At 45.9% G+C, this 120,007-nt stretch overlaps 2 protein-coding genes and 4 pseudogenes across 2 annotated transcripts; 3 read left to right on the forward strand and 3 right to left on the reverse strand.

The window, feature by feature from the left end:
* Positions 1–2,350: 2,350 nt before the first annotated feature.
* LOC104675892 lies at positions 2,351–34,519 on the reverse strand (annotated as a pseudogene).
* A 14,359-nt stretch (positions 34,520–48,878) lies between these two features.
* On the reverse strand, positions 48,879–49,733 carry LOC104675870 (annotated as a pseudogene).
* Positions 49,734–53,294: 3,561 nt separating this feature from the next.
* On the forward strand, positions 53,295–88,729 carry LOC104675893 (annotated as a pseudogene).
* A 9,012-nt stretch (positions 88,730–97,741) lies between these two features.
* On the forward strand, positions 97,742–99,425 carry NUPR2 (nuclear protein 2, transcriptional regulator). Its single transcript, XM_010380528.2, has 2 exons — positions 97,742–98,153; positions 99,200–99,425. Exon 1 carries the CDS (start codon positions 97,854–97,856, stop codon positions 98,145–98,147), a length of 294 nt encoding a protein of 97 aa, XP_010378830.1. The 5' UTR covers positions 97,742–97,853; the 3' UTR covers positions 98,148–98,153; positions 99,200–99,425.
* Positions 99,426–108,138: 8,713 nt separating this feature from the next.
* Positions 108,139–113,154, forward strand: CHCHD2 (coiled-coil-helix-coiled-coil-helix domain containing 2). The gene is made up of 4 exons (XM_010380529.2): positions 108,139–108,402; positions 110,312–110,561; positions 111,731–111,875; positions 112,872–113,154. Exons 1-4 carry the CDS (start codon positions 108,353–108,355, stop codon positions 112,880–112,882), a joined length of 456 nt encoding a protein of 151 aa, XP_010378831.1. The 5' UTR covers positions 108,139–108,352; the 3' UTR covers positions 112,883–113,154.
* Positions 113,155–114,281: 1,127 nt separating this feature from the next.
* On the reverse strand, positions 114,282–114,373 carry LOC115898518 (annotated as a pseudogene).
* Positions 114,374–120,007: the final 5,634 nt, after the last annotated feature.

The following is a 120,007-nucleotide window of genomic DNA, read 5'->3' on the forward strand; positions in this document are numbered from 1 at the left end:
ACTCTGTCTCAAAAAGGAATGAATAAATAAATAAATAAAATAAACAAGCACATTCGTTAAGATCCTTCTTAGTATTCATCATCATTCCCTAGATACCTGGAAAATAAGAAACTCTACATTTTCTGTGCATAAAACCGAACTCTGCAATAAGAACCGAGTCTGAATTTATTAGAAAATCTGCATTTATAACACTCTGGATCTCTGCAGAACGTAACTTTGTGTTCAGATGAAAATATGGTTTGACAGCAAAATCATGCTATGAAAGCAAGATCATATTCCAGATGGCATGCCCTCAACAGATATTATTTAGCACATGCTGTGTCAGACATCACAGAGTACCTGGGAAGCAACAATAAATAGAACTCCTTCTCTCTCCTGAGCCCACAGTCCAGTCAAAGAGAGGCAAAGAAATAATGACAGTGCCTGGCGAGAACGCTGGGAGAGGGGGTTCGGGCTGCAACTGGGGCAGAGCACGGGGAAGCCTCCCTCAGCCTGGAGCAGGCGGGGTAAACCTCCCCACAGGGGGACAGCTGTGAGGAGACTCGGCCAGTGAACAGAAATCTTTTCAGTCATGCATCGTGTGACTCCTGCTCGTATTCCCAGTACTTTGAGAGTCCGAGATGAGAGAATCACTAAGGCCAGGAGTTCAAAACCAGCCTGAGAGCGAGACTCCATCTCTACAAAAAAAAAAAAAAAATTTTGAGACGGAGTCTCACCCTGTCACCCAGGCTGGAGTGCAATCGCACAATTTTGGCTAACTGCAACCTCTGTCCGGCTAATTTTTTGTATCTTTAGTAGAGACAGGCTTTCACCATGTTAGCCAGGCTAGTCTCGAACTCCTGACATTATGATCTACCCACCTCAGCCTCCCAAAGTGCTAGGACTACAGGCGTGAGTCTCAGCGCCTGGTCCCAAAAATTTTAAAAATAGGCTGCCCATGGTGGTTCATGTCTGTCGTCCCAGCTACTCAGGAGGCTGAGGTGGGGGAATCACTTCAGCCCAGGGGTTTAAGGCTACAGTGAGCTATGATGACACCACTGCACTCCAGCCTGGACAACAGAACAAGATCCTGTCAAAAACAAAAACAAAAAAGGCTAGCACAGTGGATCACACCTCTAACCTCAGCACTTTGGGAAGCCAACGCAGGGAGATCAATTGAGTCCAGGAATTCGAGACCAGCCTGGGCAACATAGCAAGAACCTATCTCCAAAAACATAAAGAAAAAGAAAAGGATCTTTTAGTTGGTGATTATGGTGCCAACACGGGCATTCCAGCAGAAGAAACAGCTCAAGCAAGAGCAGGAGAGCAACGAGGGCAGTGGAAACAGATCAGTGGCTGGGAGTGAGGGGAGAAGAGGATGAAAATCCAGGAGAGAGCAGAGGACACTGAGTGTCCTGACTAGGGATTACGGCTTTGTCCTGTGGGCTTGGGGGAGCCAATCACAGGACTCCCAATTTTTTTTTTTTTTTTTTTTTTTTTTTTTTTTTGAGACAGAGTCTCGCTCTATCGCCCAGGCTGGAGTGCAGTGGCCAGATCTCAGCTCACTGCAAGCTCCGCCTCCCAGGTTTACGCCATTCTCCTGCCTCAGCCTCCCGAGTAGCTGGGACTACAGGCACCTGCCACCTTGCCCGGCTAGTTTTTTGTATTTTTAGTAGAGACGGGGTTTCACGGTGTTAGCCAGGATGGTCTCGATCTCCTGACCTCGTGATCCACCAGTCTCGGCCTCCCAAAGTGCTGGGATTACAGGCTTGAGCCACCGTGCCCGGCCGACTCCCAAATTTTAATCTGTGGCCGGGCACAGTGGCTCACACCTGTAATCCCAGTGCTCTGTGAGGGTGAGACAGGAGGAATACTTGAGCCCAGGAATCAAGACCAGCCTGGGCAACACAGCAAGACCCCATCTCTATGAAAGTAAAAAATTTGCCAGGCATGTTGGCATGTGCCTATGAACCCAGTTACTCAGGAGGCTGAGGTGGGAGGATCGCTTGGGCCCAGGAAGTTTAGGTTGCAGTAGCAGTGATCACACCACCACACTCCAGCCTGGGTGACAGAGAGAGACCTGGTCTCAAAAGCAAACAAATACAAATTTGGATTTTTTAGAAAGATCACTTGGGCATGGGTGATAGGAGGCTGTCTGGAAACAAGGCTGGTAAGGAGGCCACTTCTGAGGACCAAGCGAGTGGGGCAGAGGCCTGGCTGCTGGCAGGAAGGGAATATGGACGGGACAGTGGGAGGTGAGCCCAAAGCTGCAGTGAGGGGAACAGTGCAGTGGGCGCAGGGCAGGCCGGGGGAGGCGAGTGACATCTCTGCCCTGAGACAACACATAAGCAGAAAGTTCAATAGCACTTACCTAACGAAACCCTGCAATCATTTCCGCTCTGTACTTGCTCTGAATAATGGGCTTCTGAAACATCTTACACCAGTTCTCAAACTGGGTGGCCAGCTGCAGCTGAATCAACTCCAGGTGCCTGTAGTCGTGATACCAAGAGTAGCAGCTGTTCACACAGATCACATTCACATACGGAGCCTGGGACCAGAGCAGGAGAGCCCGTTCAGCACCCAGAAGACTGCATGACTCAGAACTCACATGCTTTGGGGGCTCTTCTGGCAGAGAAGGTAAGAAGAGGATGTAATCGAGGCACTCAGGGAGGCTGAGGCAGGAGGATGGCTTGAGGCCAGGAGTTCGAGACCAGCCTGAGCAACACACCAAGACCCCAGCTCTAAAAATATAGTAGTAAGACAATTAACAGGGCACAGTAGCTCATGCCTGTAATCCCAGCACACTGGGAGGCCAAGGTGGGAGGATCGCTTCAGCACAGAAGTTTGAAACCAGCCTGGGCAACGTCGCATGACCCCATTTCTATAAAACAAACAAACAAAAAAACTAGAAGAGGAAGAGCTGCCTCTCAGGACTGAGAACATCCAAGTTCACCAATTTAGATCCTGAAATTACCCTGCCATGTTTCCACAGGCAGGAAACATGGTCACAAAGTGCCCAAAGGAGGCAGGCCTGTGACTCTGCACTGACGTGCACAGCTGAAAAGGACTGTGAGAGGCAGAACAGCTGCCAACGCACAGTCCTCAGCCAAAGCCGAGGGCCCCTGCCACTGGAACTGACTCCTCTCCAGGCAGCAGTCCCATCACTGGGCTTCCCCTTACCTCGCCCTGGAGAAGCGCTCCCACCTGAGGGGCCGATGCCGTCATTCTCACAGAAAATCTTTTCCTGTTTTGTTTTGGATACAGAGTCTCACTCTGTTGCCCAGGTTAGAATGTAGTGTCATCATCTCGGCTCACTGCAACCTATGCCTCCCACGATCAAGTGCTTCTCATGCCTCAGCCTCCCAGGTAGCTGGGATTACAGGTGTGTGCCACCACATCCAGCTAATTTTTTGTATTTTTGGTAGAAATGAGGTTTCACCAGTTGGCTGGTCTGGTCTCTAACTCCTGATCTCAAGTGATCCGCCCGCCTTGGCCTCCCAAAATGTTGGGATTACAGGTGTAAGAGAGAATCTTTTTTTTTTTTTTTTTTTTTTTTTGAGACGGAGTCTCGCTCTGTGGCCCAGGCTGGAGTGCAGTGGCCGGATCTCAGCTCATTGCAAGCTCCGCCTCCCGGGTTTACACCATTCTCCTGCCTCAGCCTCCTGAGTAGCTGGGACTACAGGCGCCGCCACCTCGCCTGGCTAGTTTTTTGTATTTTTTAGTAGAGACGGGGTTTCACCGTGTTATCCAGGATGGTCTCGATCTCCTGACCTCGTGATCCGCCCATCTTGGCCTCCCAAAGTGCTGGGATTACAGGCTTAAGCCACCCAGCCCCGCCCATCACAGAGAATCTTGAGGCAGCTTTCATGAGGCAGCACTGTGGGCTGCAGAGGGCCTGAAAGAGTCCCACCTAGGAGCAGGGCAGAGATGACCGAGTAGGACCACCATCAACTTTAGCAAATTGGTGCTCAGGGCTGAGCAGCAGATGCTTCTGTGTTCAACTGGCTAGTTTCTAATGCATCCTGAACACACTTCTTTCTAGTAAGAGTGCTGGCTGGGTGCGGTGGCTCATACCTGTAATCCCAGCACTTTGGGAGGTCAAGGTGGGTGGATCACCTGAGGTCAGGAGTTCGAGACAAGCCTGGCCAACATGGCAAAATCCTGTCTCTACTAAAAAATATAAAAATTAGCCAGGCATGGTATCGTGTGCCTGTAATCCCAGCTACACTGGAGGCCGAGGCAGGAGAATTGCTTGAACTCGGGCAGAGGAGGTTACAGTAAGCCAAGATCGCACCATTGCACTACAGCCTGGGCAACAGAGCAAGACTTCATCTCCAAAAAAAAAAAAAAAAAAAAAAAAAAGAATGCTAATGTCAGCCAGGCATGGCAGCTTGTGTCTGTAATCCCACCACTTTGGGAGGCCAAGGCTGGAGGATCACTTGAGCTCAAGAGTTTGAGACCAGCCTGGGCAACATAGTGCAATCCCATCTCTGCAAAAAGATTTAAAATTAGCCCAGCACACCTGAAGTCCCAGTTACTCAGGAGGATGAGGCAGGAGGATCTCTTGGGCCCAGAAATTCAAGGCTGCAGTGAGATGTGATTGCACCACTGCACTCCAGCCAGGGCAACAGAGTAAGACCTTGCCTCTACAGAAGAAAAAGAAAAATGCAGGCTCCAACTTTGGAGTTACTGAATCAGGATCTCAGAATGCAGAGATCTGCCATTTCAAAAAAATTCCCCTAGAGATTCTGATCAGCCAGGTGTGGGCCAGATGAACTCTAAGCCCCCTTAAACCTTTGACATTTTATGAGTCTATTAAATCAAAGTGCAAAAAACGCTGAGTCCAAACTGAGCAAACAAATCCCATCTCCCTATGCCCAGCCTCCCTGGATTCAGAAAGCCACACTGCCTGGCGAGTAAGCAGGGAGAGAATTCTCATTAACCCAAAGACCATCTTTGAAAACAGACTGTCTACAGCTGGGTGCGGTGGCCCACACCTGTAACCCCAGCCCTTTGGGAGGTTGAGGCAGGAGGATCGCTTGAGCCCAAGAGTTCGAGACCAGCCTTGGCAACATGGCAAGACCCTGTCTCTATCTTTTCAAGCAAAAAAACAAAATAAAAAATCCCTGGCTGGCAGCTCATGGTTCTTTCTGGCTGTTCCCATGAGCAGACTTCAGGACAAGCCCAGGCAAATGTGGGGAAAAATGGGGTGGGGACCCCCAGGCTCACCCCCTTGTCTGCTGCATAGTTGGAGTTGGTCACAAAGGTCACAGGCCGGGAGGGGTCCAAGGCTTTGGCGTGAGCAATCACCATCCTGTCCACAGAAGGCAGAAGACACAGGTTCCGTCAGTCCAGGAAGGGCTCGGACACCCTCCCATCCTTTCTGTCCCATCTTCCCCCATCAGAGCACAACACAGGGCGAGGCACGATGGCTCACACCTTTAATCTCACCACTTTGGGAGGCCGAGGCGGGTAGATCACTTGAGGTCGGGAGTTCAAGATCAGCCTGGCCAACAAGGCAAAACCCCATCTCTACTACAAATACAAAAATTAGCCAGGCATGGTGGCACACATCTGTTTAACACCAGCTACCTGGGAGGCTGAGGCACAAGAATTGCTTGAACCCAGGAGGTGAAGGTTGCCGTGAACCAGGATCACACTGCAGTCCAGCCTGGTCCATAGAGCCTGGTCCATAGAGCCCTGTCTCAAAACAAACAAAAGAAAACAAAAAAAGAGGCCGGGCGCGGTGGCTCAAGCCTGTAATCCCAGCACTTTGGGAGGCCGAGATGGGCGGATCACGAGGTCAGGAGATCGAGACCATCCTGGCTAACACGGTGAAACCCCGTCTCTACTAAAAAATACAAAAAACTAGCCGGGCGAGGTGGCGGGCGCCTGTAGTCCCAGCTACTCGGGAGGTTGAGGCAGGAGAATGGCGTAAACCCGGGGGGCGGAGCTTGCAGTGAGCTGAGATCCGGCCACTGCACTCCAGCCTGGGCGGCAGAGCGAGACTCCGTCTCAAAAAAAAAAAAAAAGAAAAAGAAATAAAGAAAAAAAACAAAAACAAAAACACACAAAGCATAAAGCCACTGCTTTCTTCCCTAACTTGAGATGTATTTTACATAAGGGCACATGATCCTCCAGTCCTAGACTGAGCTCTCTAACACCACTCTTTCTCCCCCTGCCTCCGAATCCTATCCCCCCAGAGGAGCAGCCACCCTTCCAGGTACACAGAGCTGAGGTCAGTGGGCTGGACACTGCCAAAAATGAGGTTGACTCCCTGAAACAGCTCTTGAACACAGGAGTGGGTGGGTGCAGATTTGGGTGGGATATTTATTAATGCATCAAGCAAACAGGGAGTGCAGACTCTCAGATGGGAAGTTTCAAAGCCTTGTGACAGCCTGGCTGAACCTCTCCAGGCTGGGCAGCTCCCTCCAATTCCTGCCCCAGCAAACAGACATCTCCTCTGGCCACCTCCCAAAGAAGCCTGTCTGTCAGGCACCTGCTCCTGGAAGCCTGTGCTCTTCACCTTCGCAACAAAGGTCCTGTCCACCCAGTCCTGCTGAGCACACCCCTGTGCCCCAGAGCTCTGAACTGTTCTTTGTCCAGGCTGGGACGACTTCTCAGAGCCTTCTGCCTACTGCAGACTTGGCTCAGCCCAAAGCACTCCATGAAATCGGGGTGTAGTGTCTGCCTCAAGGAGCATTTCTACAACGTCCACTGCCTCTGCTGGAAGTGAAAAATCCACCTCTGAATGCCGAGTTAGAACTGCATGATTGTAAGGAATAAAGGGGGCCCGGGCACAGTGGCACACACCTGCAATCCCAGCACTTTGGGAGGCTGAGGCAGGTGGATCACTTAAGGCCAGGAGTTCAACGCCAGTCAGGTCAACATGGTGATACCCCGCCTCTACTAAAAATACAAAAATTAGCCGGGCACAGTGGCTCATGCCTGTAATCCCAGCACTTTGGGAGGCCAAGGTAGGTGGATAACCTGAGGTCAGGAGTCCAAGACCAGCCTTGCCAACATGGTGAAACACAGTCTCTACTAAAAAATTCTAAACTTAGCTGGGCATGGGGCCATGTGCCTGTAATCCCAGCTACTCGGGGCTGAGGCTGGAGAATCACTTAAACCCAGGAGGCGGAGGTTGCAGTGAGCCGAGACCATGCCACTGCATGCCAGCCTGTGCAACAGAGTGAGACTCCATCTCAAAAAAAAAAAAAAAAAAAGGCAACAAATAGCTGGGTGTGGTGGCATACATCTATAATCCCAGCTACTTGGGAGGCTGAGGCTAAAGGATCACCTGAGCCTGGGAAGTCAAGGCTGCAGTGAGCCGAGATCGTGCCACTGCACTCCAGCCTGGGGAACTCGAGTGAGACCCTGTTAAAAACAAAAACAAAAACAAAAAACAGGCCAGGTGCAGTGGCTCATGCATGCCTCTAATCCCAGCTACACAGAAGGCTGAGGCAGGAGAATCGCTTGAACCCAGGAGGCAGAGGTTGTAGTGAGCCGAGATCGCACCACAACACTCCAGCATGGGTGACACAGCAAGACTCTGTCTCAGAAAAAAAGAAAGAAAAAGAAAACCACAATTTGGGTGAGTAGATATTTGGTCCCCTGAACTGTCCGGGTATGGACGGCCCTCCCATTGAACTGGGACAAGAGGCTGATCTTGAACAGCACACGCCCCCAGCCAGCCACCTGCCTGGGTCTCCTTCCCGATCCAGCCCATGGCAGGCAGGGGGCACTCACTTGAAGTAGTAGCCGGCAGATTCCAGATAGGATGCAGGCTCGTTGGCCACAGACCACTTCACCACAGCGTGGTGGTTCTTATCCCTGCGCACCAGTTCCTCCATCAGCCACGTGTGTTGATGCATAGACACGATTGAAGAGCTGCCTGCGGGCCAGGAGGAAAGGGACAGAGGGTCACGGTGCGGCCCGTGGGCTGGGCAGGCGGAGTGGGGGCGTGGTGGGGACTCATGGCAGCACCAGGCCCATGGTGGGACACTACTTATTGATGACCACAATCCCATAGTGGTCACATATCTGCAGCACTTCCTCTGCATAGGGGTAGTGGCTGGTGCGGAAGGCGTTGGCACCAAGCCAGAGAAGCAGGCTGAAGTCTTTCACCAGCAGTGGCCAGTCGAAGCCCTTCCCTCGGATCTAGGAGACAGCAGAGCCGAATGACCCTTTCCCTGTCGAAGCTGAACTTCCTACGAGAACCAGGACCCTGGAGAGCCACCGCATGAGCCCCCTCTCCAGCCCAAGCACCGACGCGCTGTGGGGCAGTTTGGAGCCATTTGCCTCATTGCCCTGAGCTGCCCTCAACTGCGGGACACAGGGAAGGTGAAAGTGGAAGGTGACCAGAAGCCCCCACGAAGACCCAGGGGCATAAATGCACGTCCGCATCCTTGTGCTTGTTGACGCTGTGGAAATAGAAAGTTTTCCCATTGATGAGGAACCGGCTCTCAGTGACAGCCACAGTGCAGATCCCCACAGGGAATGTGTAGAAGTCAGACACAGGCCCCAGTGATGTCTGTGCAGTCAGCCACACCTACGACAGCCAAAGCGCCAGGTGTGAGCACCCGACAGCCTGAGCCCCATCAGGCCTGCCCTCCAGCAGGAAGGCCCCTCGTGTACCCCAGCAGCTGCCTCAGGGCGGCAAGCAGAGAGATGCAGCAAACAGAGGCTCTGCCCTTCCCTGGCGGACCCTGGGACCTGTCCTTCAAATCCAGGCCTTCCCCTTGACCAGATGAGGTGGCTCATGCCTAGAGTTCCCATGCTTTGGGAGGCTAAGGGAGGAGGATCACTTCAGTCCAGGAGTTCAAGATCAGCTTGGCAACAGAGTAAGACCCCCATCTCTATTTAAAAAAATAGACAGAGTCTCACTCTGTCGCCATGGCTGTAGTGAAGTGGCGTGATCTCAACTCACTGCAGCCTCTGCCTCCCAAGTTCAAGCAATTCTCCTGCCTCAGCCTCCTTAGTAGCTGGGATTACAGGTGTTCACCACTATGCCCAATAAATTTTCGTATTTTTAGTAGAGACGGGGTTTCACCATGTTGGCCAGCCTGCTTTCAAATTCCTGGCCTCAAGTGATCCACCCGCCTCGGCCTCCCAAAGTGCTGAGATTACAGGTGTGAGCCACCATGCCTGGCCTACAAAATTTTTTTTTTAATTAGCCAGGCATAGTGGCATGTGCCTGTAGTCCCAGCTACTCAGGAGGCCAAGGTAGGAGGATTGCTGCAGTCTGGGAGCTCAAGGCTGCAGTGAGCTGTAATCAGGCCATTGCACTCCAGCCTGGGTGACAGAGTGAGACCATCTCAAAACAAACAAACAAACAAACAAAAAACAAACAAAAACCTGGGCTTCCCACCAAGGGTGGGAAACATCAGAAAGCTCAGAGAAAAGCACCTGCCTGTTCACCTGTCCTGGGCTCCTGCTGAAGCCAGGGCCACCAAATGGAGCAAAAGACTTCCCTTAAGCAAGTCCCAGCCATCATTACCTCCAACGAGTATAGATAGGTGGAGCATTCGTGCATCAAGTATGGCCACAAGAGGCTGGCAACTGGCACCTTCAGCTGACTCTGGGTCCTCGCTTCATTGACCACGACTTTGTTTTCTGCATCCAAAAGACACACTTCCAACTCGAACTGTTTACTGCACTTGATGGAGATCTGGTCATTCACCGGCCCTACAGGAGGTAAGAGAGACCAGAGCTGAGGGATACGACCTGGGCCACACAAACAGGAGTGCCCTGCAGCCACCACTCCCAGGCAGCCATTTGTTTCTGATGTTTTTTTTTAATATAAATTTTTTAATTTTTTTTTTTGAGACAAAGTCTCGCTCTGTCCCCCATGTTGGGAGTGCAGTGGTGTGATCTCGGCTCACTGCAACCTCCATCTCCAGGATTCAGGTGATTCTCCTGTCTCAGCCTTCCAAGTACCTGGGATTATAGGTGTGCACCACCATGCCTGGCTAATTTTGTATTTTTAGTAGAGATGGAGTTTTGCCATGTTGGCCAGGCTGGTCTCCAACACGTGACCTCAGGTGATCCTCCCGCCTTGGCCTCCCAAATTGCTAGGATTACAGGTGTGAACCACTGTGTCTGCTGCCTTTTCTTTTAATTGAAAAAAAAAAATTCTTTTGGCCAGGCGCAGTGGTAACACCTGTAATCCCAACACCTGGAGAGGCTGGGGTGAAAGGATCACTTGAGCCCAGGAGTTCAAGACCAGCCTCGGTAACATAAGAAAACCACTTCTTCCCTAAAAATACAAAAAATTAGCCAGGCGTAGTGGTGCATGCCTGCAGTCCCAGCAGCCCCAGCAGCCCCAGCTACTTGGGAGGCTGAAGTAGAAAGACTGCTTGAGACAGGAGTTTAGGGCTGCAGTGAGCTATGATCTTCAGGCAGGTTAGGTAGTCAAGGAAGGGACTATGTGCCAACCATGGCGCTGAGACATGTGACATGTGAACAAGCAAGTACAGCTACTGCACATGTGCACCAAGAGGATGACCCAGAACATGCTTAGAGTAACACCTCTTCCCAGCTCCTTAAGAATTCATCAAGTAAGACCCTCAGAAAGGGAGTTTCACCAGTAATAATCAGCGCCGTCTCATCCTTACGAGCAGCCTGCCCTGAATTCTCTCTCTCAGGGCGAACCGTGTATTTTATACTTCAATATTTTTTTTTTGAGAAGGGGTCTTGCTCTGTCACCCAGGCTGGAGTGCAGTGTTGCAATCTCAGCTCACTGCAACCTCCACATCCCGAGTTCAAGCAATTCTCCCATCTCAACCTCCCGAGTAGCTGGTACTATAGGAACACACCACCGTGCCCAGCTAATGTTGGCCAGGCTGGTTTGAAATCCTGAGCTTAAGTAATCCACCTGCCTCTGCCTCTGAACGTGCTGGGATTACAGGCATGAGCCACTGCGCCCAAGCTATTCTGCACTTAACTGTCGAAACACTTTTTCCATTGCAATAAATTGCTCTATGCTGCATCACCTTTGCTGTGACTTTTGTTTAAATTCCTATTTACTTATTTATTTTACTTATTTTTCTTGAGACAGGGTCTCACTATGTTGCCCAGGTGTATCTTGAACTTTCAGCTCAAGCAATTCACCCACCTTGGCCTCCCAAAGTGCTTGCGATGACAGGCATTAGCCACCACACACAGCCTAAATTCTTTTTTTTTTTTCATACTTTAAGTTCTAGGGTACATGTGCACAACGTGCAGGTTACATACGTATACATGTGCCATGTTGGTGTGCTGCACCCATTAACTTGTCATTTACATTAGGTATATCTCCTAATGCTATCCCTCCCCCATCCCCACAATAGGCCCCAGTGTGTGATGTTCCCCTTCCTGTGTCCAAGTGATCTCATTGTTCAACTCCCACCTATGAGTGAGAACATGCGGTGTTTGGTTTTCCGTTCTTGCGATAGTTTGCTGAGAATGATGGTTTCCAGCTGCATCCATGTCCCTACAAAGGACATGAACTCATCCTTTTTTATGGCTGCATAGTATTCCATGGTGTATATGTGCCACATTTTCTTAATCCAGTCTGTCACTGATGGACATTTGGGTTGATTCCAAGTCTTTGCTATTGCGAATAGTGCTGCAATAAACATATGTCTGCATGTGTCTTTATAGTAGCATGATTTATAATCCTTTGGGTATATACCCAGTAGTGGGATGGCTGGGTCAAATGGTATTTCTAGTTCTAGATCCTTTAGGAATCGCCACACTGTTTTCCACAATGGTTGAACTAGTTTACAGTTCCACCAACAGTGTAAAAGTGTTCCTATTTCTCTACATCCTCTCCAGCACCTGTTGTTTCCTGATTTTTTAATGATTGCCATTCTAACTGGTGTGAGATGGTATCTCATTGTGGTTTTGATTTTCATTTCTCTGATGGCCAGTGATGATGACCATTTTTTCATGTGTCTTTTAGCTGTAAGAATGTTTTCTTTTGAGAAGTGTCTGTTCATATCCTTTGGCCACTTTTTGATGGGGTTGTTTGCTTTTTTCTTGTGAATTTGTTTGAGTTATTTGTAGGTTCTGGATATTGGCCCTTTGTCAGATGAGAAGATTGCAAAAATTTTTTCCCATTCTGTTGCCTGTTCACTCTGATGGTAGTTTCTTTTGCTATGTAGAAGCTCTTTAGTTTAATTAGATCCCATTTGTCAATTTTGGCTTTTGTTGCCATTGCTTTTGGTGTTTTAGACATGAAGTCCTTGCCCATGCCTATGTCCTGAATGGTACTACCTAGGTTTTCTTCTAGGGTTTTTATAGTTTTAGGTCTAACATTTAAGTCTCTAATCCATCTTGAATTAATTTTCATACAAGGAGTGAGGAAAGCATCCAGTTTCAGCTTTCTACTTACGGCTAGCCAATTTTCCCAGCATCATTTATTAAATAGGGAATCCTTTCCCCATTTCTTGTTTTTGTCAGGTTTGTCAAAGATCAGATGGCTGTAGATGTGTGTTATTATTTCTGAGGGCTCTGTTCTGTTCCATTGGCCTATCTCTGTTTTGGTACCAGTACCATGCTGTTTTGGTTACTGTAGCCTTGTAGTATAGTTTGAAGTCAGGTAGCATGATGCCTCCAGCTTGGTTCTTTTGGCTTAGGATTGTCTTGGCAATGCAGGGTCTTTTTTGGTTCCATATGAACTTTAAAGCAGTTTTTTCCAGTTTTGTGAAGAAAGTCATTGATAGCTTAATGGGGATGGCATTGAGTCTATAAATTACCTTGGGCAGTATGGCCATTTTCACGATATTGATTCTTCCTATCCATGAGCATGGTATGTTCTTCCATTTGTTTGTGTCCTCTTTTATTTCACTGAGCAGTGGTTTGTAGTTCTCCTTCACATCCCTTGTAAATTGGATTCCTAGGTATTTTATTCTCTTTGAAGCAATTGTGAATGGGAGTTCATTCATGATTTGGCTCTCTGTTTGTCTGTTATTGGTGTATAAGAATGCTTGTGATTTTTGCACATTGATTTTGTATCCTGAGACTTTGCTGAAGTTTCTTACCAGCTTAAGGAGATTTTGGGCTGAGATGATGGGGTTTTCTAAATGTGCAATCATGTCATCTGCAAACAGGGACAATTTGACTTCTTTTCCTAATTGAATACCCTTTATTTCTTTCTCTTGCCTGATTGCCCTAGCCAGAACTTCCAACACTCTGTTGAATAGGAGTGGTGAGAGAGGGCATCCCTGTCTTATGCCAGTTTTCAAAGGGAATGCTTCCAGTTTTTGCCCATTCAATGTAATATTGGCTGTGGGTTTGTCATAAATAGCTCTTATTATTTTGAGATACGTTCCATCAATACCGAATTTATTGAGAGTTTTTAGCATGAAGGGCTGTTGAATTTTGTCAAAGGCCTCTTCTGCATCTACTGAGATAATCATGTGGTTTTTGTCTTTGGTTCTGTTTATATGCCAGATTACATTTATTGATTTGCATATGTTGAACCAGCCTTGCATCCCAGGGATGAAGCCCACTTGATCACGGTGGATAAGCTTTTTGATGTGCTGCTGGCCTAAATTCTTTTAAACTTAGAACTGCAGCCCCACAACAGCTGTCAATAATCTCACCACCACACCAAGCATAAATTCTTTTTTTTTTTTTTTTTTTGAGATGGAGTCTTGCTCTGTCACCCAGGCTGGAGTGCAGTGGCTCAATCTCGGCTCACTGCAAGCTCCACCTCCCGGGTTCACGCCATTTTCCTGCCTCAGCCTCTCGAGTAGCTGGGACCACAGGCACCCGCCACCACGCCCGGCTAATTTTTTTTGTATTTTTTAGTAGAGACAGGGTTTCACTGTGTTAGCTAGGATGGTCTCGATCTCCTGACCTCGTGATCCGCCCGTCTCGGCCTCCCAAAGTGCTGGGATTACAGGCATGAGCCACCGTGCCCAGCCCTAAATTCTTTTAAACTTAGAACTGTGGCCCCACAACAGTTGTCAATAATCTCGCCACTGCACTCCAGCCTGGGCCACAGTGCAAGGCCTCATCTCAGAAAAAGAAAAAGATACATTTTTAAAAAGTAAAAAAAAAAACTTAAAAAAAATTTTTTTTCTAAAAGACAGGGTATCCCAGCTGGGCGTGGTGACTCACACCTGTAATCTTACACTTTGGGAGGCCAAGGCAGGTGGATCACCTGAGGTCTTGAGTTCAAGACCAGCCAGGCTAGCATGGTGAAACCCCGTCTCTACTAAACAAATTCAAAAATTAACCAGGCGTGGTGGCAAGTGCCTGTAATCCTAGCTACTCGGGAGGCTGAGGCAGGAGAATCGCTTGAATCTGGGAAGTAGAGGTGCAGTGAGCCAAGACTGCACCACTACCCTCCAGCCTGGGCAACAGTGAGACCCTGTCTCAAAAAATAAAGGGTCTCCCTCTGTTGCCCAGACTGGAGTGCAGTGGCGCGGCCATAGCTCACTGCACCCTTGACCTCCCAGGCTCAAGTGATTCTCCTGCCTCAGCAGCTGGGACTACCAGCATGCATCACTATGCCTGGCTAATTTTTTAATTTTTTGTGGTGATGGTCTCGCTATGTTACCCAGGCTGATTTTGAACTCCTGGCCTCAAGTGATCCTCCTACCAGGGCCTCCTTGCAAAGAGCTGAGAGGACAGGCATGAGCCACCATGCCCAGACCCCAAAGCTACCTGTTCCTTGAGCACGATGTGTAGCAAGGGGAGCTGGAGTGAGAGCAGCACCATGGGGAAGGGATAGGATCGCCACCCTGAGCTGTGTGACGTTAGGCCAGACCCCTCTTCTCCAAGTGAGGTCAAACACATGGGTGATTTCGGGAGCCTGTGCCCGCTCAGACAGCCTGGATTTAGCTTCCTAGGTGGATGGGAACCTGTGAGGGTTTAGAGATGCTGGGAGAACTTTTTCCTGGGAGAGCTTTCCAAACAGAAAACAAACAGAGCCACCCCGGGCCCCACTGAGGGAGGATCCTACCAGAAGCCCTCACCACTGTTGTGCTCCACGCCAGTAGTGATGGTGATGTCATCAATGTAGGTGGTGGGTGTCGTGTACAGAAGCACAGACCGCTGCAGTCCCGCGTAGTTGAAGAAGGCAAAGTCTGTTTTCTGGACAAAGTAACCCTTGGGATACCTAGCGTGGGAGGACTGAGGTTTGCTGGGCCCTTGCCCTGGGTCCCTTGACCTCAGCTCACTGGCCTCCCCGGCCTCCCCAGATCCAGGGCTTCCACTCTGCGAAGGCCACCCTCTGCCTAGCAGGAAGACCATGGGGTGGGACGGGAAGGTGGGTGTGTGCGGTGGAGACAGGATGGTACCCACTTGGAGGTGCTGGTCATGTAGCGGATGGTCCCTGGTGGCAGGGTGGAGGGCATGAGGATGTTGTTGATGGCAATAGTGACACGGAGGCAGGAGGGCAGGGGCCCAACCTAGACCGGGCTGCTGATGTCAGCCCCTCATGCTCTAGCGAGTCGATCCTATTCAGCCACTGCAGACACAGGAGATACGGGGAGGGCGCGGCAGGTCAGGGCAAGAGGCGGGGCCCTGCTATCGGGCACTCCCTCACATAACCTGCAGCATGGGGCTCAGGGGTCTGCCAGCCAGGCAGGAAGAATGACATCCCAATGGGGTAGATCAGGCCACCTATCCCCCTATACAGGGCACAGCTCCCAGGGTAGGGCAGGGTCCCCCACCATCCCACCCCAGGAGACAGGCTGTGGGTGGCAGTTGGGGATCCCATGCTGTTCAGCAGCCGTGCCCACTCAACCCACCCTGCCTGCTCCTGGCTGCACTGACCACGATGGCATAGGAGTGGGCAGTGCCAAGCCTCAGCACCACTCTTGTGTGCAGGTCCTGTGTCCATTGCTCCGGCAGGGTCACCTCCATTCGTACCACACCTAACTGAAAAAATGCCACAACCACCAGTCCTGGCCGATGTCGTTGAAGCTGGAGGGAACCCACATGTCCAGGGTGGGGCCCAACTGCAGAGAGAAGAGCCAGGTTCAGCTCCTAGGCCCCCAAAGGGATCCAGGACAATTATGCTGCACAGCTGTGCCCCCAGGCCTAGTATAAGCCCTGACACATAGCGGGGACTCTTGGCGGAATGGACAGATAACTTGCTGATGACAGGTGAACTGCCAGGGCGGTTTGTGCACCTGGGCCAGTGGGGCCAGGAGTTCCTTCTCGGAATGGATGGGGCCCAATATCTCCCGAGGCAGGCGAGAGCCCAGGGACTCATCCCAGCCCGAGGCAAGAGGATTCAGACCCAGTGACTAAGAGGCAGATGACCCACTGCCTGTCACAGGGAGGAAGGCTGGTTGGGGGGATTGGGGGGGCTTTGCTTAAGACACTGTGAGTGGGGCGCACACTGGCACCCAGCCCTCTCCTCTCTTCCTCCTGTACTGAATGCCACAAAGTCAGAAAAAGAGGATGTAGACCAGGCAAAAGCAGCCCAGACTTGGTGCCACTTTTCTGCTCACCACATCCAAGTCAGGAGGGGACCAGGGGTGGTGTCCTTGGTCTGATGTCACATCCTGTCCTCTATCAGAACCTTGAAAGCCAAGGGACCTTCCTGCCTCGGCAGGGTTGACATCAGGATGCCTAAACTGTCCCCTCCTCCCGATCCTTGGGCCCAGCTCTGTGTGGCACGTGCCGCTCTGGCCAGATGGGTGTCTGGGTGGCTCATGCCTGTAATCAGCACTTTGGGAGGTCAACATCGGAGGATGGTTTGAGGTCAGGAGTTCAAGACCAGCCTGGACAATGTAGTGAGACCCTATATCTTAAAAAAAAAAAAAAAAAGGCTTTTTTTTTTCTTTTTTGAGACAAGAGTCTCACTCTGTCACCCAGGCTGGAAGTAGCATGATCTCAGCTCACTGCAACCTCTGTCTCCCGGGTTCAAGCAATTCTTCTCCCTCAGCCTCCCAAGTAGCTGGGATTACAGGCATGTGCCACCAAACCTGGCTAACTTTGTAGTTTTAGTAGAGATGGGGTTTCCCCATGTTGGGTGACCTGGTCTTGAACTCCCGACCTCATGTGATCTAGCCCACCTCAGGCCTCCCAAAGTACTGGGATTACAGGCTTGAGTCACAGTGCCCGGCCCAGGCAAATTTTAAAAACATTTATTTTAGAAATGGGGATCTCACTATGCTTGCTCAGTGTGGTCTCAAATGATCCTTTTTTTTTTTTTTTTTTTTTTTTTTTAATGAGATGGAGTCTTGCTGTCACCCAGGCTGGAATGCAATGGTGTGATCTCGGCTCACTGCAACCTCCACCTCCTGGGTCAAGCAATTCTCCTGCCTCAGCCTCCCAAGTAGCTGGGATTACAGGCACCCATCACCACGCCTGGCTAATTTCTGTATTTTTAGTAGAGATGGGGTTTTGCCGTATTAGGCTGGTCTCGAACTCCTGATCCTCGTGATCCGCCACCACGCGCAGCCCTCAAAAGATCTTTCCACCTCAGTCTCTCAAGTAGCTGGGACTCCAGGCATGTGCCACCACACCTGGCCAAGTTTTGTAATGTGTTTCCAGTCTTTATAACATTAGGATCTTGGACTTAGGCGTCCCAGTTCCCATGATCATGGTAAGCAGAGTACTTTTTTTTTTTTAATTATCTTTTTTTTTTTTGGCTGGGCATAGTGACTCATGCCTGTAATCTCAGCACTTTGGGAGGCTGAGGTGGGCAGATTGCTTGAGCTCAGGAGTTTGAAACTGACCTAGGCAACATAGCAAAACCCCACCTCTAAAAAAATACAAAGATTAGCCAGGCATGGTGGCACATACCTGCAGTCCCAGCTACTCAGGAGGCTGATGTGGGAGGATTGCTTGAGCATGAGAGGTTGAGGCTGCAGTGAGCTGTCATCACACCACTGTACTGCAGCCTGGGGGACAGAGCAAGACCCTGTCTCAAAAATAAAAATAAAAATAAAATTTAAAAATATATATATACATATTTTATATATATATATTTTTTAAATATGTATACTCGGGAGGCTGAGGCAGGGAAATCGCTTGAATCCCAGAGGCAGATGTTTCAGTGAACTGTGACTGTGACACTGCACTCCAGCCTGGGTGACAGAGCAAGACCCTGTCAACAAAAGAGAAAAAACAAAAAGAGAAAAAAGAAATAACATTGGATATATATGGACCCAGAAGCTCATGTGTGTGAAGTATTTCGAGTCATCAGAGAAGTACAATTGTAAGTATATAATTTCATTCTTGTTGATACCTCGTCATAATGTATCATCACTCCTAACAGAATGGCCTCAATCATTTGGTGTGTGAGATCTCACACACACAGAGTTTTGGTTTTGTTTGGTTTTGTTTTGTTCACATGTTTTAGAGACAGGGATGTGCTCTGGCACCCAGACTGGAGTGCAATGGTGCAATTATAGCTCACCACAGCCTCCAACTCCTGGATTCAAGCAACCCTGCTGCCACAGCCTCCTGAGTAGCTGGACACAGGTGCGTGCCACCATATCTGGCTAACTTTTTAAAATAGAGTTTGCATTTTTATGAGAATTATGTGCACTAGAAGTTATTATAATTCTTGTGTTTATAGGGTACAAACTTGTACCAGTACTATAAACAATGATAATATCTTTTCATGAAGTCACAGCCCAATATATCAATTCACACTTTTTTTGAGATGGAGTTTCCAGGCTGGAGTACAATGGCACAATCTTGGCTCACTGCAACCTCTATCTCCTGGGTTCAAGCGATTCTCCTGCCTCAGCCTCCCAAGTAGCTGGGATTACAGGCACGCAACACCACACCCAGCTAATTTTTGTATTTTTAGTAGAGACCGTGTTTTACCATGTTAGCCAGGCTGGTCTCGAACTCCTGACCTCAAGTGATCCGCCCACTTCAGCCTCCCAAAGTGCTGGGATTACAGACGTGAGCAACCACACTGCAGCCAATTTTTTTTTTCTTGGAGACAGATCTCACTCTGTTGCCCTGGCTGGAGTACAGTGGCACCATCACATCTCACTGCAGCCTCGACCTTCCAGGCTCAAGTGATCCTCCCATCTCAGCCTCCCAAGTAGCTGGAACCACATGCATATACCACCATGTCCTGCTCATTTTAAAATTTTTGGGTGACATTTTGGGGTCTATGTTGCTCAGGCTGGTCTGTCTGAAACGTTTTGGCTCAAATGATCCTCCCACCTCGCCTCCCAAAGTGCTGGGATTAAAGGCGTGAGCCACCCTGCCTGGTCTCTTGGTGCACTTGAAATATAATTCATACTCCTTGCTACTGCCAAGAAGGCTTTGTGTGACCCAGTCCCTGCTCAATTCTTACTCTCATTCACCTGTTCTCCAAACATTCAAGCCACTTTTTCTTCCTTAAAAGCCCATTCCTGCCTCAGAGACTTCGCATGTGTAGCTCCTATAATTTCCGCTCGTCGCTGAAGCCTCAACTCAAATGTGGCATCCTCAGTGAGCTCCCCTCTGCCCACTTTTTAAATTATGACAACTAACCATAGAAGTTCACAAAGTATTTCTTTCTCCCTCTTTTCAGACACGAAGTGGAATTGCGTGTCTTTGACCCTGTCATGTGAGGGGTGACCATGTGACTTTTTTGGTCAAGGGAATGTAAACAGCAAATTTTTTTTTTTTTTTTTTTTTGAGAGAGGGTCTCTGTCACCCAGGCTGGAGTGCAGTGGCATGGTCTCAGCTCACTGCAACCTCTGCCTCCCAGGCTCAAGTAATCCTCCCAACTCAGCCTCCTGAATAGCTAGGACTACAGGTGCATGCCACCATGCTGGGCTAATTTTTTGTAGAGACAGGGGTTTTGCCATGTTGGCCAGGCTGGTCTCAAACTCCTAAGCTCAAGCTGATCTGCCCCGCTTGGCCTCTCAAAGTGCAGGGATTACAGGCATGAGCCACCATGCCCAGCCTTAAACAGCAAAAAACAATTTTTTTGAGGTGTTATCTCACTCTGTTGCCTAGGCTGGAGTGCAGTGGCATGATCTTGGCTCACCTGAAACCTCTGGCTCCCGAGGTTCAAGTGATTCTCCTGTCTCAGCCTCTCAAGTAAGTGGAACTACAGGCATGTGCAATCACATCCAGCTAATTTTGTATTTTTAGCAGAGATGGGGTTTCACCACATTGGCCAGGCTGGTTTTGAACTCCTGACCTCAGGTGATCCACCCACCTCAGTCTCCCAAAGTGCTGAGATTACAGACATGAGCCACTGCGCCCGGCAAACAGCAGTATTTTTAAGAGCCAATGCCTGATTTTCTGCATCCCTTTTTCCTGCCTTGGTGATCGTGGAAGCACGTGTGAATTTAAGCATCCCTCAGCTGGGATCCCTGAGCAATTTATGAAATCAAAGCCCCCTTTCCAACCTCTGATGGATGTGTAGCATGAATGAGAAATAATTCTTTATTGACTCAAACAACTGAGGTTTTGGAGTTTGTGACTGCAGCCTCATTAGCCTGTGTTGACTGATACACCATGTGCCAGACGGACACTCATCTACCTGTATTATCTCATCTACTTCTCACAACAACCCGATAAAGTAGCTAGTCCCCTTAGGTTGTTATAAAGGAAGAGCTGAGGCTGAGGGTGGGTCATTTGTCTCTCTTTTGTCAAAAAGAGGTTTGTTTGGCTCACGGTTCTGCAGGCTGTACTAGAAGCATGGCCCCTGGCATCTGCCTCTGCTGCAGCCTTGGAAGCTTTCACTCATGGCAGAAGGGTGAAGGGGAGCTACGTGCAGATCACATGGCAAAGGAGGAAGTGAGAGAGCGGAGGTGCCAAGCTCTTCCAACAACCAGTTTTTTAACTTTTTAACTTTTTCTTTTTTTTTCTTTTTTTAATAGGGTTTCGCTCTTGTTGCCCAGGCTGGAGTGCAATGGCATGATCTCGTCTCACAGCAAACTTCACCTCCTAGGTTCAAGCGATTCTCCTGCCTCAGCCTCCCAAGTAGCTGGGATTATAGGCATGCACCACCACACCCAGCTAATTTTGTATTTTTAGTAGAGACGGGGTTTCTCCATGTTGGTTAGGCTGGTCTTGAACTCCCGACCTCAGGTGATCTGTCCGCCTCAGCCTCCCAAAGTGCTGGGATTACAGGTGTGAGCCCCTGCACCCGGCCAGTTCTTGCAGGAACTAGGAGTGAGGATTGGCCAAGTGTTGTGGCTCACACCTGTAATCCCAGAGCTTTTGGAAGCCTAGGCGGGGGGATCACTTGAAGTTAGGAGTTCAAGATCAGCCTGGCCAACATAGTGAAACTCCATCTCTACTAAAAATACAAAAATTAGCCGGGCGTGGTGGCTGGCACTTGTAATCCCAGCTACTTGGGAGGCTGAGGCAGGAGAATCCCTTGAACCCAGGAGGTGGACGTTGCAGTGAGCCGAGACAGCACCATTGTACTCCAGCCTGGGCGACAGAGTGAGATTCCATCTCAAAAAATTTTTCAAAAGCCAGGTGCAGTGGCTCACACTTGTAATCCCAGCACTTTGCAAAGCCGAGGCAGGTGGATCACCTTAGGTCAGGAGTTCGAGATCAGGCTGGCCAACATGGTGAAACCCTGTCTCTACTAAAAATAGAAAAATTAGCCAGGTGTGGTGGTGGGCGACCATAATCCCAGCAATTCGGGAGGCTGAGGAAGGAGAATTGCTTGAACCTGGGAGGACAGAGATTGTGGTGAGCTGAGACACTGCCATTGCACTCCAGCCTGGGCAACAAGATTGAAACTCCATCTCAAAAAAAAAAAAACGAAAAAGAAAACATTTTGTAGTCAGGGTCTCACTATATTGCCTAGGCTGGCCTTGAAATGCTGACCTGAAGCAATCCTCCCAGCTCAGCCTCCCAAAGTATTGAGGTTACAGGCATGAGCCACCATGTCTGGCCTCACACTTTCAGATTTATGCCTGAAGAAGGAATTGACAGAGTCATGGGTTTTATTATACACTCATATATAGAGAGAAAAGCAAATTGCCAATTTTCATCCTCTGTGTTTATATACATATATATGAAATGTAGTTTTTATTTTATTTATTTATTTATTTTGAGACAGAGTCTCACTCTGTCACCCAGGCTGGAGTGCAGTGGCATGATCTTGGCTCACAGCAACCTCTGCCTCCCTGATTGAAGTGATTATCCTGCCTCAGCCTCAGCGAGCAGCTGGGACTGCAGGCGCGTGTGACCACGCCTGTCTAATTTTTTGCATTTTTAGTAGAGACAGGGTTTCACTATGTTGGCCAGGCTGGTTTTGAACTCCTGGCCTCAGGTGATCCACCCACACTGGCCTCCCACAGTGCTGGGATTACAAGCATGAGCCACTGCACCTAGCAGCAGGAGTTCCTTATATTTAGAAAACAAAATAGTAAAAACCAGCAATGTTCCAAAACAATAACCACAATTACGCTTTATTAGTTCATTCAGTCCCATGTAATTAATTCTTGTTCTGCTTGATCTTCTGTTAGCAGTTTCATGAATGTCACCTTCTCCACTAGAGAACTGGGAATTCTTAGTTCATTGATAGGATCTCAAAGTTATTAAAACTATCTTGTCATTAAGCATTTTGTAGCTGAAACTACAGGATTGCGACACCACACCCAGCTAATTTTATTTATTTTTTTGACAGGCAGTGGTGCAGTTTTAGCTCACTGCAACCTCCGCCTCCCAGGCTCAAGCAGTCCTCCATCTCAGCCTCCCGAGGAGCTGGGATTACAGGCATGCACCAACATACCTGGCTAATTTTAAAATTTTTTGTAAAGACAGGGTCTCACTGTGTTGCCCAAGTTGTCTTGAACTCCTGGACTCTTGAAGAATCCGCCTACCTTGGCCTTCCAAAGTGCTGGGATTACAGGCATGAGCCACTGGACCTGCCTATACAACGTTTTATATTCTTACAAGTTTCTTTCCTTCTACATTTTCCACTTTCTCATTCTGGAACAATTCATTCTACTTTGTGACAAAATGATTCTTTTTTTTTTTTTTTTTTTGAGATAGAGTCTCACTCTGTTGCCCAAGCTGAAGTGCAGTGGCATGATCTCAGCTCACTGTAACGTCTGCCTCCTGGGTTCAAGCAATTCTCTGTCTCAGCCTCCCAAGTAGCTGAAATTACAGGCGCCCGCCACCATACCCTGCTAATTTTTGTATTTTTAGTAGAGATGGGGTTTCACCATCTTGGCCAGGCAGGTCTTGAATGTGAACCACCCGCCTTGGCCTCCAAAAGTGCTGGAATTACAGGCATGAGCCACCGTGCCCGGCCATCTCTTTTTCATTAATGAAAACATATCCTTCATACCGCATACCTTTTCTTATAAAAAATACCCTGTATTCCTTGCATACTTTTCATACAGAGTCATTTCCTTTCACCCTTATTATATTTAGTAGGTCAATTATGTATATTGGTTTGAATTCTTAACCTTTCCTAGCTTCAAACTCCAGGGCTCAACAGATCCTTCTGCCTTATCCTCCATAGTAGCTGGGACTACAGGCATGCACCAGCATGCCCTGCTAATGTTTGTATTTTTAGCAGAGATGGGGTTTCATCATGTCGGCCAGGCTGGTCTTGAACTCCTGACTTCAGGTGATTCACCCACCTCGGCTTCCCAAAGTGCTGGGATTACAGGTGTGAACCATCATGCCCAGCTGACACCTTCCTTTTTCATTGTCAGTCTAATACTGGGAATCGCATCTCTTCTTTTTTTCTTTTTTTGAGACAGAGTCTTGCTCTGTTGCCTAGGCTGCAGTACAGTGGCACTATCTTTTCTCACTGCAGCCTCCACCTCCTGGGATCAAGCAATTCTCCTGCCCCAGTCTCCCAAGTAGCTGGGACTACAGATGCACACCACCACACCTGGCTAATTTTTGTATTTTTTTTTTTTTATTAGAGTCAGCATTTCACCATGTTGGCCAGGCTGGTCTTGAACTCCTGACCTCAAATGATCCACCTGCTTTGGCCTCTCAAAGTGCTGGGATTACAGGTGTGAGCCACCACACCTGGACCATATAGAAAGGTTTTAAAAGGCAGGGAGGCTGAGGTTACAGGCAAAGTCATCAATCAATACATAAAATGGTTTGGCCCCAAAAGGCAGGATATCATGAAACATCTTGGCCAGGCTGGTCTCGAACCCCTGATCTCAGGTGATCCTTCCTCAGCTTTCCAAAGTGCTAGTATCAGGGGAACCCACCCGCAATATTTCAACATAGGTTCTTTCTATTTTCCCTAAGTGTCGGCCAGTCTGAGAAATAAAGAGAAAGAGTACAAAGAGAGGAATTTTACAGGTGAGCCGCCAGGGGTGACATCACACATCAGTAGGTCCATGATGCCCACCTGAGCCACAAAAGCAGAAAGTTTTTATTAGGGATTTTAAAAGGGGAGGGGGTATATGAACAGGGAGTAGGTCATAAAGATTACATGCTTCCGAAGCCAACAAAGATCACAAGGCAAAGGGCAAAGCAAAGATCACAAGGCAAAGAGCAAAATTAGAATTACTGATAAGGGTCTATGTTCAGCTGTGCACATATTGTCTTGATAAACATCTTAAACAACAGAAAACAGGGTTCGAGAGCAAAGAAATGGTCTGACCTCAAATTCACGAGGGTGGGGTTTTTTTTCCCCACCCTAATAAGCCTGAGGATACTGCAGGAGACCAGGGTGTATTTCAGTCCTTATCTCAACCACATAAGACAGACACTCCGAGAGTGACCGTTTATAGACCTCCCCCCAGGAATGCAATTCTTTTCCTAGGGTCTTAATATATTCCTTACTAGGAAAAGAATTTAGCGATATCTCTCCTACTTGCACGTCAGTTTGTAGGCTCTCTGCAAGAAGAAAAATATGGCTTTTTGCCCAACCCCACGGGCAGTCAGACCTTATGGTCAACTTCCCTTGTTTCCTAAAATTGCCATTATTCTGCTCTTTTTCAAGGTGCACTGATTTCATATGTTCAAAGACACATGTTTTATAATCAGATTTCATATTGTTCAAACACACATGTTTTACAATCAATTTGTACAGTTAATGTAATCATCACAGGGTCCCAAGGTGACTGTACATCCTCAGTTTACAAAGATAACAGGATTGGGAGATTAAAGTAAGACAGGAATAAGAAATTATAAGAGTATTATTAGAGAAGTGATAAATGTCCACGAAATCTTCACAATTTATGTTTCCTCTATTGTAGCTCCAGCCAGTCCCTCCGTTCGGGGTCCCTGACTTCCCGCAACATGCTAGGATTACAGGTGTGAGCTACCATGCCTGGTGAAACCCTGTCCCTACTAAAAATACAAAAATTAGCCAGGTATGGTGACAGGCACCTGTAATCCCAGCTACTCAGGAGCCTAAGGCAGGAGTACCGCTTGAATGCTGGGAGGCAGAGGTTTGCAGTGAGCCGATGTTGCACCATTGCACTCCAGCCTGGGCAACAAGAGTGAAACTCTGTCTCAGAAAAAAAAAAAAGAAAAAGAAAAAAGAAAAGGCATAAGTGACTATTCCTCTACCCTTCCCCCAGATGCACATTGTGTATTTGGTGAAAGGGTGATGAAAGGCTGGGCGTGGTGGCTCACGCCTGTAATCCCAGTACTTCGGGAGCCTGAAGCAGGTGGACCACCTGCGGTCAGGGGTTTGAGAACAGCCTGGCCAAGATGGTGAAACCCCATCTCTACTAAAAATACAAAAATTAGCCAGGTATGGTGGCACACAACTGTAATCCCAGCTCTTTGGGAAGCTGAGGCAGGAGGATTGCCTGAATCTCGGCACTGGATGTAGCAGTGAGCCAACTTTGCACCACTGCACTCCAGCCTGGGCAACAGAGTGAGACTCCATCTAAAAAAACAAAAACAAAAACAAAAAACCCACAAACAAACAAACAAAAAATTTATGGCTTCAATAGAAGCTGACCAACTAATCCCCATTCTCTATCCCCCCAGCCATAACTACAATTTTAATGAGACAAGAGACTCTAATTAAACTTTCTCCTGATAAACGCCCACTGACCATGCACTAGTTCTGGCTGAATGACAGAAATTACACATCTGCATGCCTTTGTGTCCTGAAAAGAACGTTTGACAGATAAAATCTAACTGTACATTTAAAAGTTAAGTCTGCATCCCAAAATGAACATGAGTCCTACATTACATGCATATTTATTGGTTCAATACACACGTGTCAGGACCGCCTTCGTGAATATTCACAGCTCCTCCTGTAACCTGTTAAATATGTGTAACCATTCTGCTGTCAGATCACCATAGAAGCTGCAGATACAACTGACAGTGCAGAGCTTAATTATTAATCAATTTAATAATTAAGATTGAATGCTGGTCAGGCATGGGGGTTCACACCTGTAATCTCAGCACTTTGGGAGGCTGAGGCAGGTGGATCACATGAGGCCAGGAGTTCGAGACCAGCCTGGCCAACATGGTGAAACCCCATCTCTACTAAAAATTTTTTTAAAAACTTAGCCAGGCATGGTGGTGCACACCTCTAATCCCAGCTACTTGGGAGGTTGAGGTGCGAGAATTGCTTGAACCCAGGAGGCAGAGGTTGCAGTGAGCCAAGATCACACACCTACACTCCCACCTGGGCCACAGAATGAGACTCTGTCTCAAAAAAAAAAAAAAAAAATTGAATGCAGTGTGTACTTCCAGGATAACTCTGAAAACATCCTCAGCCTTACAAGACATACACAAACAAACCAGTCCAGTACTATGTCTGATCCCACAATATCTTTAAATAAATGGCTCTCTTCATGATTTGTATCAGGCTTCCTGGAGGGAAAAGTTGCTCGTGATTATAGCCATGATTACAGGGATAGGATTATTCTTCTGCTGAGGACTGTATTGCTGTTACACGCTCCCCATGACGCTCCAGCGGATCTCTTCTCTAAGTCCAGGGACTATCAAGCGCTGTCAACTCTGGGTGGATAGGTTCATTCCACAGCCCCCTGACTATGCCCCTTTTCAATACGAAGTAGCCAGAATGAATCAGTTGCCCGTTTTCCATAGAGACAGAATGAAACTTGACAGTGGGGAGTTTGTAACCAGGGACCTCAGTTATTTAAATCATCCTCTTTCTTTTTCTTCCTTCCCTCCCCTCTGACTGCTTTACTCCTAACCTCTCTAGATACTCCCCTTCGGCAATGCCTGCTTATCCAATTATGCACTTAAAAAATTCCAGGCCAGGTGCAGTGGCTCACACCTGTAATCCCAGGCTCACACGTGTAATCCCAGCACTTTGGGAGACCAAAACAGGAAGACTGCATGAGCCCAGGAAGTTAAGATCAGCCTGGGCAACATATGGAGGCCCTGTCTCTACAAAAAAATTTAAAAATTAGCCAGGCATAGTGGCACATACCTGTGGTCCCATCTACTCAGGAGGCTGAGATGGGAGGATTGCTTGAGCCCAGGAGGTCAAGGCTTCAGTGAGCCATGATTGCACCACTGCACTCCAGCCTGGGCGACAGAATGAGATCCTGTCAACCAAACAAACAAACAAACAAACAAACAAACAGAAAAACCAGACACTACTGTTGAAACAAATCAGGCAGGGGGCCACTGTGGAATTTTCCCACTTCTGAGGCGTTGGGCACAATTAGTCCACCACCATCAGGCTAAAGTCAGGTAATGACCAACCAGACCACCGGAAGGGCAAATCTCCTAGATAGCCGCTGGAAGAGGATCCACAGACCTGCACTCCGCACCACGCCCACATGCCTCTCACACCAAGCTTCCCTTTAAAACTCCTACGGTGAAATTTAAAGTGTAAGATGGTACTTTATAACACTAGCTCACCCTCTTCTTGGTTTTCTGACTTTCCAATTAAACCTACTTTTCCTCCCATCAACCCTCACCTCTTGTGTTCTGGCTTTTAAGTGGTGAGCAGCTGAACCTGGGTCTGGTTACATGGCCACATCATTACCTATGTGTGCATGTGTGTGCAGTGGTCAGAATTATATGGTGACATCTGAATGGAGGAGGGATCTGCCCTCAGAACTCATTTCCTCTGTGTCTCTAGTCCCCACTGACCCTGGGAGAGACATCAGATCATAGGACAATTTACGATGTGACAGGCTGTGTGCAGGAGAACAGAGCCTCAATTCTTCAAGACACCTGGAGTCTCCCTCCAGCCCAGGGCCTGCCTGACCCATGCTGGGTGATTCACAGGCACCCACGTGTCCTTGACTCCCCTGATATCATTCACTGGAAACACTCAACCCTTGGCTCACTGCAACCTCCACCTCCCGGGTTCAAGTGATTCTCCTGCCTCAGCCTCCCGAGTCGCTGGGATTTCAGGTGTGCGCTACTATACCCAGCTAATTTTTGTATTTTTAGTAGGGTTGGGGTTTGACCATGTTGGCCAGGCTGGTCTTGAACTCCTGACCTCAGGTGATCCATCCGCCTTGGCATCCTAAAGTGCTAGAATTACAGGCATAAAATGTATTTTTTAATATTCAGTCCTTTTCCAGGAAAAAATACTTTAATATGGAGACTTGAGACTTGAGCCTGATGTCATAATAGTAATAATATTAATGCAGAATAGCACAAATGGAGGTATTCTGAAGAATTCTTTTGTAATGTAAACATTCATAGCCCCAATTGGTTCATTTTGTAGATTTAGATATTCTTCCTTAAAACCAGAAATGCTTTTCTACCAAGACTTCTATTCATATGTAAAGAAATAACACCTAAGGAAACAGTGACTGAAAGATTTCATTCTAGGCAGCCTGGCAGAAAGAGACCTCGGTCACTTGGTTCTGTGGTTCCCTGGCATTGGTGGTGCATGAAGAAATTGCCTTATGTCTTTTATCTGTTTCAACTGCAGAATGAAAGAAGAGACATGTGAGATCTGTATGGCTTTGGATTCAGTTCCAAAGTTTGCCTCCTGGACTCAGAAACTGGCCATTGGTCTGAATTAGACTCTGAGAGCTGGCAGGTCACTGAGCCTTCCTTCATTTTGTAGATGATGAAAAATTGGGAGTTCAATAAAACCGAGACTAAAATCCAGGTCTCCTGATTTTCCAAGTGAAGCCAAGATTCTGCCAGTCACCTGCTGTGTCCCTCTTACACTCCTAGAGCGTTTGCTATAAGCTATCTCCTCTCCAGCCGCTGCAAAACCGAATCCCTCGGAACAGCCTTGACTTCAGACGGAAGAACTTGATTCAAATCACATTTACCGCACATTAGCTGGGTGTCCTTGGGCAAATTGCATGCTCTCTCTATGCTTTCATTCGCTCCTCTGCAAAATGGGGCTGATGATGTCTGACGTGCAGTGGAGGCAGTGGTATACATATTTTACAGTGCCTGACATGTAGGAGCAGAGTGACAAACAGCCATGATGATGGTGACAATGAGGAAAAATGAGCATGGTGGACTTAGACACCTGTCCAGAAACAGACCTGCCCAGTGAACTCAGAGAAGGGATGTGGCAGGAACTTGCCTGAGCCCCACATGGGACATTTGTGGTTTTTCCGCCTTGGGATAGCAGAAGCAGTAGTTTTGCTGTCCTAGGTGTTGTCATGAATTTAATGAGCTACTGTTGGATCAATGCACCTTTGGGGTGGGATAGAGGAAAGCAGTAATGGATCTTGAGATTCAGGGATTTCCCTGAGGATAGGGAGGTATTAAGTTGCTGCAAAACTAATTGCGGTTTTTGCTATTACTTTTAATGGCATTTTTTTTTTTTTTTTTTTTTTTTTTTTTTTTTTTTTTTTTTGAGACAGAGTCTTGCTCTGTCACCCAGGCTGGAGTGCAGTGGCACCATCTCAGCTCACTGCAACCTCCGCCTCCTGGGTTCAAACGTTTCTACTGCCTCAGCCTCCCAAGTAACAGATTACAGGCGTGCACCACCATGCCTGGCTAATTTTTGTATTTTTAGTAAAGACGGGGTGTTGCCGTGTTGGCCAGGCTGATCTCGTACTCCTGACCTGAAGTGATCCGCCCACGTCTGACTCCTAAAGTGCTGGGATTACAGGCATGATCCACCACGCCCAGCCAAACGGCATTACTTTTAATGAAAAAAACCACAAGTTAGTTTTGCACCAACCTAATAGATTTCTCAAAAGGAAAATGGAGATGCACCCCATGGAGACTGGAAGAATGAGACAGTTGATGGACAGGAAAAAAAAACCCTGAAGGTAGAAAACAGCAGGGAAAAAAGAACGTGCCACAAGGGACCCCTGTGGAGAGTTTATCTTCCTGGAGGCCTTCCTGGTGAGCTATGAAGAAATTATCCTTGACAGTTTTAAGGTTTCTCCCTCCAATGTTGCAAGTCCCCACATCCACAGCCTAATCCAAGCTTGAGTGATAATATGACAGAGGACAGAGTGTCAGGAGAATAATGAAAAGCGGGACCTGCCTGAACTGTTCTGGAGGTAAAAGTAAACTATATAAACTCAAACTTCGCCACTCCCAAGGGCAAACATGCATTGTCAGTGATGGCACCACTGACGTCTAGAAGGAAGACAGATCTGTTTTCCTGTCTTATCTCATAATTTGAGAGGTTCTTCTCTTGCACAGTGGAGACCATCCTCTACATTATGACAATGACACAGAGCCCTTGTAGGTCCTAGCCTTCATCCTCTCTTTACAAATGGCCCTTGTGTGGCCCATTGGAACTAAGAGAGGGGACCATTGCTCAGCCACATACCTCCCAATGACCACACAAAGACCAGAGAGCAGCTCAGAATTACTGCCCATTGGGATACCACAACTCTCTTAAGGATAAGTTACCTAAGTCTCAGTTTCTCCATCTGCAAAATGGAAAGAATAGGTCCTACCCTATATGGGTATCACATCACATCAATGAGCAGCTCCAGTTTTATTAAGGCATCCTCTGCAGTGCTTGGCACGTGGTAAAGAGTCACATTGTTGGTTTCTCTCCTCCACTTCTTAGTAATTCTCACTGAAGTCAACTCTCACAGTTTATCTGTGAAAAAATGCTTCCAACAGCACCGTGACAGGACCTTAAAATTTGGGACCCCAAGGAAAGCTTTGCACAAGGGGACATATTGAGCCTCTTCAGAAAGGCTACTCAGCCAGGAAATTGTTTCTAGGAATATGATCTAGCATTATTCCCAGGAAGAAAAAGTGACTCACTGGAAAAAGTGATTAGACTTTGTTCAAAGTTCCCCCTCCCCTTCCAAACTGGGTTCATTTCTACCAAGGTGCAAGGGGTTGGTTAAAATAAAAAAGGCTTTAAGGGAAAGGAAATTCCAATATGTCAATCTGAGGGTTGTGAGCAGAGAAGATGCAGTTCACCACTGGGGCTTGGTGATGAGTGGATGGGGAGGGCCTTGGGGGTCTCATGGGAAGACAGCTTGTGTACCAACCTTGAACCTTGGGTGTTCTTTTTTTTTTTTTTTTACAGACAAGCTCTCTCTCTGTCACCCAGGCTGGAGTGCAGTGGTGCAATCACAGTTCACTGAAGCCTCCAACTCCTGGGTTCAAGTGATCTTCCTGTCTCCTCATCAAGCCCCAGTGGTGAACTGCACCTTCTCTGTCTACTCACAACCCTCAGATTGACATATTGGAACTTCCTTTCCCTTAAATCCTCTTTTATTTTAACCAGCCCCTTGCACCTTGGTAAAAACGAACCTCCTAAGTAGCTTGAACTACAGGTGTTCACCACCACACCTGGCTAATTTTTATTTTTTATTTTTTGAGATGGGGATCTCACTATATATGGGGATCAACACAGGTTGATCTTGATCTCCTGGGTTCAAATGATCCTCCCACTCAGCCTCCCAGTGTTGGGATTATAGGCATGAGCCACTGTGCCCAGCAACTCAAGTGTTCTTTCTAAAAACCATTGGTGGTGACCTTAATCTCTTCAACTTCAGTGATTCCTGATCAGACACCAGCAGGTCAGGAACTCAGGATGATGACCTCACTTCCAGGCCACCCAGTGCTGTGAAGGTGGACAGGAGGCTCCAGATTCCTAGGGATTCAGCCTTCAGGTATCTCCTTTCTGGAATGACTACTGCTGGGTTCCCCCATGGAACTCAGCCTGCTGTCCCCCAATCCTCCCTCCCCGTGGGTCTCCACAGATTGTCAAAACACCAGCTGGTTCTCCTCAGCTGCTAAGTGTAGGAGAGGAAAGAGCAGAGGAGTTATGGACATGGCTTTGAGGGTTTTTTCATCATCTAAGGGTTCAATATTTAGAGCAATATTGATCCAATTTATCTAATGTTGTCATGTTGCATTGGTTGCTAGACAACAGAGTTCTTTCTGCCGTGTACTCTGGATGGCTCATGGGAGTTTGACTACCAAAGAGATTACTTTGTGTATGTGGGACTAAATGGACCATAGGTGCCATACATAAGTGTGGGTGGGGGGATACTGTTTTACTAGGCAGTGTTAAGACCAGTTTTCCTATCATATCTCAGTAATTGCAGTTCAGCCTCCAGAACGAACACAGCCATTCATTTTCACATTCCCTTACAAGATACTCTCTGAGAACAATTTAACACACAGCTGTGCTGATGCATAAAACCCTATGTCGTGTGCTTACCATTCAATCCTCATAAAGTTCAAGCCTGCACTGGAGCAAGGATGGATTTATTCCTCCTTCTTTCCACCTGCCACAAGCCCATTCATAACCAAAAATAGCAACGTGGATTACAAAAGGGCACATTCTGGTTTGCACTTCAATCCTAGTATGGCAGGATCTTTCTTCATTTCCCTTATCCCATCTTCCCTGTTCATCCCAAAATTGCCTTCCCTGTTTTTGTTTTTGTTTTTTGGAGGCTCTTTTGTAAGTCCTTGACACTGATGCTTGCTATGACTTTAAAATCCCATCAGAGCAGCAGGTAATGAGGCACCGCTAGCTTGGGCTACGTAGTTCCATGACTTCACATTGATGACGTTTATTTTAGAATCTGCATGATGACCTGACCTATTTTAGGATCTCTGCTTTCACCATACTTTCCTCCTCCATTTTTGCAATTAGAAGTGAAGATAAAGGGGAACTGGGGGAGGATGGAGAGGGAGAGAGAGAAGAACCTGGAAAGTGATTCTCCAGAAGTAACATGAGAAGCTGCCCACGTTGCCCATAACATTGGAACCACTGTCATACGGACGATTTCAAGTCCTACTGGAAATGCATGAACTGAGGCTGTGTCTGCAAAATGGGAAGAAACTCCAGAGGCAGCTCTCTGACAAGCTTCCCAGGTGCAGCCACAAACCAAAGGCCACATTTAGTATTGTTCAGCATTTTCCTCTGTGGGAAGACCTGTTCAGGAGAGAAATGATCCTGTTCTTCCTAAGAGAAAAGCTATCTAGAGGAGAGAAAGGAAGGGGAGAGTGCAGGGAGAGGCAAGTGCAGGCAAGTGACCAACAATGCATATTTATAGGGAACAGAAATGGAAAACAGATACTATCAGGAGTATAAAGCATTGCCCTAGGAGCACCTTCATCAGCCTCTGGAGAATAGAGTTTCTGAGATCCAGGCAAATCATACAGTAAATCATTGGGAGCTGCAGACTCATTGTAAGCAGCTCTAAGCAATGGCCCTCCTGGGCTGCCTAGTACCCTGTCTCAACATCTTTCTAGTGGCTGTGCAGTAGCCAGCATTCCTCTGATACCCGCTGAGGTTTTCTTGAGTTGTCCACAGTGCAGCTGCCCTGGGTGGTGGACCACCAACCTTAACTTCCTTCTTTCCTGCAAGAGTGCTACAACTCCTTTGCTAGACTCTCCAAATAGTGGCGTTGGTCCGTTTGCATCCTTGTAACTCCCACTCTCTTGGAACAAATTCCACTGGAGCCACTAGAAAATGGCTTACAGAGCCACCATCTCCCTCTTGGAGGTCCAGGTCTTGCTGCTCCTGCAAGGTAAGAAGCTCTGCTATAGATGAAAACACCCCATTGCTAGTTAAAGAGACAAGAACATCTATTCAGAGGAATGCTGGCTACACAGAAGACTCAGAGAAGGCAAGCAAGAGTGACTAGAAAAAGGATGGTTTCTGATTTTGTCAATCTATTTTGCAGCTCATAGAAGTTGTTGATTTAAATAATCTATTAAAAGACTTTGTGGCTGGGCACAGTGGCTCACACCTGTAATCCCAGCACTTTGGGAGGCCAAGGAGGGTGGATCACTTGAGGTCAGGAGTTCAAGACCAGCCTGGCCAACATGGTGAAACCCCCATCTCTACTAAAAATACAAAAATTAGCCAGGTGTGCTGGGGTGTGCCTGTAATCCCAGCTATTCAGGAGGCTGAGGCAGAAGAATCGCTTGAACCTGAGAGGTGGAGTTTGCAGTGAGCCGAGCCGAGATCACGCCACTGCATTCTAGCCTGGGTGACAGAGTGAGACTCCATTAAAAAAAAAAAAAAAAAAAAAAAAGACTTTGTGGGCTCTGTCTTCAGGAAGCAATTTGTTAGCCAGACTTAACACTACATTCAATTATAGGGTTTTTTTTTGTTTTTGTTTATTTTCTCTGGTAGAAACAGGGTCAAGCGATTCTATTAGCTTGGTTTTCCAAAGCACTGGGATTATAGGCATGAGCCACTGCACCCGGCCACCATGTTCAATTTTAGTGACTTGCCAGAGCGGACGCTTATTTCTTACTTGTATTTCTCTGCTTGTGACTTGCCTGGGCCGGTTATGTTCTTGGGACCCATCTGCTCTAATGGACTTGCTTCCTGGGCCACAGCCTGGTCAGAGAAGACAGTTATACCTCCAGCTTCCTACCTCCCAGAATGCTGGGACCCCACACCCTTCCGTCCCTTCCGTTCCCTATTCTGGCTCTTTTTTTTTTTTTTTTTTTTTTTCTTTTGAGATGGAGACTCGCTCTGTCGCCCAGGCTGGAATGCAGCGGCGCGATCTCAGCTCACTGCAAGCTCTGCCTCCCGGGTTCACGCCATTCTCCTGCCTCAGCCTTCTGAGAAGCTGGGACTACAGGCACCTGCCACCACACCCAGCTAATTTTTTGTATTTTTAGTAGAGACGGGGTTTCACCGTGTTAGCCAGGATGGTCTCGATTTCCTGACCTCGTGATCTGCCTGCCTCTGCCTCCCAAAGTGTATTCTCTCTCTCTTTAACTGGTAATGAGGTGTTCCCACATACCCCAGAGCTTCTTACCTTGCAGGAGCAGCAAGACCTGGCCCTCCAAGAGGGAGATGGTGGCTCTGTGAGCCTTTTTCTAGCAGCCCCAATGGAATTTGTTCCAGGACAGTGGGAGTTACAAGGAAGCAAAAGGACCAGGGCCTCTATTCGGAGAGTCTAACAGAGGAGTTGTAGCACTCCTTGAGCAATGAGTGAAGTCAAGGTCAGTGGTCTATGACCCAGGCAGCTGCACTGTGGACAACTCAGGAAAACGTCAGTGACTATCAATAAGTGTCTATGCTTGAACCACCTGGGACCTGCCAAGGGGAAGAAAGGAGTGTAGAAGGTGTGGGTTCCCAGCATTCTGGGAGGTAGAAAGCCAGAAATACAACTGTATTCTCTGATCAGGTTGTGGCCTAGGAAGCAAGCCCATAAGAGCAGGGGTCCCTAACCCTTGGGCCACAGACCAGCACCAGTACTGGTATCGGTCTGTGGCCTGTTAGGAACCGGGCTTCACAGCAGGAGGTGAGCCACGGGCAGCTGAGCGAAGCTTCACCTGTACCATACAGCTGGTCCCCATCACTCACATTCCCACCCGAGCTCTGCCTCCTGTCACATCAGTGGTGGCATTAGATTCTCATAGGAGCGGGAACCCCGCTGTGAAGTGTGCATGTGAGGGATCTAGGCTGTGCTCTCCTTATGAGAATCGAATGCCTGATGATCTGTCACTGTCTCCCATCACCCCCAGATGGGACCATCTAGTTGCAGGAAAACAAGCTCAGGGCTCCCACTGATTCTACATTATGGCAAGTTGTAGAATTATTTCATTACATATTACAATGTAATAATAATAGAAATAAAGTGCACAATCCACATATTTCACTTGAGTCATCCCGAAACCATCCCCTTCACCCCCGCTGTCCATGGAAAAATTGTTTTCCATGAAACTGGTCCCTGATGCCACAAGGGTTGGGGACTGTTGCATTAGAGCAAACAGAGCACAGCTCTGCTGAGGGGTTCAAGAACATAAAGGGCCCAGGCAAGTCATAAGCAGAGAAATAAAAGTAAAACATTAATGTTCACTGTGACAAGTCACTAAAATTGAACATAGTGGCTGGGTGCAGTGGTTCACACCTATCATCTCAGCACTTTCAGAGGCTGAGACAGGAGGATTGCCTGAGGCCAGGAGTTTGAGACCAGCCTGGGCAACATAGAAAGACCCCATCTCTAAAAAGAAAATGAAAAATTTCAGTTGAATCTAGTGAAAACTCCAGCTAGCAAATTGTTCCTTGCAAACTGAGCCCATGGAGTCTTGTCATAGATTATTTAAATCAACAACTTGTATGAGCTGTGAAATAGATTGACAAAATCAGAAGTCATCCTTTTACTAGAAAAAAGAGTGACTAGACACTCTTTTTTGCCTTCTCTGAGTCTTCTTTTAGAATTTCACATGGCAGGTAGGTGCTGCTACATTTTGGGCCCAAAAATATTTTTCAGGAAAGCCAACTCGAAATAGCAACCTGTCAGACATTGTCTTAGGTTCGTAGCCTGTCTGCTGGCTGCCTTGCAGAAGCTGGCTGGAAATTGGACCAGGTGTGTGTTTCCCCCTCTTTGCCTACATATTTCCTTTGTTTACCCAGCATATTTTCCCAGGATTATGATTCACATATTTAAAATTAGAGCAGAAAAAGGAGGAAAAGAGGTGATTCAGTGTTCTTTCCCCATTCCTAGCAATGTTTAGCCTCTGGAATCTAGATTAACAATGTGATGTGCTGAGAGCCTGAAGGAAAATGAAAGAGGGGAGGAAAAAAAGGAGGAGGACAAATTGAAGAAGACGGAGCTCACTGCAAGTGATATTTCCAGTTCCCAGACTTAGAACGACATTGCAACTGAAATTGCTTGTACTTGTAAAATTCTATCATGCTCGAAGAACCTCTTTTATAGATGAAATCAGGTTTAACAGAGGAATATTGTGTCTTGAATAAATAAATCAGTTCTCTAATGAAATATACCATCAAGCATGAAAAAAATACCTAAAGGGTAAGAAGTATTAATGTGTCAATTAAGAGGAATGATGGGCCAGGCACGGTGGCTCACACCTGTAATCCTAGCACTTTAGGAGGCCAAGGTGGGTGGATCACAAGGTCAGTTACAAACTGCTTGGTTGCTTGACTGAATTCAGCTGGTTTGTTTTGAAAATTACCCACACTCTGCCTAACATCATCACTTTCCAAACCACTTTGCTGGGTGCTAGCTTCACATGCCTGCTTGAGTTCAAACTGTTGACGATGACACTTGGGAACTGGCTGAAGAAGAGAGTTAACAGAACGTTCTGAAATCAGGAGAGAACCAAACAAGAGCTGCTGGTGGAAAGCCAACTTCAATTGAAGAGAGATACCAAACCAAGACGGTGAAAGTGCCCAAGAGAAAACCAGGTGATTCTAGAAAATTCCATCCTAAAACATGTGGAGCCTGGTTTTTCCTAAGCACCAGTGCTCAGGCGGTAATCCTTGAAAACAGGAAGAAGGAACCAACTCAGTGATCTGGTCTTTCCACACAGGAATTTAGTGAGGTGGGATTATTAGTCAATGACACCTTGGCACTCTCCCCGACAAAAAATTCTTTCCTATTTTCATAATCCACAGTTTTTTAGGAACAGAACTGTTGATGTACTGCTCAACTGACCTTTAGTTAGTTCCAAGAGAAAGATGGCAAAGTCCACGGAGAGCCAGCTCTTATTCTAAACAAATGGGGTAAAGTTGGAACGACACAAATGTATATACTCATTTCTAGCACCTCACAGTATTCACACAGTTCCAGAGAAAGGCAGGGGGACTGATTCTTTTCTAGTCACAGAAGCTTTTGATAAGAGCCCCAAGAAATCTGTGCCCCCAAATACCACTTGACACATGAGCACGAGTCCGCTAAATGCATCCTGGATGAGATGGATAGGTGGTGTCAAGTCCTAAATCTCCTATGGGGTTTCCCTTGACAGTCCACTCTTATGATTTAGGGCACCATTGGTAGCCCTGGTTTGATTCCTCACTTGGTAATTCATCTCCAACAAGCTACAGTTCTTGTTTTGTAACACCCGTCCATTCTTTTCCTTTGAAGAGAGAGAAAAACAGTGATAAAAGCCAGGCTTTGGAACAGAATTCTAGCTTTGTCCTTCCAGAATCAGCCCTCGGTAAGAAGAAACAAACAGACAATGAGGTCAACTTAAAGAAAGACTGTACCTATGGACAAAACCATGACCATTTACATCAGATATGCCACCTGTATTATTTAACATGTTTGCGTAAGTACCCTGACCAGCCATAGCAACATATGAACAAGTGAGTGGACTTTTCCATCTGAACATTCTGACTATTTAAATGTTAAAAACACATATGGACTTTTGTTTTTTGTTTGTTTTGTTTCGTTTTGTTTTTGAGATGGAGTCTCACTCTCTCCCAGGCTGGAGTGCAATGGCGCCATCTCAGCTCACTGTAACCTCTGCCTCCCAGGTTCAAATGATTCTTCTACCTCAGCCTCCCAAGCAGCTGGGACTATAGGTGTGCACCACCACGTCCAGCTAAATTTTTCTTTCTTTCTTTCTTTTTTTTTTGGTATTTTAATGGAGATGGGGTTTTGTCATGTTGCCCAGCGTGGTCTTGAATTCCTGAGCTCAGGCAGTCTGCTCCCTTTGACTTCCCAACATATGGGTTTTTAAAAGAAAATTATATTTTGATTCGTATGTATATACATTTGTTAATATATTATGTCTCACAATTCTGTCCTACAAATTATTACTGCCTTTTTTTTTTTTTAATTTGAGACAGGGTCTGCCTCCATTGCCCTGCCTGGAGTGCAGTGGCATGATCTCAACTCACTCCAGCCTTGGCCTCCTGGGCTCAAGCAGTCCTCCCACTTCAGCCTCCCCAGTAGCTAGGACTATAGCTGCGCACCACCACACCTGGCTAATTCTTGTATTTTTTGTAGAGACAGAATTTCCCCATATTGCTCAGGCTGGTCTCAAACACCTCAGTTCAAGCGATCCTCCCACACTGGCCTCTCAAAGTATTGGGATTACAGGTGTCAGCTGCCACGCCTGGCCATTACTGCCATTTTGAATTTTGTTATGTATTATCTGCTTTGGCAATTGTAAGTTCCTAAACTTCTTGCTTTTACAACATTTGTAAGCAATACTTACTGTGCTTTTATTATAGAAGCAATGTATATGCATTATAGTGAACTTACAAAAATAACATTTCAGGCTAATATAAAGAAAAAACGGTATACTACTAATACTGTATACTAGGAAAAATCATTATACAGTAACTTGTTAAATTTTGCATATTTACATATAACATACATGTTAGATAAAATATATAAATATTAGGGTCATTTAATCTAAAGGTAATATAGTAACATGTTGCTTTTCTCTATAAACTACCCTCATCCTAGTCAGCCCTAATCAACTTGTAGTAAACTCTGTCTGAAGGGAGTTTATTATCGAAAGAAAGCATAGAGGAAACTGAAGTAAAACTCAGCTTTGAAATTCAAAAATGGGATTCTGCATCATACAATACCTGTATCAGACAATCTGAGGTATGTTCTGAAGAAAGGTATGTCTAAATCTCATAATCTCCCCTACCCTAACACAACCCAAGCCAACTATTTTTGTCATTTAGATTGTAGATTTTTATTTAAAAGACATACAGATAGAAAGAGGAAAGGGAAAATCTCGCCCTCTAATATAGATGTGCCGAATTTCCTCTCTCCAGCCTGAGAAGGACAGCTACACAGATAAATGAAGGTACTACAGGAGCAGATATATGGATAAATGAAGGTGTTACAGAGTGCAAAGCAGACCCCAGACTACATTTCTCATCTACGACTCTACTTCTGAGTCTTGTCTCTCATGTTTCCCCAGCACCATCTTGGGGTGCAGTCACATGAATCTGTTTGCAGAGTATCAGTCAGACAGGGAAACACCCTGAGATTTGGCTCTCCTGAGCTGTCCTGGGTTCCCGGGTAGCAAGGATATGCAGTAGGGAGCCGAACGGGTTGTCCAGGGGTATGACAGAGCAAGGTGGGTGTATTAGTCCGTTCTCATGGTGCTATAAAGACATACCTGAGACTGGATAATTTATAGAGAAAAGAGGTTTAATTGACTCACAGTTCTGCATGGCTGGGGAGGCCTAAGATGTTTAGATTCATGGATTTTAAACTTGGCTAAGTTTTTATTTATGGTTGAGGGTAGAAGCAAAATATTATAGAACATGTAAGGACCTAGGAAACTTACTAACTACTTGCTCTTTGTGGGAAGAAAATGGTTTTGGAAGACATTGTCTAATTGACCTAGAGCTAAATCAATATAATGAACTCATAAAAGTCAGTGCTCTGACACGCTTTGTATATAAAAATGAAACTTACAATCATGGCGGAAGGCACCTCTTCACAGGGTGGCAGGAGAGAGAATGGATGCTGAGCAAAGGAGGAAGTCCCTTATAAAACCATCAGATCTCATGAGAACTCACTATCACAAGAACAGCATCAGGAAAACCAACTCCGTGATTCAATTACCTCCACCTGGTGTTGCCCTTGACACATGGGGATTATTACAATTCAAGGTGAAATTTGGGTGGGGACACAGAGCCAAACTATATCAGTGGGCCTTCTGTAGAGCTGAGATGGGCCCCTAGGCCAGCAGCCTGGATGGAGGATGAGGCAGAAGCTCCAGGATCATTTTTGAGACAGAGTCTCACGGTGTTGCCCAGGCTGGAGTGCAGCAGTGCAATCATAGTTCACTACAGCCTCAAAGTCCTAGGCTGAAGCAATCCTCCTACCTCAGCCTCCCAAGTAGCTGGGACTACAGGCACACACCATCATGCTGAGCTAATTTTTGTTATTATTTTGGAGGGACAGGGGGTCTTGCTATGTTTCCCCAGCTGGCCTCTAACTCCTGGCCTCAAGCAATCCTTTCACTTCAGCCTCCCAAAACTCTGAAATTACAGGAATGAGCTACTGCGCCTGACTAGGGATCATTTTCTATACAAAGAGTGTCAGAGCACTGATTTTTATGAGTTCATAATACTGATTTAACTCTAGGTCAATTAGACAATGTCTTCCACAACAATTTTTTCTCCCATAAAGAGCAAGTAGTTGGTAAATTTCCTAGATCCTTACATGTTCTATAATTTGAACATTTGAACATTTGCTTCTACCTTCAACCACAAATACAAATTCAGGCCAGTTTAAAATCCATGGATCTGGCTGAGCTCAAGCCTCTAATCCCAGCACTTTGGGAGGCCGAGGTGGGCGGATCACGAGGTCAGGAGATCGAGACCATCCTGGCTAACACGGTGAAACCCCATCTACTAAAAATACAAAAAATATTAGTCAGGCGTGGTGGTGGGTGCCTGTAGTCCCAGCTACTTGGGAGTCTGAGGCAGCAGAATGGCGTGAACCTGGGAGGCAGAGCTTGCAGTGAGCCGAGATCTCGCCACTGTACTCCAGCCTGGGCGGCAGAGTGAGACTCCATCTCAAAAAAAAAAAAAAAAAATCCATGGATCTAAACATCTTTTCTGTAAAACCTGGGGGACATTATACCATTCCTTTCTGCATTTCATATTAAGGAGTAGAAGTCTGAAACCAACCTGATATTTTGTTATCCTGTGGTGAAACTGATTATTTTTCTGCCTAGATATTCCTAGATATTTTCAAAATCTTGTATGGCTTTTTTTTTTTTTTTTTTTTTTTGACAGAGTAAGGGCCTTACTCTGTCACCCTGGCTGGAGTACAGTGGCACAGACAAAGCTCATTTCAGCCTCCAAATCCTGGGCTTAAGTGTTCCTTTGCCTCTGCCTCCTGAGTAGCTGGGACTACTAGGCATGCGCCACCACGCCTGGTTAATTTTTTCATTTTTTGTAGAGATGGGGGTCTCACCATGTTACCCAGGCTGGTCTCCACCTCCTGGGCTCAAGCTACCCTCCTGCCTCAACCTCCCAAAGTGCTGAGATTACAGACATAAGCCACCACACTGGGCCTGTGAGGCTTATTTTAATTCTTGAATTTTTTTTTTATTGCTAAACTATGAGTGAGTGTGTGTGTGTTTGACCTGTCGTATAACAAACCATTTTGATCTTTAAATTCAGATGTTTTTCAAATTCATATAGATTCCTTAAACACACATTTTTTATTTTTGTTCCTTTGGCCTGGTTCTTTCCTCAGAAATCTCTTATCATTCTTAAGTTTTCTATACATATGATCCATATCTGTCTAATTTTTCTGACATTTATCTATTAATTTTTTTCTCCTGAACTCTGAGAGTTTCTCAAGTTTGTCTTCCATGTCATTGTGTTTTTTTTAACCTTAATACTGTACATCAGTTTCCTTGCTTTCTTCTGTTAACTTCTTTTTCTTCCTGTTTGTCTCAGCTTGTTAAATCTGAATCTCATCCTGTTAAACCCTTCACCTCTTCCATTTCCTTTTTATAATTTTGTTTCCTCTTTGACCAAGGCAGTCTTCCTGAAAATATTGTGGTCACCAAACACTTTTCTAAAAGGTTACCTTGTTCTTTCAGTAAATGTTTTTGGAACTATATTTTTCTACTTAGTATACCAAGAACTTCTGCCATTTTCTTATTTTTCAGCATTTTTTCCACCTAGCCTATGTGAATTATTCTTTAATGTTCTCATCCTGAAAGTAGGAAAGCATATCTGTATTTGGGGGTTCTCAAGAGGAGATTTCATGTGAACTTCTTTGGGCTCTACTCATAAGCCTCATAAGTGCCAGGATGTCCCCTTTTCTTTATATCAGAACGACCTGAATGAGATTCCCTTAATCAGTGGCTACTTTTACATTGTTTAGCCTATTGATTTAATATATTGATCCCCTGCAAAATGCAAAACGTGTTGGAAGCTACTTTGAGGTTATAGTTCTTAGGAATAATTATAACAGTAGTAGTAAGAAAACTTTCCTGTACAAAACTCCTTGACATTATTTTAGGTAATCTTTACCTAGGTTTACATCAGAGAAGGGGATGTCCTGGCCCTTATGGGGCTTGTGAGTGACTGAATGATCCCAGCTCATTCTTAAGGATTTTAGATGCATTGATCTAGTGATAATTTTCTGTTTTCTCCCATCCCCACAGCTTGTTCCTTTATCCTTAAGAAATAATGGAGGCCTGGGGCAGTGACTCATGCCTGTAATTCCAGCACTTTGGGAGGCCGAGACAGGTGGATTACTTGAGGCCAGGAGTTTGAGACTAGCCTGGACAACATGGCAAAAGCCCATCTCTACTAAAAATACAAAAATTATCCAGGTATGGTGATGTACACTTGTAATCCCAGCTACTTGTGAGGCTGAGTTGGGAGAATCGCTTGAACCCAGGAGGTGGAGGTTGCTGTAAGCAGAGATCATGCCACTGCACTCCGGCCTGGGTGACAGAGCAAGACTCCATCTCAAAAAAAAGAAAGAAAGAAAGAATGGAATATAGACTTACTGTTAGCATTTGTATGCAGTAAAAAATAGACCTAAAAGTTTATAATGGCTCAAATACAACAGACATATATTTCTAGTTTGTATAAGAGTTCAAGAGCTGCTGAAAGAGAAGCAGCTCTCCTCCATGTAGTGATTCAAGGACTTAGGCTCCTTGAGTCTCCATCCAGAAGATGGAGGAAAGGAAAGAGAACAAGGAGGAGATAAAATCTCCTCTTAAAAGTCTTGGCCTAAGATGAGCACTAATCACTTCGACTCACATTTCATTGGAAATAACTAAATCATGACTATATTCAGCTTTGAGTGAAGTCTAGCTGTGTGTTCAGGAAAAAGAAAAGAACACTCATGTGGGTGAACAAGTCTGCCACAACATTAGAAACTTTCATCACCAGTACATACTGCTACGCAGATTTTTCCTGCCTTCTCCCCTTGTCACCATTGCTTTTCTTGGTTGTAAAAAATACAACTCCCAGATTCATTACTGTGACTCTTACGGCTCCTTCTTTTCCTGGCTATTTTGAGTAAGATGGCCCATCCATCCCAGCCTCAGCCCCTGGGGTGCAAATTCTATAACAGCCCAGGGAGCCTCAGATCATACTAGACATTAATCAGAGAAAATGACAAGGAGAGAAGGAAGTGGCCAACATAAGCTAATTCCTCTTCTCTACTTGTTTCAGAAGACTCAGATTTTCTCCGGCAACAGAGGAAAAACAAAGCAAGCCAACACACCCCCAACTCAACAGTTCCCAAAGTGTGGTCCTCAGGTCAGAGCCTTAGCATCACCTGTGTACTTATTAGAAATGCAAATTTCAGGCTCCACCCCAACCTGCTGAATTAGAAACTCGGGAATAAGGCTCAGCAATCTGTTTGAACAAGCCCTTCAGGTGATTCTGTTATGCACTGTAAGTTTGAGAACTACTGCTCTAAATAAAGCATGGCTGTGACCTGGGCCCTAGCAAGGAACCCTAAGTGGACTAGGAGCAGCTTATTTTCATTAAAAGCAAAACATGCAAGAGGAATGAAATTCTAATCTTATGAAACTGAAAGTACAGAATGATGATAGTAAAACTCAAAGCTCTATTCTGACTTACAAGGGAAACTTTTAAAATTAAAGTCTTCATTAAATAGGAAGATTTCATCACTCACAAATGGTTGCTTATTTTTCTTTGAGGCTAATTATCTCATTCCCCGTGCTAAATCAACATGACCATTGGTTATAAACACAGAGACATAAAATATCTGATGTGAAAGGAATTTCGGTGACCATCAAGTCAATCCCCTTTATTTTCTTTATTTACATCTATTTATTTATTTGTTTATGAGATTGAGTTTCGCTGTCTCCCAGACTGAAGTGCAGTCGCGCAGTTTCATCTCACTGCAACCTCCACCTCCCAGGTTCAAATGATTCTCCCGCCTCAGCCTCCCAAGAAACTGGGGATTACAGGCATGCACCACCATGCCAAGTTAATTTTTGTATTTTTAGTAGAGATGGTTTCACCATGTTGGGCAGGCTGGTCTCAAATTCCTGACCTCAAGTGATCTGCCTGCCTCGGCCTCCCAAAGTGCTAAAATTACAGGCATGAGTCACCATGCCTGTCCAGATCCCCTTTATTTTAGAAACTGGAAAACTGAGCTCCAGGAAGAGTAAGTGGATCTTCCAATGTCCCACCATCTGTGTGCAGGGAGAGCCAGAACTAGTGCCCAAAAGTCCTGATTCCGGACCCAAGCACTCATTCTGCCTATATCATCTCATGTAATCATGTTTGTGAAACCCTCTGAAACATAACAAAGTGCAAAGTGGTTGCATTCTATTAATATTAAATTGGGTTCGGAAAATTTGAATTCCAAATCTTAAAGAGCCAAAATTAAATGTGTGTGCAAATTTGCCCTCTAAGCCCTGTCCAAATGCAAATAAAAAATGAATGAACAGTATCATCAGAGAAGAATAGAGCACTTTGGAACAGTAATGTTGATACTAAGAAATGTACTAGAGGCAATCCCAGCACTTTGGGAGGCCGAGGTGGGCAGATCACGAGGACAAGAGATCGAGACCATCCTGGCCAACATGGTGAAACTCCGTCTCTACCAAAAAAATACAAAAATTAGCTGGGCGTGGTGGTACCTGCCTGCAGTTCCAGCTACTTGGGAGGCTGAGACAGGATAATCGCTTGATCCCAGGATGCAGAGGCTGCAGTGAGCCGAGATGGCACCACTGCACTCCAGCCTGGTGACAGAGTGAGACTGTGTCTCAAAAAAAGAAAAGAAATGTAATGGAAAAGCCTCAGGCAGCACGCTCTGATAGTTCCTTTTTATGTTTTCCTCTAAAATGCCTGTGGTATCATAGAGATCTCAGAGAAATTTCCATTAACTGTAAGACAAATGGGCCTGAAGAGGGAACAGTAATCTGTGGGCTCCATAGACCTCATTTCACAAAAAGAGAAACCCAGGCATTGTAAAAGAAAGTGAGAAACTTGATTTTTCCCTCACTGACCCAAGAAACTAGAGCAAAAGCAACAAGAAATGTGGATCACACAGATGGTACACAAAATACTCTTTCCTGCTACTTTCTCCTGCCTCAGCCTTCCTGTATCATTTTAACAGCCCTTCAGAGACAACACCTCCTAGGAACCCACTGGTTAACCTGGTCGGAGATGTTCAGTTTCCGAACGCAGTAAGAGCCAGAGCCATGCACTGTGGCAGAGCCAGAACATGTCAGAGATGGTCAGCAAGCGAGGCAGTAATGGGCTTGTGTCCCAGGTCACTGATAAATGGAGTGGGGTGACCCTGAGTCGACTTTATGGGTGGTCCTGCTACCTAATACCCCGTTGGCTCAGACAGGCCTGGAATAGCCCTGGGAGCCCTGTTTACTTTGCAGTTGCCTTCCCCCAGGAGTGGTGTTCCTTCCCATTTATTTTTTAGGGTGTGAGCTAAAATAGTTGTCTCTCTGCCTTAACTTTGTAACTGGCTGAATGGGGTCTTTGACTTGGGAATCATTTTTTAATAGCTTTATTTATATATAATTCACATACCATACAATTCATCCATTGAAACTGTACATTTCAATGGTGTTCAGTATATTCACAGATCTGTGCAACCATAGCCACAATTTTAGAACTATTTCATCACCTCTAAAACTCCATGCCCTTTCACTATCACCTTTCAATTCCCACATCCTTCCCAGCTCTAAGCAACTACTAATTTACTTTCTCAATAGATTTCCTTGTTATGAACATAATATGAATGGAGTCATACAGCACGTGGTCTTTTTTGATTGGCTTCTTTCACTCAGCATAGTGTTTTTGTGAGTCATTCATTTTGTAGCATGTACCAGTGCTTCATTCCTTTTCATTGCTGAATACTATTCCATTGCATGAATTGACCACATTTCGTGTACCCATTCTTCAGCTAATGAACATTCAGATTGTTTCCACCTTTTGGCCATTATGAATCATAGAATTGGAATTTTAGAATTGTCATCTAGTCTAAGGGGGAAAAAAATTTGATTTAGGTAATTTCCTTAATAACTGGCTGCTTTTACATTGTTTAGCCTATTGATTTAATATATTGAGCCCCTGCAAAATGTAAAACATATTGGAAGCTACTTTGAGGTTATAGTTCTTAAGACTATTTATAACAGTAGTAGTAATGTCTCTCTTACAAAGACATTATTATTAATGCCTTGTACATTATTTTAGGTAATCTTTATAATACTGTGAATCTGATATTACCAGTCCCCTTTCATAGAAGAAGGGAGGCTTCATGAGGAAGGGAGACTCCCACCAGAGCAAGGAATGAGTAAGAATTCAGAAGGCAAAGAGAAGAGTCAGAGGCTGGAAATGGAAAGAAAACATAAGATGAGTTAGGGCTGTGGATGAATCAAGGTAACTGAAGTCTTAGTTATGTTGTATCTTTGTGTCTTGCTAAAAGGCAGAGTTGTCTAACAACCTAAATGTCCATCAGTTGTGACAAATTAAACTATGGTAAATCCATACAATGGGTAAATCCATACTATCAGTTCTTTAAACAGTGGTAGAAAGCTACACATTTTTCTGGGCAGATATTCATGGTATAGTATTGAGTAAAAACAGGTTATAAAACACCATGTCATTCATGTAAAAATGTGTATGTATATATGTGTATGTAATTGTGTGTATATGTGTATGTAATTATGTATGTGTGCACTTGTGTAGATAATTTTATGTCTCTGTCTCTAAGATAATAGTATTGACCAGACATTCACTAGTTTGCTAGTTACATGCATTATCTTGTCAGAACTTCACAGCAATTCTCAAGTAAAATATTATTACGTTTTGAATGAGGCAAGCAGGACTTTAGAATGCTGAGAAATTGACCCACAGTCACAGAGCAAACCAATGACAGACCTGGAACAGTAATGTCAGACTGTCTAACTCCACAGTAGATGCCCTCAATCACTGTATTGTACCCCCATAAACAATACAAGAAATACAGGTCTTCTCTAGTAAGGACCATGACAATCCATGAGCATCATTTCCCATGTTACTTCTTCTCCAGGGACACAGTGAGCAGATCATTATGAACTCGAATCAGCCTTGACAAAGAAAGTTCAGCACTCACAAACTTATTCAAAATTGAGTGACTTAATCCTCTTCATATACCAATGTGATGATTACTTTTATGTGTCAACTTGACTGAGTTAAGGGATGCCCAGATGGCTGATAAAACATTATTTCCAGGTGCATCTGTGAAGATGTTTCTGGAAGAGATTAGCATTTGAATCAGTAGACTGGGTAAAGAAGAGTGACCCTCACCAATGTGGAAGGACACCATCCAATCCATTGAGGGCCCGAATGGTACAAAAAGGTAGAGAAAGGGCAAATTAACTCTTTCTTCTTGAGCTGAGACATCCATCTTCTGCTCTCAGACATCAGAAGCTCTGGGTCATTGGGCCTTTGAACTCTAGGACTTACATCAGCAGCACCCCCAGTTCTCAGGTCTTCAGATTTAAACCTGGACGTTAACATCATCAGCTTCCGTGATTCTCAGATCTTCAGACTTAGACTGAATTACACCACGGGCTTTCCTGGTCTCCAGGTTGCACGTGGTGGATGATGGAAATTCTCAGGCTCCATAATCCCGTGAGCCAATTCCCATGATAAATCTCCTCTCATATATAAATATACACACATTACATATACATTATATATGATATATGCACTACATTTTATATATACATTACACATTATATATACATTATATATAATATACATTAGCTATACATGGTATATGTTATATACACATTATATGATATATGTAATTTGGCTAACAGATATATCTATAGATATACTGTATTAGGTTGGTGCAAAAGTAATTGCAGTTTTTTTGTGTTTTTGTTTTTTGTTGTTTTTTAGAAAGCTGCAGTTTGTGAATTTCTCTTGCTTTTTAAAACAGAGTATTTCCCAAACTTGGGCATCAATGCTTGTTTTTTTTAGGTGGGGGGATAAAAGACTGGGCCATCTTCACAGACCCTCAGATCCCGGCTCTTGGCAGCCCCATCCGCCAGCCAAACTTCCTACTTGGGGGATGGCTGCTTTCCCCCGACCCCCCACCTGCACTGCCCCGTGCAGTTTTGCAGCTACTGGTCTTGCTCAGAGAGGCAAGGTTCTATCTGACCAATTGTCTATACTTCCCCATCCTGGCTTCGCGGAAGGCACTGGATTTTGGGTATCACTTCATACACTCTGACAAGGGCATCTTTAAAATCTGCAACTTGTTAGTAATTGATGGATGGGCTTAGCCGCAGTTTTAGGAGCACACTGTTGCGGTCCAGCTCCCTGTAGAGTTCCAGGCTTCTGCTCAAGCACTTCTGGGAGTTGAGTGCGTCCACCAGGGCGGCACAGGTTCCATGCTTCTCCCTCTCATGCTTCCAGAAGTGACTACGATTGGGAAACGAGTGAATTACATCAAACCAGTGTGCCTTCATTTCCGGCAAAATATCCTTAATCTTTTCTAAATTAAAGTGCCACGATCCATTACATCTTTCACTTTTTTTTTTTTTTTTTTCCTAGGGCTTTACAATCAGCAGATGGCAAAGCCAGCCAGACATCTTTCACTTTTATCCGGCCATAGTCCACGTATTGTCCAGTAATCCGGAGGGGCTCTACAGTCGTTCAGCACTTTTTCACGTACTGTCTCAGGCCAGTGCTGTACCATAATTTGTTTTTTCCACTCATGGGTGTCACGCAGGCGCTTGTCCACACCGCCCAGGCAAAGCAACGCCTGGCAGAGGTAGCCCAGCAGGGCCCCGCGCAGGGCTGCAGGGAGCATGGTGCCCACCTACGGAGACATGACGCCTCCCGCTGCCGCCCCGGCCCCCACTTCCCACCCACCGCCCCAGGAAGCCTTCCGGGAGAAACGCCGTCTCCGAGGACCCCGAGCCGCCGCGCTCCTCCCGCGGCAGCTGCCGCCACCGGGTGCGCCTGAGCCAGCTCCTCGCGTGCCCCGCGCCGGGCTCAGGGAACGGCCCAGCAGCCCCTGGCGACCCGGACTCCTCTGCGCTCCCCTTCAGTCTCGTGCGCCAAGCGCGCATGTCCTGGGCTCGGCGCCGCGACCCCAGCTCCTCCGCGTTGCAGTCACCGCCTGTCCGCAGCCACAGTCAGTCGCATCTCCGCCCAGCCCAAGGAATCCCTCTGGCCTTCACCGGAGCAGAGAGCTACGCCCCCTGGAGAGCACGCCCCCCGCCGGCAGACAAGTCCCCACCAGACGCCAGGGCCCCGCCCGGCCTTCACGCCCCGCCCCGCCTTTGGCCCACAGAGGCCGTGGCCCTAGCGGCTCCGTAGGCCTTGCAGGCGTGTCAGGCAGCTGAGCTCCTTGGCCACGCAGGCGCCCCGCGCCTTTCCACGCAGCTCTGCGCCACTCCCCCACTCCAGGCTAGCTCAGGCTAGCCTGGACCGCCCATGTCTGCGCCAACCCCCGCGAGCAAGTGGGCGTGCGGGCCCCAGGGCCACCCGGCGCTCCAGGTACAGCCGCCAGCCCAACCCGCGCACTCCGCAGGCCTGCGGCCCGCACGCCGCAACCGCCTTGCACGCTTCCCGGGACCTCCTGACTGCAGACGGTGCTTGGCCGCCCCGGCTCCTCGCAGCGGTCACCTCGGCGCTCCACTGCGCAGCCCGAGGGACGGCTCCAGAATTAGGCGGGGACGTACTCGGGCCACTCCCCTGGAAACCTCTGGATGCTGGGAGCACCAACATTCCTAGAAAGGCCTGGCCTCACCCAGCCCTGGGCCTCACCTGCCCCTCCCCGTGGGCCCCAGGAGCCCAGAAGGCATCTCTGTGGGGTCCTCAAAGAGCCGCCTCGGAGCGCGACTTGGGAAGTCATCTTGTGAGGGATCTTCTCCCAGAGGGACGGGCCACCCCCACAGATGCAGGGGACTTCATGTCAGCCCCACCTTGGCACAGCCAGGCCCAGTCCCAGAGGCCCGGGCGCCTCCCCCAACACGCTGGCCTTCCCAGCCCCTCCAAGGCGCGGGGTCCCCACCCTGACCCCCCCCCACCGCCTGCGCCAACCCCACCCACCCCGTCCCCCTCCCCTCCCCCAGCCTCCTCCCCCCTTCCCCACCCACCCTGTCCTAGTCGTTCACCCTCCCTCCTCCTCGCCTGCGCTAGGCTGCCTAGGCCTCTTGAAGTGTTGGGATTACAGGCGTGTGAGCCACTGCGCCTGGCCCTTCCTATAACTTTTGATGTAATGTGTTGTGCTGGGTGGGATCATTGTCAAGTTAAACATTAGGATGGAAAACTGACAGCAGGCTTCTTAAGTCCCTTCTAACTCCAAGCCTCTATGAGTCGAATCTAGTGTTTTCCTCATTCATAAAATAAGCATAGTTATTACCTCCCCTGCCTACTTCACACCACTCCTGTTAGCATTGGTTGTGACCACACTGGTTTGGAAAGTGCTAAAAATTTAAAGGGGTATCCTTTTGGGCAACACTCATCATGTTTACCTCATTTCAGCATGCCAACTCCACGTGACTTACGGAAGTTTCCGAAACACCTCAAAATAGAATTCTAATATGACCCCTTCCGCCCATGCTCATCATCCAGTGGTAGAAATTACCAGTATTTTTTTTTTTTTTTGCTAAGCCCACCATATGGTTTATTGACCTTGTTCCCATCTGCCTTCTCCTGAGCACTTTCTGCATTGCCAGCGTCCTCAATGAAATGGAATGATCAGTGAATTTTAAGCTATCGGAGTAGAGAGCATGTCTGTCTTGTTTATCATGGTATCTCTAGTGCCTGGCACTGCCCTGGTCATGGTAGGCTCTTAATAAAAAATTATTCAATAACTGGACTTGGCTGGGCACAGTGGCTCAGGCCACTCCATCTCAAAACAAAACAAAACAATTGAACTCATGGAGATAGAGTAGAAGGATGGTTATAAGCTGGGAAGGGAAGGGTAGTAGGGGGGATGTGGGTTGGTTAATGGATATAAAAATATAGTTAGATAGAATGAATAGGACCTAGTATTTGACAGCACAACAGGGTGACTGCAGTCCACAATAACTTATTGTACATTAGATAATAACTTATGCTGGGCACTGTGGCTCACGCCTGTAATCCCAGCACTTTGGGAGGCTGAAGCGGGCAGATCACAAGGTCAAAAGATTAGCTGGGCATGGTGGCGCCCTCCGGTAGTCCCAGCTACAGAGGAGAATCTCTTGAACCTGGGAGGAGGAGGTTGCAGTTAACTGAGATCCTGCCACTGCACTACAGCCTGACGACAGAACAAGACTCCACCTCAATAAATAAATAAATAGAGTATATTTAGAATATTTATAACACAAAGAAAGGATAGATACTTGAGGTGATGGATACCCCATCCACCCTGATGTATTACACATTGCATGCCTGTATCAAAATATTTCAGGTACCCCATAAATATTAGGTTGGTGCAAAAATAATCACTTTTTTGCCATTATTTTTGCACCAACCTAATATATACATCTGCTGTGTACCCATACAAATTAAAAATTAAAAGACACGGTGGGGCACGGTGGCTCATGCTTATAGTACCAGCACTTTGGGAGGGTGAGGCCAGTGGATCACGAGGTCAGGAGTTTGAGACCAGCCTGGCCAACATGGTGAAACCCCATCTCTTCTAAAAACACGAAAAAAAAATTAGCTGGGCGTGGTGATACTTATCTGTAATCCCAACTAATGGGGAGGCTGAGGCAGGAGAATTGCTTCAACCGGGGAGGTGGAGGTTGCAGTGAGCCGAGATTGCATCACTGCACTCCAGCCTGGATGATAAGAGCAAGACTGTGTCCAGAAAAAAAAATTATCTGGGCATGGTAGTGCGAGCCTATAATCCTAGTTATTGGGGAGGCTGAGGCAAGAGAATTGTTTGAACCCAGGAGGTGGAGGTTGCAGTGAGCCAAGATCGAGCAAAGTTCAAGCCACTGCACTCCAGCCTGGGTAACAGAGAGAGACTTCATCTCAAAAAAAAAAAAAAAAAAAAAAAAAAAAAAAAAAAATTAAAAGACACCAGAAAGTATTAAGGAAGGAGACCACTACTACTCCTGCTGCCCTCCTCCCCCCACCTTGCCTAGTTCACAAGACAGGAGGAAAGAGAGAAAGAAACAAAAGATAAATAGCCAGACAACCTTGGCACCACCACTGGGCCCTAGGAGTTAAACAAAGTAATAACAATAACATCAACCCCTGGCCTAAACTACTTGTGTTATCCGTAAATTCTAGACACTGTATGAAAAAAGCATTGTAGAGCGGTTTCAAGCCGGCGTCCGGGAGCGGCGGTGTTGGGCGACTGCGGGGGCGGCTCTACCCAGCCTGAGGCCTCGCCTCTGCCTCCCGCGGTGCCCTGGAATCCGCCGACATGAATCCCATAGTAGTGGTCCACGGGGCGGAGCTGGTCCCATCTCCAAGGATCGGAAAGCGCGAATGCACCAGGGCATCGTCAGAGCCGCCACCGTGGGCTACAGCATCCTCCGGGAGGGCGGGAGCGCCCTGGGTGCCGTGGAGGGAGCTGTGGTCGCCCTGGAAGACGATCCCAAGTTCAACGCAGGTTGTGGGTCTGTCTTGAACACAAATGGTGAGGTTGAAATGGATGCTAGTATCATGGATGGAAAAGACCTGTCAGTAGGAGCAGTGTCCGCAGTCCAGTGTATAGCAAATCCCATTAAACTCGCTCGGCTTGTCATGGAAAAGACACTTCATTGCTTTCTCACTGACCAAGGTGCAGCACAGTTTGCAGCAGCTATGGGGGTTCCAGAGATTCCTGGAGAAAAACTGGTGACAGAGAAAAACAAAAAGCGCCTGGAAAAAGAGAAGCACGAAAAAGATACTCACAAAACAGATTGTCAAAAGATGCATGACCTCCACTGTGCCACTAGTGGTGATGCTTTGGAACAATAGAGGGAATACATGCAGTGTTTTCTAGATGTGCCCAAAGATGGAATATCTTGATTAAACTTACATTTCACCCTATAACAAGTCTCAGGCGCACCATGAGAATACCAACGAAATGCTGTTGAAGTAATTAAATTGAATTTAGATAAGAAGAATTCAGCAAAACCATAAAAAGTCTTCAAAGAGCAAATCATGGACTTTAGCAAAAAACAAAATTAATTTTGAACTTGTAGTATTTAGTATAAATCTGATTTCTATTAATAAATTTAACAAAACCATAAAAAAAAGAAAGAAAAAAGCATTGTAAAACTTTTTGTTAGCTGATGCATGTATCCCCCAGTCATGTTTCCCACGCTTGCTCGATTTATCACGACCCTTTCACGTGGACCCCTTAAAGTTGTAAGCCTTAATAAAGGCCAGGTATTTCTCGGGGAGCTCGGCTCTTAAGACACAAGTCTGCTGACGCTCCCAGCCGAATAAAAAACCTCTTCCTTCTTTAATCCGGTGTCTGAGGAGTTTTGTCTGTGGCTCGTCCTGCTACAGTATGAGTGTTGCCTTATGGAAGAAGAGAAGCTATTGCCTGTTTGCTTTTACATGCTCTTTATTCTTCAACATATGCCTTCTGTCTTATCTCAAGATGCATGGACATCATTGTCAGGCAGATCTTGGTTCAAGGCTGGGCTCAGCCTCCTTTACAGTGGTATGAATGTGGTGAGTTACTTAACCTCCAAGGCCATACTTTGTTCATTTGATTTTTAAAATACTTCACTGGCTCTTCATGGGGATTAAATGGGATATTTACTATTTCACTTACTGTGCTCTACAAAATTCCTGATAAGTTCCCAGTAAGGGATAGCCATTTACATTCTTATCCTCTGTAATTTTCTTCCTCGTATTATGTTTAAGTATTTTTGTTTTCTTTCATGGAGAAGGTACTAAGAAAGTAAGATGTGGGAAAATGGGACTATTTACATATCAGAAAAGGAAGATTAGTAAAAAATTAATACATGTTATTTCTTCTGCTTGTCCATGTTGATTTCTCCTGCAAGGATAAACTTGTCTCTTTTTGCTCATTGCACCCAGGAGGGACAAAACCATGTCCAAAGGTCCCCTTGTTGAGGCTCTGACATTAGCTATTTTTTTATTTTGTTTTGGGGCGTACCACCCCCTGGGAACACTGGTCTTGCCGTCTACACAGGCAGGGAGATCTGACCACTGGACATATAGGTCTGAAACTTTGGAGAAAGGATTAGGCTGGAGATATCTACTCAGGAATTCATCAGTGTATGACCTAAGCCATATTGGTAGGAGTGCACAGGGAGATTTAGAGCAGAAACAGGACCACGGTGAAATTGTGGGGGGGGCAACATGTAAGAGCTCACCGGGGCCGGGTGCAGTGGCTCACACTTGTAATCCCAGCACTTTGAGAGGCCAAGGCAGGCAGATTGCTTGAGCCCAGGAGTTTGAGACCAGCCTGGGCAACATGGCGAGACCCTGTCTCTACCAAAAAAGTACAAAAATTAGCAAGACATGGTGGGATACACCTGTAGTCCCAGATCCCTGGGAGGCTGAGGTGGGAGAATTGCTTGAGCCCAAGAGGTGAAGGTTGCAGTGAGCCAAAATTGCACCACGGCATTCCAGCCTAGGCAACAGGGCAAGATCCTGCCTTAAAGAAAAAAAAATCACAGAAGAATAAAACGCCAATGAAGGGAAATGAGGTAGAGTGGTCAGAAAGCAAAGAAGAGAGAACTAGGAGACAGAAGTGTCCCCATCTCTGTGGCAGGCAGATTAGTGGCCCCCAAAGATGTCCACCTCCTCAGGGGCCACAGACGGTAACTGGCACCAGTCCTTGGACTGTTAGGAACTGGCCGCACAGCAGGAGGAAATACTTGCCTATTTATGTTATCACTATGAAAGCCATGAACAGGTCAACATGGGGTCATTTATTCTTATCTAGAGCACTGGTTTCATCTTTTACTTGCTACCATAAAGGAGGTCCTTGACCAATTCTTGTATTCATGGATAAATTCATAGTATGGATAAACCTTGCTTTTTCAGCTATTGGATCTGGAGGAATACCTTCAGATATGTACAGCCAGGAATAGGAACTATTTGTTATGCAAGTTAAAGAAAATCATGCATGAGAAAAATGTTGCCTCACCTAAGGAAAGAAGGAAGGAGAGAAGGAAGGAGAGAAGGAAGGAGGAAAGGATGGAAGGAATGAAGGATGGATGAAAGAAATGAAGGATGGAGGCTGGGTGCAGTGGCTCATGCCTGTAATCCTAGCACTTTGGGAGGCCGAGGTGGGTGGATTGCCTGAGCTCAGAAGTTCGAGACCAGCCTGGGCAACATGGTGAAACCACGTTTCTACTAAAATACAAAAAAAATAGCCAGGTGTGGCAGTGTGCACCTGTAGTCCCAGCTACTCAGGAGGCTGAGGCAGGAGAATTGCTTGAACTGGGAGGCGGAGGTTGCAGTGAGCCAAGATAGCACCACTACACTCCAGCGTGGGTGACAGAGCAAGACTCCGTCTCCAAAAAAAAAAAAAGAAAAAGAAAAAAGAAATGAAGGATGGATGAAAGGAAGGAAAGGAAGGAAGGTACCAGTATGTAGCCTGTTAGGAACTGGGCCAGTGAGCAAGCAAAGCTTCATCTGTATTTACAGCCATTGCCCATGGCTCACATTATCACCCTTTCTTTATAAATAAAGATAACACAATTGCATCCTTTAAACCGCTAAGTTTGTGGTAACTTGTTACAGCAACACAAGCAAAGAATACAGTCACCAAGGGTATAATAAACTGTCCAAAGAGGGAGTGGTTGGCAGAGTTCAATGCCCCAGGCATATGGGTGGCCGCAGATGGGGTGGTACTCTAAGTCAACTTGGGGTGTGCATTTTTTAAAATTAGGGTGGAGGCAACAGGTTGTGAGGGCAAGGCTCAGAGTAAGGGGTGTGACTTCGTTGACCAGGGACGGGAAGGGTGAGCCAGGCTGGAAGGGGTTGGGTCTTGGTACCAAGCCCACCTCCTGGGGTGAGCCAGAGTCTGGGGCCAACAGCTTAGCTGTAGGTACGGTAGCAGCAGATAGAAGAAAAGTGAGGCCATCTCTAGTTGCCTCTTGGACAAGATTGGCAGGTGGGCAGTGCACAGAAATAGAGCACCTGGGAAGGGGGTGGGGTGTATCTAGCCGGACAATCCTGCAGACTCTTGGCATTAAGAAGGCCTCTCACTTTGAGAGGCCAAGGCAGGAGGATCACTTGAGGCCAAGAATTTGAGACCAGTCTGGGCAACATGGCAAGATCCTGTCTCTTCAAAAAATAAAAAACATTAGTTGGGCATGCCTGTGTTCTCAGTTACTCAGGAGGCTGAGGTGGGAGGCTCGCTTGAGCCCAGGAGGTGGACTCTGCAGTGAGCTATGATCATACCTAGCCTGAGTGCTGTACTGCACTCTAGCCTGAGTGACAGAGCAGGGCTGTGCCTCTGAAAAAACAAAACGAAAAATAATAAATAAATAAATAAATAAATAAGGCTTTTCCATAGGCAGCAGGCTGAGTCACTCACTGACTGGGTTGGGATTGAAGGTTAGGGCTTCAGTCCAAGATGAGAATTCGAATGCTATATGGGTGACTAGGAGCTGGACTAAAACAGAAAACAAATGAAAAGGTGAGACTCCAGGTAGATCCTGGTTTGGGTGCAGAAGGTGCAAGTCTAGGTATCAGAATATGCTCCTGAGAAATGGGGGCAGAGGCAACTAGGTGATGGGAAACTGAGGCTGAATGTCAGAGTGAGGCCTGGAGGGAGTTAGTTCTCCTTCCCGCACCAGTTCAGATCTGAGATTATCAGGAGGGGGATCAAATAGCCACAGTCAGAGCCAGCAAGGCTCGCCATAGAGAGCAGAAGTAATGTCACAAAACTGGGTCAAGGAATAGTTAAGAGCAAAGCAGCCCCAACCAAGGGTGAAGCTCTCTCTCATCCACAAGTTCTTCCAGTGCTCCTGGTGAGGCTCCTAGTCTGAGGATGGAGCAGATTAGAAGGTGAAGATAGGGAGGGAAGATGAGTCAACTTAAGGCCAGGAGTTTGAGACCAGCCTGGGCAACATAGCAAGAACTTGTCTTTATATGGAAAGCTATATAATTTTATTACAACCCTGTGTCAAGTTGAAGATGCTGAGGCTTTCAGAGGACATCGCTTTGCCCAGTGCCCCAAAGCTATTAAGTGGTGAAAACAGAAATGGCTTTGGGTCTCTGAACTCTCGGGTTTGGGCTATTTTCCCTACACCACAGCCAGCTCTCCAAACAGGGCCAGGTCATGATTTGCATCTGGCTTGGGTCCACATGCACATAAGGATTGTATAATCTTGGCTCCTTTTTGGTAGGGAAAATTCTATGCATTTGAATCCTGAGAAGAGGACACTAGATTTCGTAAAGCTATTGCGTTTTCTATACTGGCTGTGAGTCAACTGGAGTTGAGATGAGGTGAGAAAGGGCTGGGAATAAGAGCTAATGGATTCGGCATGGAGATATGACCCTTGCATTTTTCACTCCATTTTAATCTACAGTGAGATGGCCTTCCATGGAATATTTCTGTGATGAAGTCCTGTCCAAAAAAGAAATCACTCATCACAGATGGTAGAGTGAGATGTAAAAATAAATGAAACTGCATATCAATGTTTTTTTGAGAAACCATTGTTCTGAAAAGGGGAGGGGGCACAGCCAACTCACGCCTGCCATCATTCACAATTAGGCACACCGGATCCCATCCTCAGAGATTCCAACTAGGTAGGTTTGCACCCAGACATTCAAAGAGCCATTCTGATGCACGTCAAAGGCTGAGCACCACGATGCTAAGTTCTTCTTGTGACAATTTCACTTTTGTGGGTTTCATTATCCTCGAGTGGCCCTGTAACTCCTTGCGTTGCAGAAATCTGTGCAGAGGCGGGAATCAGAAACCTGCCCTATGTGAGACCTGTGGTGAGAACGACGACACCAGTAAGCCCAGCTGACTTCCTCAAATTTGAGTATTGGTTGGTTAGTTAGTCTCTCTATGACTCTGCCTCATTTAGGTCTGGAGTTGCGCTCCAGTTTTTGGAGAAAAAATGGGCTGGCATAGTATTCACAAATTGGAGGATTTCAATGTTTCCCTTGACAGCGTTAAAAGCCTATCACCTAAGCCTTTCCAAGTGTTCTCTTTGCTTACTTGCCACATGTGGGTTTCACATCCAGAATAAGTCACCAGCCCTGAGAACATCTGATTTCCATTATCCTGGCAGTTTCTCTGATGGGGCTTCTCTGGGTGAGCAAATGTATCCTTCTCTCTTTCTTGTTTTACCTGGTTGGCATAGGAGGGAAGAAACCCAACACAGATTTTGGTATATAAAGATTGTGGAATATTTCCAGATGTGACGTGTATAATCCTGTTGGTTCTGCTATGTCTGCCAAGCGAGAGTCTAACAACTGTGTATTACAGAATAGAACAGGGTGTGAAACAAATGTGTAACACGATTCTGTTAGCAGGCTGTGCTTCAGGAGAAATGAACACAGTGTAATTAGCATGCACGCTGGGCTGCCTTTTCCCCTTTGTATTTTAAAATAATTTTTAATGAAAAGAGGGTTGAAGGGGAAAGGTAAGGTTGATCTGATGGAGCAGAAAATATTGAAGAACAATGTGTTTCTCTGGTTCTAATTCAAGGAGATTGAATTTTTCTGAAAATTGTGCCTCAGTGAACAGGCTCATGTTAAACAGAGAGAAAGAGGCAAGCAGTCATCCTGGAGAGGTGGCGGGGTAAAGAACTGATGACTTGTTTGCTCTCTCTTTCCCTTCCTGGTGTTGACTTGTTTGGACGAGCCTTTCTCAGCATGGGGAGGTGATGGGTTAAATGCAAAACTATATGGGAGAGACGACTGGGCACGGTGGCTCACGCCTGTGATCCCAGCACTTTGGGAGGCTGAGGCGGGAGTATCTTTTGAGCTCAGGAGTTCAAGACCAGCCTGGGGAATGTGGCGAAACGCTGTCTCTACAAAAAAATACAAAAATTAGCCAGGTGTGGTGGCGCATAGCTGTAGTCCCAGCTACTTGGGAGGTTGAGGTGGGAGGATCATCTGAGCCTGGGAGGTCAAGGCTACAGTGAGCTGAGCTGTGATTGCGCCACTGTGACACAGACCCTGTCTTAAATATATATATGTGTGTGTGTGTACATCACCATGCTCAGTATATGTATATATTTATAGATATGTATATACGTGTATGTATGTATTTATATGTATATACGTATCTATATATTTATACGTATACATATATATATTTATACGTATACGTATTTATATATATTTATAGATATGTATACATATACGAGCACCATACTGAGCATGGTGATGTACACACACACACACACATATATATATTTAAGACAGGGTCTCTGTCACAGTATAATATATATACTTACAAATATAGAGATACGTATATATATACACACATACACACACGCATGCGCATATATATACACACACATATATAAGGGAGAGGTTAGAAAAGTGAACACCTTGCCGGGCGTGGTGGCTCACACCTGTAATCCTAGCACTTTGGGAGGCCAAGGCAGGTGGATCACCTGAGGTCAGGAGTTGGAGACCAGCCTGAACAACATAGTGAAACCCCATCTCTATTAAAAAAAAATACAAAAATTAGCCTGTAATCCCAGCTACTCGGGAGGCTGAGGCAGGAGAATTGCTTGAACCTGGGGGTCGGAGGTTGCAGGGGTCAGGGGAGCCGAGATTGTGCCATTGCACTCCAGCCTGGGTGACAAGATCAAAACTCTGTCTCAAAAAAAGAAAAAGTGAACACATTAATACATGCTTGTAATGGAATCTGCTTGATTTCTGACTGTGGATGGTCTTGAAACCCTGCAAGGTCTCCTGAGCCCAGTACTCAGCCTTGTCCAGAACACTTGTAGCTCTACTGGAAGTTAGATCCTATTGCCTGTATCACGATGGACTTTCTTGATCTAGGGCTCTGCCTTTCTGCAAGACCTCTGATAATAACAGCCTAGTGTCATGCTTTGCAAATACTGACTGTCCCCCAACGTAGACTGCCTATTGCTTGCACCATTGCATCCCCTTCTGACAACTGCTACCATCACTGATGGGTTTGGTCCTGGGTCTTGGTCAGTTGCACCTCCAACATTCAGTGCATATCTATGACAGCATCCCCAATACAAGCATATTTTGCCTCCTGTTATACTACCACTGTGATTCATGAATGCTTGACCTGTGTGATTTCTTTTCTTTTCTTATTTTGTTTTTTGTTTTTTGAGACAGAATCTCACTCTGCATCCCAGGCTGGAGTGCAGTGGCATGATCTCGGCTCACTGCAACCTTTGCCTCCCAGGTTCAAGCAAATCTCGTGCCTCAACTTCCCAAGTAGCTGGGATTACAGGCATGCGATACCACACCAAGCTGGTTTTTGTATTTTTAGTAGAGACAGGGTTTTGCCATATTGGCCAGGCTGGTCTCCAACTCCTGACCTTGTGATCTGCCCCCTTTGGACTCCCAAAGTGCTGGGATTACAGGTGTGAGCCACCATGCCCCGCTTCTTTTTTTTTTTTTTTTTTTTTTGAGACAGAGTCTCCCTCTGTCTCCCAAGCTGGAGTGCAGTGGCATAATGTCAGCTCATTGCAACCTTCACCTCCCAAGTTCAAGTGATTCTCGTGCCTCAGCCTCCCACATAGCTGGGATTACAGGTGTGCGGCACCACATACAGCTAATTTTTGTATTTTTAGTAGAGATGGGGTTTTGCCATGTTGGCCAGGCTGGTCTTGAACTCCTGACCTCAGGTGATCCACCCGCTTCAGCCTCCCAAAGTGCTGGGATTACAGGCGTGAACCATGGCACCCGGCCAACCTTGTGATTTCTAACTATCTTCATGGACAGTCACAAAACAGTCCTGGGAGCCTAGGTTTCAGTCTTGGGAGCTTGGATGTGTTGTTTAACTGCTGTCTGTGTTAGTGGCTTTGTCCAAAGAAGGGATCGTGGGACCTAGACCTCGCACCTTTGCAACTAGATAAACCAAAAGTCAAAAGATGCTTGATAACAATGAACTGCACTAATGTCTTGGTGTCTTTATTGGGTCTGTGCTTGCTGTATTTCACCTCTCTAGGATGACAGGCATCCTCAGAGTTGGACCCAAGTTTGTGGTTCAATTTGGAAACCATGCAGGATGTTCCAGAAGTATTATAGAATGCCATCAGACATGTTTAAAATTTGTTAAATTTGACACAAACACTTTACTTCTACTTGCAATATCATTATCTTCTAAATTATAAATCCACTTTTTGAGTCTTTTAAATATTTTCAAAGCTCATTGTCACTTTTGTCCAATGTAGGCATATTTTTTGAGACAGGGTCTTATTCCGTCAACTAGGCTGGAGTGCAGTGGCTCAATCATAGCTCACAGTAACCTTGAACTCCTGGGCTCAAGTGATCCTCCTACTTCAGCCTTCTGAATAACTGGGACTTTAGGTGTGAGGTGGCTCAGCTAATTAAAACAAACCTTTTTTGGTAGAGATGGGCTCTCACTATGTTGCCCAGGCTGGTCTCAAACTCCTGACCTCAAGTGATCCTTCTGCATCAGCCTCCAAAAGCACTGGGATTACAGGCATGAGCCACTGTGCCCAGCTCATTTTTGTGGAAATCCAAAAAAAAAACTTCTATTTGGCAGTGGGTGTGGCTCAAAGGTAAGCAATATAACAAGTATTTTTGGAAAGTACAAATTGAGCAAATGCAATGTGAAATGCAGGGATAAGTACATATATAAGTAGTGAACATAGTGAGCTTGGGCTTAAAATAAAGTCCCAGTTGTACTATGTAAATAAGAGCATCCTCTGTATTCTTTATGGATGGAGTAAGAGGAATTGATTTTGAGATCACCCGTGTTAAATTCTTTGGAAGAACTATCATGTATTTCAAAAATTCTGTTTGTATTTTAAACTCAGTGAAATTCACTCTCTCATATTTTAGCCCGCACCTATAGTAAAAATAAAACTGGCAACTTCTAGTGTTTATACCATTAGTATTCCATTATATTTCCCAGATAAACAGCTGGAGGCCATCTATTCAGTGACAAATGTGTTTGATTTGACTTCATCACCACCACAAGACACATAATTTACTAACATTTGCTGTAGTACAATTTTTTTTTTTTTTTTTTTTTTTTTTTTTTGATACGGAGTCTTGCTCTGTCGCCCAGGCTGGAGTGCAGTGGCTGGATCTCAGCTCACTGCAAGCTCCGCCTCCCGGGTTTATGCCATTCTCCTGCCTCAGCCTCCCAAGTAGCTGGGACTACAGGTGCCCGCCACCTCGCCTGGCTAGTTTTTTGTATTTTTAGTAGAGACGGGGTTTCACCGTGTTAGCCAGGATGGTCTCAATCTCCTGACCTCGTGATCCGCCCGTCTCGGCCTCCCAAAGTGCTGGGATTAAGGCTTGAGCCACCGCGCCCGGCCTGCTGTAGTACAATTTTAACGAGTAGGGTGATTCACCCTGGGAGGGGAGAGAAGAAGAATGCAAAAACCAAGAAACGAAAACAGAGGCAAAGGCGAGTATGAAATTAGTAAGGTATCTGTGCCTTTAAAAATCTCTACTTTTACAGAAGCACAACCTTGACACAGAAACATGCACAAATTATAAGGACACAGATCAACTAACTCTCACAATTTGAGCACATCCACGTGCCAACATTCAGCTCAAGAAATGGAACACATCAACAATCTAGAACCACCCTTCCATACCCCTCCTATACCTGCCTTCCCCAAAGTACCTGAGATCGACTGTGTTTTTGTTGATTTGTTTTTGTTTTTTTGTTTGAGAGGGAGTCTCAATCTTGTTGCCCAGGCTGGATTGCAGTGGCGCAATCTTGGCTCACTGCAACCTCCATCTCCCAGGTTCAAGCGATTCTCCTGCCTCAGCCTCCTGAGTAGCTTGGCTTACAGGTGTGTACCACTACACCTGGCTAATTTTTTTGTATTTTTAGTAGAGACGCGGTTTCACCATATTGGCCAGGCTGGTCTTGAATTCCTGAACTCATGTGATCTGCCCACCTCAGCCTCCCAAAGTGCTGGGATTACAGGCGTGAGCCGCTGCGCCCGGCCTTGTTGATCTGTTTTTAAGGATCTTTGCAAACCATCATTTGAGCAGTTTCTCAGCCAGTCCCTTGTAAGGAAGTCCTGGTTGTGTTTGTAGACTAAGGTTTCCATGACTCAGGTGTTAGATTTGGGCACTGTGTCCTGAAGTTTCACAGTGGCTCAAAGGGGGCAAAGGTTTATGATGAGAGGTACGAATCTACCATCCTTTCCCCTGCTGCCTTAGAAAGCCACAGTCATCTTTTTCTTTCTGCACTGACTTCTCCAGCATGGACACAGGCAGACACCTGATCTATTTCCTTTCAGGACTGCTGTGAGGCTCTGATGACATGATGGATGTGAGAACACTTTGAACAGGATGAAGTATTGCTCAATTATTATATCCTTTAACAGATGTGATGGAGGGGTACTGATAGTGCAGGGAGTTGTCTTGAACAAGAGGAAGGCATGTAAGTACATGTCCAAACCAAAAGAGGTACTGACCCTAATGGTTTTAACCGGCTTTCTATGATTCTCTAATTTTGGAGAAATGTCATTAACTTATTAGCTCTTCACGGCATAACCCTAATAAGGGCCAGTGACAGAATTATCTCTATAGGATCTTATGCGGTGGTCCCCAACCTATTTAGCACCAGGGGCTGGTTTCACGGAAGGCAATTTTTCCACAGAGGGGGCTGGGGGTGGGGGGGATGTAGTGGGATGAAACTGTTCCACCTCAGATCATCAGGCATTAGTTAGATTCTCATAATGAGTGCACAACCTAGATCCCTCATGTGCACAGTTTACAATAGGGTTAATGTTGAAATGGGAAAAGTTTTTCCTTATCTCCCTCACAGGGCATGCAATGGGGGTGTGGCTCACTTCTTCAGTGCCCTGCTGCTCAAACCCCTAGCGGGAGCACGTAGACAGACAAGTCTAGGGGTTAGTTTTTACAGCTCCTGAAGCCCCAGTGCGCATCTGTGACCACGTGCTCTTTCAGCTTAGCCATGCTCAGGCAGCTTGTGTTAATTAGCTCAATTACACCCTCTGCCTTACGGCAAAGACAGAGGGCTTTCTCTATCTTGGGTTCTTGCCCTAATGTACTGAAAAATTGGATCACAGGTGAGCTTGGAGGATGGGTGCAAGGCTTTATTGAGTGGTGGGAAGTAGCTCTTAGCAGATGGATGGGGAGCCAGAAGGGGGATGGAGTGGGAAGGTGCTCTTCTCCTGAAGTCGGGCTGCTCAGCAGCCAGGCTCTCCTCTGACTGCCCTTTGCTGAATTCCTCTTAGTGTCCATGTTGTTCCATCATCAATGGCCTGCCAGCATCTGTGGGTGTGTTTTTCTGCCAGTGTGTTCTTCTTGGTGTCCAGCTGCTTGTGTGTGTGCCTGCTGGGGTCTCAAGGGTTTTTATAGGCATAGGATGGGGGGTGTGGTGGGCCAGAGCAGTTTTTGGAAAATGCAACATTTGAGCACTAGAACAGGAATGCCTGTCCTCACGTAGCTCTGTGGGCACAGGCCCGAGAGTGGAGCCCTTGCCAGGGACTCCACTCCTCTCTACCCAGCACTTCCCTACCCTCCTCCCGTATCAATGCTCCTATGGTAATCTAATGCTATGGTTAATCTGACAGGAGGTGGAGCTCAGGCAGTCACGTTCACTGGCCTGCTGCTCACCTCCTACTCTGCAGCCCAGTTCCTAACAGGCCACAGACTGGTACCAGCCTTTGGCCCGGGGTTTGAGGACCCCTGATCTAATGAACTTTATTCTGTTTTGTAGCTGTTCCTATTTTCCCCAACTACATCCAATGTATCAGCAATGTGAATTGTTGGTTATGAATGAGGTAAATCATAACCTAATAGCTTGTAAGTAGATGAAGAGATTATCAGAAAAATCAAGGTATATTAACCTACTAATAGAGGACTATTTTTACACAGAGCCCAGCATATTCTAATATTTAGGATATGAACTAATGACCTTTCTGTGCTTTGCCTAGGCAATTTTTGGAATACAGGTTGGTACCCTGCAGATGATGTGTTAGGCCTTGGCAATATAATAGTTAATGAAGAGGTCACTCTCTTTACCCAATGATGTTTTAAATTTCTCTGTAAGTTTTTCTTACCTTGTTTAGTTTCCTTCTTACTTTGCTGTGTTTTCAACTCAGCCTCTTCTCTTTTGGCTTTGCATTCCTGGATCATAGAGGTTAGATGTTGCCTATCAAGAATAAGTTTTCAGGCCAGGTGCAGTGGCTCACACCTATAATCCCAGCACTTTAGGAGGCCGAGACGGGCTGATCGCAAGGTCAGCAGAGCAAGACCATCCTGTGTAATATGGTGAAACCCCGTCTCTACTAAAAACACAAAAAATTAACCGGGCATGATGGCGGGCGCCTGTAGTCCCAGCTACTCAGGAGGCTGAGGCAGGAGAATGGCATGAACTTGGGAGGCGGAGCTTGCAGTGAGCCGAGATTGCACCACTGCACTCCAGCTTGGGGGAGAGCGAGACTCCCTCTAAAAAAAAAAAAAAAAAAAATTAGAAACCTAAGTTTTCTAGGCCAGATGTGGTGACTCATGCCTGTAATGCCAACACTGTGGGAGGCTGCAGAGGGTGGATCTCTTGAGCCCGGGAGATCAAGACCAGACTGGGCAACATGGCGAGACCCTGTCTCTACAAAAAATACAAAAATTAGCTGGGCGAGGTGGTCCATGCTTGGAGTCTCTGCTTTTCGGGAGGCTAAGATTGGAAGATGGTTGATCCTGGGACGTAGAGGTTGCAGTGAGCTGAAATTGCGTCACTGCACTCCAGCCTGGGCAACAGAGTGAGACTCTGTCCCAAAACATAAAATAAAATTTCCTCTTTTATTGCTCCTCCTTTTAGTCTAGGTAGTAAAATCCTTTGCCCACTTATGCATTTTTGTTTCATCAGGTTTCTATTATTATTTTACTCATTATTTATTTATTTTAGAGACATATTCATACTCCATTGCCCAGGATGGGGTGCAAGTGGTGCAATCATAGCTCACTGCAGTCTGAAACTCCTGGGTTCAACTTCCCACCTCAGCCTCCTGAGTAGCTAGAACTACAGACGGGCACCACCATGCCATGATTTTTAAACTTTTTTGTAGAGACAGGGTCTCTGTGTTTCCCAGGCTGATCTTGAACTCCTGGCCTCAAGCGATCCTCCTGCCTCAGCCTCCCAAAGGACAGGTATTACAGTCATAAGCCACCATACCTGACCTGTTATTTATGCATTTTGCACATGGTGGTCACGGTGGTGGGGTCTCTTTCCTTGTCCTTGACAGCAGAGAGATATGTTTAGTCATGATACTTACCAAATGGTTGAATATGTGTGTTGCCTGTGGTGTTTACTTATGCACTGGGTCAAACACCCTTCTCAGAGCTTCAGTGAATGCAGCTTTTAAGACTGATTCTCGAGGCCAGACGTGGTGGCTCACGTCTTGGGAGGCCGAGGTGGGCGGATCACGAGGTCAGGAGATCGAAACCATCCTCCATAACACAGTGAAACCCCGTCTCTACTAAAAATACAAAAAATTAGCCAGGCCAGACGTGGTGGTGGGTGCCCATAGTCCCAGCTACTTGGGAGGCTGAGGCAGGAGAATGGCGTGAATCCGGGAGGCGGAGCTTGCAGTGAGCCGAGATCGCACCACTGCACTCTAGCCTGGGCGACAGAGCAAGACTCCACCTCAAAAAACAACAAAAAAAGACTGATTATCCACCGGGCATGGTGGCTCACTCCAGTAATCCCAGCACTTTGGGAGGCAGAGGTGGGTGGATCAACTAAGATCAGGAGTTTGAGACAAGCCTGGCCCACTGGCCCACATGATAAAACTCTTCCTCTACTGAAAATACAAAAAATTGCTGGGTGTGGTGGCATGCACCTATAATCCCAGCTACTCAGGAGGCTGAGGCAAGAGAATCTCTTGAACCTGGGAGGCGGAGGTTGCAGTGAGCTGAGATTGCGCCACTGCACTGCACTCCAGCCTGGGAGACAAGAGTGAAACTTCATCTGAAGAAAAAAAGAAAAAAAAACCTGATTCTCAATATGTGTTGAGTTTATGCTAGGGAGGTTCTGCTACAAAAGATGATGCCTTCATTCCCAAAGCCTGAGGTTCTAACAAGTGTAGGAAGTGAAACCTTACCCACAGGTCCCAAAATAGAGCACTACGAAAGCTCATCTTTACTACTCATAAGTAAATGAATAAAATAATAACTCTTCCTTAGGGTTTCACCTTTCAAGGTGTATCCTATGCCCAGACTCCTACCAGTCCAGCCCACCTACTTGGGTTCATTATTTTTGAGAATGACAGGCTCCAACTGAATGTTGAAAAAAGAGCCCCTGATTTGGGTGAAGAGAGGTAGAGTTTGGGGGAAGGGAAATTGCATTCTTATAGCCTTTAAAAATGAACATTTTTTGTAAGAGATGGGCTACTACTCGAGTTTCTGGTGATATATACCTTGAACTGGAGACGAAACACTGGAGAGGAAGCAGAATATCTACTTTCAGCCCAAGTGAGCTATTCATTCCATTGGCCTCGTAGAGGAAAATCTCCCAATTCTATCTAGAAATAGATTGACTTTTGGTCCCGGTTTTCCATGGAGTTGGGGGTTTTATTATTTTTCTGTGTTTTTAAAGGCATTTTAATTAAAAATTGGGAAAGGCTGTTTCAGGGCTGCTAAGTAGATGATATTGAAAACTGGGAGCTGAATTACTGATTAACTGATTAACTTTATAATCGTTATATTTATCCTTTGCTTCTTCAATGTGTCTTCTTTACCACTTAATGAAGTTCTTTGTTTTTTTTCCAATCACAAATATTCTTTCTATTCAATACTTTGAGCTTCTCTATTTCTATTTAAATGCAACTGGAAGGAAACGTTTTCTATCAGACAAATATTGTTTTGCAATTAAACTTGTTTAACAAAATCAAATTGATATATTTTAACCTACAACTCTGTTTTGAATCCTAATTTTAGAGTGGATTGGAAATGTTCCATTGGACTCGTATTCTTCCTAATCTCTACTTTTTGATATATTGTTGTGCCTTGGAAACATAATTTTTTTCTCATTTCCCTTTGAGTTTTCATGGTATTATAAAATGACAGTAAAATATTTAAATTACTTATTTTGGGTAACTTTCATTCTTTCACTGTGGTAGCAGATACAGTAAGTTAAAGATTATACTTCTAAAGTGGTTATTGAGGCCAGATGCAGTGACTCACACTTGTAATCCCAGCACTTTGGAGGTCGAGGCGGGTGGATCACTTGAGGTCAGGGTTTCGAGATCAGCCTGGACAACATGGGAAAACTCTGCTTCTACTAAAAATACAAAGCTTAGCTGGGTGTAGTGGTGTGGGCCTATAGTCCCAGCTACTGGGGCAGCTGAGGCATGATAATCACTTTAACCCAGGAGGAGGAGGTTGGAGTGAGCTGAGATCACGCCACTGCACTCCGGGCTGGGTGTCAGGGTGAGACTCCATCTCAAAAAAAAAAAAAAAAAAAACAGGGGGTCCTTGATAAGTGATGTTAGCAGACCTCTTTTCCATTTGTTCCCATTTCTAGAGGCTTCCCCAAGCTCCCTGTACTCAGAAGCCTTCATGCATGGTAAGTCCTGATATGGTTTGGACATGGATTGCGTGTCCCCACCAAATCTCATGTTGAAATTTAATTCCACAGTTGGTGGTATTGGGAGGCGAAGCCTAGAGGGAAGTGTTTGGCTCATGGGATGGACCCTTCATGAACGGCTTGGTGCTGTTCTCGCCATAGTGAGTGAGTTCTTGCTCTTGCGAGACCGGGTTGGTTCTTGGGGGAGAGGATTCGTTCCTGAAAGAGTGTGTTGTTTTAAAGCTAGTACCCCTTTGGGCTTGGCCTGTCTTCCCCTTTGACCTTCTCAGCGATATATTGATACAGCACAGAAGGCCTCACCAGAAGCCAAGCAGATGTTGCTGCCATGCTTCTTCTTCTTCTTTTTGTTTTATTTTTTGAGACACAGTCTTACTCTGTCACCCAGGCTGGAGTACAGTGGCGTGCTCTTGGCTCACTACAACCTCCGCCTCCTGGGTTCAAGTGATCCTCCTACCTCAGCCTCCCAAGCAGCTTAAACTACAAGCGTGCACCACCACACCTGGCTAATTCTGTATATTTTAGTAGAGACAGGGTTTTGCCATGTTGACCAGGCTGGTCTTGAACTCCTGACTGCAGATGATCCACCTGCCTCAACCTCCCAAAGTGCTGGGATTATAGGGGTGAGCCACCATGCCCAGCCAGTGCCATGCTTCTTGTACAGTCAGCAGAACCGTGAGCCAAATAAACCTCTTTTCTTTACGAATTACCAAGCCTCAGATACTTCTTTATAGCAACACAAAATAGATTGAGACAAGCCTACGAGTTGAGCTCTACCTCAGTCTCTTCCCTAACCCCAGGCTTGCATTTCCAACTGTCTGGTTATGTCTTTGTCTAAGTAAAAGAGGCATCTCACATTTAAAGGTACCAAAACGGAATTCTTGATTATTCTTCTTTTCTCACCAAAATTCCTCCAAGTGTACACCTCCCATCTTCTTATCTCAGCAACCCCATTCTACCCGTTGTCTAGCCCAGAACTTCAGAGCCACCCTAGATTCTTCTCTCTTACATCATATTCAACCCTTCAACAAATGCTGCAGCTCTAATTTCTGAGCTCATCCTGAATCTGTGCCCTGCTCACCACCTCCTCCTCTACTTCTCTATCCTCACCTCCTAAATGGCTTTCTTATTTACACTCTTGACTCCTTGGAACCTAGTCTCCTTGCAGCATTCAGAATGATCCATCTAAAATGCAAAAGAGATCATGTACTTCCTCTGCTCCAAATCCTCTAGCAGTTCCTTGTCTCATTGGCCTCATCAAAGAAACAAAAAGTGCATTCAGAAAGAAATCTGTGCTAGCAAGGTCTCATGAGATCTTGCCCATGCATATTCTCTCTTCTCCCTCTCTGCGCTCCTTCTGTTCCCTGTGCTTGTGGGAATGTTCTTCCACCAGATGTCTGCATGGTTCAGACCCTCTTTCCCTTATGTGTGTTCAAATACCATTTCATCAGCAAAGTTTTTTCCCAACCACCCTACTAAATAACACCATCAATCATCCACTCATTTAACCTCACTTTATGTTTCTTTGTGGCACGTGACATGTTATATATTTACTGTGTGCTGACTATCTGTCTTCCCTATAATTGTGCTCACTGCTATATCTATTTATTTTATTTTTTAAAGACAGGGTCTTGCTTTGTCACTAGGGCTGGAGTGCAATGGTGCGGTCATAGCTCACTGTAGCCTCGAACTCCTGGGCTCAAGTGATCCTCATGCCGTGGCCTCCTAAAGTGATGGGATTGTAGGCATGGGCCACTACACCCGGCTGCATGGCTATAATCTTTAGTGCTTAGAACAGCTCTAGGTACAACCCATATTTGGTGAATGTATGAATGAATTGATCATAATACATTAGTTTTGCTCTTCCCAGGCCATTAAAGACCCTCACTCTGGTTAGTAGTTTTCAAACTATTTTTCTGCTATAGAACATTCTCTGCAAACAAAGTCTCACAAAGAAGACTAATAATGCAAACCAGATGTATTTGGAGTAACGTGGTGGAGTGGCAGGTGGCAGCCAGGGAAGGGAGGTGCTCTTTTCTCCCTGCTGATCTCCTTTCAACTCGTCATCTCCCCTGGCAGCCTAGGTATGTTTGGAAACCACAAATGTAAGTTATCTCACCCAATCCCCATGACTGCCATACGAGGTAGATATAATCACCCCCATTCATAAATGAGGTAACTAACAAGATGCTGTCAGCTTGCCAAGACAACATGGTGAGTAAACCTCATGTTTGCCAATATAGTGAAACCACATCTCTACCAAAAAAAAAAAGTAATAATAATTAGGCGGGTGCAGTGGCGCATGCCTGTGGTCCTAGCTACTTGGGAGACTGAAGCAGGAGGATCGCTTGAGATCAGGAGTTGGAGGCTTCAGTGAGCTATGGTCACACCACTTCACTTCAGCCTGAGTGACAGAGCAAGACCCAGTCTCAAAAACAAACAAACAAACAAAAAAACCTTAGATTTTTGCTGTAGTTGGTATTAAAAAGCATCAAGAGGGGTGGGCACAGTGGCTCACACATGTAATCCAAGCACTTTGGGAGGCCGAGGCGGGCGGATCTCCTGAGGTCAGGAGTTCAAGACCAGCCTGGCCAACATGGCAAAACCCTGTCTCTACTAAAAATACAAAAGACAGACAGGCACGGTGGCACACACCTGTAATCCCAGATACTCGGGAGGCTGAGACAGGAGAATTGCTTGAACCCAGGAGACAGAGGTTGCAGTGAGCTGAGATTGTGCCACTGCACTCCAGCCTGAGTGACAGAGCAAGACTCCATCTCAAAAAAAATAAAAATTAAAAAAGCATCAAGGGGGTCCTCCAACTATTGATTTTCCCAGGTACTGAAGATTTCAGAAGGCTTCTTTGTATTTTTTTTATGGATTCCCTCCTGGGATAGGTAGGGGTAGGGGGGGACCATCCAGACAGGACTTTGGTCCCCTCTTGTAATCATGGAAGAAAGAGCATTGAAATAACAGCTCCCTTTTAATGAGCAGGGGCGCTCTGCCTTGCATTTGCTGAGGGTGTCTGTGCCTTTAAACTCACCCAACCTTCCCATGAACCTAGTAGGTAGTTACCAACATAATCCCAAAACAGGCACGGAGAAATCAAGTGACTTATCCAGCTGACAAAAGGATCTCCAGAGTAACCTTCAGTTCCCTGCTCTCCATGGTTTTCCTCTTTTACTTGTTTTGAATTCTCTAGCACCCAGGGAGGCCGGCCTGAGACTGACAAGGGCACTTAGGGAGTGGAAATGAAAAACAAAGGCACCTGCAGAGCCCATTAATGAGTGGAAATTCAACTCCCAAACCTAAGGGCTGGTTCCCTGAGCTGAAGGAGAGAGCTTTGATCACAGTTACTAACTGGGGAAGGGATTGACCTCGGTTCCCTGCAGGGAAAGGTAAACATTCTTGTGGAAATGTAAACACATCACTAATGGTCTAAATGGCCTGTAATGGAGGCATAATTTCTTTTGGAAACAAGCTCCACCATCAAGATAAAGATGCTGTTAACCCCTGTGGGGGTGATCTTTCCAACTCCAGCCAGAAGTTTTTCTGTGGTAGTGACGGCACCCACAGGGCAGATGAAGAATGAAATACTAATTTCCCAACCCCAAATCTGCCTTGATCTGCTTGAAAAGTCAGCACCTCCTCTGCTTGGGAGGTAAGTGTCACTCAGTATAGTTTTGCTCTGAAAAGTAGGTGGATAGGTGAGGTCGAGAAGGTGTAATTACAGGTGGATCCCAGAACGTCTCAGACTGTGATACCAGGCCAAGCTTTCTCTGCAAGTGCACCCATGAAAGAAACTTCCTCGCCACCATTATCAAAACAGCTGTCAGGAAAGCGCCCCTGTTATTAAATGTCGCTCTGCACGTCCGCATGGGAAGAGTCATCACAAGTGCTCGACCTGGAGGGGAAGCTGTTCAAGAGGAGGAAAGAAAGAAAACACAAGAATGAGCAAACTAAAAACAAACAAATGAAGTGTAAAAATTCCATTAGAGCTCTAGAAACAGTGAGACGAAATGGAAAAGTGGGAAATGGGGGAGAGCCTCTGAAGGTTTCTTTAGCTGTTTGGTGAATGGATCTGTCCTTCTGGTGAATGGATATGTCCTTTTTTTCTCTTTCTTCTTCTTCTTTTTTTTTTTAATTGAGTTTTGCTCTTTTGTCAAGGCTGGAGTGAAGTGGTGAGATCTTGGCTCACTGCAACCTCCACCCGCTGAGTTCAAGCAATTCTCCTGCCTCAGCCTACCAAGTAGCCGGGATTACAAGCACCCACCACCACGACTGGCTAATTTTTGTATTTTTAGTAGAGACAGGGTTTCACCATATTGCTCAGGCTGGTCTTGAACTCCTGACCTCGGGTGATCTGCCCACCTCGGCCTCCCAAAGTGCTGGGATTACAGGTGTGAGCCACCATGCCTGGCCCCTTTTTGTTTTTCAATCCATGGAGCAGTGGAAGAAGTTCTAGAAAGGTGACAAACAGGAGAATGTGCAGTCCCGACACAGCTGTGTCTCCCGCTCCACGTTGCCCAATGAAATAATGGCATCTTAGATCAAAAAACTAGAAAGCTATTGGTGGCATGTCTGACCTGGCCTTTGCAGGACACCAAAAACACAAATGACTATCAAAGACGGCTTACCAGGCACAGCTGAGTGAGGGGGAAGGGGTAGGTCGGCTTCCCAAGATTCAGGCACGAGGAAATTAAGTAGGATTTGTTATCCCCAGAGTCATCCCCATGATGGGCCAGTGAACTAAAGATAATCGCTAGGTGTGCGAGTGTCAGTCACCAATTAATAAAATTGTCTTGGAGCTGTGACTGCAAACCCAGGTGTACACTAGAATCACTGGAGGGAAGGGGTGATTTAAAAAGAATTCAATGCGCTGGGCATGTTGGCCCTTGCTAATCATCCCAGTGCTTTGGGAGGCCAAGGCAGGAGGATTGCTTAAGGCTAGGCATTCAAGACTAGCCAGAGCAATATAACAAGACCCTGTCTTTACAAACAACCACCACAAAAAAAAATAAAATAATAATAATAAATAAACACACACACACACACAATTCAATGCTAGGTCTCATTCCAGGATAGTTAAAGTAGAATTTCTGGGGGCAGGGCTCAAGCAGCCCCTTGTCTTTTTTTTTTTTTTTTTTTTTTTTCTGAGACAGGGTCTTGCTCTGTCATCCAGTCTGGAGTGCAGTGGTACAAGCATAGCTCACTGCAGCCTTCAGCCCCTGGGCTCAAGTGATCCTCCTACCTTAACCTCCTGCATAGCTGGGACTACAGGTGTGTACCACCATACCTGGCTAATTTTTTAAAGTTTTTTTGTAGAGACAGAGTCTTGCTATGTTACCCAGGCTGGTCTAAAACTCCTGGGTTTAAGTGATCCTCTTGCCTCAGCATCCAAAAACACTGCAATTACAGGCATGAGCTGCCTCGCCTGGCCCCCATGTTTATTAAAGCTCCCCAAGATGATTCTAATGTCCTGCCATGATGGAATTACCACCTGGAAGGAAGCAGGGCTTGTACTCTATCTCCTGGGAATACCCATCCACACCTAATCTAAATCCTCCTAACCTTGAAGCCACAGCTCACATGTCACCCCTGAAAAACAACCATTAACAAGCCCTTAGAGGGTGCAAGATAATGAGCTACATGCTCTCGAGGACACAAATAAAAACAAGACAATCTCTGCCCAGACAGTTTATAAATGCAGGGAGGGAGAAAGCGAGTATCTCCTACAGAAGGAGAGCTCAATAAATATTTATAAAATAAAAGAATGAATAAATAAGCGAATGACTTTACAATAATAATACAGTAAATTAAATACATGAAAACAGAGAAGCAAGTATTATGCACAGAAGAAGAGATAATTGATGGGGTGAGGGCTGGGGGAGACTGTAAAGGTGGTAGCATTTGAATTGGGTATTGAAGGATTGGTAGTAATAACATGTAACATTTGTTCAGAGCTTTAAAGTTGACAAGTGTTTTACATGCATGAACCCATTTAGTGCCTTTCTATACTGCTTGAGGTTGGCATTGGTTGGTATTTTAGTCCCTACTTTAGAAGTGAGCAAAAGTCAAATGAGCTAACCAAAGTCATGTAGCTGGTGAGGAAGGGAGCCCAGGTCTCAAGCCTGGAATCCATTGCCTCTCCATAACACTGCTGTGGACTCGGGACATTCATCTGGGGGAAGGACATTACAGGCCAGGAAAACAGCATAAGAGACGTGGATGTGTCATTCTGAGCAGGTAGTTTATACATGGAAGGGTGATTTTTTTTTAAGGAGCCTTCCTTTTAGGAAGAGTATTGTGAATGCAAGAAGGTCTGGCTGGCATTAAAATGAATGAAACCATGTCCTTTGCAGCAACATGGATGGAGCTGGAGGCCATTATCCTAAGTGAACTAACTCAGAAACAGAAAGCTGTTCTCACTCGTAAGTGGGAGGCAAACATTTGGTATACATGGACAGAAAGATGGAAAATAATAGACACTGGTGATTCCCAAAGTGGCCAGGGAGGGAAAGGTTGAAAAACTACCTATTGGGTATAATGTTCAATATTTAGGTGACACATTTACTAGAAGCCTAATCCTTACCATTATGCAATATACCCATGTCATAAACATGTACATGTACCCCCTGAATCTAAAATTTTTTAAAAAGAAGGGGCCCAGTGCAGTGGCTCATGCCTGTAATCCCAGCACTTTGAGAGGCCGAGGCAGGAGGAGGGCTTGAAGCCAGGAGTTTGAGATCAGCCTGGGCAACATAGCAAGATCCTGTCTCTACAAAAAAATATAAAAATTAGCCGGGTGTGGTGGTGTGCACCTGTCATCCCATCTACTCGGGAGGCTGAGGTGAGAGGATTGCTTGAGCTCAGGTTACAGTGAGCTATGATCACACCACTTCACTCCAGCCTAGGTGACAGAGCAAGAACCTGTCTCTAGAAGAAAAAAAAAAAAAAAAAAAAGGCTGGCTGGGAGAGCTGAGATGTTGGTGAAGGTGTCCCCAGAGACCCCTGAACCCCCAAAATCATTGTTAACATTTTTCTTGAGACTTTTGTCACATCCTGCCAGGCATTCTTCTTGGATGAATTTGTCTCATCTCTCCTCCTATATGATAAACTCCTTGGCCAGTCACTGGCCACATCTGTATTTAAATTTCTCTAAAACTCAGGGTGGATGTAGGTTTTGTGGATCATGTAACTTATACAATTTGAAAAGCCTTCTTTAAGAAAAATAATTAAAATTATAAGCACCAGATTTGGTACAAAATGAGTATTTATTTAGAATAAAGGAAGAGCACACTGCCAATTACAAATTTTAAAAACAGACAAATACAACAAAACCAGGAAAAGAATAGATATGTTTATTTCTTAACTATCTGACATCCCTTTGTAATACATTTTTAACCTCCAATTTTTTGGCCACATAAAACTTAATTGCCTTTTGAAATGATTTTTAAATTTGTAATACCATTTTTTGATAGTAAGCACGGTTGACTAAAACTAGTTTCGTATTATTGAGGGTTTGCAAATGTTTATTTGAGCATCATAACTTGTTAATAATGATGTTATGTTCATAAAGTTCTTTGATTACTGTAAGATTTGGAGACATCTATTGCACAGGGACAAATTTCAAATACTCTTTGTCTTGATGACTCTGAGAGACAGGAAAAAAGGAAAATCACATGTCACTCAACGCTTCTGACATCAGATGTGTAGGATGTGGAGGGGGGCGTTTCCCCCACACACGAACCAAGCAATTCTCCAGCAGACACCAACTGGAGGTCCTATAATTCAATTCAATTCAGTTCTGATGCTATCTATCTGGAGATCGCATCAGATCCCACAGGTTAAAGACTCAGTCCAAAGACTGCCCCCCACTTCAGATGTCAATCATAAGCCCTAGGTTGTGATTTGTGCTTCTGACCAACTGACTATCAATCAGGGGTTCTCACAGCCCCCTCCTTGGGTTCGATTAATTTGCCAGAACAGCTCGCAGAACTCAGGGAAATGTTTATGTTCACCTATTTATTGCAAAGGATATTACAGAGGATAGAGATGAACAGCCAGATGGGAGACGGACATGAGGCCAGGCATGTGGGAAGGAGCGGGGAGCTTCTGCGCTGTCTCTGGACTTACCACCCTCCAGGAACCCCAACGTGTCCCACTATCCAGAAGGCCCCTGAACCCTGTCCCTTAAGGTTTTCATGGAGGCTTCATGAAATAGGCATGGTTGGTCACATCATTGGCCACTGATGATCAACTCAACCTTCAACCCCTCTCCCCTGTCTGGAGGTCGAGGGTTGGGCTGAAAGTTCCAACCTTCTGAACACATGGTTGTTTCCCCGGCAACCAGCCCCATTCTGAGGCTGTGTAGGAGCCAGCAACCACCAGTCATCATATTAACCTACAAAAAGACAGTGCGGCTGGGCGCGGTGGCTCACGCCTGTAATCCCAGCATTTTGTGAGGCTGAGACAGGTGGATCATCTGAGGTCAGGAGTTCAAGACCAGCCTGGCCAACATGGTGAAACTCTGTCTCTACTAAAAATACAAAAAAATTAGCCAGATGTGGTGGCAGGCGCCTGTAATCCCAGCTACTCGGGAGGCTGAGGTGGGAGAATTGCTTGAACCCAGGAGGTAGAGGTTGCAATGAGCCGAGATGGCATGGCTGCACTCCAGCCTGGGCAACAAGAGTGAAACTTGGTCTCAAAAAAAAAAAAACAAAAATCACTTTGGAGATTACAAAGGCTTTTAGGAGCCATGTGCAGGGAGATGGGGAAATGTAATATATATTTCTTACTATAAATCACAATTTTACAATGACCCTCATTTACCAATGTGTCATAGATGTTCTCATTGCAGTAGTGTTGTATCCTTCATGTTATCTTTTTTTTTTTTTTTTTTTTTTTTGAGATAGAGTCTTGCTCCATCACCCAGGATGGAGTGCAGTGGCACGATCTCGGCTCACTGTAACCTCCACCTCCTCGGTTCAGGTGATCTCCTGCCTCAGCCTCCTGAGTACCTGGGATTACAGGTAAGCACCAACACACCGGCTAATTTTTGTATTTTGAGTAGAGACAGGGTTTCGCCATGTTGGCCAGGCTGGTCTCTTTAACTCCTGACCTCAAGTGATCCCCCTGCCTGGGCCTCCCAAAGTGCTGGGATTATAGGCATGAGCCACCACGCCCAGCCCCCTGCCGAAGGAAAATCTTGAGTTCCTTCAAGGGGAATTCTAGGCACCTAGCCAGTTCTGAGATGTAAATGAGCAATTTGATAAGCAAGAAGGTAATAGTGGCTTAAAATGATAGCCAAGGAAGTTACAGTGAAGATATATGTTTGGTCCCCTATGGAAACTAAGATAACATCTTAACATATGACCCCAAGTTGCTTTTCAGAAACCCAGACCCTCACTAAATGGATCCGCTGACACAGAGACCTCAGATGAGGGGAAGCTGAGGCCTGAACCCTGACCCCCGTTGTTTGTTCTAAATTTCTTCCTGTGGGACCTGGAGGAAGCCATGCTCACAGGCCAGAGCTAACATTGTTTCCTACTGAACCCTAATTTTTGACAAAGCTTTGCCTCCTGAACCAATTTCAAATCAGAAAACCTTTGAAATCAGAAGCCACCTATGACCTGTGCCCCCAAGCCCCCATTTTTAGGTCAAACCAACGTAGAGCCTCCATGCATTGATTTATGGGTTTGCCTGTAACTTCTGCCTTCCCATCTTTAAAAACCCCTCCCTGCAAGCCGTCAGAGAGTTCAGGTCTTACGCATTAGTTGCCTGATTCTCCTTGCTTGGCGCACTGCAGTAACTGCTTTGCTTTCTCTCACTGAAAATCCCCATGTCAGTGTTTGGCTTTGCTGCATTGGGCGGGGGAACCCAAGTTTGATTCAGTAACAGTGACACTTATAGTGTATTAGGTTTATGAATTTAGCAAAAACATAAAATGAGGATGCAAACACATTGCTGAGGCTTATCCAACACACCTTGGAAGAAAAACTGAGGCAAGAAAGGAGTTTGAAGGTTCAGTTTCATCAGCTTCAAAGTAGATCCACCTTTGAACACATTCTGGTGTTTTTGAGAGAATAAGTGCTGAAGGAATGAATGAATGAATGAATGAATGAATGAATGCCTTTTTCTCATAATGTGGAAGCCTAGGCTGGGAGCTGAGATTACAGAACACTCCAAACAAGGGGCCTGCAGGGGCTCTCTTCCTGATATGTGTCCCAGGTTGGTGGGTCCAGCCCAGAATCAAGCACAGTGTTCCAGGAGTTATCTGGCTTTGCAAGGTGGGCAGAGTGCACCTGTTGCCTTACTCATTCCAGGCCATTTGCCTCTATTAATCCAAGCTAAAATTGCTGTAGTGGGCTTTCTTTTCTTTCCTTCTCTTTTTGGCCAACTACTCTTGACATGGATGCATACTGAGCTTGTAGTCAACTAAAACCTTTCAATGAGGCCGAGCGCGGTGGCTCACACCTGTAATCCCAGCAATTTGGGAGGCTGAGGCAGGTGGATCACCTGAGGTCAAGAGTTCGAGACTGGCCTGGCCAACATGGTGAAACCCTGTCTCTACTAAAAATACAAAAATTAGCTGGGCGTGTTGGCACACACTTATCGCCCTAGCTACTCAGGAGGCTGAAGCAGGAGAAGCACTTGAACCCAGGAGGTGGAGGTTGCAGTGAGCTGAGATTGCACCACTGCACTCCAGCCTGGGCAACAGAGCGAGACTCCGTCTCAAAAAAATAAAATAAAATAAATAAAACCTTTCAATGTTTCACACTTGCTAAACCAGGTCTCTCTCAGGCTGTAACTAAGTGATTTAAGGTGCAAATGCGTGATTCTTTACTGATTTCAATTAAATTCCACATTTTTTTTTTTTTTGAGATGGAATCTTGCTCTGTCACCCAGGCTGGAGTGCAGTGCTACAATCTCGGCTCACTGCAAGCTCCGCCTCCCGGGTTCACGCCATTCTCCTGCTTCAGCCTCCCGAGTAACTGGGACTACAGGTGCCCGCCACCATGCTCGGCTAATTTTTTGTATTTTTAGTAGAGACGGGGTTTCACCATGTTAGCCAGGATGGTCTCAATCTCCTGACCTTGTGATCCCCCCGCCTCAGCCTCCCAAAGTGCTGGGATTACAGGGGTGAGCCACCACGCCCAGCCTAAATTCCACATTTTTATGCTTAGCTCACCACTCTGACCTCATGAGATGGATTTCACTATCCAGTGTGTCATCCAGCATGATGACTATGGCCACCCTTTCTAGAACATCCAAGTCACTGATTCCAAGACATCAGATGTGGCTCTGAGTGGAGCCCTGAATTTCATCCCCCTGAACTTCCACTCTGGCCTGACATTAATTCACTATCAATATCTTTTTAGTCCAGATGTTTAATCTATTTTGAATCCCTGTGGTTGTAATGCCATACAACCCAAATTTCAAACTTAGAAAGATATCAAATGCCTTGGTAGAATCTATGTATATTCCATAGTTCCACAATCCAATAGTACAGATATTCCATCAAAAAAATTAAATGTGCCAGGCGCACTTGCTCACCATGTAATCTCAGCATTTTGGGAGGTTGAGGTCAGGAGTTTGAGACCAACCTGGCCAACATGGTGAAATCCCGTCTCTACTAAAAATATAAAAATTAGCCGGGCATGGTGGTGTGCGCCTGTAATCCCAGCTGTTCCGGAGGCTGACACAGAAGAATCACTTGAACCCGGGAGGCGGAGGCTGCCATGAGTGGAGATTGTGCCACTACACTCCAGCCTGGGCAACCGAGAGAGATTGTCTCAAAAAAAAAAAAAAAAAAAATTAAATGCAGTTGGTAGAAGATGCCTTTTTTCTTAGCACATCTATTCTTTTTCCTGTTTAGCGTCACTTTTTTTACAAGCACATGACACTGGCTTATCAGCATCTGATGTGGTTCGGATCTGTGTCCCTGCCCAAATCTCATGTCGAATTGTAATCCTCAGTGTTGAAGAAGGGGCCTGGTGGGAGGGGATTGGATCGTGTGGGTGGATTTCCCGCTTGCTGTTCTTGTGATAGTGAGTTCTCACCAGATCTGATTGTTTAAAAGTGTGTAGCACCTCCTCCTTCACTTTCTTCCTCCTGCTCTGGTCATATGAAAGATATGCCTGCTTCCTCTTCACCTTTCATTATGATTGTAAGTTTCCTGAGGCCTCCCCAGTTATTTTTCCTGTACAGCCTGTGGAACCATGAGCCAATTAAACCTCTTTTCTTTATATCAATTAACCAGTCTCAGGTAGTTCTTAATAGCAGTGCGAGAACGGACTAGTGCATCTCATTAGCTCATCTGACTCATGGGTCTTTCCAGGAACAACTCTTTGCAATGGGTAATAATACATCTTCCCATGTCTTTTAAGGTCAATGATTCCAGAATGTATTCATATGCAATTATTAATGTCATAATAATACTTTGAGGCTGTGCAGTTTACAAGGCTCTGTCTTGTACAATCTCATTTAACAAAAAGCTACCTAGGAAAAAATACAAGAATTCTACTTTTGAAAAAGAGTAATGAACTCTAATTACTAATGCCCTGTCCAGCCCCAGGACATTTGACTCCAAAAATCAGTGAAATTGTACTTCCCAATTGAGCATTCTGAAATCCAGGTAACATGATACCAGGATTCTAAAAGCCTTCATCTCCATGACACAGTCTTCATTAGAGCACAAAGAGAATTCTACAAAAATACTGATTTCCAAACTGCATGGGCAGCCTCTATTAGGAATTAGAATGTGTCTATACTGACCTTTCCCAAAGACCTATAATTTGCATTCAAATAATGGTGTCAGATTGGAGACAGGATGAGGTGTTAAATAGAGTCAAGGAAACCAAGTTCAGAAAGTGGACAAGTTGCATGTTTTACAATAGGGATAAAGCTCCTCAATCTTGAATCTGACTTCTTATTCACTACCTGGAGTTCACTGTAGACTATGAGAAGAATGGATTAAATCAAGTAGAAACCTGGAAAATGTGGACTTCTTCCAAAGTTAAGAGCACAACCATTCCTGGCATGCTTCTCCTTCAAATGGGAAGGAAGTCAGATGGAGACGGAAAGCCTGCAGTTGCAGTCAGAAAAGAGGAATTTAAATTCCCAACTCTGTCACTTAGTGGTGGCCACTTTGGGCAAACCATTTCTTCCCTTTTGCTCGACATACATTCTTTCTGTAGAACAGTAATGATTCCCCACTTGCTAGGCTTTTCCTGAGATGTCAGAGTCCCTGGCACCTAATCTAGTGGTTTTCAACTTGGTCTCTGGACTGGCAGCATTGGCATCAACCTGGAACTGGTTAGAAATGCAGATTCTCAGGCCCTTTTCCAATTCTATTGAATCAGAAACTCTGGAGATGGGGCCCAAGAATCTGTTTCAACAAGCTTTCCAGGGGATTCTGGTATATGCTAACATTTGAGAACCTGACTTAATATAATATCAGTCAACATTTATTTTATTTTATTTTATTTTAGATTCAGGGGGTACATGTGCAGCTTTCTTCCACGGGAATATTACGTGATGCTGAAGTTTGGGTTTCTGTTGATCCAGTCACAAAGAGTGAATATAGTACCCAACATGTAGTTTTGCAATTCCTTCACTTCTCTCTTCCTCCCGTCCTTTGGAGTCTCCAGCGTCCGTCATTCCCATCTTTGTGTCCATGTATACCTAGTGAATAGCTCCCACTTATGAGAACAGGCAGCATTCAGTTTTCTGTTTCTGCATTAATTCCTTTAGGGTAATGGCCTTCAGCTGTATCTGTGTTGCTACAGCAGACATGATTTCATGCTTTTTTATGGTTGCATAATATTCTATGGTTTATACGTATCACATTCTCTTTATGCAGTCCACTGTTGATGAGCACCTACGTTGGTTCTAGGTCTTTGCTATTGTGAATATGGTTGTAAAGAACATACAGATGCAGGTGTCTTTTGGTAGAATAATTTATTTTCCTTCGGGCATATACCCAGTCATGGGATTGCTGGGTCAAAAGGTACTTCTACTTTTAGTCCTTTGAGTAATCTCCAAACTGCTTTCCACAGGGGCTGAACTAATTTACATTCCCACCAACAGTGTATAAGTAGTTTTTTGTTTATTTTTCCTACACAACCTGGCCATTACCTGGGGGAGTTTTTTGTCTTTTTATTAATAGCCATTCTTACTGGTGTGCTGTGGTATCTCATTGTAGTTTTGATTTGCATTTCTCTAATGATTGATGATGTTGAGCATTTGTTCATGTTTGTTAGCCACTTGTATGTCTTCTTTTGAAAAGTATCTGTTTATGTCCTTTGCCCCCTTTTTAACGGGGTTAACTGGGTTTTTTTTCTTATTGATGTGTTTAAGTTTCTTATAGAATCTGAGTATCAGTCCTTTGTCAGATGCATAATTTGCAAATATTGTCTCCCATTCTGTCAGTTGTCTGTTTACTCTATTGATAGTTTCTTATGCTTTGCAGAAGCTTTTAAATTAGGTCCCAGTTGTCAAGTTTTGTTTTTGTTGCATTTGCTTTTGAGGTCAGTAAATGAGTCTGCATATGAAACACTGGATCACATCTGTGGTCACTTTCCCACTAGCACACAGCTTTTTCTCTGCCACTGGGGATATAGGACTCTCCAAAGTTAGACTCCTGTAGGAGGACATGTCACAATGGCCCACATTCAGAGACTGCTATTACCAAGGGTACTAGTGGTTTACCAGGAAAGGCATGAGCAGGGTCATATACAACCCCTGACCCAGGGAGGTGTGAAAGTAGCTGAATCAGCTCTGCATGGCTTGATTGTGCTGAGCCCTTCTTCATCCTCACTAGCAATGTCACAAAGCAGAACACAGGCCAGTCAACTCCGTGTTCTATTATACATGGGCCCTACAAGGAGTATACAATCTGCTGGGTCCCTAGCAGCCTCCTTTCTGATATAGGTTGTGTCTGTCTAATACTTTCTGCCCCACCTCTGACCCTTTAAATCAAGGCAAAAGTCGGGTATCAAGGGTGACCAACCATCCCAGTTTGCCCAGGACTGAGGAATTTCCCAGGAGATGAGTTTTTCAGTGCTAAAACCAGGGATGTCCCAGGCAAAACAAAACAGTTGGCCAGGCCGGGCGCGGTGGCTCATGCCCGTAATCCCAGGACTTTGGGAGGCCAAGGCCCGTGGATCACTTGAGGTCAGGAGTTCGAGACCAGCCTGGCCAACATGGTGAAACCCCATCTCTACTAAAAATATGAAAAATTAGCTGGGTGTAGTGGTGCATGCCTGTAACCCCAACTACTCAGGAGGCTGAGGCTGGAAAATTGCTTGAACCTGGGAGGCAGAGGTTGCAGTGAGCCAATATGGAACCACTGCAGTCCAGTCTGGGTGACAGAGTGGGACCCTGTCTCAAAAAAACAAAACAAAACAAAACAAAAAACAGTTGGCTATCCTACAGTGAGATAGCACACACTGCAGACAGGCTTCTTGAGAGATGTTTACCACACTAATCCCTGAGAAGGAGCAGGGAACCCTCTGAGAAGCCTGCTGGGCCCCCCAAGTATGGAAATAAAGGAAAATCTTGAGTTCCTTTAAGGGAAATTCCAGGCGCCTAGCTAGCCCTGAGAAGTGAGCAACCTGGTAAGGAAGAAGAAACCCAGGCCCCACCAAACAGATCTGCTGGTGTGTAGACCTCAGATAAGGGGGAGCTGAGGACTGAACGTTTGCTGCTATTCTTTGTTCTAAATTTCTTCCTGCAGGGCCTGGAGGAAGTCACAACCACAGGCCAGGCTTTAACGTTCCTTTCTCCTGACCCCAAGTTTTTAGACAAAGCTTCACTTCCTTAACCAATCACAAATCAGAGTCTTTGAATCCACCTCTGGCCTGCAAGCCTCTCCACTTCAAAATATCCTGCCTTTTTGGGCCAAATCAAAGTATAGCCTCCATGTATTGGTTTACAATTTTGTCTGCAATTTCTGCTTTCCTGAAATGTACCCGCCTTTAAAAATCCTTGCTTACAAGCCATCGGGAGGTCACGTCTTAAGTGTGAGCTGCCCAATTCTCCTTGCTTGGTGCCCTGAAAATAAATGCCCTCCTTTCTCCTGCTGCCAAACCTCTATATGGATGTTTGGCTTTACTGCACTGGGTGAGGGGACCCCGGTTTGATTTGGTAACATCCTGAGTCTTCTCTGATCCAGACACATTTACTGACCAGAGCCCTGTCTTAGTCTTTGATTTCAAGCCTGTTTCTATTAATAGTTTTCTGGACCTGATGACTGTACTCTGTCTTACTGAGGTTTGACTTTGGTTTCCCCTACTACATTTTGAGTAGATCCACATCTCTGGTTCTCACAGATGGTCTCTAAGAAAGCAATCCTGGCTGGACATGGTGGCTCATGCTTGTAATCCCAGCACTTTGGGAGGCTGAGGTGGGCGGATCACGTGCTATCAGGAGTTGAGGACCAGCCTGGCCAACATGGTGAAACCCCATCTCTACTAAAAATACAAAAATTAGCCGGCCATGGTGGCACAGGCCTGTAATCCCAGCTACTGTGGTGCTGAGGCAAGAGAATCGCTTGAACCATGTTGGCCTGGCTCGTCTCGAACTCCTGACCTCAGGTGATCTATCCACCTCGGCCTCCCAAAGTGTTGGGGTTACAGGTTTGAGGCACCATGCCTGCCCACCTCTTGACTTTTTATAGTTATTGTATTGTTTTAATCTTGAGTAAATAAATGCTAGCTGAAATGACGCAGTTCAGGAAAATCTGCTTCTGTTACCAAAAAAAAAAAAAAAAAAAAAAAATTCTTACAAGTCCAATAAGGTTATGCTAATGTTTATGTTTGGAAAATATTATCTCTTCCACCAGGTGCGTCACTGTTGTTCCTGCCCCTCCTCTCTGGCAGGACTTTGGAGGCCGAGGTGGATCACCTGAGGTCAGGAGTTCGAGACCAGCCTGACCAACATGGAGAAACCTGTCTCTACTAAAAATACAAAATTAGCTGTGCATGGTGATGCATGCCTATAATCCCAGCTACTCGGGAGGCTGAGGCAGAATTGCTTGAACCTGGGAGGCGGAGGTTGTGGTAAGCCGAGATCACAGCATTGCACTCCAGCCTGGGCAATAAGAGTGAAACTCCGTCTCAGAAAAAAAATAAATAAAAAGAATAAAGATTTCTTAAAATGATATTTTCTGTATTTTATAGATGTGAGTATGAGTAGCAATCTTAATAGGACATTACCTGATACTTGTGGGACTAGAAGATGACAGTGGCAGTTGATTTGATCCAGATGTCTCTAACTCTTTTTTTGTTTTGTTTTGTTTTGCCTTTTTTTTTTTTTTTTTTTTGGAGACAGAGCCTTGCTCTGTCGCCCAGGCTGGAGTTCAGTGGCACTATCTTGCTGTCTTGGCTCACTGCAACCTCCACCTCCAGGGTTCAAGAAATTCTCCTGGCTCAGCCTCCCAAGTAGCTGGGATTACAGGTGAGCACCACCACACCCAGCTAATTTTTGTACTTTTAGTAGGGACGGAGTTTCACCATGTTGGCCAGGCTGGTTTCAAACCCCTGACCTCAGATGATCTGCCTGCCTCGGCCTTGCACCTGGCCCAGATATCTCTAATTCTAACATGAGGTGTATTGGAGGATCATAACAGAGTGAGTTGCTGGTATATCCACAAGGAAATGAGCATGGAACTCTCAAGACAGCTGTCCTGAGAAGTGTGTGTGTGCTGTTCTTGAATATCTCACTGCTCATTTATACACAGGCTTTCTGGTGACTGAGTCAACAGTATCTGTTTCATAAGTAATGTAGCCTTATTTATTTATCTGAGACAGGGTCTTGCTCTGTTACCCAGGCTGGAGTGCAGTGGTGCGATCTCAGCTCACCGCAACTTCCTCCTCCCAGGTTCAACCGACTCTTCTGCCTCAGCCTCCCAAGTAGCTGGGATTACAGGTGCCACCACACCTGGCTAATTTTTGTTTTTTGTTTTTGTTTGTTTTTTGAAATGGAGTTTTGCTCTTGTTGCCCAGGCTGGAGTGCAATGGCGCAATCTTGGCTCACCACAACTTCTGCCTCCCAGGTTCAAGCGATTATCCTGCCTTAGCCTCTCCAGTAGCTGGGATTACAGGCATGTGCCACCACTCCTGGCTAATTCTGTATTTTTAGTAGAGATGGGGATTTCTCCATGTTGGTCAGGCTGCTCTCAAACTCCCGACCTCAGGTGTTCCACTTGCCTCGGCCTTCCAAAGTGCTGGGATTGCAGGCACGAGCCACCGCACCCAGCCTAATTTTTGTACTTTTGGTAGAGATGGGGTTTTACCATGTTGGCCAGGCTGGCTCAAATTTCTGACCTCAAGTGGTCCGCCTGCCTTGGCCTTCCTGAGTGTTGGAATTACAGGCGTGAGCCACCATGCCTGGGCAACCCTATTTCTTTAAACCTATATATTTTGCACTTGTTAAAAGTATTTGTATATACAGTCATCCAGCTTCCTTTATGTATGCTTGAATTTTGTATAAGCTTAAATATTTTTTCTAATCTAAGCTTTATTTTATCCTCTTTCTTCTACATTTGTATAACTTTAGGTGACTGACTGTCTTTGTTTAAAGTTTTTTCTCAAAAGGCTTAAAATAGAATATAGTTATTGGCATCAACTTGAAAGTTATTTGAGGAGAAAGGGAGATTTATAATGATTCAAACGAAGCAAACTAAAAAGTAATGAAGCAAGACAGAGGAAAAAGCAGTATTCACTTGCGCACATCCCAAAAGAATAACATTTCAAATGTAACTAGAAAAAAGTATGCTGAAGTTCATAATACAGAAATAATTATTAATACTCAAAATAGCTTTAAAGCCCTGCTCAACTTTTGAATGCTGGGAATTGACCCGGAGGTGGCTATAACTCTAAGATGGTTCCTTTAGTAATGACCATTTTCTTTTTCAAGATGATTATTCCCCACCTTCTAAGAGACCAAAGACCAACGAGCCACCACAGCCACCAGTCTTGGAACCTGCCAATGCTGGGCAACGGAAAGTGAGGGAGTTCAACTCTGGTAAGTTCTCAGCAAAATCCATGACCTTTTCCTTCATCTTCTGGACTCTCAATGTGACTGATGAAAGTTACAACATGCTCTGCAGGGGGAAACGCTTTAGCATGTATTACTACATTGTAATCTCATCTTTGTAAAGCCAGGAGCATTTTTAAGTCCCATTACAGACATTGTTTAAATATAGTTTGTATTTACCAAAGCATAGGACATTGTTTCATCTCATAGTAATTAGTTAGTTGGCTCAAAATTAGTGCTAATGACTTAGTAATTCAATAATTTCTCTTAGCTTTAAAACCTTCTTTATTTCAGAACTATTTCACCTCTTGGTTTTTGTTTTTGCTGTGTGTCACTGCCTGCCAGCTGCTAATCTCTTAACTCCCAGTGGGTCATGTGTCCTGTGAAGGGACTGAATGAGATATTAGTGGCAAAATTATGTTGATGATTTCTATTTTGAATAAATCATTAAGCTTGTATACATTTTGAAAATGGTATTTTAATATTTTACTGTGTCACAGTCACAAATGATTGGATATCTGTTGAATTTATATGTACATTAAGTTGTTATACGTTTATGTTCTTTAGCATTCTAACTTGCAACCGTATATCTGTGAAGTGGTTTTTTTCGTTTTTTGTTTTTTTGTTTCTTGTTGTTTAAGATCAGACTCTGATTCATTGAGGCATCTGTTTGATGCCAAGTTAAGTGGCCCAGGCTCTGTGTAGGGGGTAAGGTTGAAGCAGGAAGAAGGGTAATGAGGGGCAAGGGTACCAAGAATAGGTTGGAATACCTGGGGGTTCTCAGAGGCTCCCCAAGTTTCCCTGGCCCTGGCCAGCTGTGTTGCTGGCCTGGGCATCTGATGAGCCTGCAAGGGTGACTCCCAAGAGGTGGGTGGTCCAGGAGCTAGGGCAGGGACTTTGCAGTCATGCTGTTGGCTTAGAATCCAGACTCCTGCACTTGGTAGCTGTGACCTCTCCATGCCTCAGTGACCTGGAGAACTGAACTCTGTCTGAGCCAGGTTCCATCCAGGCACTGCGGATCTATCCCGAGGGAAACTGACCCAGGTTGCTCATTGTTCACTGCCAGCCTTATGCGATAGATCATTAAGTCTCAAGGGTTTTCCCAAGCAGATCCTTGTCTCCTTCAAGGCTCTCATAATCCAGTGGAGGAGGCAAAACTCATCTGCCTCTGTCCCTCTGGGCACACCTCATGCCAGGTGCGTCTGTGGACACGGGCCGTGCTCCTGGGCTTCCAAAGTTGGAAAATGTTGCCAGGCTCAGGTGGGTACATCAGAGCAGCTGCTGCCCTCTGGACACAGTGACAAAAAACACTCTTGGCCTGCCGGGCGCAGTGGCTCACGCCTGTAATCCCAGCACTTTGGGAAGCCAAGGCGGGCAGATCACCTGAGGTCAGGAGTTTGAAACCAGCCTGACCAACATAGGAAACCCTGTCTCCAGTAAACATACAAAAATTAGCTGGGTGTGGTGTCAGCCGCCTGTGATCCCAGCTATTCAGGAGGCTGAGGCAGAAGAATCGCTTGAATCAGGGAGGCAAAGCTTGCAGTGAGCTGAGATCACATCACTGCACTCCAGCCTGGGCGACAGAGTGAGACTCTGTCTCAAAAAAACAAAAACCAACCAACCAAACAAAACACTCCGGGCCTGGAGCCCTGGTCTGGGGCATTGGGTGAGGCTCTTGCACTTCTCTGAGCCTGTTTCCCCATATGGAAAGTGTGCTGATTCTATCTCCCTATGGGCACTGAGGGCTCAGTGTTAGTTTGAGAGCCGGCATCTGGGATTTGGTCTATAATTCCCCTTCAGCCCCATAGCTGCTTCACCCATCTCACAGGGTGATTTCACAGTCCCCACATGCCCCACTCCCTCAGCTCTGCAAATACCAAGCAGCACAGCCTGCCTAGGGGACAGTGGGCTCAGGAGTGCCCAGATAGTCCCCAGAGTGCCCTTGGCAGGCCCCTCACCTAGGTGCTCCCACAGCTCTGTAGCAAGAGTTCTAAACTTTTTTGAGTGTGGAGCCTGCTGAGAGTAAGAGCTGTGGACCGTTTTCCCAGAAATGCATGTGCACGCTCTCAAAACAAAACCTTACAGTGTTTCAGGGGTCTCACACCTTCCTAAGGGCACAGTAATTGTACCCCTGGACCTGAGGGTGAGAAACCTTGCCTCAGTTCTTCCCCAGTTGATCAACCCAGGAGTAAAGGGAGGAGAGGCCGGAAAGCAGAACCCATGGGAAGGGACCCCTCCTGGAGTTGGAGGCCCACTATCTCCTGCCCCTGCCTCTCCTCTGTCCAGAACTGCTCCCTGCTCTGCCCCACTCCTGGGGCCATGGCTATAGGGGTTTGTGTTCTGATACAGGCCCCAGTGGCAACCCTGGGCCCAAAGTGAGCAGGCTCACCTGGAGGGGATCAGAGTAACATGGGAGGAAGTGAGGGGGAAAGCTACCCTGGAACCGCGCCTCTCTGCCCCCTGACGTCACTGGGGTGCACTCTTCCCTCCCCTCACTCAGGCAGTGGCATGAGTTCCATGGGAGCGCTGTCCTGCTCCCTCTGCTGCCTCTTTATAGTCTCGGGGCTACCATAACACTTTCCTTTCCCCAGCCCTGCCAGCCTGGTGGGACATTGGGCTTCCCTCTCACAGGGCCCTGGGGACAGGCCCATCCTGTATCATACCCACACGGAGACCATTTTTTTCTCCAGGGCCTGGGAAGCAGCTAGGTTCCGTGAGTGAAATGCGGATCTGGCCCATACCAAGCTGGGGTTGGGGTACACACTCTCCTCTACTGAAAAGGAGCTAGGGATTCCAACTAGGTGAGAGGGAGAGTGGGCAGAGCCAGACCAGACCAGGACTGATCCCCCGGAAAAAGCCTGCCATCAAAGGCCTCGGCGAGTGCTGGGTGCAGTGGCTCAGTCCTGTAATCCCAGCAGTTTGGGAGGCTGGACAGGTGGATCACTTGAGGCGAGGAGTTCGAGTCTAGACTGGGCGACATCACAAAACCCCTTCTCCTCTAGGCATGCTACACTCCTGTAATCCCAGCTACACGGGAGGCTGAGGCAAGAGAATCGCTTGAACTGGGGAGGCAGAGGTTGAAGTGAGCTGAAATCTTGCCACTGCACTCCAGTCTGAGAGACAGAGTGAAACTGTGTAAAGAAAATGGCCTTGGCAGAGGGGCCGGCCCAGCAGTGCCTTCCCTTGGGTTTCTCCTGGGTAGGCCTCTGCCATGAAGAGATGCTTCTTTCTGCCTGTCCATGGCCCACAGCAAAGGAACGTGTGCTTCTAGGGGTTGGGTGGAAGACAGCTGACAGAACTGGAAACCTCCTTCCGATGGGTTGTTTTTTGCTTTTTTTTTTTTTTTTTTTTTTTTTTTTTTTTAGACAGATTCTCGCTCTGTCACCCAGGCTGGAGTGCAGTGGTGCAATCTTGGCTCACTGCAACCTTCACCCCCCTGGGTTCAAGCAATTCCCATGTCTCAGCCTCCTGAGCAGCTGAGATTACAGGCATGTGCCACCATGCCAGGCTAATTTTTGTATTCTTTGTAGAGGTGGGGTTTCACCATGTTGGCCGGGCTGGTCTCAAACTCCTGACCTCAAGTCATCTGCCCACCTTGGCCTCAGAAAGTGCTGGGATTACAGGCATGAGCCACCGCTCCCCGCCCCTTCAGGTGGGTTTTGAGGCTTCACTACAATACTAGTTTCATAGTTGCTGCTGCAACAAATTACCACACACTTAGTTGCTTAAAACAACACAGATGTATTCCCTCAGAGTTCTGAAGGTCAGAATTCTAGTCAGTCCCACTGAGTCAAGGTGGGAGCAGGTTTGGTGCCTTACAAGGCTCTCCGGGAGAATCCATTTCCTGGCCCTGGGGGCGGCCTTCACTCCTCAGCTTTTGCTGCCCTTTTTGAATGCCTCGTGTTTCCTGCTTCCATCACTACACCTCCCACCCACCCTCTCCATCACCTGCTTTTCTCTTATAAGGATCCTGGTGAGTACATCAACCCTGCAGGGACAAGCTGGGATAATCCTCCCGGCCAAAGATTCTTAACTTCGTTATATCTGCAAAGCTCCTTTTGCCATATAAGGTCATGTTCACCGATTCCTGGGATTGGGATATGGACATTTTGGGGGGTCACTATCAGCCTACTATAGCTAGGCTTCAAAACTATTACACCCTCCTGGTGTTTCAGTGATTGGGATTGGGAGAAAAAGTGTTGGGGTTGGGATTTTTTGCTCTTGCTTTGGGGTCCCTCTTTTTTTCTTTGAGATGGAGTCTCACTCTGTCGCCAGGCTGGAGTGTGGTGGTGCGATCTTGGCTCATTGTAACCTCCGCCTCCAGGGTTCACGCCATTCTCCTGCCTCAGCCTCCTGAGTAGCTGGGACTACAGGTGTGTGCCACCACACCTGGCTAATTTTTTGTATAAATTTTTAGTAGAGATGGGGATTCACCATGTTGACCAGGATGGTCTAGATATTTTGACCTCGTGATCCACCTGCCTTGGCCTCCCATAGTCCCAGGCATGAGCCACCACACTCAGCCAGGGTCCCTCTTAAACTTGTATTTTTAAGGTCTGGGTCACTCTTAAAATTTTTTTTTCCCTTTCTTTCTTTTTTGAGACGGAGTCTTACTCTGTCACCCAGGCTGGCAGTGGGGTGCAGTCTCGGCTCACTGCAATGTTCGCCTCCTGGGTTCAAGTGATTCTCCTGCCTCAGCCTCCTGAGTAGCTGGGACTACAGGCACCTGCCACCACGCCCGGCTCAATGTTGTATTTTTGGTAGAGATGGGGGCGGGGGTGGGGTTGGAGGAGGGGGGTTTCTGCTCTGTTGCCCTGAGCCCAAAGCAATCTGCCCACCTCTGCTCCCAAAGTGCTAGGATTACAGGCCTGCACCACCACACCCGACCACTGTAAAGTCTTATTTCCATACAGCTGAGACGTGTTTTAGGAAGTTTGCTAACAGACCCCTGGAGACCTCCTCATTGTGGCCTCCCTGTTGCCGTGTTTAGTTTGATTCATCTTCTCTGCCCTTCTGCTTTTCAGAAATTAAAAGGCTAAAAAGAGATACTAAACTTTAAAACTTCTCTTACAGTCAGTCTCCCATTAAACTAATTCTAAGAACCACCAAAAAGGGAAAAAAGTTTTCAAAAGCAGTAAAATGATATGGATTGTTAGGATGTAAAATATAGGAAATAAGTCATTATATGTTAGTGCTGCTCTGACATAGGGACGTATTATTGAGAATCAACTTTTGCTCAGTTTTCAGAGAAATGGAATAATCATATCGCTGATCTTCGTAAACAAGTTGAAGAATTGTCTGAAAGAAAATATGGTATGTCTAAACTAGAAAAGTCCTGTAATCCTGTGTTCATGAGCATTTACACAGTGGAGTTACTGTTCGTTATGGGGGTACCATGGACAAAACCAGGGCTGCTGGTGAATCATGCCATCCTTACACGTCTCTTCTTGTAAGGTGCTTTGTAGTGTCTGTCTAAATATTAGAAACATTCTTTGTTTCTAGATTAGTGCAAAGCTAAGGAAAAGCTGTATTTCTTTAATTATCATTATCGTTTCTTTTAAACTTCCAGCATGGATATTGGGGATTTACTTACATATTTATTGCAAAGCCCTGGATCTTAGGGATTTAATAGAATTTTTTATACTGTTTCTCTTAATCTGCTTTGTTAAATTTGGTATTCACCAAGATGCCCCTATTGTCTCTACTTTTATCCTTTTTTTTTTTTTTGAGACAGAGTCTCGCACTGTTGCCTAGGCTGCAGTGCAATGGTGTGATCTCGGCTCACTGCAACTTCTGCCTCCTGGGATCAACACATTCTCCTGCCTCAGCCTCCTGAGTAGCTGGGATTACTGGTGCCCGCCACCATGCCCAGCTAATTTTTTTGGTAGTTTTTAGTAGAGACAGGGTTTCACTATGTTGGCCAGGCTGGTCTCGAACTCCTGACCTCATGATACACCCGCCTTGGCCTCCCAAAGTGCTGGGATTACAGGTATGAGCCACCATGCCCGGCCTCTACTTTTATCCTGATGCATCACTGAACTGATGTTAGATTTCAAATTCTTCTTTGCCCTTATGCTATTCCATCCTGAACCCACCTTTATATGACGATGAAAGAAATTAGCAATATGTTATTATCTGTTGGTATACATCAAATGCTCACCTAAAAATAGCAAAAACCAGTGAAAAACATCATGTGCTTTGGTGTTTTTATTTGGATGACTATTTACTTTGCAATCTAGCAAGCTATAATATTGTATGAGATGCAGAATTTTAACTGAATTGCTTTAAATGAACATTTAAACATGATAAACCATATTGATGGTATTTATATTAATATACTTGAACATTTTTTTCTTCATCATGAGTAGTATAACATATCCCTCAATGAAAATCTAGAATTAGAGTAAATTTGCTGATGAACTCGATAACATGTCCATATTTCCATAATATTTTTAGTTATGTACTTAAGGTTTTCTTAGTGTTTCTCCTACGTTTTAATAGCTTATGCCAAAAACCTCACAACATGTGCTCCCTAGAAGCACTGTAACCTAATGGTAAGATCATAGGCTCTGGGGACACAGGCTGGCCACATGTCTTCTCCTGTCAGAGCCTTAGTATCCTCTTGTAGTCACAAGAACTGAAGATCTATCCTGAAGATTTGATAAAATCTATCCTGAAGATTTGATAAGATAGTAAAGTGGTAAAGAAGATAGTAAAAGTGCTTCACATAATATCGGGCATATAAATACATAATAAATGCTTCCTGACCTCAGGTGATCCTCCCACCTTGGCCTCCCAAAGTGCTGGGATTACAGGCGTGAGCCACCATGCCCAACCAAGAAATTTGTATGTAAAAAGAGGCTGGGCTCAGTGCCTCACAACTATAATCCTAGCACTTTGGGAGGTCAGGGCGTGTGGATCACTTAAGGTCAGAAGTTTGAGACCAGCATGGGCAACATGATGAAACTCCATCTCTACTAAAAAAAAAAAAAAAAAATTATCCAGGTGTGGTGGTGGGCGCCTATAATCCCAGCTTCTCGGGAGGCTGAGGCAGGAGAATCACTTGAACCTAAGAGGCGGGCATTGCACTGAGCCAAGATCGTGCCACTGCACTCCAGCCTGGGCGACAACAGCAAGACTCCATCTCAAAAAAAAAAAAAAATAGACTCCATCTCAAAAACAAAACACAAATGTGGTATTGCAATTAAAACAATTACTATGTTAAAGACAGTTTCATAGAAAATAAAAGACCACTCAGATACACTAAGCTGTCCTTTTAGATGGATATAATTATTATTCTTATTTAACAGCTAAAGAAACAGGATCAGAGAATGTTATTTGATTGGACCATGTTGCATCTCTGGACAGTGCAGCTGAGATCAGACTGCGTGTGTAACTCCACTAGCCTACCAGGGTGCCTCTCATAAAAGCAAGAAATGTAAATTTGGCCTAATATACAAAGTTGCCACGGCAGCATTGGGTCAATTCTACATACAGTACTTCTATGTTCATCAAGGGAAACATTAAGGGAAGGTAAAAATGCTTCTAGAAGGTGACTGGACACCAACACCCTTGCTTACTGCCTTTGGGCTCTTCTTTAAGGCCAACGGTGACCTGAAATTATTGACTGACTATTCCAGTCAATTGGAGAAAATGGTACCAAGGTCACCAACATCAGACAAATTCACTTGAGGACCTATCTATGTACTTTGAAAGACAAAACTGCTTGTGAAGGATACTGTATTTCAGAAAAACAGAATCATATTAACAACTAATAACACTGTAAAATGCTGATGTGTTGAATAGAAAAACATGTTCGAATCTAGGAAAAAAATTTCCAACAGAAAACTACGTATCAGTTATCTAGCTAGCTATCTAGAGACATGGTCTCATTCTATTGCTGGGGATGGAGAGCAGTGGGATGATCATAGCTCACTGCAGCCTTGAGTTCCTGGCCTCAAGTGATCCTCCTGCCTCAGCCTCCTAAGTAGCTGGGGCCACAGGTGGACGCAGGTACACCTGGCTTTTTTTGTCTGTTTTGCAGAGACAAGGTTTCACTACATTGCCCAGGCTGGTCTCAAACTCTGGAGTCCCCCTCTGTCGCCCAGGCTGGGATGCAGTGGTGCAACCTCGGCTCACTGCAACCTCCACCTCCTGGGCTCAAGCAATTCTCCCGTCTCAGCTTCCTGAGTAGCTGGGATTACAGGCATGTGCCACCACACACAGCTAATTTTTGCATTTTTTTGTAGAGACCAGGTTTCCCCACATGGGCCAGGATGGTCTTGAACTGCTGACCTCAGGTGATCCACTGGCCTTGGCCTCCCAAAGTACCGGGATTACAGGCGTGAGCCACCACACTTTCTTATGTTACTAAATAGCCTAACCCAGGAAGGGTGTGGTGGCTCACTGCTATAATCCCAACAACTCTAAAGGCCAAGGTGAGAAGATCGCTTGAACCCAGGAGTTCGAAACCGGCCTGGGCAACATAGCGAGACCCCTGTCTCTACAAAAAAATACAAAAATTAGGCCAGGCGTGCACCACTTCCGGCTAATTTTTGTATCTTTTGTAGGGACGGGGTTTCATCCTGTTGCCCAGGCTGGTCTCGAACTCCTGAGCCCAAGCCATCCATCCTCCCGCCTCGGCCTCCCAAAATGCTGGGATTACAGGGCCCAGCCAGCCTCATGTTTTCTTTAAGCAGTCCCTCCCTGTTGCACACTTGGATAGTTTTCTTTTTTTTTTTTTTAGACAGAATTTACCTCAGTCTCGCAGACTGCAGTGCTGTGGTGGGATCATAGCTCACTGAAGCCTTGAACCTTAGGGTTCAAGTAGCTGGGGGGCTGAGGTGGGACTTCAGAGATGGGGTCGCACCGTGTTGCCCAGGCTGCTCTTGATCGCCTGGCCTGAAGGGATCCTCCCGCCTCTGCCGCGCATAAACATAGTTTCCTATTTTTGACCAACATAAACCCTGTGCTGAGTTGGAGTTTGTCAACTACCCTTCTCCAGCAACCTACAGGACCTGGCGGGGATGTCCGGATTACCAGGCTCCACTCCAAGGAAAAGACAGCCCTGCTCTAGGCACTGCACCGCCACTGTGACGTCCTCGAAGGTCCGCCTCTATGACGCCGCCGAAGGCACCCCCCGCTTCACAAGCGGAGCCCATCGGAACTCGAGGCGGGGCTGCTGGATCTTCCAGGAGCGCCCAGACACGGGCGGGTGGCCACGGGTGGCCACAGGCGCTGGGCAGGATGGCAGCGGCCGCAGAGCGGGCCCTTCCACGTCTGCAGGCTCTGGCCCGGCAGCCACCACCCATAAGCAATGAGGAGGAGCTTTATGACTGCCTGGACTACTACTACCTGCGCGACTTCCCTGCCTCAGGGGCCGGGCGCAGCAAGGGCCGCACTCGGCGCGAGCAGGCGCTGCGCACCAATCGGCCTGCACCTGGCGGGCACGAGCGCAAGGTCCTGCAGAAGCTCCTCAATGGCCAGCGCAAGCGCCGCCAGCGCCAGCTGCAGACCTGGCTGCGCACTCGCCCCACCTGAGCCTGGGTAAGGGCGCCCAACACCTCCCCCAACCAGGGCCCGGGGACCCTGGTAGCGTCCCCCCATCGTGCGACGCTGCTCGCCCTAGGCAGAATCGGCTGCCTCTGAGGGAGCTGCATTAGGGAACTGCACCCGCCAGCTTGGCCTCTGACGGCCGTTGCAATAGCATTAAAGCCTTTGGAACTTCGGAGGTGGGTAGAAGGGGCTAGGAAACGAAGACAACATCTTTTTAAAAATATAAGCGATTGATAGCTGGGTGCGGTGGCTCACGCCTGTAATCCCAACACTTTGGGAGGCCGAGGCGGGCGGATCACGAGGTTAGGGGATCGAGACCATCCTGGCCAACATGATGAAACCCCATCTCTACTAAAATATGTATTTAAAAAGCCGGCAATTGTGGCGCCCGCCTGTAGTCCCAGCGACTTGGGAGGCTGAGGCACGGGAATCGCTTGAACCCGGGAGGTGGAGGTTGCAGTTAGCCGAGATCGTGCCACTGCACTCCAGCCAGGCGACAGAGAGAGACTCCGTCAAAAATACATATATATACTATATATATATATGTGTGTGTGTGTGCGATCGAGCCCGGGAGGTTGAGGTTTCAGTGAGCCAAGATTGCGCCACTGCTCTCCAGCCTGGGTGACAGGGAGACCCTGTCTCTAAAAAAAAAATATGCAAGAAAGAGCTGTTCTTCCGGTGCTCATGCTCAGACTGAAGAAAGTAATTGGGCTGGGCCCAGTGGCTCAGGCCTGTAATACCAGCACTTTGGGAGGCCCAGGCGGGCGGATCGCTTTAGCTCCAGACTGGCCTGGTCAACATGGTGAAACCACGTTGCTACAAAAATACAAAAAAATTAGCTGGGCGTGGTGTCGCGAGCTTGTAGTCCCCTACTTGCATGGCTGAGGCGGCAGGATTGCTTGAATCCAGGTGGTTGAAGCTGCAGTGAGCCATGATCCCCCACTTCACTCCAGTCTGGGAGACAAAGTGATACCCTGTGTCAAAAAGAGAAAAACAAAAAAAGTAACTGACCTGTGTTTTTGTCTGATTTCCTACAGGATACCGAAGGACCTGTTCAAAGTATTTTCTGTAACTCCAACTGTAACTTGTTTCTGAGGAGGAGAGAATCCATGTTTGGTCAACAGAACTTTTCCCTGTCACTTAAGTTTACTGCTTCCATATCTTTTCCTTACTTGATTGTTAATTAAGTAGTGTCCAAGTGGATTAGCCTTTTGAGGGTTTATTAATTAAAAGAGAGCAGCAAGAATGGCATTTTAACTCTCCTGGTTTTTTTTCAGTTACTATGGTAACTCTTTTCAAGTCCACAAATGATTTGTTCTTATCTGTAAGGAAAAGGTCACAAAGATAAGCAGAGAGAGACTACAGATAGGAATATGTGTAAGATTTCTACCTAAATGTAGTTTAGGAGTACACTAAGTAGTTCACTCCTGTAATCCCAGCACTTTGGGAGGCTGAGGCAGCCAGGTCACCTGAGGTCAGGAGTTCAAGACCAACCTGGCAAACATGGCAAAACCCCATCTCTACTAAAAATACAAAAATTAGCCGGACGTGGTAGTGGGTGCCTGTATCCCAGCTACTCGGGAGCCTGAGTCAGGAGAATTGTTTGAACCTGGAAGGCCAAGGTTGCAGCGAGCCAAGATGATGCCACTGTGCTACAGCCTGGGCGACAGAGCAAGACTACATCTCAAAAAAAAAAAAAAAAGGTTTCTACCTAAATGTCATAGACTACTCTGAAGGTTAATATTTGCATATTATAATGTATATTGCATGGCGTGCCAATCTCAAATAATCAAAAGGGTCAGAATCTAAAGGGAATTTATTCATGCACAGAGTTTTAGGAGGGCCACCTGGGAAGCACAGATACGGAAGAGTGGAAGTCAGTGTTCCGAGGCTTAGAAGTTTGGGATCACTTACAAAGTTTAGAGAAGCTTAGCCGAATTAAAGCATATCTCCATTTAAGGGTTAATACATAGTTAATCTGATTAGTCCAGGTGGTCTTTCTTTCACTCTGTCACCCAGGCTGGAGTGCAGGGGCACCATAGCAGCTCACTACAGCCTCAACCTCTCAGGCTCAAGCCATCCTCCCACCTCAGCATCCCTAGTAGCTGGGACTACAGGCGCGCACCAACACACCCAATTAATTTTTGTATTTTTTGTAGAGACGGGGTTTTGCCACATTGCCTAGGCCGGTCTCAAACTCCTGGGCTTAAGAGATCCACTTACCTCAGCCTCTCAAAGTGCTGGGATTACAGGCATGAGTGACTGCACCCAGATGAGGTGGTCTTTTTTCCGGGAAAGGTGTGTTTAACCTTTCACACTGAATATGTAAGTCATGGGGTCTTTTGTGCCATCTGGTGTGAGTTAGGTACAGAACAATAAAGGAGACAGTTAATCTCTAACAAAGATGAGTGATTGGAAGGCGAGGAGGACTAGTCTCTGCTCTCTCATAGTCATTTACAGTATGAAAATAAGGAAAGAGGCTGGGCGCGGTGGCTCAAGCCTGTAATCCCAGCACTTTGGGAGGCCGAGACGGGCAGATCACGAGGTCAGGAGATCGAGACCATCCTGGCTAACACGGTGAAACCCCGTCTCTACTAAAAATACAAAAACTAGCCGGGCGAGGTGGCGGGCGCCTGTAGTCCCAGCTCCTCAGGAGGCTGAGGCAGGAGAATGGCGTAAACCCGGGAGGCGGAGCTTGCAGTGAGCTGAGATCCGGCCACTGTACTCCAGTCCGGGCGACAGAGCGAGACTCTGCCTCAAAAAAAAAAAAAAAAAAAAAAGAAAAGAAGGAAAGAATAAATTATAATTTAAGAACCAGAAGTTACAAACATGCTATGTGACTCAATCAGGGTGTAACTTCCCCCTTGGTGTGACAAATTTATATGGGGTCCTGAAACTTTTTTTTTATAGTTGCTAGGTTCTCCACACTATTGATCCCACAACAATTCTTTGAGGTAGATGCTGCTATCCACATTTTTTTTTTTTTTTTGAGACAGTGTCTTGCTCTGTTGTCCAAGCTGGAGTGCAGTGGCATGAACTTGGCTCACTGCAACCTCTGCTTCCTGGTTTCAAGCAATTCTCCAGACTCAGCCTCCCAAGTAGCTGGGATTACAGGTGCCCACAACCATGCCTGGCTAATTTTTGTATTTTTCATAAAGACCAGGTTTCACCTTGTTGGCCAGGCTGGTCTCAAACTCCTGACCTCAGATGATCTACCTACCTCAGCCTCCCAAAGTGCTGGGATTACAGGCATGAACTACTGTGCCCAGCCCACATTTTAGAAAAGGGATTCTAAGGCACAGAGAGTTCAAATACCTTTCCAAAGATGACACAGCTAATTAGATAGCAGACCAGGTAGCCTGACCCCAGGACTTTTGCCCTTGGCCTCTATACTACTTTGTTGAGCACAGCAGTAAATATTTCATATGTAGTTTTATCCAGAATTGTCCTGTTGGTTGTGGTAAACCATGTTTTGTTCTCCTGAGACGGGGGCAAGCTCTGTTGCCCAGGCTTCTGGTGTGCAGTGGCACAAACACCAGCCTCAACCTCTTGGGCCCAGACAATCCATTTCTGCCTCCCAAAGCACTGGGATTACAGGAATGAGCCATCATGCCTGGCCTCACACTAAACTTTTACAGGCAATTCACTTCCTTCAAACTAACGATAAGGAAATGATTCTGTTCTGTTTTGTTTTTACGTGTTTTTTGTTTGTTCGTTTGTTTGTTGAGACAGGGTCTTGCTCTGTTGCCCAGGCTGGAGTGTGGTGGTGCAATCATGGCTCACTTCAGCCTCGACCTCCCAGGCTCAAGCAATCCTTCCGCCTCAGCCTGCCAAGTAGTTGGGACTACAAGTACATGCTACCACGCTTGGCTAACTTTTGTATTTTTTGTAGAGACAGGTTTTCACCATGTTGCCCAGGCTGGTCTTAAACTCTTGGGCTCAGCCATCCTTCACCCTCAGCCTCCCAAAATGCTGGGATTACAGGCGTGAGCCACTGTGCCTGGCTGATGCTGTTCTTTTCAACTGCATTTGTTGTTTTTTTTTTTTTGTTTGGGTTTTTGGGTTTTTTTTGTTTTTTTTTTTGTTTTTTTCTGAGATGGGGTCTCACTCTGTCTCCCAGGCTGGAGTGCAGTGGTGCAATCTCTGCTCACAGCAGGCTGGTCTCAAACTCCTGACCTCAGATGATCTTCCCACCTCTATACCCCAAAGTGCTGGGATTACAGGTGTGATCAACTGCACCTGGTGATTTTGCTCATTTAGATACTAGAACTTTTTAATTAAAACAAATGAGCTGGAGTGCAGTGGCATGATCTCGGCTCACTGCAACCTCTGCCTACCGGGTTCAAGTGATTCTCCTGCCTCAGCCTCTCAAGTAGCTGGGACTACAGGTGCGTGCCACCACACCCAGGTAATTTTTGTATTTTTAGTAGAGATAGGGTTTCACCATGTTGGCCAGTATAGTCTTGATCTCTTGAACTTGTAATCTGCCCCCCTCGGCCTCCCAAAGTGCTGGGATTACAGGCATGAGCCACCGCCCCTGGCCAAAAACACTTTTTTTTTTAAGACAGAGTCTCACTCTGTGTCGCAGGCTACAGTACAGTTGCACAGTCACAGCTCACTGCAGCCTCAGCTTCCTGGACTCAAGTGATTCTCCCATCATAGTCTCCCAAGTATCTGAGACCACAGGCACACACCACCACACCCAGCTAATTTTTTTTGTATTTTGTAAAGGAGGGGTTGTGCCATGTTGCCCAGGCTGGTCTCAAACTCCTGGGCTCAAGCGATCTTCCAGACTCAGCCTCCCAAAGTGCTGGGATTATAGGCATGAGACACTGTGCCTGACCTTTTTAATTAAATTTAAATTATAAATGTGGTCACTGTAGGAAATATGTGTATTACTTATCTACTGCTATGTAACAAACTACTCCAAACCTAGTGACTTAAAATAAATACTTAGGGCCGGGCCCAGTGGCTCATGCCTGTAATCCCAACAGTTTGGGAGGCTGAGGTGGGCAGATCACTTGAGTCCAGGAGTTCAAGACCAGGCTGGGCAACATTGTGAGATTCCATCTCTACAGAAAATGCAAAAATTAGCCAGGTGTGGTGGTGCACACCTGTGGTCCCAGCTACTCAGGAGGCTGAGTCAGGAGAATCACTTAACCCCGTGAGGCAGAGGTTGCAGTGAACCGAGATCACACCACCGTACTCCAGCCTGGGTGACAGAGTGAGACTCTGTCTCAAAAATAAACAAATATAAAAAAATACTTAGGATCTCCATTTCTGTGGGTCAGGAATTCTGGAGTGGCATAGCTGGGTCATTTGGTCTCAGGGTGTCTCATGACATTGCAGTCAAGCTGTCTACTGAGACTGCAGTCACCTAACGCCTATTTCCAAGGTGGCTCACTTATGTGACTGCTGACCTGAGGGCTCAGTTTCTGTCACATGAGCCTCTCTACAGGCTGCTTAGCTGTCATGGTGTGACAGCTGGTTTTCCCAAGTGAGTAATCAAACAGTGAACAAGGATGAAGCCACAGTACCTTTTATGATGTAGTTTCCAAAGTTGCAAACCATCACTTTTGGTTTTACTATCTGTCAGAAGGGAATTAGGCAACCCAGCCCACACTCAAGGGGACAGGGACTGGGCTCCACCTTTTGAAGAGAGTATCAATTTGTGGACATATTTTAAACTACCATGCTATGTTTAATTATTGCAAGTATGGTCACTGTAGAAAAACTGGAAAATAGGGACAAGCAAAAAAAAAAAAAAAAAATCACTTATAATTCCATGACTCAATGGATAACATTATTAGTTGGATATATATAATTCCAATATTCAAAATATATATTTACTTTCTCAAAATATAAATATACTGTGTACTATCATGTAATCTGCTCTTTCACGCAATGTATGTATTGTAAAAATACCTTTCATATCAAATATTCTTTCCTAATTTTTTTTTTTTCTTGAGACAGAGTTTCCTTCTTGTCGCCCAGGCTGGAGTGCAATGTTGCAATCTCAGCTTACTGCAACCTCTGCCTCCTCGGTTCAAGCAATTCTCCTGCCTTAGCCTCCCAAGTAGCTGGGATTACAAGCATGAGCCACCACACCCAGCTAATTTTTTGTATTTTTAGTAGAGATGGGGTTTCACCATGTTGGCCAGGCTAGTCTCAAACTCCTGACCTCAAGTGATCTGCCCACCTCGGCTCCCTAAAGGGCTGGGATTACAGATTTGAGCCACTGTGCCCAGCCCCTCATAACATTTTTTCATGGCTGCATACATTTCATCATATGTATGTATCGTAACTTATTTAACAAATTCTATTATAGGACACTTAGGTTGTTTACAAGTTTTCCCTGTATTATACATTTTGTTAAATGAACATCCCTACAACACATTTATTGGTACAATCATGACAGTTTCTTAAATTCCTAGAAGTAAAATTTCTGGGACACAGTTTGCATAATTTTAAAACTTCAAATGCCTGTTACCTAATTTGAGCAGAAGGTTTACTACAATATTCAAGAATCCATTCAGCCAATGTCATATCTATGATAACACCTGCAAAAGTTCAAATATTGATAACTATAAGTAAATTTGTTGAGAGTGACTGAAATCACTATGGAATGAGAAGTTGCTATAGAAATTTTACTAAAGAGTGAACTGGCCAGGCACAGTGGCTCACACTTGTAATTCTAGTACTTTGGGAGGCCGAGGCAGGTGGATCACTTGAGGTCAGGAGTTTGAGACTAGCCTAACCAACATGGTGAAATCCCATCTCTACTAAAAATACAAAATTAGTCGGGTATGCTGGTGCACACCTGTAATCCCAGCTACTTGGGAGGCTGAGGCAGGAGAATTGCTTGAACCTGTGAGGCGGAGGTTGTAGCAAGCCAACATCGCACCTGGGCAACAAGAGCGAAACGCCATCTCAAAAAAACAGAGTGAACTTCACACATCTGTCTCAGCAAACTATAAATGATATGTAGCAGAATTCTGGTATTTTCAATTCTGAGTTTTTTGTTCTTTGTTTTAATTAACTTTTTCTTAATTTGTTTTTTGGATAGAATGCATTAACTGCTTCAAAATCCAAAAGCTATTGAATGCCCCTACCCCCACCACAGACACCCAGTCCCACTGCCTAAAGGCAACCAGTGTTATCAACTTCAGATATTTTATGCATATACAATATGATCTTTTTGTTCTGTTTTACACAAATAATAGCACACTGTACTCAATTCTGTCCCTTGCTTTTTTATCACTTGTAGTTTATTTTGGAAATCATTTCATATCAATATACAGAGAAGATTCCTCATTCTTTTTTTATAGTTGCCTATTATGTGAATATACCTTTTTTTTTTTTTTTTTTTTTTTTTTTTTTTTTTTTTTTTTTTGAGATGGAGTCTTGCTCTGTCGCCCAGGCTGGAATGCAGTGGTGCAATCTTGGCTCACTGCAACCTCTGCCTCCCAGGATCACGCCACTCTCCTGCCTCAGCCTCCCAAGCAGCTGGGACTACAGGCACGCGCCCCCACGCCCGTCTAATTTTTGTATTTTTACTAGAGACAGGTTTCACCATGTTAGCCAGGATGGTCTCGATCTGTTGACCTTGTGATCCGCCTGCCTCGGCCTCCCAAAGTGCTGGGATTACAGGTGTGAGCCACCGCACCCGGCCTGCCATTATTTTTTTAACCAATTTTCTATTGGCAGGAATTTGGGTTTTCTCCAATCCCTTACCAACACAAAATAACTTTGTATGAACATCTAATATTCTTTCAATTTAGGAATGAATGACTTAGCCACATTTGAGTAAAATTGTGTCTGTTCTGGTCTGGATTCCTTTCTGTCTTAAATTGTCCAAAGTTCTCCTCACTCTAAACTCTTCTTGTGCCAGGATGTATCCTATGTAAGACTCATTTTCTTCATCTCTGCTTATGAATTATCTAAAAGTAAGTAAAAAGTCGTATTATTTGTGAAGCATTCATTCCTTTAAGAAGTTATGTAATAATAAAGCTTTGTTTTTTACAAAAGGTTTTTGTATTATTCACCCTTTTTTTGTTCGAACAATCTTTTATTTTTTTTATTTCAATAGTTTTGGGGGAACAGGTGGTGTTTGGTTACATAGAAAAGTTATTTAGTGGTGATTTCTGAGGTTTTGATACACCCGTCACCCGAGCAGTGTACACCGTACTGAACAGTGTAGTCTTTTATCCCTTATCCCCCTAGCACATCCCTCCAAATCCCCAGAGCCCATTATATCATTCTTTTGCCTTGGCATCCTCATAGCTTAGCTCCCACATTATTCACCCTTTAGTTCCAAGTACATTCTGCTGTTGCTGGGACATGGGAAGGCTGTTTTAAAACTCCACTTCCGGCCAGGCGCGGTGGCTCAAGCCTGTAATCCCAGCACTTTGGGAGGCCGAGACGGGCGGATCACGCGGTCAGGAGATCGAGACCATCCTGGCTAACACGGTGAAACCCCGTCTCTACCAAAAAATACAAAAAACTAGCCGGGCGATTTGGCGGGCGCCTGTAGTCCCAGCTACTCGGGAGGCTGAGGCAGAAGAATGGCGTAAACCCAGGAGGCGGAGCTTGCAGTGAGCTGAGATCCGGCCACTGCACTCCAGCCTGGGCGCGAGACTCCATCTCAAAAATAAATAAATAAATAAATAAATAAATAAAACTCCGCTTCCTCTGGTGGAAGGGAGAAATTTCTGATTGACATCAAGCAGAAATGGGGGTTCCATCTCTGCTTCCTCTCCTCAATAAACCTCACTGCCAACCTAGGTACTTTCCCATGAGCCCATTATGAAATGCCACTAGTCAAATTTCCCCTTACTTTAGCGATGCTTAATGTAACTGTTGAAAGCATTTCAGGCTGGGCCTGGTGGCTCATGCCTGTAATCCTAGCACTTGGAGGCCGAGGTGGGTGGATCACCTGAGGTCAAGAGTTCGAGACCAGCCTGACCAACATGGTGAAACCCTGTTTCCACTAAAATAAAAAATAAGCCAGGGGTGTTGATGTGCACCTGTAATTCCAACTACTTGGAAGGCTGAGGCAGAATCGCTTGAATCCGGGAGGTGGAGGCTGCAGTGAGTCCAGAACGCAGAACGCACCACTGCACTCCAGCCTGGGAGACAGAGCGAGACTACATTTCCAAAAAAAAAAAAAAAAAAGCATTTCACACCAAGTATCACTAAAGCACAGATCCTTGGGGCCTTTGCAAATGCTGTTCTCTCTTCCTGTAATGTTCTTATCCTTCATAAACACATGGCTTGCTTCCCCCTACCTCTTCCAGGACTCAGTTCAAATGACCCCCGCCTTGCATAACCTCTTAATTTCCAGTCTCCTTCCTCGCTTTTCATGTCACCACCACCTGATTTACATAGGCGTTTGTGTCTCCCCTCCTTGAAATTTCGTGAAGGTAGAATCTCATCTGATTTGGTTAAGTATCTCCAGAACCTAGCTAGCCACTCAGTAAATTTTTGTTGAATTTACCAGTGTATGGTTACTATCCCAATTCTGGACGCAAATTCTGTAATACATACGAAAAGGAACTGAAAATAGTAATACACAAATGTAAAACATTATTGCTGCCTGAATTTAACTTTTGCTGACTGGATCCACAGACAAGAAATACCAAATAGAACTAACTCAACTCTGTCGATTCTTGACGAAAACTATTTCTTTCATTCAGTTCATACTACGCGTCCACACTGTGCCTCCAAAAATATTTGCCCTTATAACTGAATGCTCAGAAAGGCTAAGCAATCTGCCCAAGGTCCCCTGGCAATCCAGCCAGAGATGTGAGGCACTCTTAAGGTTGGATTTAATGCAAATGTTGGAAGGAAGCAGCGATGGTCCAGCTGCGCTAGGAAGCAAAATGCTAAGTAGTCTGATGCGAGGACCGGAGGACAAGGTTTGCGGACCAACCACAGGAACTTCCAGGTTTTAAAGATCTTGGCGCCAAGTTCATGACGTCGGTCGCGAAGGACGAGGCGTCCCCGTGACGTCCTGCTCTTCCAGTGACCTTCAGGCCGCAGAGACGTCGGAGAACGGAAGTCCTCTGCCTGTGTGCTGGTTGGTTGCGCGTTAAGGCCAGCTCCGCCTCCTGTCTTCCGGTCTTCTCAGAAGTCGTTTAGCTCTTCGCGGGTTGTTACAGGTCCAGAGGTCGAGCTGTCGCGTACCTAGGATGCCGCGTGGAAGCCGAAGCCGCACCTCCCGCATGGCCCCTCCGGCCAGGTGAGACCATCACGGGGTTTGAGACCGAAGCGTGGCCGTCAGGACCCTACTGGGGCAATGACGCAGAGGGAGGCCACGGGCGGGGGCGAACCAAGGCCGGCTGCGGCGTGGGCTCGCCTCGGCCAGGCCGGGGTAGATGGAGCGTAAAACGTGTGTTAGGGGAGTGTGCGGAGGGAATTCACTTACAGAAAAAGCTTCCTATCCAAACAACGGGAAAGGCATAACGTTATGGCCAGGTGGTAGGAAGGCATAACCTTTGACCTAGCCTGATTTGGGGGAAAAGAGCACCCAAGGAAGTGATCCGGAAATGGTCAGAGGGAGCGTGATACGTATGAAGATGTTTAAATACATGCAGGACATAATTAGTCTTTTGTTATTTAAGAAGGGGGTCTCAAAATTGTTGAAAGCATCTGAACGTTGAACAGATGAGGAATAGTTGAAGTTGCTTTTGGTATAATAGTTCAGACGATGGCCGGGCGCGGTGGCTCAAGCCTGTAATCCCAGCACTTTGGAAGGCCGAGACGGGCGGATCACGAAGTCAAGAGATCGAGACCATCCTGGCTAACATGGTGAAACCCCGTCTTTACTAAAAAATATAAAAAACTAGCCGGGCGAGGTGGCGGGCGCCTGTAGTCCCAGCTACTCGGGAGGCTGAGGCAGGAGAATGGCGTAAACCCGGGAGGCGGAGCTTGCAGTGAGCTGAGATCCTGCCACTGCACTCCAGCCCGGGCCACAGAGTAAGACTCCGTCTCAAAAAAAAAAAAAAATAGTTCAGACGAGTCACTTTCGCCAGTCTTATTTTCTAATGTGTAAAATGAAGGAATTGGACCAGATTATTTCCCCAGTTGACCATCTTTAGGTCTTAATTAGAATATTTATTTATATTTTGAGTCAGAGGCTAACTCTAACTCAGGCTGTAGTGAGTGACGTAATCATGGCTAACTGCAGCCTTGACTTCCTGGGCTCAAGCTATTCTTTCACCTCAGCCTCCAGAGTAGCTGGAACTACAGGCGTGCGCCACCTGTGCACCACACCTGGCGACTTTGTTCTATTTTATATTTTAGTAGAGACAGGGTCTCATTATGTGGCTCTGGCTGGTCTCAAAGTCCTGGCCTCAAATGATCCTTTCGCCTCCACTTCCCTAATCACTGGGATTATAGACAAGAACCACCACTCCACAGCCTGTTTTTAGTTATTTGATCCCTCAATAAAATGTAAACTCTATGAATGCAGAGATTTTTGTCTCTTGTTCACAGTTTTGTTACCAGCACCTTGTAGTTAACCTAATACTTGAATGAATGAATTCCGTAAGAATCTTTCTAACTTTTAATAGTCTATATTTCTTATGACATATTGGATATGTCTTTAAAGATACTATGGGCTATGTGAATACATGGAAATGGTTGCAAAAAAGCAGGAAAAACTAGTTTGTCCTAGGCTATTACTATTATAAGAAAAGATTAAAGTGGCCAGGGGTGGTGGCTCACACCTGTAATCCCAACACTTTGGGAGGCCCAGGCAGGTGGATCACTTGAGGTCAGGAGTTTGAGACCAGCCTGGCTAACATGGTAAAACTCCATCTCTACTAAAAATACAAAAAATTAGCCAGACGTGGTGGCGGGTGCCTGTATCCCAGCTACTTGGAAGGCTGAGGCAAGAGAATCGCTTGAGTCTGGGAGGCAGAGGTTGCAGTGAGCTGAGATTGCGCCATTGCACTCCAGCCTGGGCAACAAGAGCGAAGCTCTGTCTCCAAAAAAAAAAAAAAAAAAAATTGAAGAGATAAAATGATGTAAATAATTTGAAATGAAAATCTTGAGGTCCATTTTAATATGTAAGTTATTTTAAGTTGACAATTTCCAAAACTGGTTGGAATTGGGAATTTGATATATTTTGTTCTTTTCTTTCATAGCCGGGCACCTCAGATGAGAGCTGCACCCAGACCGGTACCTGTCGCTCAGCCACCAGCAGCGGCACCCCCATCTGCAGTTGGCTCTTCTGCTGCTGCACCCCGGCAGCCAGGTCTGATGGCCCAGATGGCAACCACTGCAGCTGGCGTGGCCGTGGGCTCTGCTGTGGGACACACACTGGGTCATGCCATTACTGGGGGCTTCAGTGGAGGAAGTAATGCTGAGCCTGCAAGGCCTGACATCACTTACCAGGTGGGAATTTAGGCAGCATTTCCCTTCCATGGGTGGATTCTATGAGAAAACCCAGATGTTTGTAAGTTCCTTATGTATAGCACTTGTCTTTGATTTTAGAACCCACTGTGCTGTTAATAGACAATGGGTTTTAAAGCCACATTTGGCCGTTGAGTTATTGTCTTAGGCCAGCACCAACAAGTACTGTACAAATTGTACTTCTTCCCAAGGAGTAGACTTGTAACAGTCCACTTGACTCACTGTAAAAACAACCACTTTTCCCTTTGAATATTTCATCCCAGTGACACTTCCTACTAACCCTGTCTTGATCTTAGTTAACGAATCAAAAATCTTGCATAGCTCTGTGCTCTTTTACCTGATATTTGCCATTACCCATCTTTCTGATGTTTATGGGTTTTCTAGTCTAATGAGCATAGGTGTATATACTTTTGTATTTCTGGTGTGCTTGAAACTGCTCCATCCATTTTTCTATAATACTGCCATTTTTCCTCCCTGAAGCTTCACAAGATAACAATTCTTGTTTATTTGCATCTTTATGAATCTTTCTGGTTATAATTGGAATTTTGTTAAAGCTGTTGGCTGTCTGCTTTTAAATATTTTCACTTTTGACTGAGCACAGAGACTTATGCCTATAATTCCAGCACATTGGGAGGCTGAAGTGAGGGGATTGCTTGAGCCCAGAAGTTTGAGATCAGGTTGGGCAACATAGCGCGACCCTGTCTTTACTAAAAATATTTATTTAATTTTTTCTTTTTTGGAAGTGGAGTCTTGCTCTGTTGCCCAGGCTCCACCTCCCTGGTTCAAGCGATTCCCCTGCCTCAGCCTCCCAAGTAGCTGGGATTACATTTTTGTATATTTAGTAGAGACGGGGTTTCACCATATTGGCCAGGCTGGTCTCGAACTCCTGACCTCAAGTGATTCACCCTCCTCGGCCTCGCCTCCCAAAGTGTTGGAATTACAGGTGTGACCCACCACGTTCGGCCTAAAATATTTTTTAACTAAATGAAGATTTAAATGTTTTCACTTTCCATGTTAATAGATGGAAACTTTAATTTGCATCTGGTGCTAGTTCCATTTTCCGTTAACCTCAAAGAGGATGGATACTCTTCATTGTCTAGGCATACGTATGATTTTCTTTCTCAGCAATGTTGAATGTTTTGCCTTCACAGGAGCCGCAGGGAACCCAGCCGGCACAGCAGCAGCAGCCTTGCTTCTATGAGATCAAACAGTTTCTGGAGTGTGCCCAGAACCAGGGTGACATCAAGCTCTGTGAGGGTTTCAGTGAGGTGCTGAAACAGTGCCGACTTGCAAACGGTAGGTGATTTGTCCAATTTACATCAGCTTAATTCACAGTGGAACTCCTGGATCCTGTAAAACTTAGGAGAATCTGTGTTTAATAAATTAATAAATTAGACAAAACTTTGTTGAAATTTCTCTAGAATTAACTCCTAACAACTGGGCCAGAGGTTTCTAGTCATTTTTATTAGTCATTTTCTGAGTTTTCTTCTTCCTTTAGAAGGTATAGGCCAGGCGCAGTGGCTCACACTTGTAATCCCAGCACTTTGGGAGACCAAGACGGGTGGATCACCTGATGTCAGGAGTTTGAGACCAGCCTGGCCAACATGGCAAAACCCTGTGTGTATTAAATATACAAAAATTAGCTGGATGTGGTGGCAGGCACCTGTAATCCCAGCTACTCAGGAGGCTGAGGCAGGAGAATCGCTTAAACCCAGGAGGCAGAGGTTGCAGTGAGCCAAGATCCTGCCACTGCACTCCAGCCTGGGTAACAGTACGAGACTCCGTCTCAAATTTAAAAGAAAAAAAAGAAGAAGGTATAAATCAGTATGCCAGATCTTACTGTGATTACTGGATGTGAGTGACCTCCTATCCTTAAGGCCGTGAATATAAAATTAGATTCTGTTGTCACCAAAATTCGGGAATAGACAAAAAGACTGATACCTGGTATCTGTACCTCATTGAGTGAAAGGAGTTAATTAAGTTCCTCAGGGGAACTCTTGAGATTTAGGGTGTGTTGTTAGTCGTAGGATGCCTTCAGTAGCTTACAAACAAAACCATAACCTTGGTGGAACCCAGCACTCTGGAAGGTCAAGGTGGGAGGATTGCTTGAGCCCAGGAGTTCGAGACCAGCCTGGGCAACATAGCAAGACCTCATCTCTATTTTTTATCAAAAAAAAAAAAAAAAAAGCCATAGCCTTGGCCTTTTGTCGCTGCTTTCATAATTTGGAAGCCTTCTGTTCTGTTGAGTATATGAAGCCAGCACTCTTCTAACTTAATCTTTTCTGTTTGCAGGATTGGCCTAATCAAGAAGTTCAACCTGGAGAGATGGAAAATCAGCTCTCATATCTTAAGTTAATTTAGTGTAAAAATAGAATTGATAGTGAAGGTATAAAGTGTAACCATCAGTTAAACCTCTCCTGTCATTCCTAGCTTCCTTGCTTCAGAACTGAAATGGAAGGGGGCGTGTTCCTACTCTGTAGAATTTGGGACTGGGCAAAATGTGTTACCTCCTTAAACTAGCTGTTATGATTTTATTCTTTGTGAGTTAATTAGAATAAAGTCATTTTCTTCCAAGATGTGGTTCATTTAGTCTATAGTCTCTGGTTATGAAATTAGCATCATCAGCCAGGCGTGGTGGCTCACACATGTAATCCCAGCACTTTGGGAGGCCAAGATGGGGGATCATGAGGTCAGGAGATTGAGACCATCCTGGCTAACACGGTGAAACCCCGTCTCTACTAAAAATATAAGAAATTAACCGGGCATGGTGGCAGGCACCTGTAGTCCCAGCTACTCGGGAGGCTGAAGCAGGAGAATGGCGTGAACCGAAGAGGTGGAGCTTGCAGTGAGCCAAGATTGTGCCACTGCACTCCAGCCTGGGCAATAGAGCGGGACTCCGTCTCAAAAAAAAACAATTAGCATCCTTCCAGATCTGACAGCTCCCTGAGGGGTTATATAAGGAGTAACTCACTCACCAACAACATGTTCTGCAATTCAAAGGTTCCAGGTGCTGTGGGTCTGGAATTAAGCTGAGCAGTAGTAGGAAACTGCTTAAAATACTGTTTTAAGCCGGGCATGCTGGGCAGATGCCTGTGGAATCCCAGCTACTTGGGAGGCTGAGGCTGGAGAATCGCTTGAACTCGGGAGGCAGAGGTTGCAGTCAACCGAGACCATGCCACTGCACTCCAGCCGAGGTGACAGAGCAAGACTGTCTCAAGAAAAAAAAAATACATTGTTTTAATCAGGTGAATGATAAAGGAAACAGGACTAGGTCTATTTGGGGTCGGTTCCCTGTGGCCAGGTCAGCACTGCATGTCGCTATTCCTCTACTGTTGACAAGCAAGCTTGTGCAACCCACCTTTTGTTCTATTTTCTTTTGCTTTAGGCTTTTAGCAGCCTGGAGTCATGGTTCTTAGTTTCTGTCTCTAGTGATAAGTGGAAAAGAGGGATGAGGAAGGGACTTTACTGGCCCTAACCATAAGCTGTAACTAAACCGGTGACTGTATTCTCTCCCTTCTCCCTTGGATACCCAGATTGAAGATAAAAAAGCAGTCTTAATATGTGCAGTTCCCCTGAAGGTGCATTTCTTCTGCTTAAGGTGTTGTAGCCTCCTCTTAAAACACTCAGGCTGCCATCCCCCACTCCGTGCTAGGGAAGAACTTTAAGGGGATGGAATTCAGTTTGGAGTAGGCCACTTTTTCATGTCAGATGGGTAATGTGTCAATGTAACCAGTTTTGAGGGAGGCACACTTAATCCATGAGCGTGAAAACCCAGTCATCAACTACAAAAGGATCAGCAGGTCTTTTTTTTTCCCCCCAAAGTGAGCAGCAGAGACGGTTTCACTATGTTGACCAGGCTGGTATAGAACTCAACCTCAGGTGATCCACCCGCCTCGGCCTCCCAAAGTGCTGGGATTATAGGCATGAGCCACCACACCCGGCCTCCGTAGGTTCTGTTTTCTGATTTTTCTCTGAATTTCAGAGCCCTGCATCACTGCCAGGTGAGTGAGATGCTGGTAATTGAGGGAATTAACCAGTTGCGTCTCGCCTCCTATCAGCTGTGTTCCTGGAGTGCCTAAACATTCAGTTCCTGAAAGAGACTCTTTCAGAAAGAGGGCCTCAGCAGAGTTCACTCCTGGCCAGTCCCCCAGCATATTCCCTCCTAGGTTTATAGAAGACACTTCTACTCGTTTTCCTGGATGCTTGGGACTTCTGTGAGTCTGTAGTGTTAATACTCAGATGTCCCTTGTGTCCAGGTGTAGTGGTGATTCAAATACATTGAATCAAAGAGAAATGAACAAGTGACAAAATGCAAGCGCGACTGGCCTTGCCTTTCCCTGGTAGGAGTCATTGTTACAAGGAGAAAGGTGTGGAATAATCCTTTAGGGGCACTGGCCTTTTGCCCTAAGGTCAGAAAGGATTTTGTGATGCATTCATTGATTGTCCAGTTAGTGCGCCAATTCCCTGAGTTCCGCGTCCATCGATTCAGCCAGTCGAGGATTGAGAATATTTGAAGCCTGTGCAACAAAGTGACATCCCAACAAAAATTAATCAGCCAGGTGCAGTAGCATGCACCTGTAGTCCCAGCCACTAGGGAGGCCGAGGTCGGGGGATCGCGGAAGCCCAGTTCAAGATTGCTGTGAGCTATGATCACGCCACGGAACACCAGCCCAGAGTGAGACCCTGTCTCAAAATAATTTTTTTTTGAAAAAATTCAGGGTCATTTCTGTAGGAAACATGTAGACTATTTTCCTTGTCATTCCCTAAACAATACAGTGTTAACAACAATTTATATCATGTTTGCATTATACTAGGTATTATAAGTAATCTAGAAGTTATTTAAAGTATACAGCAGGATATGCATAGGTTATATTGCAAATAATGTGGCATTTTATATAAGGGACTTGAGCATCTGTGGATTTTTGTTATCCATAGAAGCCTTGGAACCAATCACCTGAAGATAACATAAGCCAGCAAGAGTCAAATCTGTAGCTTAGAAATGTGAGGAAGAAAATAGGTCTATTAACGGTAAATTAGGCCGGGCGTGGTGGCTCATGCCTGTAATCCCAGCACGTTGGGAGGCTGAGGAGGGCGGATCACCTGAGGTCAGGAGTTCGAGACCAGCCTAGCTAACATAGTGAAATCTCATCTCTACAAAAAATACAAAAATTAGCAGGGCATGGTGGTGGGTGCCTGTAATCCCAGCTACTTGGGAGGCTGAGGCAGGGGAATTGCTTGAACCTGGGAAGCAGAGGTTGCAGTGAGACGAGATTGCGCCACTGCACTCCAGCCTGGGCGACAGAGCAAAACTCTGTCTCAAAAAAAAAAAAAAAAAAAAATTTGCCAGGCCTGATGGCACACGCCTGTAGTCTCAGCTACTCAAAGAGGCCAAGGCAAGGAGAACTGCTTGAACCCTGAAGGCAGAGGTTGCAGTGAGCCAGGATCGTGCTACTGCACTCCAGCCTAGGTGACTAGAGCGAGACTCTTGTTTAAAAAAAAAAAAAGGTAGTAAATTAGGCCTGGCACGATGACTCACGCCTGTGATCCCAGTACTTTCGGAAGCCGAGGCGGGCAGATCACCTGAGGTCAGGAGTTCAAGCCCAGCCTGTCCAACATGGTGAAACCCCATCTCTACTAAAAAAAAAAAAAAAAAAAAAAGCCAGGCGTGGTGACGCACGCCTGTAATCCCAGCTACGCAGGAGGCTGAGGCAGGAGAATCGCTTGAACCCGGGAGGCAGAGGTTACAGTGAGCCACGATTGTGCCATTGCACTCCAGCCTGGGCTATAAGAGCGAAACTCCATCTCAAAAAAAAAAGAAAAAACAATTGCTGGCCATGGTGGTGTCCGCTTGTGGTCCCAGCTATTCAGGAGCCTGAGGCAAGAGGCTCTCTTGAGTCCAAGAGGTCAAGACTGTAGTGAGCCATGTTTGCGCCACTGCACTCCAGCCTGGGCAACAGAGCAAGACCTGTCTAAAAAGCAAAACAAAAGAGAAAACAGTAAGTTAAAGAGTTCCAGGTATTTTAAACCTTGCAGAACTTGTGTTTCAATGTAAGTTGGAGGCTTTTATGCTTAGCACTCATACCCTAAAGTCTTTTTCAGCTCTTTTGTATGTAAACAATTCAACAAAAATTTTCCCCAAAGTGAAAGAAATAGATGGTCAGCATTATTATTATTATTATTATTATTATTGAGATGGAGTTTAGCTCTGTCGCCAGACTGGAGTTCAGTGGTGCGATCTCGGCTCACTGCAATGCCTCCTGGGTTCAAGCAATTCACCTGCCTCAGCTTCCCGAGTAGTTGGGATTACAGGCATGCGCCACCGTGCCCAGTTAATTTTTGTATTTTTAGTAGAGACAGGGTTTCACCATGTTGGACAGGATGGTCTCGATCTCCTGACCTCATGATCTGCCTACCTCAGCCTCCCAAAGTGCTGGGATTGCAGATGTGAGCCACCACACCCAGCCAGATGGTCAGCATTATAAGGAAATGCTGGTGCCCACAACATCCACGGTAATCTAGGCTCTCCAACTCACCTACTTGGCGACTTTGACCAAGTCACACTGTCTCTAAAATTGGCTTAATACCAGGGTTTTGTGGACCAAGTGAAACTATGAAGTGCTTTATAAAATGTGTATCAATTAGGTATCTGTGGTCGAGTGTGGTTTCTCACGCCTGTAATCCCAGCACTTTGGGAGGACCAAAACAGGAGGATTGCTTGAACCCAGAACTTTGAGACCTGTCAGGGCAACATCGTGAGACCCCCATCTCTTTTGTTATTTTATTTTATTTTTTTATTTTTATTTATTTATTTTTTATTATTTATTTATTTATTTATTTATTTTGAGACAGAGTCTTGCTCTGTCGCCCAGGCTGGAGTGCAGTGGCACGATCTCGGCTCACTGCAACCTCTGCCTCCTGTGTTCAAGCGATTCTCCTGCTTCAGTGTCCAGAATACCTGGGACTACAGGCACCCACCACCACGCCAGACTAATTTTTGTTTTTTGTTTGTTTGTTTTTTGAGACAGAGTCTGGCTCTGTCGCCCAGGCTGGAGTACAGCTCTGCCTCCCGGGTTCATACCATTCTCCTGCCTCAGCCTCCTGAGTAGCTGCGACTACAGGCGCCCACTGCTACGCCCAGCTAATTTTTGTATTGTTAGTAGAGATGGGGTTTCGCCGTGTTAGCCACGATGGTCTCAATCTCCTGACCTCGTGATCTGCCTGCCTTGGCCTCCCAGAGTGCTGGGATTACAGGCGTGAGCCACCACGCCCAGTCTAATTTTTGTATTTTTATTAGAGATGGGGGTTTCACCATGTTGGCCAGGCTGGCCTCGAACTCCTGACCTCAGGTGATCCGCCCATCTCAGCCTCCCAAAGTGCTGGGATTACAGGTGTGAGCCACCGCCCCTGGCTCCCATCTTTATTTTAAAAATTAAAAATACATACAAAATTAAAAACAGCCAGGTGTGGTGGCTGAAACCTGTAATCCCAGCACTTTGGGAGGTCAAGGCAGGCGAATCACCTGAGGTCAGGAGTTCAAGACCAGCCTGACCAACATGGAGAAACCCCGTCTCTACTAAAAATACAAAATTAGCCAGGTGTGGTGGCACATACCTGTAATCCCAGCTACTTGGGAGACTGAGGCAGGAGAATTGCTTGAACCCGAAAGGCAGAGGTTGCAGTGAGCCGAGATCACGCCATTGCACTCCAGCCTGGGCAACAAGAGTGAAACTGTTTCCAAAAAAAAAAAAAAAAATTCAAAAATTAGCCCGGCTTGGTGGCTTGCGCCTATAATCCCAGCTACTCGGGAGGCTGAAGCAGGAGAATCACTTGAACCCCGGAGGTGGAGGTTGCAGTGTGCCAAGATTGTACCACTGCACTCCAGCCTGGGCAACAGAGTGAGACTCCATCTCAAAAAAATAAAATAGGCTGGGTGTGGTGGCTCATGCCTATAGTCTCAGCACTTTGGGAGGCCGAGGCGGGCAGATCACCTGAGGTCAGGAGTTCAAGACCATCCTGGCCAACATGGCGAAACCCCATCTGTACTAAAAATACAAAAATTTCTGGATGTGGTGGCGGGCGCCTGTAATCCCAGCTACATGGGAGACTGAGGCAGGAGAACCGCTTGAACCCGGGAGGCAGAGGTTGCAGTGAGCTGAGATCACACCACTGCCTTCCAGCGCAGGCCACAGAGCAAGATTCCGTCTCAATAAAATAAAACAAATAAAACACATAAATAATTTTTAAAACCCACACATCTGATGTAAGATTAAAGGAAGATTTTTTGCTTTTTCTTTTTTGTTTTGAGACAGGGTCTCGCTTTGTCACCGTGGCTGGAGTGTAGTGGCATGACTTTGGCTCACTGCAACTTCTGCTTTCCAGGTTTAAGTGATTCTCCCGCCTCAGCCTCCTGAGTAGCTGGGATTACAGGTGCTCACTACCATGCCTGGCTAATTTTTATATTCTTGGTAGAGATATGGTTTCGTCATGTTGTCCAGGATAGTCTCAAACTCCTGACTTCAGGTGATCCACCCACCTTGGCCTCCCAAAGTGCTGGGATTACAGGCGTGAGCCACCGTGCCTGGCCTTAAAGGAAGGTTTTTTAGATGAAATTATGGAGGGTAGATCAGAGGTGGATTCCTGCAGGGGAAAGTCCCTTTTTGATTGATTGATTGATTGATTGAGACTGAGGCTCTGTTGCTAAGGCTGGAGTGCAGTGGCATGATCATAGCTCACTGAAGCCTTGACCTCCCAGGCTCAAGTGATCCTCCACACTGAGCCGCATGAGTAGCTGGGACCACAGGTGTGTGCCACCACACCTGGCTAATTTTTTAATTTTTTTGTAGAGCCAGGGTCTCACTTTGTTGCCCAGGCTGCTGTCAAACTCTTGGACTTAAACAATCCTCCTGCCTTGGTCTCCCAAAGCGCTGAGTGTGAGCCACTGTGTGGGGAAAAGAAAGATCAGACTGTTACTGTGTCTATATAAAAGAAGTAGACATAAGAGACTCCATTTTGTTCTGTATTTGAGATGCTGTTAATCTGTGACCCTACCCCCAACCTTGTCCTTGCAAGAGACGTGTGCTGTGGTGAATCAAGGTTTAATGGATTTTGGGCTGTGCAGGATGTGCCTTTGTTAAACAAGTGCCTGAAGGCAGCTTGCTGGTTAAAAGTCAGCACATTCTCTTAATCTCAAGTACCCAGGGACACGTACACTGCCAAAGGTTGCAGGGACCTCTGCCTAGGAAAGCTAGGTATTGTCCAAGGTTTCTCCCCATGTGATAGTCTGAAATATGGCCTCGTGGGAAGGGAAAGACCTGATCGTCCCCCAGCCTGACACCCGTGAAGGGTCTGTGCTGAGGAGGACTAGTATAAGAGGAAAGAAGGCCTTTTGGCGGTTGTTGGCAGTTGAGATAGAGAAAAGCATCTGGGCA

This window comes from Rhinopithecus roxellana, chromosome 6 (genome assembly GCF_007565055.1).
Source record: "Rhinopithecus roxellana isolate Shanxi Qingling chromosome 6, ASM756505v1, whole genome shotgun sequence".
Classification (NCBI taxonomy): Eukaryota; Metazoa; Chordata; class Mammalia; order Primates; family Cercopithecidae; genus Rhinopithecus; species Rhinopithecus roxellana.

Excerpts from the sequence above, each read along its gene's own strand:
- NUPR2 (XM_010380528.2), top strand. The coding sequence starts at position 97,854 with ATGGCAGCGGCCGCAGAGCGGGCCCTTCCACGTCTGCAGGCTCTGGCC.
- CHCHD2 (XM_010380529.2), top strand. The coding sequence starts at position 108,353 with ATGCCGCGTGGAAGCCGAAGCCGCACCTCCCGCATGGCCCCTCCGGCC. Across the intron at positions 108,403-110,311 it reads CGCATGGCCCCTCCGGCCAG|CCGGGCACCTCAGATGAGAG; the intron begins GTGAGACCATCA and ends TTTCTTTCATAG. Across the intron at positions 110,562-111,730 it reads GGCCTGACATCACTTACCAG|GAGCCGCAGGGAACCCAGCC; the intron begins GTGGGAATTTAG and ends TTGCCTTCACAG.